At 44.9% G+C, this 144,179-nt stretch overlaps 3 protein-coding genes and 1 long non-coding RNA gene across 4 annotated transcripts in view; all 4 read right to left on the bottom strand.

Moving 5' to 3' along the window:
• The window catches only part of LOC127043189 (venom prothrombin activator pseutarin-C non-catalytic subunit-like), a 47,416-nt gene extending 5,448 nt beyond the window's left edge, over positions 1-41,968 (bottom strand). The window contains exons 1-14 of the mRNA XM_050937031.1: positions 41,808-41,968; positions 32,479-32,570; positions 28,161-28,283; positions 27,399-27,611; positions 26,483-26,626; positions 25,669-25,890; positions 24,774-24,939; positions 15,306-15,483; positions 14,538-14,640; positions 9,425-9,636; positions 7,955-8,105; positions 6,292-6,504; positions 2,751-4,797; positions 174-348 (exon numbers count right to left, since the gene is read on the bottom strand). Coding sequence (XP_050792988.1) covers positions 174-348; positions 2,751-4,797; positions 6,292-6,504; positions 7,955-8,105; positions 9,425-9,636; positions 14,538-14,640; positions 15,306-15,483; positions 24,774-24,939; positions 25,669-25,890; positions 26,483-26,626; positions 27,399-27,611; positions 28,161-28,283; positions 32,479-32,570; positions 41,808-41,968 — 4,200 coding nt within the window. The remainder of the gene's footprint in view (positions 1-173; positions 349-2,750; positions 4,798-6,291; positions 6,505-7,954; positions 8,106-9,424; positions 9,637-14,537; positions 14,641-15,305; positions 15,484-24,773; positions 24,940-25,668; positions 25,891-26,482; positions 26,627-27,398; positions 27,612-28,160; positions 28,284-32,478; positions 32,571-41,807) is intronic.
• A 6,203-nt stretch (positions 41,969-48,171) lies between these two features.
• Positions 48,172-108,874, bottom strand: LOC127055588 (coagulation factor V-like). Its single transcript, XM_050962779.1, has 25 exons — positions 108,681-108,874; positions 105,222-105,313; positions 101,887-102,009; positions 99,905-100,117; positions 98,989-99,132; positions 98,212-98,433; positions 97,339-97,504; positions 83,659-83,836; positions 82,733-82,835; positions 78,755-78,966; positions 77,276-77,426; positions 75,630-75,842; positions 72,776-74,612; positions 70,098-70,272; positions 64,690-64,926; positions 62,891-63,101; positions 60,646-60,819; positions 57,805-57,921; positions 57,260-57,331; positions 56,582-56,676; positions 54,436-54,591; positions 53,080-53,224; positions 51,915-52,063; positions 50,861-51,043; positions 48,172-50,028 (listed from the first exon to the last, which is right to left on the bottom strand). The coding sequence occupies exons 1-25, from the start codon at positions 108,839-108,841 to the stop codon at positions 49,882-49,884; spliced, it is 5,676 nt and encodes a 1,891-aa protein (XP_050818736.1). The 5' UTR covers positions 108,842-108,874; the 3' UTR covers positions 48,172-49,881.
• An 18,404-nt stretch (positions 108,875-127,278) lies between these two features.
• On the bottom strand, positions 127,279-129,908 carry LOC127055740 (uncharacterized). The gene is made up of 2 exons (XR_007775598.1): positions 128,500-129,908; positions 127,279-127,867 (listed from the first exon to the last, which is right to left on the bottom strand). It is a non-coding gene; the product is annotated as an uncharacterized LOC127055740 (long non-coding RNA).
• A 2,736-nt stretch (positions 129,909-132,644) lies between these two features.
• ATG3 (autophagy related 3) overlaps positions 132,645-144,179 on the bottom strand; it is a 33,279-nt gene continuing 21,744 nt past the window's right edge. Inside the window, exons 11-12 of the mRNA XM_050937023.1 lie at positions 134,065-134,133; positions 132,645-132,894 (exon numbers count right to left, since the gene is read on the bottom strand). Coding sequence (XP_050792980.1) covers positions 132,813-132,894; positions 134,065-134,133 — 151 coding nt within the window. The 3' untranslated portion in view covers positions 132,645-132,812. The remainder of the gene's footprint in view (positions 132,895-134,064; positions 134,134-144,179) is intronic.

The raw sequence follows: 144,179 nt of genomic DNA, 5'->3' as shown, positions 1-144,179 counted from the left end.
AATCTCTCCTCTCACTTTTTGGGTTTTGTGTTAAAACACAAAGCTTTTTTGGGTGGGAAGTTAGAAAAAAATGAATTTTACAATGACTGATTTTTTTCAACCGGTTCTAGCTCAGCCCCGTCAGATCCTCGTAAGAAACCTTCATGCACCAAACACCTGAAATCTTGACTTACTTGGATGACATCATCTACCTCAGCCCTGATAACAGGACCCAGGATACCCAGGTGTTCTTCATACTCCCCTTCGGGCTCCCGAGTTGTAAAGGTACTATCCACATAGCTTCGGAAAATCACTTTTTTGTATATGGTGTTGCCCCCATCATGGCTACTTCTGTCATTCCTCATTGTGCTGAGGGGAACATAATGAAATTAGAAAAATTATGGAATTAGAACATAATGGAACATAAACATCATGGAATCAGAAAAATTAGAGGGGGTCTTGGCCTGGCCTCCACCTCCTATCTGTCTCCCCCACCCCTCCGGGACTCCTGCCCCATCCAACCCCACCCCCCCGTTCCCTGACGGCCCCTCTGAGACCCCTGCCCCATCCACTCCCCCCCGCTCCCTGTCCCCTGACTGCCCCCAGACTCTTGTCATCCCATCCAACCCCTCCTCTCATTCCTGACGTGCCCTCCACTCTCCTCCCCGGGACCGTTGCCCCATCCAACCATCCATTCTCCCTGTCCCCTGACTGCCCCCCAGAACCCCTGACTGCCCCCAGCCACCCCATCCAAACCCCCTCCTTCCTGACTGCCCCCAGGACCTCTGCCCCCATTCAACCCCCATTCCCCCTGATCACCATCCACACCCCCGCCCCCTGAGCACCACCTCAAACTCCCCTGCCCTCTATCCAACCTCCCCGCTCCCTGCCCCCTTACCGCGCTGCCTGGAGCACTGGTGGCTGGCAGTGCTACAGCTGTGCCACCCAGCTGGAGTCGGGCCACACAGCACAGTGCGCCGGGTCAGGCTGGGCTCTGAAACTGCGCTGCCCCAGGAGCTTGCAGCCCTGCTGCCCAGGGCATTGTGCCAGTGGTGAAGCGAGCAAGCTGAGGCTGCGGGGGAGGGAGGACAGTAGGGGAGGGGCCAAGGGCGAGTCTCCTGGGCCAGAAGTTCGAGGATCAGGCAGGACAGTCCCCCGGGCCAGATGTGGCCCGCGAGCTGTAGTTTGCCCACCTCTGGCCTAGAGCAAAGGCCCTGGGATCATCGCTTCCTTATGTGGCTCTGAATTATAGCTGATAACTAATTACAACCTTTATTCCCATTAGCTCTCCAGTGCTGATACACCTGTGGGAGAGGGAGCTGGATTCTTATTGCCTCACCAAAACTCTAAGTGCTGATTAAGTTTCTTATGGATGTAGGTTCTAGTCTCAACTCTTCCAAAGACTCAGGGACAGATCCTCAGCTGGGGGAAGTTGTCGCAGCACCACTGACTTCAGTGGTGCTATGGTCATTTATATCAGCAGCTGAGTATCTGCCCCACGCAGGGCAAATCATTTCAATATTTGAGCTTCAGTTTTACTCATGGAGAACTCAGAGCCTTCTGGGCACTCTTGCAAATACAATAATGAAGGTGGAGCTGAAGCAGCAGTCTACATGGGGAAAGTTGGGAAGGGGGAAATAGACAAGTTTGTCAAGTAATCTGGAAATACAATCTGAAAAATACACAATTCAGAGACTGAATTTGCTATAGTGAAACTATTTCTGCTCCTGTCCTAAATCATCCGACACTGAAAATTCAGGCTGTGCAAATATTTTTGTGGGTAGCAATTTTAGAATAAAAAGGCAGATTTTGCACAGAAATATGCAATCACTGGTAATTTTGCATGGTTTGATTTAAGTGTTGATGTTCATCACAGTGAAATTTCAAATTTCTAACAGGTTGAATTTCTCTCTCAGAAAAACTGGATTAGAAATTCTCGTTGGGAAATAAAGTCACTTTTTTCAAATCAAAACAAAATGTGAACATCTCAAATTTGAGGTTCATGCACGATGGTCCAATCAGTTCTTGATCTCTGCTAAGACTAACAACAAGGGGGTTAATTAGAATCATCTGTGGTGGTGGTGGTTTGCATGATGTGGATACTTATCTGCTGGGAACTGGACTGAGAGCCAAGCAACTCATTTTATACTGGAGATTGAATAAAACTTCAGATGGTGGGAACTATAAGGCTGGAATTTTCAGTGGGGCCAAGCTCCCAGCTCCATTAGGTCACTTTGAAAAATCTACACCTAAGTCCCTATCTACCCAAGCTAGATTCAAACTGGTAACCTATAGGCTCTCTCTTGACTGAGTCCCAAACCATCCCATCCACATATACTTAGATACCAAACTGGGGTACTGACGTGGGCCTCATTACTGTAGTATCTGAGCACCTCCCAATCGTCAATGCATTTATCCCCACAAGAGAACCTGTGAGGTAAGAAAGGGCTTTATCTCCATTTTACAGAAGGGGAACTAAGGCATAGAGAGACTAAGTGACTTGCCCAAGATCACACAGGAAGTCTCTGGCAGAGCTGGGAGTTAAACCCAGGTCTCCTGAATTTCAGGCTAGTGCCCTAAAGCTCTGGTCCTTCCTCTCTTCCTCTTCACCTACTGCATAACAGACTGTTAAACTGAACAGCACTTGTGTGATTAAGAAATCCCATAAGCCTTCAACAACAGTAGCTTTGCTGTGGGACAGCTATCTGAATCAGTGGCCTAGTATTTAGCAACAGGGTGTGAGGCAACAGAGAGGAAGCATTTGGCCCAACCTTTTCTTTAATCCTGCATAGTCCCAGAAGACCTCTTCGGCTGCAATGTAGTATCTCCTCATGTTCCCTCTGCTGCGTAGATAATGCACAGCAATGTCATCAGGGTTACGGACATTATTAATGTTGAATCTGGGGTCCTTTGTGTATGGATCATCAAATTCTACGTATGCATATGAATACGCGTAATCTTCAATTTCCTCACTGTCAAAGCCTCCTGGAACATACTCCTTATAGTCCCCACTCCCACTGGGAAGCCCTATGATGACTGGCTTAAATTGTCTTGGGGTCAGCGTGTAGTTAACCCTGCTTGGCAAAACTGGGAGGTTGGCTTCACTGGGCGATTCTGTATTGTTGGCCTCACAAAGGGACACTGTGTGGTTGGCCTCATTGGACAATAATGTGCAGTTGAGCTCTCCAGTTACCTTTGGGGGTCTCATACCTCTGGGTATCAATGAGAGACTACTATACTTTTGATTATCCTTTTTCCTCCTTCGGGTCTTGATGAGAATCACAGATGTACTCAAGGTGCCATTCACATTTCTCTTCTCCCCTTTCAGAGTTGGATGCTTGCTGCTTACTTTCCAATGACCGTCTGTAAACTGTGAGTAGCCTTTGAATTTCCCTTGCTGCTGCTTCTTCTTCAAGGATACACTCTCTCTTGTAGGCATTGTAGCATTTCTGGAATGATTCTGTAACTCATCAGTAGCCTGAGCTGAATTTGTCTCCATCCCATCTCTCTCCTTCCCAGAGGACAAATTCCTGTTCTCATTCATAATTTTAGATGAAGAATTCATATCCCTTGGCGACAGCTTTTCCAGCATGTCCTTTGCCACCACTGGACTGCGAGTAGGAACTAAGATATCCAATGCATAATCTCGACTAAAATCTCTTTCTTGTTTATCTTTGGATAGTTCTAAATCAGAGAGATTAAACATGTTTAACTCATTGTTTTCTGCCCTGTGTCCCACAGAAAAGGTCAAGTTATCTGCATGTTTGGGAAATTGACCATTTTCTTTCTTGGTTTCCTCCTTCTCTTCCTCCTCCATGTCCTGGTCTTCAACATATTGATTTGGAAGTTGGTCAGTCCCTAACATATCGGAACTGGAAATATTCTCTGCATGGTGAGCAGAAAGAGGTGCTCTGTCTGAACTGGTTTTGCCAAGAGAGGAAAGACTTTTATTCTGCTGTATATGATCAAAGAGGGCTTTCATCTTTTTAATGGTGTAAAACTTAGTCTCTAGCAGGTCTCGCCTTTCCCTCTTTCTACTGAAATTGTATTCTCCTCCTGAACTTTCCACTTGTGGCTCCTCAGAATAGAGCGTTGCAAAGGAGGACTTCATGCTGTCCCCTCTGTCAGGTAACAGTTCTGCTAGATCTTTTGTTTGGGCTTCTTCCCTGGTCCTCAGTGGTTCACCTGCAAGTGTTTTCTCGTAATTTCGTGACACCTGACTCTGATTTGCTTCATAGTCACTTTGGTTTCCAGCTTCAGATGCCAAGCCAGGACTTACTGCTGTTGTGGTGACTGGAAGTGAATGTTCTTCTGCCGCCACTGTGCAATTTTTATGGAGGCACCCAGCCTCGGTTGGGAGAGAAGCAGTGCTTTGCGTTTCCAAGAGCTCATCAGTGCCCAAGGTATCACTGTTCTCTATGAATGGCGGATCTGAGCCAGCAGCCACATCAGCACTCTTAGTGATGGTGCCAAAGTACTCATCTATGGCCAGAGAAGTAAGATTCTGCATTTCATCCTGGACCATTGATTTCTTCCCAAATGTCCGAAGCCCCAAACTTGAGGCCAGAAAATCTTGATAATCATAATCATCAGAAGACTGCTGTTTTTTTTCTGATGTTTCTTCTGTTTCTCCTCCAGTTTGGGGTGAGGTTACAGGCACATTTTTAAAAGTCTTCTCAGAGGAGAAATGTATGATTTTGTACGAGTCCTCCTCATCAGAATAATCATCTACATCTTTTTCACATTTGGCATCTCTAAACCTCAGCCTCATGCCATGGCTCATCTCAGGGGAACCCCAGGATGCAAAAAGCCATGTACCTGCAATTGAAAAAAAAAAGTGTACTACATATTATTTGTAGAGCTTGACCCCCACCTGTCACGTCCCATCTAGACTGTAAACTCTCTAGGTCAGGGGCTGTCTTCTGTGTTATTAGTCTGTACAGCACCCCACAATATTACTCTGGTCCTTGATTGTGGTTCCTAGGCATAACTATAGCAATAAATCATGAATACTAAATACAAATGACCCATAAAATTCAGAGACAGATCTGGATCTCAGTTTCCATGAAGTTTAGGGTCATTTGGTTTCTGGTGTTTGGTACAACCCATGGTAGAAAGGGAGATAACAGACCAAAACTAGATGGAAACAAGGGGTCAGTTGTGAAATTTAGATAGGGATCCAAACTTTGCAAAGTTTGAACTGGGAGTTTGGGTTATGTTTCTTGTGTTATGTGTATAAACCTATGGATGAGAGAATACTGATCATGATAAAAATCCTCACCGGCATTTTAAACCATTTCAAAATCAGATAGGTTACAATAATTTAAAACCCTCTGGAGGGTGAAGGTCCCTAATAGGATAGTGAAATTCCACATTTGGACCTCTAGATTGGCCTACATTAGAATAAATGGGCACAATGAACCACTTGACTCCAGGCTCTTTGCATTTCATGGCATGTCCCAGAATAAAACACGGAAGAGATGGACAAAAATGGCTTTTACCTGAAAAAGATGCCAGATGTAATTTTCTACATCCTCTATATTTTAAGTGATATAGAATTGCATTGCTTTCCTTACATTATTTCCAAAGTCACCAACAGTGAACACATTTTACAAGAACTGGAAAAGAAGGTCTAGGGAGGAAAGGAGGTGATCACATACTAAGACCAAACAATAATGATGGAGGAGTACAAAAAGTACAACTTTGGAGATTTCTGTTAAGTCTGATGGAGGTTTCCAGCGTCAAGTAAATATTTTCCTTTTAAAAAGATAACCATAATGCATAATTAGTCTGTGGAACTCACTGCCAGAAGCTATCACTAGAGCCCAAAAGTTAGTAGTATCCAGAGAACTAGCCATTTATATGGACAAGGAGAACATTCACAGGTACTTTAAACAGGATAAATAATTAAGGGATCTAAACCCTTCTTCTTCAAGGCATCAAGCCTGCTGGTTTAGATGTGGACATTTTTCCATTTCTATAGATTTTTACAGAGAACTTCAATGCTGTGCCTCAAATGACAGTTATACAACTAGTCCCACAGTAAGGACTTTTTTGGGGAGTGCTTAAAAGCAAAAGAGAATCATCAGGAAGTATAGCATATGCAACAGCACTGCTGTGTCATGTGCAGCCAGCATACATATACCCCATGTGTATCAACCACTCATGCTGTAATCTAGGCAAAGACTTAGATGGGCTGAAATTTAGTATGCACTTTATATAAAGCTTTTCTATTTTTATGAGTCCTTATGGACTCTAATGATCTGCTAAGAGATTTCATAGCTAAATAAACACAGCAGTCCTGCCACTTACCAACGTTGTCCATTTCTACAGTGACCGATTCTCCGCTCATGGGAAAAAGATTTAGTACATCTTCATACTTCCCTCGAGTCAAAAAAGTGTGACCAGAAAGGCGTATGGACACTACCTCATCCTGGGTGCCAATACTGGAGACATGCCACTGCACAATGTCATCATGGCAAAAGCTAAGGATTTCAGTTCTGTCAGACATGTAGCCATTTATTGCTAAAACAAAGCACAAGATATGCTGTTACTGCACCCTCACAAGCATGCAAGATGGTAAGCTAAATTCATGCCTTCAATGGACTGACATCAGGGACGGAATTGAGACACATCTTTGTATCCAGACAGAAAGATTATTGGCACTCTAATGAAACTGGGCTGCAATCCAGTCACCTTCATCTGAAGGGACACCATTAGGTTTTAAAAAAATCACGTATTAAACTAACATGTCCTTACCTCTGTTCCTAGTCACCCTATATTGGATTCAGGGTGAAAGAATTCATATATAAATTGTTTATTTTGTACATTTCTCTCAGCTAGCTAGCCGTGAAAATAGACTACGAGTCAATTTCACTTGTGTTTACTGTTCACTTTTGGGTTCTGCATTACTCACTGTATAACACAGACCTGTGAGTGACCTGGGCCGGGTACACTGGGGAGTGTGAGAAAGGGGCTCCCAGTGCCTGTGCAATCATAGTTACCAGTTATTGTGGGAGGGCATATGACTTCAGAACACATGCTCAGATTCACAAGCTAGAATCAAACACTGGAAGAAACCCCAGAGGCTAGTGTTGCATCAGCAGTTTCTCTGGCTGCTCTGCTATCCTGTGTGTTACTGGACCACATGCTCCCTCCTGATTCCCTTGTGCTGTGGCTCTGAGAAGGCAGCTTTTCAGAACCGTATGCACTGAGGCCCCACACAGGGGCTTGCAGCCAGGCTCCCCTCCCCACTGTCAAGTTAACAGACTCATTAACACTTACGAATGGCTTAGTGCCATGCTAATAGCTGCAGCTTGCTCCAAACCCAAAAGCATGCAGTACAAGGCATGCAGCTGCTTGGCTGACTTCTGGATTCTTCACAACTTCCCTCATGATTCCTTCCCCCATCCACACCAGGGCAAACAGGAGCAGCATCACAGATTGTTCCTGGTCACCACCCCGGGAATTCTGCCAGCCCCTGCTCACGATAACTAGTAACTCCCAGTATCCATTCCCCTCTGCCACGCTCTACACAGACATTTACCAGAACCCCACTCCCTCACCCAGCTACTCTACCTCTCTGTCTCCCACAGTCACTGATATTTCCTCCCACCTCCAGGTGCTGCCTCAGTGGACGCAGTTGGTGGTCCAGAAGCCCATGCAGGGCTGCAGAGACCACCGTCACTTTCCCTTCTCGGTTTACATTTACCCAGCACATGATGAGCTTGTTTGTGCCTAAGTTGCCCTAATCATGCCCTGTGAAATTCTGGAAATAGCAGATCCTTGAAGCCAGAACCAGATCTCTGCTCATTTGTGCTTTCAGCACACATTCCTCCTTCAGCACGCAATCTCAGGGGCCAGTTTCTGCAACTTGGGAAATTCCCAGGCCTGCTTTGCACTTCCGAATGAGCTCCCATCTGGGTACTTGCGCTCACATGAGCTTTTGCAAACTTGGGCCTAGTTTCGCACTCACTGTGCATTACGTTAGACCTGTAGAACTTGGGATCATCCCTTTTAACACTGGAGGGGCTGCTGCAGTACTGCTTGATGTTATCCTCTAAGTACCAACTCTTGTTTTCATCAAATACAGCAAACACGGCCTGCTGCTCTGCATCCGCCTTTTTCTGAAAGACAGCAGACACGGCAGGGTAAGTTTTACAAGCAGCTAATTGATACATAGTGGGGTATATTAAGGGCCTAATCTTGCCATCCCTCCAGAGGCAAAATTTCCATTCAGGAGAACAGAAGCACAGTCCAGTGGCAGAGCATAGGTAGGCAACCTATGGCACGCGAGCTGATTTTTCAATGGCACTCACACTGCCCAGGTCCTGGCCACTAGTCCAGGGAGCTCTGCATTTTAATTTAATTTTAAATGAAAGATTCTTAAACATTTTAAAAACCTGACTTACTTTACATACAACAATAGTTTTAGTTATATATTATAGACTTATAGAAAGAGACCTTCTAAAAATGTTAAACTATATTACTGGCATGTGAAACCTTAAATATGAATTTATGATAAATGAAGACTTGGCACACCACTTCTGAAAGGTTGCCGACCCCTGGGTGAGAGCAAGGGACTGGGGTTCCAGACTTCTGGATTCCATTCCTACCTCTGCAACTGACTCACAGGGTGACACTGGACCAGCTACTAACATGGCTGCTATGAGCTGGGCTCTCCCTAGTGGACCACTTGTTGCTGTACGTGCAGGTGCTTTAGTCACTGCTTCCACTCTCTACTGGTTGGTGTCTGAGCCACTGTCAAAGTAGATCCCTTCCTTTGGCCCCATGGAAGGGAAGTGGAAGAAGAACTCTCCCAGCAGCCCCCTTGCAATGCTTCTGGATCCCCAAAGTTTGGGGTTGCCAGACCTAGGTTAAACCTATGATAGATTGGGATCAGAACTTCCTCCCTTTCTCCCTGCATAGCTTTAAACTTTGAGGAAGTTTAGGGTGGTGTCTAGAACCAGGATTTTGCAATTTCTTGTCTTGGCAAACAAAGCACCATGAAAGAAATCACTACCAGCCTGATATTTCTAACTTAAAGCCCCAATGAGCACTCTATATCTGGGGCCAAATATGCCAGCACGCAACTAAAAGCTATCACTGTAAGCAGCCCTTATAGAAAAGTCCTATAGTATTTAATAGAAAACAATCCCCTTATTTTAGGTTTTTTGACTCATCCTATAGATTTAATGTCCCGACTAGTGCGTTCTGTAGGGTGGTTCAAAGAACTTATCCAAAGGATCTCATACCTCATTAGATTCTACAGGTTTTTAGACTGACTGCTACAGAAGCCTAGTGATCCGATCCCAGTTCAGTTCTAGAGGCCTTTTCTCTAAAGGAACAATCAATGAAACCAAATTCCCTTGTAGTTCAAACACCACATGAGGACAGAAGCCTCTCTCTCTCTCTCTCTCTCTGAGGTTATAGAACATAATCATACCTGCACACCCCTCTGGTCCAGTGTTTCACTTTTACAAATCAGAAGTGGGCCAATCAGTCCAGAGGCTATATCCCTGGTTACATCTACAGCACTGTGATATAATCTCGTTAGACACTGGGCATCCTCTACGGTGGGCTGATCCGTGTCCACGATGCTCCATTGATACATGTAGGTTTCTCCTGGTTGAACTGCTTTATTCACAGTGCTGTTCTCTGAAGGAGAAATAAAAACAGAGAAATATTAATAGGAGTTACAACCTAGAGCCAGATTCATGGCTGATGTAAATTGGCGATGAAGTCAGTGCACCTTCAGGCACATGAAGTCCAATATGTACTTTGGAAAGGTCTACACTTTGAAAACAACTGAGTACAGGGACCTAGATACAGCATGGCTGTCCCATGTGGCTTACAACAGAGTTCCTGTTTGCAGTGCAGAAAGCAGCTTAACTATGCTCTGTTATTAAGTTAAAGCCTTGGACTGGCCAAAGCTTTAGCATAGCCTGGAGATATGCTTCATGTCCACTGCACAATGCAAAACATACTATCACTGCGGTTTCTGACTGCTAAGCTCCCATGTGCTAAATGGGAATTATACCACTTACTTTAGAGACTTGTCATGAAGCTAAATGAATGATGTGTGTAAAATGCTTTGAGATCCATGGATGAAAGGCACTATGGAAGGACAAAAAAACTGTTGAACAAGGACTGTTCATATCCAGGGCAGAAAATTCTATATTTTAATTGTGACATTTTAAGATGACAGTGAACTGTACACTGGTGGGGAGGCAGATTCAGAAGGAATTGCTTTAGCTCTAGCATATGTCCTGCCTAAAGTCAGCTCCAATCTATTTCTATAACAAACCTGCTACTCTCTACATTCTTCCTATACCAAACAATCACCCATAAAACAGCCTCTAATCAGTTGAAGTTAATGCTGCAGAAATAGAATTAAAGGACTGGAAAGAACCTTGAGAGGTCATCTAGTCCAGCCCCCTGTACTCATGACAGGACTAAGTAATATCTAGACCATTCCTGACAGGTGTTTATCTAACCTGCTCTTAAAAATCTCCAATGAAGGAGATTCCACAACCTCCCTGGGCAGTTTATTCCAGTACTTAATCACCCTGGCAGTTAAGAAGTTTTTCCTAATGTCCAACCTAAACCTCCCTTGCTGCAATTTAAGCCCATTGCTTCTTGTCCTATCCTCAGAGGTTATGGAGAACAAACTACCTCCCTCCTCCTTGTAACAACCTTTTATGTACATGAAAACTTATTTCCCCCTCTCAGTCTTCTCTTCTCCAGACTAAACAAACCCAATTTTTTCAATCTTCCCTCAAAGGTCATGTTTTCTAGACCTTTAGTCATTTTTGTTGCTTTTCTCTGGACTTTCTCCGATTTGTCCACATCTTTCCTGAAATGTGGCGCCCAGAATGGGACACAATACTCCAGTTGAGGCCTAATCAGCACACAGTAGAACAGAAGAATTACTTCCTGGGTTTTGCTTACAACTCTCCTGCTAATACATGCCAGAATGATGTTTGCCTTCTTTTGCAACAGTGTTACACTGTTGACTCATATTTAGCTTGGATCTGGGGGTCACAGTGGATCACCTTTCCGCAGTACTCCTTCCTAGGCAGTCATCTCCCATTCTGTGTGAGCACAAGTGATTGTTCCTTTCTAAGTGGAGTACTTTGCATTTGTCCTCATTGAATTTCATTCTAGTTACTTCAGACCATTTATCCAGTTTGTCCAAATCATTTTGAATTTTAATCCTATCCTCTGAAGCACTTGCAACCCCTCTCAGCTTTGTATCAGCCACAAACTTTATAAATATAGTTTCTCTGCCATTATCTAAATCACGGATGAAGATATTGAATAGAACCAGACCCCACTTGTGTCATAAACAGATAGCTAAGGGTTAATGTCTCTTTCACCTGAAGCACCTGACCAGAGGACCAATCAGGAAACCGGATTTTTTCAACTTTGGGTGGAGGGAATTGAGTGTCTGTGTCTTTGTTTTCTGGCTGCCTGCTTTCTCTGAGCTTTGGAGAAGTAGTTTCTATTTTCTAGTCTTCTGTTTCCAAGTGTAAGGACAAAGAGATCAGATAGTAAGTTATATGGTTTCTTTTCTTTGGTATTTGCATGAATATAAGTGCTGGAGTGCTTTGATTTGTATTCTTTTTGAATAAGGCTGTTTATTCAATATTCTTTTAAGCAATTGACCCTGTGTTGTATCATCTTAATACAGAGAGAACATTTGTACTTATTTTTCTTTCTTTTTATATAAAGCTTTCTTTTAAGACCTGTTGGAGTTTTTCTTTACTTCAGGGAAATTGAGTCTGTACTCACCAGGGAATTGGTGGGAGGAAGAAATCAAGGGGAGATTTGTGTGTTGGATCGCTAGCCTGATTTTGCATTCCCTCTGGGGGAATAGGAAAGTACTTTTTGTTTCCAGGATTGGGAACGGAGAGGGGGAGTCCCTCTGTGTAGTTTCACAGAGCTTGTGTCGGTGTATCTCTCCAGGAGCACCTGGAGGGGGGAAGGGAAAAAGGATTATTTCCCTTGGTTGTGAGACTCAAGGGATTTGGGTCTTGGGGTCCCCAGGGAAGGTTTTTCAGAGGGACCAGAGTGCCCCAAAACACTCTAATTTTTTGGGTGGTGGCAGCAGGTACCAGGTCCAAGCTGGTAACTAAGCTTGGAGGTTTTCATGCTAACCCCCATATTTTGGACGCTAAGGTCCAAATCTGGGACTAAGGTTATTACATGCTAGGCAGTCATCTCCCATTCTGTGTGAGCACAAGTGATTGTTCCTTTCTAAGTGGAGTACTTTGCATTTGTCCTCATTGAATTTCATTCTAGTTACTTCAGACCATTTATCCAGTTTGTCCAAATCATTTTGAATTTTAATCCTATCCTCTGAAGCACTTGCAACCCCTCTCAGCTTTGTATCAGCCACAAACTTTATAAATATAGTTTCTCTGCCATTATCTAAATCACGGATGAAGATATTGAATAGAACCAGACCCCACTTGATACGCCCTTCCAGCTTGACTGCAAACCACTGCGAATGCTGCTTGCTGTCTGACTCATACAAAGAAATGCAATCACATCTTTCCAGTCCTTGAACAAATCCACTGACTCCCCCATTCTTTACAGGAATCAGGAAATAAAATGTCCCCTCTTCCTTCCTGAAAGCCTTCCATGGACTGGCTACAGCTTATTTCATAGTCCTTAACTCCTGTGTAGTCTCTCGTTTGCTCACCCAGTACGAGCATCCTCACTATCCAAGATTGTGGATACACAGTCTTGCCACTGTTGATGACTTTTCCTGTTGCTACTTCTGCTCTTTCTATATCTCTCAGCCCCATCTCATTTCAGATCACAGCAGAAAACATTTCTCTTTTTCCCTTAGCTATTGCTTCTTAATATTTCCTAATATTTCTTCTCCTCCGTTACTATTGCACCATGCAAAGAATATGAATATATAGTGTACTTGGACTTTCAGAAAGCCTTTGACAAGTCCCTAACCAAAGGCAAAGTAAGCAGTCATGGGATAAGAGGGAAGGTCCTCTCCTAGATCAGTAACTAATTAAAAGATAGGAAATAAAGGGTAGGAATAAAGGGTGAGTTTTCACAGCAGAAAAACGTAAATAGCAGGTTCCCGCAAGGATTTGTATTGGGAAATGTGTTGTTCAATTTATTCATAAATGATCTGGAAAAGGGGGTGAACAGAGAAGTGGCAAAATTTGCAGCTATACAAATGCACTCAGGACAGTTAAGTACAAAACTGACTGTGAATAGTGAGAAAGGGATCTCACTAAACTGGGTGACTGAGCGACAAAATGGCAGATTAAATTCAATGTTGATAAATACAAAATAATGCACATTGGAAAAAATAATCCCAACTATATATATAAAATGGCGGGATCTAAATTAGCTGTTACCACTTCAGAGAGATCTTGGAGTCATTGTGGATAGTTCTCTGAAAACATCCACTCAATGTGCAGCAGCAGTCAAAAAGGTGAACAAAATGTTAGGAACCATTAGGAAAGGGACAGATATTAAAACAGAAAATATCATACTGCACTATATAAATCCGTGATACACCCCTATCTTGAACTGTGCGGTTCTGGTCACCTTGTATCAAAAAAGATATCTCAGAACTGGAAAAGGTGCAGAGACCAGGAACAAAAATGATGAGGGGGATGGAACAGCTTCCGTACGAGCAGAGATTAAAAAGACTGGGACTGTTCAGTTTAGAAACGGGACAACTAAGGGGGGAATATGATAGAGGTCTGTAAAATAATGACTGGTGAGGAGAAAGTGAAGAGGGAAGTGTTATTTACTCCTTCACATAACACAGGAACTAACGGTTACCAGACGAAATTAATAGGCAGCAGATGTAAAACAAAAGTAAGGAAGTACTTCTTTGCCGAACGCACAGTCAACCTGTGGAACTCAATGTCAGGGGATGTTATGAAGGCCAGAAGTATAACTGGGCTCAAAAAATAATTAGATAAGAATATGGAGGATGGGTCCATCGATAGCTATTAGCCAATATGGTCAGGGACCCAACCCCATGCTCCAACTACCAGAAGCTGGGACTGTACAACAGAGGATAGATCACTGGAAATTTCCCTGTTCTGTTCATTCTCTCTGAAGCATCTGGTACCAGCCACTGTCAGACAGGATACGAAGCTAGCTGGACCATTGGTCTGACCCAGTATGGCTGTTCTTATGTTACGCTGGGTGAGATCCTTGGCTGGTGTAAACTGACATTAGCTCATTGAAGTCGAAGAACACGTTCACAGAGGTTTCTTTTAAATAATAGTGCTGCTCAGCATATTTACATTTTATTTTTCATCTGTAGATCTCAAAGCACTTTACAAAAGTGGGCATTTAACAAAATCCCCATTTTACAGATGGGGAAACTGAGGCACATAGGAGAGAAGCAACTTGCCCAATATCACACAGCAGGTCAGTGGCAGAGCTGGGAACAGAACCCAGGTCTCTCACTCCCATGCCCTAATTAATTACATGACCTCCTAAAGGCAAAGAGAGACCCTACACAAAGTAACACTTTTGATATTGTGCAAATGTGAACAGTTTCTGACCTCTGGAATCCAGGGGGTCAGTAGCTCCTTCTGCATCCTTTGAAAGCGTCACTCCATGGAGGTAAATGCTGTAGGGTCGACTGGCCATATTTCTGAACACAATCTATGTAGATATGAAGATACAGAAAGTATGAGTTCAGCATTCAGTGACCTACCTGGTCTCAGGTGGCTGATGAGAACACTTTCCTCAGGTGATCTTCCCACACTGCCAGGCACACGAAGCCATGGAGAGTGCTGGGCTCTGGATTGGAATCACTAGGATCCCTTAAAAACAACAAGGAGTCCTAGTGGAAACTCCCATCTTTTCATGTGCTGTATATTTATACCTGCTTACTGTATTTTCCACTCCATGCAGCTGATGAAGTGGGTTATATCCCACGAAAGCTTACACCCAAATAAATTTGTGAGTCTCTAAAGTAGAGATTATGGATTTATACAAAGTTCAGACACAGATCTGAACTTCCCTAAAGTTCAGGTGGAGTTGGAGTTTTGGACCAGCTATTCTAAATATTCTTTACAAAAAGCAAGTGTCAATGCAAAGTTAAGATTGATAAACCCAGCACCCAAAGTCAGGGATGGCAGAAATAAGATTGCAACTCAAACGTAACTCCGTCCCCTTGTGCTCAGACCTTCAAATATGGCCACTCTTTGTATCATTACACATTATCTGACAAAGAATACAACACGAGCTGTTTCTTGTTTACAATAAGTTTGTTTACATTTACAGTAAGGTACATACAGTCTTTGTATTTGGCCCTCACCGCTTACCTTGATTGTGTCTTTAACCTGAGCTCTGATGACAGGGCCCAGAATTCCCATTTCCTTGGGCCGGGGAGTCTCCAGACGCTTATTGAAGTTGGAATCTGCATACTGCCTGAAAACGGCCTTTTTATACTTCTTCCCAATGAGATTTGAGAAGTTGTCCAAGTACTGAGATTTATATTGCCTTTAAAAAAAGGGGGGGAAATATCAATAACATCTCAATGGTGAGATCCACTAGATGGTAGAATACTCTCCCACGGGAAATAGCAGAAGCCCCATTGTATGGGAAAAAACAGTTCTAGATTAGACACAGCTGTATAAAATATATTATGATTTGTGCTACAGTAGCAGCTAGACACCCAATCAAGGTCAGGGTTCTCATTGTGCTAGACACTGTACAAACAAACAGTATGAGATAGCTTCTGCCTCAGAGTGCTTCCAATCAAAATTTTCAAGACAAAAAGGAGGGGAGAGAGGAAGTATTACTTCTCCCATTTTACAAATAGGAAAAGGAGGCACAGAGGGACTGAGTGACTTGCTCAAGGTGTTGGCAGAGCCAGGAATTGAACTCTGAATCAAGAGACTTGACTAAACCAACATTACATCAAGGTTTCAAAGACAGTGGAATTCCCAGTGATGGCTAAGAATAGGTAGTGTTCATGAAGTAAGGTGAGCAGTTGTGGTTTAGTCATGAACTGTGGCTGTTTTGTACGTGGACACTTTTGAGAAAGGCTGTAGAAGCATGATAACAGCAAAGGTAAGATTTATTCCCCTCACTGTCTTCCTTTCCTTCTCCTCTCAATCCTCCCTCTCTTCTGGTGCATCCTGGGAATTGTAATTCCTGAACTCAAAGCTACAGGAGCCAGCGAGGAACAAATTTACAAACACACACTGTGATAGCGATCTCCATCTAAGTAGATACAACACACCTTCCCCCTTTAGAATAACCATTGTAAAACTTCAGTCACTTCCAGACCATCACTTGAGTCCAATAACAAAGTCTTCCAATCTTTTAGCCAGTCTCTTTTGTCTCGCACTTCTCCTAATACCCGGAGAGGCAGGAACAAGACGGGGTAGTGGAGCAATTCCTACTACTATAGATTGTCTATCATTATTACTGGTGTCATCAATGTTCTCTGGTCCAAGGTGGAAATCAGCATTCTCTTCTTCAGCTGCTGGCTGATGAGCTGTGGACAATCTAAAAATGTTCTATTTCTTTTGATCTATTAATCCAGCAGAATCTTCTCGGATTTCTGTTGTCTGCAAAGGAAAGGAATATCTTGAACGTTCTTTTTTGACTTTGTATGACAGCTTCACACGAACAAGATCTCCAATTTCAAATTTGTGAGGTTTAGCACCCAACAGTATACACACTGTCTATATTTCTCCTGATTATTCCTGAATGTGTTAAGAACAGTTTCAGCAGAAGGTTTGGTTGAAAAAGGAGAACATGTAGGTCCTTGACAGGTAGTAAATCATTTATAGCCTTGTGTCCTCTTAACAGTTCAAAGTGTGAAACTCTTGGTGTTAAATGTAGAGTGGTCCCGTAAGTAAACAGTGTTTCATATAAAACTTCTTTCCCTGGTCTCGCTTGAAAACTGGTAAAGTTGCAAACTTTCTTTCACCAGTCTGTTCATTCTCTCAAGTAGATCACTGGCTCTTGGATGGTATAAAGAAACAGTTTTGCGTTTGATACCACTGCTAATGAGGTAGCGTTGCCTTTCAGCAGAAGTTATTTGCATTCCATTGTCAGGCACCAATTCCTTGGGAAATCCTTCTCAGGCAAAAACTGATGACATTAAACTTATTTACTATTTCAGCGGTAACCTTTCCAGTGAATGTACCTTGTGGCCAATTTGAATGATAGTTTACCATTACTATGACAAACCTCTGTGTAATGGGCTGATCTTCAAATGCTCCCATTAAGTCAGGAGCTAGTTTCTCTCATGGACAATTGGGATAATGAACTGGTGTGAGAAGGAGGCTGAAGGTTTTCTGTGACTTATCACTTCTAGCTCAAGCCATACAATTCTTGATTATTTCCGCAACGTGCTTGTCCATCCCTGGCCACCAGAAGTCTTATCACAGTTGTCTTTGGGTTAGACTCATCCCTATATGTCCTCCATGTGCCAGGTGAATTAATCATTGTCTCAGAAGTGTAGGCACAACAAGATTGTTAATTCTCAAAACCCATTCATTTACAAAGGACAGCTCATGAGACACATGTCTATATGGTTCCAAGTGTTCTGGTGTCATTGTCATGTAAGACCATCCATTGACTATGTAAGTCTTTAGGTCCTTGTGACGGGGTGTGTGCCCCACACTGAAACTGCAAGAGTTGCATTAGGTCAGGTGGGCCCAATCAGCTAATTAGTTTGCAAACAAGGGAGCTTTGGGTTGGAAGGTAGCTAATCAGAGAGAAGCTCACTTGTGAGAAAGAGGTGGGGCTTCTACAAAAGACAGAAAATTAGCAGGGAGATATGTGCAGTCACTTCCCAAGAGAAGGGAGATGTGGCTGGGGCTACAGAGGCAGGTAGCCTATGGTTACTGCCTGGGAGAGGGGAGTGAAGAGACTGGCAAAGCCAGAGGAGGGGGGCAGGCCAGGAGGTATGGAAGCAGCTCAGGGAAAGGCAGCAAGGTGCAGGGAACTGATCTTGGTTGTTGTGTAGAGCTGGAACCTGAAGAAGAGGATGGGCCCAGGTTGCCCCACCAGCCACTGCAGGAGTGGCACTGTGAGCTAATGAAGCAGAAGACTGCTGGAGAGCAGGAAGGAACATTGATACACTCCAGCACATGGAAGGGGAAACCACAACAGTGACCTAGCCAGAGGGCTGAGTCACAAGGAGGATGCTGCAGTTCCTGGAAGGGCGGGCGGGGGGGAAGGTTGCAGAGGAGAAACTGACAAGGTGTAATTGCCGGGAGGTGCACTGGCCTGACTGAACTAATCCCCAGGACTGCCATGAAGCGGCGCCATCCAGCAGGGAGTACAGCAACCCCATCACAGTCCTGAAGTACCTTGTCTTCTCTCATGGCTGTTACCCAGTCTGAGATTGAGTTGTAGCAGAAATTTGTGCAAGGACAATCTCTTCATCATCTTTCTCTATTGAAACCTCATGGTAAGGTATAGGCAGGCAAAACAGAATTTGCAGTGGTGTTGTTAACTCCTGGAAGATACACTGTCAGCAAATCAAAGTCCATTAGTTTGGTGGCCCATTTGGCAATTCTTGGAGTTGCTTTTCCAGAACCTCATGTGGTAAATAAAGCTGAAAGAGGCTTATGATCAGATCTTAAGATAAATCTCCCACGACCCCATAAGTAAGTTCTGAAGCGGCTTACTGCTCAGAAACATGCCAGAACATCTTTCTCAATGAAAGAATAAGATTTTTCAGAATCAGACAGGGTTCTGGAGGCAAATGCAATAGTGATTCCTGTCCATTTTTAAGCTGAGTTAAGACAGCACCAAGACCTTACTCACAAGCTTCTGGTGTGACAACTGTTTGTTTCACAGAATCAAAAGGGCTTAAAGCCAGGATGGTGGACATTGAATATTTGATCTGGCTGAAGCTGTTCTTGTACACTTCAACCCATTCAGACCTTATATGTCCTTTTTTAGGAGATGACTCAATGGAACTATTTTCACAGCAAACTTCTTTATAAACTTTGAATGGTATTTGCATAATCCAAAGGACGACTGAAGATTGTCCTTTTAGTCAGGCTGTGGTGCATCACAAATGGCTTTCACTAGGTCTGGTTCTCTCATGAAAGATTGCATGCATCAGTCTCCGGAATACTGATGCTGCAGAGGCTAACCTGAAACAACAACAACATCTTTTTGAATTGGAAAAAACCTTCTGAAGTGATGAAAGCTGTGTATTTGTGGGATTTTTCCATTAAGGGGATCTGGTGGTAAGCCGAGTATAAATCAAGAGTCAAAGATTCTTGCCTCCTTCAAGATGAGCAGCATTTCACTGATGTTGGATAGAGGATGACAATACACAACTATGCTGGAGTTTAAATTTCTCAAGTCCACTTACATGTGGATAGCACTGTTGGGCTTTGTGGTGAGAATGATAGGAGAAATCCATTCTGATGAATCAACTGGTTCAAGTGTATCTGCTTTACATCATTTCAGAATCTCCTCGAGTGGTTGTCTCACTGCAACTGGTATGTTTTGCATTTTATGTTGTACAGGCACCACATTATATTGTAGCTGCATCTTGTGCTTGAACTTTTGTGCAACACCTGCAGTATCTGTGAAAACTTCTGCAAAATCTGATTCCCATGTCCCAAGAAATCTGCTTGTAGATATTTAAGTTTCTACAGATGGATTGGGGCTGTTCCTGACCAGCCTCTTCTCCCCACAGATCCAGGAGATCCAACACCTCCAGTGGAGTTCAAAACGGTGAGAGGTCAAGAAGGGCATTGTGCGACACCTCCTGGAGGCCATTAAATTGATGTAAGTAGTGCAGTGTCTAGACTGACACTTTATCAACCTAACTACATGAACCCCCTTGACTCTACGCTGCTCATGGAGATGGAATTTAGTAGCATAGTGGGGCAGTTACATTGGCGAGATTGAAATTTAAGGGTAGACACTTCCATAGTTGGTCAACATAAGATTCCTTGCATTGACCTACCTCTGTAATGTACACCAGGCCTAACTTGAGGCTCTGGCATTGAGAGTGAAATACCTGTGCCTTGAGATTATCTGACCTGGGGCCGGCCCGGGAATAGGCTGCGTGAATTAGTCAATTTAACAGATGAAATGATCAGAGATCAAATTGTCATGAAGACAACAAGGTCCCCCAAGATTTGTGAACAACGCCTCATGGTAAAAGGCCTTACCTTGGAGAAAAGCATAGAAACTGCCTGAGAATTGGAAAGCACCATCCACCATGTTAAGTCACTTTTTGCAATACCAGATGTCTTCCAGCCTACAGGTTAATACAGTCTGAAACCTGCAAAGCTCCTAAATATACGTTCTTTATTCTCAACCAACTCTACACTCTGCTATTTGCCAACTTCAAACCTGAGTTGCATGCTTCAGACATACCCTAGAGGCCATGGCGGGTCTCCCATCCCAATCAGTGACATTTTACAGCTACCATAGAGTACAAAAGCTGTTATCCCAAAAGGAAAAAAAATCTATGTAGCCCAAAAGGGAGTTTCTGTTTTAGGATGGAATCATCAAAGGGGGCTTCAAATAATATTAGATCTGAATAGTACAGAACATGTCCTTCAAACTGAGAGAAAAAGGGCTACACAAGGGACCTGCAGCAGTGCTGTGTGAATGCCAAGGAGCTGCAGCAGGCCTACCAGAAGGCAAGGGAGGCCAACAATTGCTCTGGTGTGGAGCTGCAGACCTGCGGCTTTTACAAAGAGCTGCATGCTATCCCCGGTGGAGAACCCACCACCACCCTCAAGAGCCCAGTGGATTCTTTGGAGGAGCCTGAGTCACAGCTTCCTTCTCCTCCTTATATGGCTGAGCTGCTCTGCTGGTGTGGATGGAGAGACCCTCCCAAGGCCACATTTTTCAGTTAAGAGTCAACACTGATCACAGTTCCACAGTACATGGAGTCAACAATAGCTGAACAGGCAGTTTACAAATCAAGGCAATTTGCCTTTACTGTCTGCATCAATATTGTAATTTTGAACAGCGGGGAGGAGGAGGAGTCCAGCCCAGTCCAGCTAGTCCCTACAGTCCAACACAGGCAAGCCTGATGCAGGGGAAGGAATGTCTTGTAAGTATGCAGTTTGCTTTGAGAGTGTAGGGATTCAACGCCCAAAGTTGCAGGACATGTCAGTTGATTTATTCTTTTTTACTTATGCTAGGTGAGGTAATGAAGCAACCAATAGAGGCAGAGTTGCTATCTGCTTTTCATCTCCCTCTAGAGTTAGGCAGTGGGTCCCTGAAGAGCAGTTTGTGCGCACCAGGATGTCCTGTGCATCCTCCATAGAGATTGTGAGGAAACTTCTCTGGATATAGTGTGTAATCCTTTGCCAAAGGTTTCTGGGGAGGGCTTCCTTATTTCTTACGCTGCGGTAGGACACTTTCCTATGCCAGTCAGCAATTACTTTAGCCAGAGCCACTGCAGCACACAGGCTGGCAGCATACGGACCTGGTTTGCAGCCAGACGCCTGCAGGATCTGTTCCCTACCAGCCTCCATTACCCTCAGGAGTGAGAGATCAGCTAAAATCACCACCGCCTGTGGAAAACGGTGCCAGTATTCCATTCAATTGCCCTATATGCATACACTCGTGCCTGTGAGCTATCCCCCTTCATTCCATCCCACCCCCTTTCCCTTCATGGTTGTACTCACCATGACTGGACTGCAGCCAAGCTATATCAATCACAAGGAAAAATGAGAATCTAGTGCTTGTAACTTGTGTGGATGAAAGGGAGTGAGTTCAGTACACTCAGTTTCCATTTATTTCGTGAACACACTCACAATAGTACCTCTGTGCATTGTACCCTTTGCAGTTGGAAATGTGGCCTGGGGTGGGGGGCCACAGCAGTGGAGCAGTTCAGCCATATAAGAAGAAGGAAAAGGAAGATGAGGGATGGAATGTTCCAAGAGATCCTGCAAGCCTCTGCTGCTCTGGATACCAAGCATGGGACATGGATGTTCACCCTGGCAGACAGGAATAGAGCAGAGAGGAGAAAGGTGCAGGAAAAGGACAGACGTGCAGCAGCAGATGCTAGTGCTTCTGTCATAAACAGATAGTTAAGGATTAATGTCTCTTTTACCTGTAAAGGGTTAACAAAGAGGGAACCAAACACATGACCAGGGGACCAATCAGGAGACAAGATACTTTCAAATCTCGGTGGAGGGAAGCCTTTGTTTGTGTTTTTTGGGTTTTGTTTTGTTCTCTCTGGGCTATGAGAGTGACCACACGTACCTACAGGCTCTCTAATCTTCTATTCCAATTTTGTGAGTACAAAGATAGAAAGGCGGTATAGTCTTTTTATTTGTTTTCCTTTATTTGCAAATGTGTAGTTTGCTGGAAGTATTTTAAATGGTATTTTGCTGGGTGGGGGGCTTCTTTCTAGTTCTATAGCTGACAGACCTTGTAACATTTCACCATCTAAATTGCAGAGATAAACTTTTACCTTTTTTCTTTCTTTTTATTAAAAGCTTTGCTTTAAGACCTGTCTGATTTTTTTCTCCTAGTTAAGACTTAAAGGAACTGAGTCTGTGTACACCAGGGAATTGGTGGGGAGAAGGGAAAGAGAGCAGGGGGGAGAAGGGAAAAGTGAATTTCCTCTCTGTTTTAGATTCACAGAGTTTGAATCTGGATTGCCTCTGGGTGAACGGAAAAGAGGAGGGGGGAAGGTATCATTCCTCTCTGTGTGGTGATTCAAGAAGTTTGAATCACGGTGATCTCCTAGTGTACCCAGGGCGGGAAAGATCTGGAAGGAAGAAAGGAGAAGGAGGAATCCCTTTGTTTAGATTCACGGAGCTTGAATCTGTAAATCTCTCCAGGAGCCCAGGGAGGGAACACCTGGAGGGGAGGAGGGGGAAGGGAAATGGTTTATTCCCCTTTGTTGTGAGACTCAAGGAATTTGGGTCTTGAGGTCCCCAGGGAAGGTGCTGGGTGAGACCAGAGTTTATCAGGCACTCTACTCTAAGTCCTGATTGGTGGCAGCACTACAGGATCTAAGCTGGTAATTAAGCTTAGGGGAATTCATGCTAGTACCCATATTTTGGACGCTAAGGTTCAGAATTGGGAATTATATTATGACAGCTTCTCAAGCAGCAAACAGATATGCTGCAGACTCTCGTTGACCTTCAGGTTCAACCATCTTGTGCTCACCTCCTTCTGCAGCCCATAGAGAACTGCATTGTGGGACCTCTGGGACCACTGCACTATCCTACCACATCACCCTAGACAATCACAGCTGCACGTACACTGAACTGTGAGAGACCCGGTTGGTGTATGCGTTTCTAAAATGGAAATGACTGTTCTTCCCCTTCAAAAATTCTTTTCCCTTTATTAAAGTTTTATTCAATTATAATTTTTTTTCTATTTGCATGGGTATGAAATAAATGTCTATTTTTGGCAACTTAGTGGATTTTCCAACTCCAAATTGAGTCCCAACTGATCGGTAGCAGTTGGACATTGCAAGTGTTCACAGTGCAATTACCACTCACTTCTCCACTGTCAGTGCAGATCTCATTTTGGTGTTGCTGCGCAGGAGGGCTGGGATGAGTTCGGCACATAGATCCAACAACATCCAAAAGTTCTGCAGCCACTGCTCATTTTCCCAAACCTCATGTGATCTCATCCATCAGTGCTTCTTTCTCCGGCCCACCTCCAGCTCCCTCATCAATGCCATCAACAACTTTGAATTGTTTCTTTCTATGTCCCAGAGCAATCTAGCCTCCAAGAAATTGTCATATTCTCTGCAGGCTTCTCTGGCGGCTCTGCAAATACTGCAGAATCAGTATTTCTCACAACACTCATCACAACAGTACAGAGCTGTGCAGGATCCATACTTCTGACACAGATAGTGGACAGCGAGGAGGGATGCACAGGTTTGTGGGGATTTTGAAAAGAGGCACAGAACATTATGGGATGCAGATGAAATTATGGGATGGAGAACACTGCATTATAGGATGTTGAAATCGTGTTCCTAGTCACCCTGTGTGACTCATTTTCCATCGATACAAGCACTGCTAGTGAGAACGCGCACTGCTGACAAAACAATGTAGTGTGGACACGTAAAAACAATGTAATTACTGCAGCAGCTGTTTGCTGACGTAACTTAGGTTGACATAATTTTGTCGCATAGACATGGATCTTAGTCTGCACAACAGCACCACTCGCTTAGGAAACCTCCTGCTGCCTCACAGTGTCAGACTCTCTAGCCTTCCAGCCTGCCCTTGATCCTGTCCCTGTTCTGGCCCCAGCCTTGCCCGGGATTTGTTCCAGCCTGCTCCAGTCTTCTCTGTGCCCTAGTCTGACTCTGCTCCAGACATGTTCCTGACCGCTCTAACCCTGTACCCACCTCCTGATCCCCTTGGACTGACTCCAACCTGGCTTCAACCTTTGGCCTGCTTCTGGTATCTGACTGGGATCCTGACTGGGCTCATCAATGGACTCTGACCTTGGTTCTAACCCTCCGCCTGTCCTCAGACCTTAGTTTGAGCACAGCCCTGTCCCGATTCTGCGTCCGGCTTCGAATACTGCTCCAACCACTAGGCTTGACCACCTAGAACCCAGAGCTTGACACATTCACTTATTCAGCCTGGTAGAGCCCTTCAGAAGCCATTGACTAGGGCTTCTATATAGTGTATTCTATAAATACCATGCAATCCTGCCACTAATATTCCACCTGTTCGACAAGATTGAATTCCTGTGAAAAAAATGCAGAAGAAGTTTTTAAGGGCTAGGACTTTACATTATATAGCACACTCCCTAAGCTGCCTCAAGTTAACATTTCATCAACAGGGTACAGTTCACCATTTTACCTATCAATGGTCTCTGGAATTTCTGGAGCATAATCCCAGGTGATTTCTTCCGCAGCAATGAAATATTCCCAGTCCTTAATCATACGCACTTCCTTAAAGGATAATTTCTTCTTGAACAAGTCTTTCCCCACAAGTTCTTTTATGTTGAGGTAACCGTGCATTCCAGCTGGTTGAAGAGAGACACAGTACAATGGTTATTGTTAGTCCTATGAACAGTGCATTCCTACAGCCCTTCAGCTCAGGATGCATGAAAACATTCACCCATTGACCTGAGTCTATTCAGGTTTAAAAAAAGGAAAAAAAAAGAAGAGTGCAGGCACTAAGGGTGGTATTTTCAAAGGGGCTTATGGGAGTCAATGAGAGCTCAGCAACTAACTCGCATAGCCTCCTTTGAAAATACCAGCCTAACTGACAGCAAGGACTTCCTCTTCTTCTGTTCAATGAGCCCTCCAACTTTCACAAGAGGGAATCCACTGATTCATTACAACAGAGATCTGTTCACTCGAGGGGGAAATTAACATCCACTGTTAAAGACGAGGAGAAAAGAGTTTTTGCTCACTGAACTGCAAAGGTTCTCTGTTTCTCCTGAAAGAGCTGGTCAATCTCCAGGCTTTTTATAATGAGGCTCATCTGAGCACCTCCCAAAGAATTAAAAACGAAGGGTTAGATTCATTGTTGCCCTGTAGCCCCTTTGCAGCAGTAGTTCTAATAACCCTCATCTTGCAACCCTAATTCAAGCAAAATGCCCTGTTTCCACTGATTTCCTAGGATGATCCCAAATGAGTTAGCCACCACATTTCACAAAGTTAGCAGCACTTTAGGAGATAAGGAGGAAGAGACAAGTATGACACTCTCTGCAACTGCACAATTGCCTCCTGAACAGATGTTCCCTTGCCTTGCAGATGATTCTGGACAAGAGAAGATATTAGCCATCTTCCTTTCTGGCTCACAGTCATGTTTGCTGTGGTTGATGCACCTCCCACAAGGTTGACGGTTGAGACCTTGCGACGATTTTGTTCCAGGACTTGCCCATTGAAATGGATGGAGAATATCTCTGGTTTAGAGCTCATTCCTATCAAATGCCAGCTAATGTGATCATATGTGCAAGCTCCTAGGTCTGAAACAGAACAGCAGGGTTAAGAACACAGGTAAATCATCCCAGAATCACAGGATGGTTAATTAACTCCCACTGGTAGGTCAAAAGTGAATACCCACTCTGCACTTTCATAGATTCATAGACTCTGGGACTGGAAGGGACCTTTCAATCAAGTCTCTCTGATATCTTGATGGCCATGTCTAGGATGGATACTTATAGGCCATGGGTGGGATTTTCAAAAGAATTTAAGTAGATTAGGAGTCTAAATCCCCTTGAAAGTCAGTTGAGTGCCTAACTCACTTAGGTGCTTTTGAAAAACCTCACTCCTTATCCAGTGGGTGGCCGGAAGAGATTTAATTCTCTCTCTGCACGAACAGCCACGGCTTTAGAAGCCATGTGCTCTCCGCACCAAGGTCAGACTGCAGGGGAAAGCAATGGTAGTTGGGAGTGCACACATGCTCCCTAGTGGAACCAGATGCTCATCGTATAGTTATACACGAGGCTGTGCCACTCTACTTCTTCTGTTCACTTTCTACAGCTCACGAGCATATGCTGCAGTGAGGAGTAAGACAGTTTGTGGACACTGGCTGGATGCCACGAGTACGTACAGTACCTGGCAACGTCCCATTAGCGTAACCATTAATCGTGTACAGGAGAGAGGTTGATTTTTGCCAGCTTTTGCTTTCATCAAACACAGCAAACATCAACACATATTCTCTGTCAAACGGTTTCTGTGTCCCATCTTTCTTCAGGCTTCCTGTGGGAGGAAACGAGGTATCAGATGAAGGCAAAAATAAAACCAGCTCATATCAACTAAAAGGCATCCAGATCTATTCCATGAGCTTGCCGCACGTGCCAGCTGCACCTGGTCACATAGGACGTTTTTTTCAAAATGTGTTTGAGGTGAATTTAGTTCTGGGGAAAAGTGCTGGACTGGCAGCTTTGGAGACTGAAGGCCTCTGGCATCCACAGAACAGGTTCAGCACAGGGAGCATTTTTAATATGGGCAAAACAAAGTATTTTTTCCTAGCCTCATTCCTGGAAACAGTTTTGGCTACAACTTTCCAAAAGAATTCAATCTGAGGAAAACACCTGGAATGGTAAATTCCAGCCTGAACAGTTAAAGTTTGACAATGTTATAAGCAATTGAAGCTGGGGGTCTCAAAATGGGAAATGTCAGGCAACTTTACTATAAGGCGGTGTTACCAGCCGTACCTACCATAAGAATTATTCAAGAAACTAGTGTGCATTACAGCTAGTCCAGAACACTGTAACCCAAAGGCCTAAAATAAAGACAGAGGAAACAAAAATCAATTTCCTCTAAACTGCCTGCACAGAAACACGAGAAGGAAAGAGGAAAATGAAATGCCTTCTCATATTATGATACAATCTTCAAGCTTGATTTTGATGTTTTTTAGTTTTTATTGTTACCATAACAGAGAACAACACTATCAGAATGGGCTAGGCCACTGAAACAGTAGACCTGCTAACGTTTTATAGCTTTTGTCTACCCAAAGCATTTTAATTACCTTTTTTACATATAAGCAATGCTCCAATCAGACCGGAGTTAAAGTCCATCACCATGTTCTCATGTGAGTAATAGATATAGGTGAGACAGGGAGGGTCGGCTTCTTTAGGCCCAATTTCTGCTGTGATCTCCCAAATGTATTTATATACCAGGCCTGGAAGCACAGCATCATCCGCTTTTTCAAAAGAAGGTGTTCTGTCAGCATACAAGGAACCTGTGTAGACAGAAGTCGAGAGAGGGAGGTAGAGGTGGCATTGAGGGAGGGATTGATGAACGTGTGCACAGGGTTTTTACTGCTCTTGCCATCCACACACAGAGAGCTTGATTCTTCTCTCACCTACGCCAGCTTTACAATGGTGCAGTCATTGACACCAGTGCACAGGGAGGGTAATATGCTATCTTTTACATTCATTTAGCACTGGAGAAAATGAGACACAAAGTGCAAATTGGGCACACATAAAAAAATAAATAACCCATTACCAATGGTGGCAAATGCCTTGAACTCTAAAGCTTTGGAACTGAAAGACTATAAATACATTTTCTTTAACACACACATTTAATCATTTACTGTATGGGAGGATAGTACCCAAACTTTAGGATAAGGTGCTTTCTGAAAACATTGTAGCTATTTGGAGTAAACAGCATGTGAGGAGGCAGGACAATCTTGTGCAGTTCATTTAGTGCACAAACAGTCACAGACTGGATTCAAAGGTCACAGAACATCAGTCTTCGGGGGATTTTCCGAGCATTATACAGCACATACCTTCTGACAGTTTGTTGTAAGCTATGCCTTGTGGGTGAATGCTCAGCGGTTTGTTGGCCATGTTCTTAAAGTGAACTACTAAAGTGTCTCCCACTTCAGCACGCAGAGTTGGTCCCAGAAGTCCTGCAGAAATTCAGCATTAAAAATAAAAAAGTAAATGAGTATCAAATGGTGCATCTTAGTGAAAAGGAGAGAGTCACCTTCTCCTGAGTGGGACAGTGAACTTCTGTTAAAGGACAAGTTGCACAAAATAAAGGCATAGGATTTAATGCCAGTGCAATGAGGATTAATCCTATCCCGTGATTTAGCTGTGAAATACCTGGATGGTGGAAAGGCACACAAGGATCTAACAGATGGGGCCCAATGTAAATAAGGTTGTGAATGATATATTCAGCAAAGGACACTGAAAATCATAGGAAAATTCTGTACATGAAGCGAGAAGGCTGTTTCTCAGCTATGGAAAGTTTTCTGAACAGATAGCTTAAAGGTTGGGGAAGGGATTTCTCCCCTTACAAATTAGTCACCAGTACAAGCATAGTTTTAGGAAAGCAGACCGAAGTCAGGGAGTGTTTAATGTGACATCCAGAGCAACAACCTTCACAACACAAGGTATGTCTCCACTGCAGTGGGACATGCAGTTGCAGCTCAGCAAGGCATTCCCATGTTAGCTTTAATCTAGATAGTATAGCTAAGAAGAGCAGAAAAGATGCACCAACGCAGACTAACAATGTAAGTATACATACCTAGGAGGAGCCCACACAGAAGTCCATGCTCTTGCATCTTCTTTGCTACTTTTAGCCATGTTACCTAGATTAAGCTAACATGGATATGCCTACCTGTGCTGGTATCACAGTTCCCAGTGCAGTGTAGATCAGTCACAGAACTCATGCTGTGGAAATGGGGTTGGTAAGAAAGGTATTGCAGAGATGGCCTGAGGCAATTTCCACTGAAGTCAAAAGGATTTTTTCCATTAACATTACTGCAAAAATGGATCAAACCCTTGCAAAGGTGGTTTCTTTTTATTTAACTAGAAGACATTTACCTGTAAATATGTAGGGCTTGATTCTCCACTGCTTTGCCTTTGTTTAGTCATTTGCCCCTGTGCAAAATGGGTGTGAAACACTCTTCTTGATGTGTGTAAATGGAAAATTCAGATTAACACTTTACACGCCACTTTGCCCAGGTATAACTGATCAGACATTTCTATAATTAATAAAGATAGGGCCAGTTTCTGATACCCTCACTCATGCTGAGTAGCACCTGATTCCACCCACTGACTGCATCCTAGGGAAAAGGCAGTTTTACCCATCCTGTCTGAGGGGAGGGCTTTTATGGAACATGGAAAAGATAAAACAAAGGAAGCCAAGTATTGGAAGGGGGCATATAAATGCAGAGAGCCGCACAAGAAGGGGAAGCACTGTGCAGAAGAGAGCAAGTTCACGGGCTGGGGGAAGGAAACCATGTGGGATGAGCCACCCAGCATACAACAACCTGCATGAGACAGGGGAAACCCTGCCTGTCTACCTTCCTGGACACAGGTGTCCCTCCAAGGATTCCCAAGGGAAGAGTGAGCTAGTGAGGTGCATTGTGATTAGGATGGTTCTTGTGTTCAATATGATCTGTATTGTCTTGTGCTTTATGTGATTAAGTAAAAGAGCAATTGTGCTAGGCTCTGTGCAAAGCGTGAAAGTGTGTTATTTGGTTCACAATTATCACATGCCTCCTATTTAACTATAAACCAGAAGCTTTTCACCTTGGAGGAGTGGGGTGTAGGGAGAGGGTGTATTTGAGTACACTGAAGAGTCACCATTGTGCCCAGGGACTTGGCAGTTCAAGAGTGGGTTCCAGCTCTCATAAGGAGGTGCCAAATAGAAAGTCTGCACCCTGAGTGCATGTCTGGGGACTCCAAGATCGGGGCTGAGACTAGACTGTCTTCAGGTCCCAGAACCTTAACATATCCAGGGATCCAGAGCCTTGGATTCCCCTCACAGCAGTCTAGTGGGTGGTCAGCAGGGGGTGCCTAACCAGATCTGTGACATTCTTCCTGCCGTGTTACAAATTGCTTTACAGAGAGAGTGCGTTGCTCCCCACTTTGTAATGATTGGCCCTGTCTAACGAGCAACCAGCCAATTACTCACTTCCTTTCCTGCTGTGTTATTGAAAGAGAGGAAATGAGTCAGTGGCGCCAAAGGAGAAGGGAGGATGAGTTCCCAGAGACTACACTGTAAACCTGGGAGGGATCTAAATCACAAAATCGACCCTGCAGGTTGGATCACGGCAACTGGACACCAGCAATCTGGTCAGCCCATTTATGCTCTTTAAATACTGGCATAAATTTTCTTCCAGTCTCCTGGAACTTCCCCAGTGTTCCAAGACTTATCCAAAATCCATAGTGGAGGTTCATGGGTGCAGTCCCCCACGCAGGCTTGCTTGAAAATCCAAGTCAAAGGGGAACGACCCCACCAAGCCACTACTCCACTTCTACCCCCCTACAGCAACCCACCCCACCTGCTAATACACCCCAGAACCAGTCCCCATGGTGACCTTAGATCTCTTCCAGGAGGAGAGATGGAATCCATAATGGGAAGTTCTAAGGGGGGAGCCTCTGCAGCTGTGCACTGATCCATCGTGAGCCCAGGCAGAGGATGGCAAATGGTGTCAGACAGAGCCTGGGGTTGGAGGATTGAGAGTGATCAGTGTGACTGTTTTGCACAGCACTACACACGTGGGAGATCGCTAGCAGTGGAAGTGAAGGGAGCAACACCCACATTTTTCAAGCTCTGGAAATATATAAACTAGCCTCCAAAAATGGGTGCCCATATATTCTGCAAATGCTACAATAGTGTGTGCCTGTATTCTGGCCAGCAATGGCACCACATACAGACCTATCACATAGATGACCTTGGAAACACACAATAAGGAAGGCAGTGGAAATCTCCTGGTTATGAAGCTGCGAACAATCAGTGACTTACATTTTCAAAGGTGGCTAGTGATTTTGGGTGCCCAGTTTGAAATACTGTAAAGGGGCCTGATTTGCAAAAAGTGTCGAGTCCACCCTACTCAGAAAATCAGCCCCTCTTAAGGCATCTCGAATCAGTGACCCAAAAATGGAATAACTCCAATTACTAGTCACTTCTGATCCATAAATTCCAAGGCCAGAAGGAACTATTGTCATCAGCTAGTCCAGGGGCTCTCAAACTTCACTGTACTGCAACCCACTTCTGACAACAAAAATTGCTACATGACTCCAGGAGGCGGGACTGAAGCCTGAGACCCCCTTGGGGTGGGTGTGCAAATCTGAATCCCAAAAGCTTCAGCCCCAGGCAGGGGATTGTTACCTGAGGGCCTCCCCACACACTCAGGGCTGAAGCCCTTGAGCTTTGGCCCTGGGCCCCAGCAAAGCTAAATGCCAGACCATGGCGACCGCATTGATATAGGGTCATGACCCACTTTGGGATCTCAACCCACAGTTTGAGAACCGCTGATCTAGTCTTACTTCACAGGCCATAGAACTTCTCCAAAATAATTCCTAGAGCAGATCTTTCGGAAAAGCACTCAATCTTGATTTAAAAATGGCCAGTGATGGATAACCCAGCACAATCCTTGGTAAATTGTTCCAATGGCTAATTACTCTCACTGTCAAAAAGGTACAGCTTATTTCCAATCTGAATTTGTCTAGCTGCAACTTCCAACCATTGGATCCTGTTATATCTTTCTCTGCTAGACTGAAGAAGAGCCCATGATTAAATATTTGTACCCCACATAGATACTTATAAACTGTAATTAAGTGACCCCTTAACCTTCTCTTTGTTACACTAAATAGACAAAAGCAGCAATAAGTCCTGTGGCACCTTATAAACTAACAGACATATTGGAGCATGAGCTTTCATGGGTGAATACCCACTTCGTCGGATGCATGTGACAAAGTGGGTATTCACCCACGAAAGCTCATGCTCCAATACGTCTGTTAGTCTATAAAGGTGCCACAGGACTCTTTGCAGCTTTTACAGATACAGACTAACACGCCTACCCCTCTGACACTAAATAGACAGACTCTGAGAACTCAATCACAAGTTTTCTAACCCTGTAGTCATTTTTGTGGCTCTACTTTGAACCATCTCCAATTTAATCAATACTGATAATGGAGGCCAATATTTTTAAGGGATTGAGCTTTTGGCTCCTGTGCTATAGAGAAGAGCTACTTAAATTCTCTCTCTATTTGCTTGGCTTGCAGTATATGCTGGCGATGGGTATACAAATACAGGCACATTTTCCTGCACATAGAAGACACTGGCTTTGAAAGTTATTTTCTGCTTACCTGAGAAAGTATCTCTCGGTTTTGCTTTCTGAAAATCTGCTTCATACTCTCTATAGGCAATTTTCTTAAACACAGGCTCTGAATTTTCTAATCTGCAATAGGAAGTATAAAAAATAAATTAAATGTAAAGCTTCTTAGCTATGCAGTGTGGTCCAATCGAGTGGGCACTAAACTGGGCTTCTGGAGACCTGGCTTCTATTCCTGGCTCTCACTTGGGTAAATCATTTCATCTGTTTCCCCTCCCACTCTGTGTCCATTTAGAGTGTAGGCTCTTTGGACAGGGACTCTCTTATTACATGTTTATTCAGCACATAGCACAATGGAGCCACCAATTGCAGCTGGGGCTTCTAGACACTACTGTGATACAGTTAAATAAAGTAACCACCTTTTGCTATACTGTAGCTCCTTTTGGCTCTACTGTGAGGTTGGTATTAATTTACTCACTTCACAGTTGGGGAAATAGGAACCCAGAGAGCTGAAGTGACCTGCCCAAAGTCACATAGGATGTGTATTGCAGAGCTGGGAGCAGAACCTGCATGCCCCATCCCTATGCTTCAGTTTCAAGATCACCTGCAATGATCTTAGCACAATCATTCAGCGTGAAAATTATCTGTAAGTGCCGTGACTTTTAGGTAAAATAGAAAACGTGATTTGTTCCCCTTTGAAAGAGCAAACTGGCCTCTTATAAGGCAGCCCAGGGATCAAAACCATTCAGGAAACTGCTTCTTGGGCAATGTGACAACTGTCTTTACCTTTTGATACATAAAAGTATTTGCACAAATGGATAAGACGGTTACTCACCTTTGTAACTGTTGTTCTTCGAGATGTGTTGCTCATATCCATTCCAATTAGGTGTGCGCGCGCTGCGTGCACATTCGTTGGAAGATTTTTACCCTAGCAACTCCTGGCGGGTCGGCTGGGCGCCCCCTGGCGTGGTGCCGCTATGGCACCAAATATATACCCCTGCCGACTCGTCCGCTCCTCAGTTCCTTCTTGCCAGCTACTCCGACAGTGGGGAAGGAGGGTGGGTTTTGGAATGGATATGAGCAACACATCTCGAAGAACAACAGTTACAAAGGTGAGTAACTGTCTTTTCTTCTTCGAGTGCTTGCTCATATCCATTCCAATTAGGTGAATCCCAAGCCTTACCTAGGCGGTGGGGTCGGAGTGAGAAACTGCAGAATGCAAAGCTGCTAAGCCGAAGGCTGCATTGTTTCTGGATTGTTGCACCAGGGCATAATGGGAAGTAAAAGTGTGTACTGAAGACCATGTAGCTGCTCGACATATTTCCTGAATAGGAACTGGAGCTAAGAAGGCGGCCGATGAGGCCTGGGCCCTGGTAGAATGTGCGGTAATATGACCCGGAGAGGCATGAGCTAGATCATAGCAAGTCCGGATGCACGCTGTTACCCAGAACGAAATCCTCTGAGAACAGACGGGCTGGCCTTTCATCCGGTCCGCCACTGCAACAAAGAGTTGGGGCGTTTTGCGGAAGGGCCTTGTTCGGTCAATATAGAAGGCAAGTGCCCTACGGACGTCGAGCAAATGTAACTGCTGCTCCCTACGAGATGTATGTGGTTTGGGGAAGAAGACTGGGAGGAATAGTTCCTGGTTGAGATGAAAGGCCGAGACTACTTTAAGGAGGAAAGCCAGATGTGGGCATAGCTGCACCTTGTCCTTGTGGAACATCGTGTATGGTGGGTCCACCATCAGAGCCCGAAGCTGAGAGACTCTTGTAGCCGATGTAATGGCTACAAGGAGGGCTGTTTTCCATGACAAATATAGGAGTGAGCAGGTTGCCAATGGCTCGAACAGGGGGGGATGTAAGTCTCGTCAGAATGAAATTGAGGTCCCAGGAAGGGGTGGGGAGTCGTACTAGGGGATAGAGACACTTCAGGCCTTTGAGGAACCTCGAGACCATAGGGTGGGAGAAGATGGAGTAAGCACCTTCTCCGGGGTGGAAAGTAGAGATAGCTGCCAAGTGCACTCGCAAAGATGAGATAGCGAGGCCTTGCTGTTTAAGATACCAGAGGTAGTCCAAAATAGTGGGGATGGGAACCTCTGTAGGTGCGACATCCCGCTTTTGACACCAGCAAGAAAACCATTTCCACTTGGCTAAGTAAGTAGACCGAGTAGAAGGTTTCCTGCTACCCAGGAATATCTCTTGCACCGGGGCAGAGCAGCGTAATTCCGATTGGGTTAACCATGCAGGAGCCACGCCGTTAGATGGAGGGATTGCAGGTCTGGGTGGAGAAGCCTGCCGTGGTCCTGCGTTATCAGATCCTGATGAAGGGGCAGGGGGATCGGGTTGGCTATCGAGTGGTCCAGCAACGTGGTGTACCAGTGTTGTCGGGGCCACACAGGGGCGATCAGGATCAGTCGAGCCCTGTCCCTGCAAAGCTTTATGAGAACCCTGTGCACCATCTGGAAGGGTGGAAAGGCATAAAGCAGGTGGTTCGCCCAAGAGATTAGGAAGGCGTCTGATATTGAGCCCGGGGTGAGACCCTGAAAGAAGCAGAACCTCTGACACTTCCTGTTGTTGCGGGTAGAGAAGAGGTCTATGTGGGGAAAGCCCCACTTCTGGAAGATGGAATGTACAATGTCTGGGCGAAGCGACCACTCGTGGGAGAGAAAGGATCTGCTGAGACGGTCTGCCAGAGTGTTCCGGACCCCTGGGAGGAAGGACGCTACAAGGTCTATAGAGTGGGCTATACAAAATTCCCACAGTTGGATTGCCTCCTGACAAAGGGGGGGAGGATCGAGTCCCTCCCTGTTTGTTTACGTAGTGCATTGCTGTTGTGTTGTCCGTGAGTATTAGAACACAACGGCCCTGCAGATGATGTTGGAACGTCTGGCAGGCGAGGCGGACTGCTCTCAGCTCCCGGACGTTTATGTGCAACGCTAGCTCTTGAGATGACCAGAGGCCTTGCGTGCGACGATGGCCTAGGTGTGCCCCCCAGCTGAGAGACGACACGTCCGTCATTAGGGATACTGAGGGCTGTCTCGGTTGGAACGGCATTCCTGCACGCCCCAGGGAAGGTGTTAGCCACCAGTTGAGGGAGCCTAAGACGCTTTGAGGAACGGTGACGACCATGTCTATGGCGTCCCTGCCTGGGCAGTAAACTGAGGTGAGCCAGGTTTGAAGGGGACGCAGACGTAGTTTGGCATGCTTGGTTACAAAAGTGCATGGGGCCATGTGACCGAGAAGGCTGAGGCAGGTGCGGGCCGAGGTCGTCGGAAAAGTTTGAAGGCTTTCTATGGCCGAAACTAGTGTCCGAAAGCGGGGTAGCGGAAGGCAGGCTGTTGTGAGTTTGGAGTCTAGAATGGCCCCAATGAATTCTATTCTTTGAGTGGGCACTAGAGTAGACTTCTCTAGATTGATCATCAGGCCCAACCGCTCGAATAGGTCCGTGATGATGGCAACATGCCTGGTGACTTGGGCCTCGGAGGTCCCACGAATAAGCCAGTCATCTAGGTAAGGAAAGACGTGTATTCGCCAACGACGGAGGAAGGCGGCCACTACAGCCATGCACTTTGTAAACACGCGCGGGGCGGTGGAGAGGCCAAACGGAAGGACTGCAAATTGAAAATGTTGATCGTGCATCATAAACCGTAGGTACTGTCTGTGCGGAGGGTAAATGGTGATGTGAAAGTATGCATCCTTCATGTTGAGAGCAGTGTACCAGTCTCCGGGATCCAAGGATAGGATGATGGTCCCCAGGGACACCATGCGGAACTTCAACTTCTTCAGAAAGATGTTGAGACCGTGCAGGTCCAGGATGGGTCGGAGACCTCCTTTTGTCTTGGGGATTAGGAAATATCGGGAGTAAAATCCCTTGCCCCTGAATTCCTCTGGCACCTCCTCTATAGCTCCGATGGAAACAAGCGTACAAAACTCTTGCCAGAGGAATTGCTCGTGAGAGGGGTCCCTGAAGAGGGATGGGGAGGAGGCGAAATAAATTGGAAGTGGTATCCAAATTCCACTGTGCGTAGGATCCAACGATCTGAGGTTAATTGGGCCCACGCAGGGAGGAAGGAGGAAAGGCGGTTGGAAAACTAAAGGGGATCCTGTGGAAGGACTGGTGCTCTGCTCTCGGGCGCACCTTCAAAAGTTCGGTTTTGGTCCCGCTGATGGTTTGGCAGGACCGTTATTCTGGCCCCCTTGGGAACTCGATTGCCATCTGCGGTTCCTGCAACCACACCTCCTGCTAAAGTCTTGTCGTGGCCTGGGTGAGGGGTAAGGGAGCTGAGGCTGGGTATGGAAAGACCTCCGTTGGGTTTGCGGAGTATGCATCCCGAGGGAAAGCATGATGACGTGATAGTCTTTAAGACCCTGGAGTCTAGGGTCCGTTTTCTGAGAGAAAAGGCCCTGTCCATCAAACGGAAGGTCCTGAATAGTGTGTTGCAGTGTAGGAGGTAGACCTGAGACCTGCAACCATGATATTCTCCACATTGTAATCCCCGAGGCCATGGTTCTGGCCGCCGAATCAGCAGCGTCAAGTGAGGCCTGCAGGGAAGTCTGTGCCATTTTCTTCCCTTCCTCCAGAAGGGCCTGGAATTCCGGACAGGAGTCCTGTGGGACCAGTTCAGCGAACTTACCCACTGATTGCCAGGTATTATAATTATACCTGCTGAGCAGGGCCTGTTGGTTAGCCACCCACAGCTGGAGGCCTCCGGCGGAGTAGACTTTATGCCCCAATAGATCCATCTGTCTAGCCTCCCACGATTTTGGGGCTGGGGCTTGTTGGCCATGGCGCTCTCGCTCATTTACAGATTGAACGACCAGATAGCATGGAGGAGGATGGGTATATAAGTATTCATACCCTTTAGAGAGTTCCATGTATTTCGTTTCCACGCCTCTGGCCATGGGAGGGATAGACGCCGGAGATTGCCAAATGGTGTCCACTTTGGCTTGGATGGAACAGATGAATGGCAGAGCCATGCGAGTTGGGGCATCCGCCGACAGTATGTCTATGACTGGGTCTTCCACCTCCGGGACCTCCTCCACCTGGAGGTTGATATTTAAGGTAACTCGCCGGAGAAGGTCCTGGTGGGCTCGGAGGTCGATCGGGGGCAGGCCCGATGACGAAGTACCGGCTACTGCCTCGTCTGGTGAAGAAGAGGACGAGAGACCCGGAATGGTTGGCTCATTTAGTGACTCCTGTTTCGGAGGAGCATCAGGGTCTGGAAACAGCTGAGGGTCCGGCGCCAGAGCCGATTCGTCTGTACCCGCTGGAAGAGGGTGGCTAACAGTGGCCTCTGGTGCACGATGTTCTGACGGGGCGGAACGAGATGGAACCGTGGGTTCGCCTTGGGCCTAGTGATATGCCCAAGGCGTCCAGAAGGACCACTGAGGCGCCTGTTCCGTGCCTTGAGCCTCCTGGAGGACATGGCTCTGTTGTTCTGAATCCCCATATGCAGGCTATCAGCGTGCGAAGACTCAGATGGGTGCCGTGATGGCCATGGCGGAGCAGAGAGCACGTGAGGAGGAGCCCTGTTCGCAGGGTACCGTACGTCGTGCCGCACCGGAGAGCAGTACCGGGAGTCGTACTGGTGCCGAGAGGTTGACCGGGACCTGCGACCAGCGTGGTACTGGGAGGTCGACCGGGATCATGAAGCTCTATGGTGAGAGCGACTGCGGCGTGAACAGTGCCGGGAGCTGGATCACCGTCTGGAGTATCGGTCCGGAGAGCGGGATCTTGAGCGGTGCCACGAGTACGACCGGTACTGAGAAGGAGAACGGTACCGGGACTGCGAGCGGCACCTACATCGGGACCGGCGATGAGATCGGGAACAGTGGCGAGACCTCGATCTCGAGTGGTGCCTGTCTGTGGCATCAATGGAAGGTGGCCTGACCAGGGCAGGCTTCCATGTTGATGCAACAACCCGCACCACTGGTGTGGTGGGAACGATAAGCTCTACCGAGGCATGTGTTGGGGAGCTGTCATGCACTGGACTCGACTGCTCTTGCATGGCCTGAATCAACAGTGCTGAGCGGTGCCGCGACAGTTGTTGGTGCTGGGTGACTCGGTTTTGGCTGATGCTCAGACTGCGGTGTAGATATTGGAGCCACAGGAGCTTTGACCTTTTTGGTACGTGGGGAGAGGGAGCGGTGCCGGGCTGGCTTCTGGGCCGGTGACGGCTGGTGCCGGGGCATCTTGGCGGTGCCGGCGTTCTCCGGTGCCGATGAGGCTCTTCTCCCCGGCACGGACTGTGCAGCACTTGGTGCCGAAGACGGAGGAGTGAGGGCTGCCTCCATTAGGAGCTGCTTAAGACGAAAGTCCCGCTCCTTTTTTGCCCGTGGCTTAAAGAACTTGCAAATCCGGCACTTATCTGTAAAATGGGATTCCCCCAGGCACTTTAGGCAGGAGTCGTGGGGGTCTCCCATTGGCATCGGCCGCCGGCAGGCCGAGCACGGTTTGAAGCCCGGTGAACCAGGCATGGGCCTGGGAACCGGGAGAGGGGAAGGGGCTAATCCCCAACCCTCTGAGCTATATTCATTAACTACGTTAACAAAAGGTTATTAAAAGTATTAACTACAACTTTGAAACTATAAAACTATATACACAATAAGTACTAGAAGGAGTGAATAGCTAGGAAAGTGAAGATCAGCTAAGCCGCGCTCCACTGTTCCAACGACCGACACGGGCGATAAGAAGGAACTGAGGAGCGGACGGGTCGGCAGGAGTATATATTCGGTGCCATAGCGGCGCCATGCCAGAGGGCGTCCAGCCGACCCGCCGGGAGTTGCTAGGGTAAAAATCTTCTGACGAACGTGCACGCGGCACGCGCACACCTAATTGGAATGGATATGAGCAAGCCCTCGAAGAAGAACCCATGCTATGTGCTGTAGAAGAAACCCAAGCAGGCAAAAGGAAGAGAGCACATGGCGGTTGGACAATAGGTATAGAGCTGAAATGAAGGTTGGAAGGGCAGAGCAGCTACATTTTGTGTCATGCATCCCACGCTGATTGGTAGATTTCTTGGTAGCTATTGCGGGGGGGGGTTCAGCAACAACCCCCCTTCTTCCTTTCAGGCTTGGTAGGGGGAAGCTGATGACATCGCAGACAGGGAGGCAGGCAGCTGGATGAAGGAGAGGTCAGCCCATGGTGATGGCTCAGGATCCAGCCTTTGAGTTCAGAGCACATCTGTTGCCCTGCAAGACTGTGGATTACCCTAAGTCACTCTCCTGCAAGGAAAGAATCAGGCAGAAATGCCACAGGTTTCTACGCCATGGGGAGCAGAATTGGGCCCTCTGAGTTAACAGGAATTTTGTCATTGACTGCAGGAAGAGAAGGCTCTGATCTATGGAGTTCACTGCGGAGATTTTCCCTGCAACAGTTTGTCCTCACGAAGGTGATATGTGACCTCATATAATGATGTCAGATGGAACATGCCTGATCAACCCTGAGGCGTAGGAAAAAGGAAGTTATTACAAAAGAATCATTAGAAAAACCTGACATCTTTTCATTAAAATGTTTAATTGAAATTTCAAAAATCTGAAACGTTTCTGCCAGGATTAGTTATAATGTACAGCCAGAAATAATCTTTGACCAGCCAGGGTGTGTAAACAGAGTGAAACCTCTAGCCAGCTTGGTTTCTATACACAGAGATGAGTGGGAGACACATACCTAGCAAAAAAAGAAACCAAAGAGCAGCCTGGAAATGTCATGGACATGTGAATGCAAGCCCAAATGGTGTATGTTTGGAGGGTAGGGGGCTCTGAAAAATTACACCTGATTATATCATATACAGTACTGCCAGCCTCAAATGTTCAAAAACATGAGATCTTGTTTAAAAAATATTTTTTAAACAAAATGGAAGAGTACGTTTATGCCCAAAATAGAGCAGTTGTGTATTCAGACCTGAGTTGTTTTTAGTGTTGTTGTAGCCATGTTTGTCCCAAGATATGAGACACAAGGTGGGTGAGATAACATCTTTTATTGGACCAACTTCTTTCTGAGTGAACAGCCAATAAAAGAATAGGTTATCCCTTTAGAGATCAAATAAATACGTTCAAAAAAGTTTTGGGCCCTCTAGATCTATTTGAATAAAAAACATTCAGGCTGCTCAAAGAATGTCAGACTTCCATTCCATCTAACTCCTCCACCGTTTCCCTCCTGGGTCCTTCCCTCCACTCCCTATTCCCGTAGGTCTCCTGTATTATTACCGTAACCTCCACCCTAATGTGTTATGCCTATATAGTACTGTCTGGTTTTGTATTGTCTGTTCTTGCAGATTTAAAGAGTTGTAAAATTGCATAATTCTGCTGGAGATCCCATGAAGCCTGCAGTATTCTGAAGCATATATGAACTGTAAGTCATTTACCTTTTGGTACCTTTTATTGGTTATTTTTTTAAACCACAAAAAAAAAATCAATAAAATACTAATCACAAAAAAATTGTCAGTGCTGCCATGGAAACCTGAAAGTGAAACTGAGCGGAAAGCATGAACATGATGAAACTGATTATTGTGTATTCATCACCCCAGCTGAAGAAATGTACTTAGTATGCAACCATAAAGAAAGTAAACTAGATTATTCATTTACATTTTTAAAAATCTACGGTGTTTTTTGTAAAGACCTTTTCTTATTTAAAAATAGATGTAGTATTGTCAACTTTGATGATTTTTTTTTGGTTAGTTCTCCGATATTTGATGTTTTTTTCTTAAGGCCCCAATCAGTTGAATCAAAAGTTTGCATGAGAATCTCAGCTTTAAAAAAAAACAAAACAAAAACAGAAAACAGTAGATTTCTAGTGGCTGCAGAGAAAACTTGAAAATGGGAAGAGAGTGTGACCAAAAAGCAAATAAATAGAACTCCAAATTTCCCTCCAAATGATGAGATTTTAAACAGATAATAATGTTGAGAGGTTTTTTTATTTGCCTTGTGGCCTTTGAGCTTTTCTAGACAACTGTGGGGGCCAGAAACTTTTTTTTAATTGTTGAAATGAAAGCTGAGATTCTGATGTGTTCATCTAGCCGCAGGAGCTGAAGCTGTGAGAAAACACCAAATTTAAAGAGACTCATGCAAAAATCTTCGATGTAGGATTGACCCCAGTGAGAGTTCTGGGGGCACAGAGGATGCTGGTGTGAGCCCAAGTTTGCCTTTGTCAAAATGATATTAAAAAAATCACATTGTGTGAATAAAACAGCTGATAGCATGGAACTGAATGAAGGGCTTCATCCAACTGGAGTCAATGCAAAGACTCTTATCAACTTCTATAGGCTGGATCAGGCCCGAGGCCCAGCTGTGCACAAACTCCTCAGGAGACTCAAGTCTCTTTCAGCCCAGGAGGGGGCTGGTTGCCTCCACATCTTCCTACTCTTACCTGGACTGTTCTTTGGACTGGGGTCTGTAGCTCCAGCTGGTAGTCTCTGCGGCTATGTAGTGCTCCCGGACCTGAGCTGCTCCCACCCGATGCCACGCCAAACCTGGCCACCATAAACCAAGCAGCATCAAGAGAAGGAGGCGCGGGCAGAAGAGCCCCATGGTGCAAGCTCCTGCTGATGCCACACTGGGAGATACACGAGGCAGTGGCTGCTGCTTTTGCTGCTACTGCTGGGGAAATACTTTCATTGTGGTTAGTGATGCAAGAGGTGGTGGTGCTATTAGTGACATCCAGGTCATTGCTCTTCACTGTGTCCTGCTATTGACAGGAATCAGAGGGGAGATAAACAGCTGCTCAGGCTGCCTTTCCCTCCCTCCCCCACATCTTCCCTGCTGTGTGCCAAGCACGGAGGACAAGCAGCCTCAACCACATAAGGCAGAGTTGGTTGACTGGGTCGTTGCCTACTAGGGCAGTAGGGTATTAGGGGCAGCTACCCAAATAGAAACAGTTTATGTGGCTGACTTGCAGGGTGATGAAGCATAGGGGCAGTGCCGGCACTGGGGGCAGGGACCTGGCTAGGGATGCCATACCTCTTTGGATTTCAGGGATTATTCCAATTTTGAGGGGGAAAGATCCGGCATCCTGCAAACCTGGCATGCTGGGTGATAAAGAGCAAGAAATAGTTCAGGGCCTGGGGACTGACAGGCTCCAGAGACTTGTACTAGTTCAAATCCAGTCCAGGTTAGTAGGAACTGACAGCTGCTACCTCAGTACAGCTCTGTGGTGGCCTGTGATAATCTGGGAGCTCCTTGTCGACAAGCATCCACATAATCAGATAAATGACATTAAATACTCCCTTTATTAGCAAGAAATATGCAGAGCCAGATTAACCTTTTGTAGGCCTGGCGCCAAACTTATTTGTGGTCCCCCATGAGAACAATGGAGCATGGCGCGGGGAGGTCAATCCCTAGAGCAAGGGGCCAGCCAGGGGCAATCGGGCATGGCATGGCAGAGGCCTCCCCGTTCTGTCCAGCCCAGTGCGAGGGCACTATTTACAAACTGGCAGTTGCAGACACACAGGGGCCCACCTGGACCTGTGCTGCCAGCATGTCCCTTCCCCTGGGGGGCGGGCACATGCCACACCACACAGCTGCTCCCCCCACAACATCCTCTGCACTTTTTATGGCCAGAGCCCCCACAGACCCACTATGTCCAGCACCCCAAAGCCCCACCACACAAATGTATAGTGCCCTGAACACCACCACCCCAGCCCAGCACCTCCTCGCCCACAACCCCATCACAACTGCCCACACCCCGCTTCACAACCCCCACTCCCTAGTGCCCCAACATACACATCTTCCCTGCCCCCTCACGGCCCAGGATCCCTCCCCCCCTGCAAGAAACCCACTCCCCCATACACTGCCTCAATCCACACTCACTGGCCCTGCTGGGAGGCAACTGTGTCTGCTAGGCTGAGACGGCAGTGCAGAGCTGGTCCCGGGGCGAGGAATCGCTCCGGTCCCTTGGGAGTGCCGCGATCAGCCACGCCAGGGCCTGCCCTGGCTGGGCTCCCTCCAGACGCACTTCCTCTAGAGGGGCCCAGCCAAGCTCCCCACACTGTCCCCTCCCTTCCACCCCCAGGCTGAGATTGGCTAGGCTTCTGCACCAGTCCCAGGCAGCTCAGCTCTGGGGAGACAGGTGGGGCCCCACAGGTGGTGGGAAGCAGAAACTGCTGGAGCCAGAGGTGCACTGGGGTCTGGCCAGGGGGCAGAGAGCAGGGGAGTGGGGCTGAGGAGGCAGCAGGTGGGCAGGCGAAGAGGAGCAAGTGGTGGGCGGGGGGAGCTAGAGGGGTCTTGGGAAGCAGTGCAAGTGAAGCAGGCCGGGGCCCCTTCTGAGCATGGGCCCAGCTCCATGGATCCACTGGAGCCATTGTAAACCCAAGACTGGCAATATACCAAACCTGAAGGAGACAGGGAGACTTGACTCCTCTTTTGTCCAGAGTGAGAGTCCCTCTACCTCAGCTTTGAGTAGAGCCGGCTGAAATATTTTGAACATTTTTTGGTTTTAAAAAAAAAGTCTCTAAAATGATTTTCTTGTGTGAAAATCTGTTGACATTGTTGAAATTTGACATCAACACTTTCATGCCTTTTTGGATATTTTTGGTTGTTTTTTGTTTTGTTTTTTACATCAAAAACAAATCAGAAACACAACCAAAAAAAGTCAATAACCATTTTGATATTCTCCCAATGTCAGTTATTTTTGATAAAAGAAAAATAGTTGATTTAGGTTTTTAGTAAATGCAAAGTTTCAGTAATCTTTTTGACAGTGTCTGTTACAAATTAAAAGCAAAAAAACAAAAAAATCACAAAAAGTAAAAAAAAAATAAAAAATTAAAAGAAAGAAAATTAGGTTCAATTTAAAACACTTTGAAGCAAAAACATGTTGGCAATTTCCCCAAATTAATTTTGGATGTAACCAACCAACCAACTCTAGGTCTGGGATACATTGACAGGGCACTGGAGAGGAACTTGTCCATGCTGTACTGTTCAATTCTCTGGCTCTCACAGATGCATAGATTTTAAAGCCAGAAGACACCATTATCATTATCCAGTCTGACCGCCTATAAGACACAGGCCATAGGAGTTGCCTGAATTAACTCCTACTTCAAGTCTAATAACTGTGGTTGAATGAAAACACATCCTTTAGAAAAACATACAATCTTGATTTAAAGATTTCCAGTGACAGAGAATCCACCACATCTCTAGTAAGTTGTTCCTGTGGTTAATTACCTTCACTTAAAATGTGCATCTTGTTTTCAGTCTAAAAATGTCTAGCTTCAACTTCTAGCCATCCGATTTTGTAATTACTTTTTCTGGTAGATTAAAGAGCTGTCTGTGTTCAGAAATCTCTTCTCCATGTAGGTACCTGTAGAATTTGTTATAACTTCATCTGTTAGATTGAAGAGCACTCTATTAGCACATTTTTGTTCCCCATAGGTTCTTCCAGGTCATTGACAAAAATGTTAAACAGAAGAATCGATCCCTGTGGGATTCCACCAGAGTAACACCCACTGGATGATGATTCCTCACATTTACAATTTCATTTTGAGAGCTATCAGTGAGCTATGTTTTAATCCATTTAATGTGTGGCATGTTCATTTTGAATCATTCTAGTTTCCTAACAAATTAAAATATCACGTCATGTGCCTTACAGAAGTCTAAGTATGTTACATTGGCACTACTACTTTTAACTAAACTTGTAATCTCATCCAAAAAGATATCCAGTTAGAAAACAGATTTTGTCACCCTATAAATCCACGTTGATTGTCATTAATTATATTATCCCTCATTAAGTCAAGTCCCATGTCAGCCATTCTATTATTTTGCTTGGGATCCATGTCAGACTGATAGGCCTATAATTACTTGGTCATCCCATTTATGCTTTTTAAACACTGGCATAACAGTAATTTTCTTCCTGTCTTCTGGAACTTCCCCAGTGTTCCAAGACTTATTCAGAATCAATAGTAGGGGGCCGGAGAGCTCTCCAGCAGGTCTTAAGATTCTTGGATGAAAATTATACAGACCTGCTGATTTTAAAATGTCTAACTTTAGTAGCTGTTGTTTAACATCTTCCTTAGTTACTGTTGGAATAGAAAGTATTTTATGGCAATCATATGATATGAAAATACCATCTTGCTTTTCCCCCACAAACATAGAACAGAAATATTTATCAAACACACATCTGCCTTTTCTGCGTTATCGTCAGGGGCGGCTCTAGGCATTTTGCCGCCCCAAGCACGGCAGGCAGGCTGCCTTCGGTGGCTTGCCTGCGGGAAGTCCCCAGTCTCGCGGATTCGGCGGCACACCTGCGGGAGGTCCGCCGAAGGCGCAGGACCAGCAGACCCTCCGCAGGCATGCCACCGAAGGCAACCTGCCTGCCGCCCTCCTGGCGACTGGCAGAGTGCCCCCCGTGGCTTGCCGCCCCAAGCACACACTTGGCGTGCTGGTGCCTGGAGCCGCCCCTGGTTATTATTGACAATTCCACTATTTCCTCTAGTAATGGACCAGTTACCATTGTAGGATTCCTTTTGTTCCTAATGTATTTAAAAACACCTATGGCAGCAGAAATAAGGACAAGAAGATTTCTCTTTGTGTCCTTTTGCTTCTTTTACTACGTTTCTACCATTGCTAACTTGTGATTTATGTTAATTGCTATTAAATTCCTCTTTTCCCCCCATTTGTCATTAGAACAAATGGAAAAAAGGGAAAGTTGATAGAAACTAATATAATTTATATATAAAATTTTACAGCTGCTTTTACTTCTCTCAGAGTCAGGCTGCTTTCTAACCAGTGTAGCCTTGCACCTAAACAAACAGTGGGGGATTTAGAGAGTTGGTGGTGGGCCTCTGTGTGCAGTTTCATTTTTGGGGCCCCCACCTTGGTAGCGGCAGCCGGGAGCCCTGGGGCAGCTGCCCCTTTTGCTCCCCCCATCAGCAGCCCTGGGTGCAGGGGATGCTGCAGCACCCCCACTTTTATGTGGGGCTTCACCGCCGCCCTGTGCCACTTACGTTAAAACATATTGTTAGAAGCACAGAAATGCAGGGGCTACCAAAACTTCCCCGTGCCACTCCACCAGCACCTTGACATATGTTAAAAATCATTAAGAAAGGGATAGATGATAAGACAGAAAATATATTGCCTCTATATAAATCCATGGTATGTATGCCCACATTTTGAATCCTGCGTGCAGATGTGGTTGCCCCTCTCTAAAAAGATGTATTGGAATTGGAAAATGTTCAGAAAAGAGCAACAAAAATGATTAGGGGTATGGAACAGCTTCTGTATGAGGAGAGATTAAGAAGACTGGGACTTTTCAGCTTGGAAAAGAGATGACTAAGGGGGAATATGATAAAGGTCTATAAAATTGTGACTGGAGTGGAGAAAGTAAATAAGGAAGTATTATTTACTCCTCATAACACAAGAACTAGGAGTCACTAAATTAAATTAATAGGCACCAGGTTTAAAACAAACAAAAGGAAATATTTCTTCACACAACGCACAGTCAACCTGTGGAACTCTTTGCCAGAGGATATTGTGAAGGTCAAGACTAACAGAGTTCAAAAAAGAACTAGACAAATTCATGGAGGATAGGTCCATCAATGGCTATTAGCCAGGATGGGCAGGAATGGGGTCCCTAGCCTCTGTTTGCTAGAAGCTGGGAATGGGCGATAGGGGATGGATCACCTGATGATTGCCTGTTCTGCTCATTCTCCCTGGGGCACCTGGCATTGGCCACTGTCGGAAGATAGGATACTGGGCTAGATGGACCTTTGGTCTGACCCAGTATGGCCGTTCTTATGTTCTTGAGACAGGTTCATCACGTAGCAGCCTTGTTAAATCTAAGGCCACTTCTGGATACTCACATAGAAGCTGTGTGGCAAAAAGTGCTTTTTTTCCCCCACCAGTGTCTGGCAAGAAAAGCGTGACCCTTGCTACACAGTAATCCATGCCATCATCTTGGGCTCTACAAAATGTGACAATAGGAGATCACCCTGAATCTGGAGCTGGTATAAAGTGTAGCTGCTCGATTATTAAGTATTTTCATGACAAGAGCATGTCACACGGGTGCTCTGATTTATCAACAGACAACAGAAGTGGAACACCCTCCAGATTTCCATGGAAAGAGGCTATTGACAGGGAGGCAAAGATCCCTCGGCTCTGGAATCGACTTTTCCCACTTCCCACATGAATTTAGATCTATTAATCTTCAGGACATGCCTGCAACATCTACCTCTTTTCTTGGGAATGGTTTGAGAGACATAGGGTGATGTCCTGGCCCCACTGAAGTCAGAGTTTTACCACTGATGTCACTGGAGCTAGTACTTTAAACAAACAAAAGTTCTGGAGTGAACAAAAATGTTTTTGTCTGGGAAGTCATGGCTGGGTTGAACATACAATTGTATTAAAAGCTGTTACAAAATGTTTTAACAACTGATCGTTTAACAATATGCAGTTATTAAAACTGTTTCATAGTATGAAAGTATCTCAGAAATTAGGAAATTTTAGCTGCAATCAACTTGAAAACTTTCACATGAACACTTTGGTGATTTTGCTCCAGGCCATTTTGTGATGCAACCATTTCATTTTTGGTGATGTTTTTGTCACATAGCAAAGCTGCTTTTGAAAATATGGAAAATCAGAATGTTCACATTTTGCTTTACACTCCAAAAATTCAGCTGTACTTACTAGTTGAAAATGGTGACAGTATGAAATATTTTACAAAGGCAGACTAAAATGCGAAAATAATATTGATTGAAAAACCTCAATTTTATTTCACTTCTTTTATATATATCTTTATTTGGAAACGCATACATTTTTTGATATAAGAACTCTAATTCTCTTGGAACAGCTTGAGACAATACTTTATAAGGTTACAGAACAAAATATGGCCCTGGCTTCTTGATGATATTCCGCCCCAGGCCATGAGGACCCATGTGAGCAGAGGGAGTCCTCTGCTGACAAGACTGGAGCCTAGGACAGTACTAAAATCTTAGCTAAAACTTTGCTGAAAAGATATATTCAAGGACAGCAAATATATTCTCACTGAGTGCATCTATCCTGAGAAAATCCATAAATGTTTTCTGCACCACAGCAGCTCCACCAGAGATAATGTTGGCAAATGCTGTAGCATAGATAAGGTGTAGGTGTCTTTACCATAGTGTTATCTAATCTTATTTTATTACCATCATGTTCTGTTTCTCATCAACAGCCAAGAAAGGTTTCTTCCAGTAGGGATAAAAAAACAGCATTGGCTACCTTCTAGCGGTTAGAGCACAGGACTGGAAGCCACGAATCCTATTTCTGGTTCTGCCACTGACCTGCCATGATCTTGGGCAAATCACTGTGTCTCGCTATGCCTCTTTCCTACCACCTATTAAAAAGCCTGTTGATTTTCTTCTCGGGGTGCTGAGAAGATTAATGGTTATTTGCGATATATGGAGTCAGAGGCATGTGTGACATTTAAAAAGCAAGTATAAAGATGAGGGCCCTAGATTCTCAGAGAAGGGGTTGCAGATCCTTGATCTCGACAGGCTACTTCTATGTCAGCCCCAGAAGAGATCAGAGCAGAGTGGAGGCTCCTCTTCTCTACACTGGCTGGTTATGACCCTCCAAGGGACCACTTACCAGCCAGGGATTGCTGGAGTGCAGCATCACACCCACTTTCCAGCCCCAACACCAGCGGCTACTGGATGGTGGTGTAGACAGTGGTTTTTTGTGTACTGGGGACTCCTCCTTCAAGGGCAATGCCCTAGGGAGGGACATCTGATAGCTTTCAGCAGTGAGAGGGCTACAAAGAGAGCAAATCTGGGCTCAGGATTAAGCCCAAGGTCCCTGCCCTCAGGAGATTTAATCTAAAATTAGGTCAGGACCAGGACAAAAGAACAGACTGTTGTGGGTGAGTGGGAGAAGAAGACAGCGGTAGAGAAATGGAGGGAATGTGTTTGGGAGCACAGATTCCCATGGAAAGGAACATGTCAAAGTTGCATGCTTTGTGGATTTGATGTTTGTTACTTTCTCTTTTTAAGGGTGGGTCTGCACTGCAGCTGGGACAGTGCAGGTGAACAGACACGTGCTAGTTCTGCTCCAGCCTGCGTGCTAAAAATAGCAGCATGGCTATGGCAGCTCGGGCTAGCCACCTGAGAACAATCCCTCCTGACCTCTGCGTCCATATGCGGTTGGCCAGCCTGAGCTGCTGCCCACGCTGCTGCTCGAGCACACAAGCTCAAGTGGAGCAAGCATGTATCTACCCACCCGCTCTGGGAAGCACCCTCCCAGTTGCTGTGCAGTTGTATCCTTAATGTACATTTATATGAATGAAATATCTGCAAATGAAATCTCTCTTTTAATTCACATTGGCAAAACACTAAGATCCTTGGAGGAAAGGCATTTCAGAAGGACTAAATAGGACCAATAAGAGTTTTTAAAAAAATGTAGTTCTGCCAGTGACTGCTGAAAGATGTAAGGCTCCCAGACTTGGGAATCCATTGTTCATGTGTACTCTGTGTGTCCTGCACCTAGGAATGATCACAGCCAAAGAGCTCTACCCGAAGACATATGCTTTGATTCCAGGTTTTAGGAATAATGCGGATGAACCTGGAAAATATGGGTGGATTTAAGAAATGCTTGACCTGTCTGCTGCTGTTCTTATTCCCCACAAAAACCTGAAAGTAAACAAAATAATGAATTAGTGGGGAAAAAAATTATTACCTTAAAAATGCTGCCTTTTTTTTTTTTAAATCTAAATGCTTCAGAGTTGCTGCGTCAGGGGACAGGGAGGTGGACTGGATCACTCCAGTGGTGTATATTCAGCCTTCCTCCTATAGGTCACTGCTTCAAATCCAAACTGTGGTCTGTGTGAAATGATTTCATGGTCTCTGTTTCTATCTACATCACAGAAACCATCACCACTATCGATGCTAACTGGCCCCTGCGTTGACTGGGGACTGACAAATCCCTCCTTTCTTATCCCTAGATGTGGTCCCTGCAGGTCGGGATTGAAGCACATCCATCAAGGTGGCTTGGGGGATTTTGTAAGTGCTGTACCTGCTGCGTGGATGTAGGGAGGTCTCAGCTCTGTCAATCTGGGACCTTCCACCAGCACTAAATTCACTTAAAAAAATTAAAGCAAAAAATATTTTGCAGTGAAGTTTGGCAGAGGCTTCCATGTACACATTCTGTGCATTCCTTTGACATGTTCCTCTGTAAAAGGCATGCCACAGATTTCATCCCAGGTTCCACGGCATTCCACACAAATTTAGCATCCCCTCCCTTTCATTGTTGAAAATTATTTACATCAGAAATAAAGAGCCATGAAAGGGAAGTTCTAGAGTCCTCTATAAGAGAGCCACCACTCCACCAGCATTTTAAATTCAACTGCAAGAACAATTTTTTGTGCCCCTCATTCTGGGGCTGTCCCTCATTTGGGCCTGGAGAAGTATGACAAAGTGCTCGGGATTCAGAAATGGACAGAATTCTCTGAGTTTAAAATGGTACCTTTCCCACTGAAGTGGAGTCATCCATATAAGGTTTCCATTCTGTGCCTTCATCACTGTAAAGGATGACATAGGTTTTCACAAACTGCTCTGTAGACATGGACTTGCAACCCTGGGTTGTGATAGCGGTTATCTTCTTTGCTTTGAGGAGATCAATCTGCAGCCACTGCTGGTTGTTGTTTGACTACAATCAATACAAAGAGTAATATGTGAGCAAATGCATGTTTGTGCCAATATTCGCACAACAGAAACTTTGCTCAATGACAGTAAAAGCTGTATGAAGACATCCAGTGTTCTCTGCTGGCCACCCATCAGTTTAATCACTGCAGATGATACACGCTGACCCTCTATTCAGCATTCACTTCCATCACCAAAGCAGAATGAAAAGCAATACAAATTCATCCCTGGTGAATTAACGTAGCTCTTATAAAGCACTTCTCATCAATGGATCTCAAAGCGCTTTACAATGTATCATCATCATTCCCATTTTACAGATAGAGAAACTGAGACAGTTAGGGAAACAGACTTGCTCAAGGTCACCCAGCAAGCTAATGACAGAGCTGGTTATAGAACCCAGGCCTCCTGAGTCTCACTCCAATGCTCTAGTCACTAGGCAGTACTGCTGATCAACAGTAAAGCCAACAGAACTGCAACAGATGAATTTGGCTCACAGGCCACCAGCCTTCAGCGCTTAGTCATCCACTGAGTCTGAAGAGCCCACTCCCATGAGTAAGGGCTGCAGGGGCAGGCCCATCAAGTTGAGCATGCTGGGCCTGCTGCCAGTCTCCACACAGTTTCATTGCTTTCCACTTCACATTATGAAATTAGCAAATGTTCTTTTTTTAAAGGAAAAAAAACCTCTTTGTGAGCATGTCACAAACCTCCCACTGGAAGGGAGCTAAGCAGGCTTTTCACAGGAGGACTGGATAGAACAAACCAGAGCACAGTGTGGAGGGAGCACATAGAGCAGGCAGAGACACAAACCAGAGCAGCAGCACATTCGCTAAGGGCAGCAGCTTTGACTTAGCAGTTTTTTTCTTTTGTTTGCTTGTTACCTTCGCTTGCCAGGCATTCACCCTCCCTTCCTGATTGAGACGCGCGAGGGAAGGCTCCCATGAGTTATACCAGGATTTCTTATAGGAAGAAGCTGTAATCTGAGCATTCTTGATCTCCCCATTTTCCATTCCCAGTGGCAGGGAGCAACCTGTAAAAAGAATAGCAGTAGGTCTCCATTTCATCATATATTTGCAGTCAGGGAGTGGAGCTCTCTTTGGCCAGTCATCATTAAAACCAAGTCCAGCAGATCTGTGAAATAAAAGGTTTGTGCATCTGTCTATTATGGGTGAGACTGTCAAAAGCACCCAGAGTTAGACCAATTCTGAGTGTTTTTGCAAGTCCCACTCTGTATTAGTTTATTTGAATGGCAATATAAGAACAAGGGGCTTGTTGTCCTGGGAACTGGGGAAAGGGGATTCACAGCCTCTCATTTCTATGTTGCAGGTCTGAATCCAGCCCAGGGCAGGCGCAACTGCAAGTCAACCATGCAATGACTGTGCAAGGGCTTGTGTGAAATGAGTTTTATTTCACACAATCCTGTTCCTGTTGGCCATGAGTTCACATCACCACTTCAGGTAGTGCTGACTGTCAGTATGCTAATGGCCACTTTGTTGTTCTTGTCAGAGAGGCCTATGAAGGAGACATGAATAAACTCTGCTCCCTCTCCCGGAGGAAGTTTCCCCAGGTCTGTGTTAAGGCACATACATAAGGCAGTGTGCAGGAAGCTGGCACTGCCACTGACCATGCCTTGCCTGTTCTGTGGATAAACAGAGAAAAGCCAGAGCTGTCAATCCAAATACAAACACCAGTACTAAGAGTGGGCTTTTCAAAAGCACTGAAAGGGAAAAGACCCCTAACTTCCACTGGTTTTGAACGGGAGTTGGGTACCTAATAGCTTTTAAAAAAAAATCGCACCCTAAATTCATTAAGGCCAAGGATTTCAGAAGCATCTTGTGATTTTTGGATGTCCAACTTGAGAAACCCAAATTTCAGATGCTGGGCAGAGATCTGTCTGAAAATCAGGTCCCTCTAAGGTGTCTTATATGTTAGGAACCAAAAATCATGAATTGCTTTTGAAAATCTTGGCCCATAATAAAAAAAGGTTGAGCCTATTTTTCTAAGGGGTAGAGGGGAAACAAGTACCAGTGAGTTCTCATTGCTCACCTTTGACTTCGCAGCCCAGGAGTTCCATGCGAAGAGTAGGCCTGTTGTAGGAGTCTGTTGGATAAACCCTAATATACCTAGCAATGATAGGTGGATCAATATGGTTGTCTTTTATCCCATGGGCATCTGAATTACCTTCAAACAACTAGTAAAACAGAAAAAAGCAATTAAGATTTCAGAAAAGATAATGCTATTAATTCAAAGCAATTACAAGCTTGGTCCTGCAAACCCTATGTTATGAGATTAAGTCTTTACTTATGCAATTTCAATATGGCTACTCACATTATAGCAAAACCTAAAAACACATCATCCTTAGCTTTGCCTTACTATAGCATCCAGAGGCTAAACCAGGGACCCAGTATGTTAAGTCCAGTACAGACCCTAATTAGGATATTAATAGACAGACAACTAAGACCAGTAGAGACCTAACATGCATTAGCACCTATCATACAAACACCATGACACTGTGGGTATGGTTACACTACTGCAGCTACAGATGTAGCGTGCTGGGGCTATACTAGTGTAGTGCTGTGGCATTCACCCTTCCTTTGTCACTGGAAGGGGTTTTCCATCAGTGTAGTTAATTCTCCTCTCCAAGAGGTCGCTGGAAGAATTCAGCATTTACAGTGGGGCATAGGCTGAGCTAACTACATTGCACAGGGTGTGATATTTTTCAGAGCCCTGAGCAATGTAGCTAGGTCAATTTAATTTTTAGGTGGAAACCAGGCCTAAGAGTTGACCTGCCGCTGGCAGGGGAGGAGAGTTTGGGCACAGATAGGAGCCCTGGAAGGTGCTATATGGACACTTGGGTTGCATGTGTTAGGTAGCTACTGCTAATATTAGCAGTACTACTGTGACAGGGTGCCAGGGTTGGGCCGCACTGAACAGGGGCATAAGTTCAGCCCAGCATCCCACTCTCCTTGCACATGTGCTCAGGGGAAGGGCCATGAGCCAGAAGTGGGGACAGAGGCCTGTGCAGAAGTGGGGCTGCACAACCAGGGTTATGGGGCTGGGTTGAAGCCCAGGCTGGGGAGATTCCTTATCTCTTATTACTATCCTGTATTCTGCTTTGTTATATACACCAGGCCAGACTAGTAAAGAGATTTACGTGCCTCACGAGGCAGACAGGCATTTAGTGTGGTTTTCAAAAACCCCTTCAGGCACTTAGGTCCTTTGAAATTAGTGGGATTTTTCAATCTGCATCTTCATGTGCCTAAATACCTTTACAAATCGGACCCCTTATTCCTTGAGAAAAGCCCCTGGTGGCTGCCTGTGTGGTACTTTCTGCTGAGCCATCCCACCCGCTTATAGCTGCGTAAAGCTGGGGAGGCTGTGGTGATTAACGAGCAGGCAGACCTTCTGTCCCCCAGTGCTGTTTCCTATGAAGGTGATCCACTTCCGTTTGTCCTTGCTGTAAGTTACAAAGAACTCTTTGACATACAAGGACTTCATCAACTGCTTGGCTCCCTGCGTCTGTATCCCTGTGATCAGAACTTGCCTTTGCAGGTCCACCTGTAGAACAGCAAGATACACAAACTGTAAGAAAAGCTGCACCGTGAACCCAATTTCATCCTCAGGCACCTAAGGCGCGGACCAGGCCTGCATTTAGGCACTCAGAATGGCACTTCCACGCTCAAGATGGGTAGCAGGGTGTTTAAGCTGGTGTGAGAGTCCAAATGAGGAGTTGTGTCCTAATCTATTTTATTGAGGTGTGTATTTACTTGTAGGCACCTTTGGGGTGTTCATCACCACAGTATCTGGGCACTTGACAAACATTAATGAATCCATCCTCACAGCATCTCTGGACGATGCAGTGGAGTGTTGCTATCTCCACTGTACAGACTGGGAGAGCGAGGCACAGAATGGGTAAGGCATACATTTCCAAAGCAGCCTCTGGTTTTGAGCATCCAGCCCCAGACAACCAGCACTTGTCTTTTGGGGACGTTGAGCCCCCACAACTCCAGCTGAAACCACCAGCGGCAATGAGTGCTCAGCACCTCTGAAAAATTAGAACCTGGTGTCTCAAGCTGGGCACAAAAGCACCCTCCAAAAAAAATAAATACAAAAGTCAGGCAACGTTTGAAAGGTCACATGGTGATTGTGTAGCAGAGCCAAGGTCTCCTGATTCCCAGGAGCGAGTGACTTCACCAGAGGACCTTTCCTCCCCCCTTAGGCAGTGACAGTGGAAGCTTCCTCCATGCTAGCCCACCAACAGGCCTCCTCCCTCAGCCGCAGGTGCCATCCCCAGAGCTCACAGGGGTGTTCGGTCTTCATGGCCCATCCAGTCCTTGGTCTCTCTTCTGAGACTCCCAGCAAGGGGGCCAGTTAGCACCAGTTTTGGTGGGAGAAAGGATGGGTTTGTGATGTGGACTGAGAACATAAGCTCATTACACACAGGTCTCTGATCAAGGCTCGTACTGCTGTGATTTTCTGGCTCCAGCAAAACCAGGCTGGATTCAGACAAGCGACACTGCAGAGAAAGCCAGCACATCCTGTTATCTATCCTGTGAGCTGTCAGGTTCCTCCTTAGCAGCAGTTTTAATTGAACATCCATAATAACCTGTAGCTGCTTATAGAAAGTGTCTCTTTGATCCAGTAAGATGAGCGAAGAGGCAATTTTTAGAGGAGATAGACTTAGCATAGCTCTGACTGGCTCAGCAAGGAGTCTGGGAGGCTCCCATCTGCCACACCTGGCAAAGCAGCTGCCTAGGGATCACTCAAGTCCCATTTAAGAGCATGAGCCACAGTGACATGCAGGACATACTGTCTGTCAAGCTACAGAGAGCGGGGGCCTGATTTTCAAAACAGCTCAGCTACCGGTTAGGCACCAAAACGAAGTGACCAGATACTCAGAAGTACTCCGCACCCAGAAGTCTCCATTCTTGAACATCTGGCCAGGTCTTTAGGGGCCTAACAGGTCGCTCAGCTTCTCCAAGAACCTGGCCACTTGTTCCAGGGTGTCTGGAAAGTCACCAGAAGCTGAACAGGAAGAGCTTAAAGTACAAAACAACTTGTAATGCATTAACCACCCCCACTCCACGTAACAGTTTGTGTAGTGAAGTAGAAAGCAGATGTCCAGCCCACGACTAGATTGGAGGATTAGCCGGTCATACAGCAAGGGGTGAATACATGTACACATTGAGAGATGGGGACAGCAAAAGGACAGGCTGTTTATCTATAGTATGATTATACCCTGGGCAGCAGCAGGGCAAACTTCCCCGCAATTCCCCCTGACAACAGGCCATGACCCTGACACAATACTGGGGCAGGGGCTCAGCATTCACTTGAAGATGAGCGTGCAACCTACTGAATCATCAGTACCACTTCCTGCAACACCTGAGTTTTCCTGGGCAGCTTCTTTGGGAAGGTCTAGTTATAGTTTGACCTTGTTTAACATACGAGACCCAAAATAAACCCAGCATGTGTGTGGTGGTGTAGCTGCAGGCATCACCTAACCTGTCTGGACCTCACAGTGGATAAGTATGTATTATACCAACCATACCTGGATCCATGGAAATTCACCTCGCTCCATGTCAGTGCTCCAAGCATTATATTTTCCAGTGTTGTTTAATCTAGCTAATTTAGGCTCCCAATAGTCTAGGTTGAAAAAAGGAACAAGGATATATGGTAAAAATCAAGGAAAACTAGAAAGCCACTGGCTTCTCAGCATGCGTATTTCAGTTCTTTTTTGGTATGTCCTGAAGAAAGAGACTCCTGTACAAATACCTGATAAGCTGTAAAGCTGAGAAAAGCTTCAGAGACATTGGATGTTATCAGCAAATAAAAATTGATTGTACCTGCCCCCTAATCTTCTGTAGGTATAGATAATGCTGTTCAAGGAGGCAGTGTAGCTATCCCATCAAAACTCCTTCTGCCAGCCTTCTTCTGCCACTACTAAGGTGCTCTGCTGGCATAGCTACGCTAGCCAAGTTCTGCAGTATGCACATGGCCCTGGGCTGCTCAGTCCTGCTCTGAATCTGGGTCTGCAGAACCGAGAGCTTTCTGAAGTCTGACAGCCTGTAAATTACTGAAATGATGCCATAAGACAGTAGCATGTATGAAACATGGAGAGGCAGAGAAAATCTACAATTGCACTGCCTGGTGCCAAGTCATATTACTGAAGACCATGTCTGACCTTCTCAAATAATAAAATGTTCTTCTACAATGTGTTTAAACTCACTTATGTGACGAGAAGCACTGATCTGTGAATCAAGTATAAGTCCATTCATTAGGCCCATTGGTAGCTTGCACTCTAGACAGAACACAAAAATGGTTGATTACTGATGAGCTGCATTCCATAAATAATCAGGAAAAAGAGGGTCATTCAGAGTCATGTTTGAGGAGGTGGCTGGACCTTTCTGATGAGGTCACCCTTTGTACCAACTCCCAGTAGGGCAAATTTGAGACTTCATCACTATTAAAAAAAGAAAGGGAGAGAGAGTGCGAGAGATAGAGCTCTGTATGCCCACAGGATCAAAATCATCTCTGCATTCAATTCCCTCAATTAAGGATTCACAGGTGGTTTTAGAGAATCAACGAATGCAAAGTTAGTGCTCTGAATGCTGTACAACACATCTTTTAAATTCAATGTACTATAATCACTCCATGAGCTTCCCCTCCCTCAATTCAGATTCTATTCCATCATTACTGTCCCATGCCCTGAAAGGGAGAGAACTATATAACTAGAATCCTGTATATTAGAATGATCATGATTACATTCAGTACCTTTTTCTACAACAATAAAAGAGGCCTGCATTCCAGCTTGCTGATATTCCCCCACTTCGGTGTCTAAAAGCCACATGCCAGCTTTTGGTGGTGTCATTTCAATAGTTCGAAATGAGCCTTTAAAAGCAAGTGGAGAAAAACAAATCAGAGCTAATCTATTGAAACGTTAGCAGGAGATTGGCTGAGACGGAACAGTGAGGTTGGATAAACCAAGGGCTATCTATCCTGCCCATTCCTGGTGGCTTGACAAAGTGAGAGTCTAATATACTGCACCTATTGGAAAGCATAGCAGACACCAACATCTTCTCCTTTTAATAAACAGGTTCTAATTAGAGACATGCAGTAATCAAAAGTTAAGATCTGAATCCATGCTTCACTGCTTTAAAATTTACCTTTTCACGTAACCTTGGATGCATGCACATATTTTGTATAATACTGCATACACAGTATGTGCTGTGTGGTCATGTGGTGAATGACCTAACCTTTTACACGGTGGTAACAGTAACTGTGGTAACAGTAACTCTGAGGGGCTGATGCTGGCCCCTGCTCCAGCCATTGCTCTGGCAGTGTGTAAGGGTTGTAAAGGAGCCACAACAGACCATGCACTAGAGGGGAATTCTCCATGAGTCACAGCCTTATGCTTCCCCCACCATCCTGACACATTCTTAAAAACCTCCAGTGACGGGGATTCCACAACCTCCCTTGGAAGCCTATTTCAGAGCTCAGCTACCCTTAGAGTTAGAATGTTCTTCCTAATGTCTAACCTAAATCTCCCTGGCTGCAGATTAGTCCCATTACTTCTTGCAGGCCCTTCAATGGAGAACAATTGGTCATCGTCCTCTTTATAACAGCATTTAACATACTGGAAGACTTATCAGGTCGCCCCCTCAGGTTTCTCTTCTGAAGACTAAACATGTCCAGTTTATTTAACCATTCTTTATAGATCAGGTTTGCTAACGCTTTCATCATTTTTGTTCATCTCCTTGAGACTGTCTCCATTTTGTCCACATCTTCTCTAAAGTGTGTGCCCAGCACAGGTTCTGGCTTTTAATTTTCCCCGGTGGTGCTCAACCCCTACTCAGCCCCAAGCCCCACCTCCACCCTCACCCTGCCTCTTCTCATCCCTACTCCACCCCGCCTCTTTCTGACACCTCCCCTGAGCGCGCCCCATCCCTGCTCCTCCCCCTCGCAGCACCTCCTGCATCCCATGGAACAGCTGTTTAGCAGTGTGCAGGAGGCACTGGGAAGGAGGGGGCAGGAGTTGGTCAGAGGGGGCCAGCAGCAGGTGGGAGTCTAGCTTAGCTGCTGGTGGGTGCTAAACACTCACTAATTTTTCTCTGGGGAGATACTGGCCCTGGAGCATTCACAGAGTCTGCACCTATGGTGCCCAGAGTTGGACACAGTACTCCAGCTAAGGCCTCACCAGTGCTGAGTAGAGCAGGACAATTACTTCCCAAGTCTTACATACAACACTCCTGTCACTAGACCCCAGAATGATATTAAGCCTTTTTCACAACTGCATCACATTGCTGACTCAGTTTAAATTTGTGATCCACTATAACCCTCAGATCCTTTTCAGCAGTACTACCATCTAGCCAGTTTTTCCCCATTTTGTAGCTTTGCATTTGATTTTTCCTTCTTAACTGAAGTACTTTGCACTTGTCTTTATTGAATTTCATCCTATTGATTTCAGACCAATTCTCCAATTTGTTATGGTTGTTTTAAATTCTAATCTTGTCCTCCACCCCTCCCACTTTGGTACCACCTGCAAATTTTACAAGCACTCAGTTATCCATGTCATTAATGAAAATATTGACAAGTTCTGGACCCAGGACTGACCCAGGATGGACCCCAATGGATAACCCCTCCCAGTTTGTCAGCAAATCATTGCAAACTACTATCTGAGTACCATCTTTCAACCTATTGTGCACCCACCTTATAGTAATTTCCCTAGTTTGATTATGGGAATGTCTCGTGGGATTGTATGAAAAGCATTTTGATGGGGAAAAAAAAGAGCTCTATTGTGATTATTAACTAGTTATTCATGGGCTCTTTCTCTTCAGTATGAATACTAAGCTTTCTAGCCACAAGTCTCCAAGCACTTTACAAAGGGAAATCAGCATTATTGTCCTCATTTTGCAGATGGGGGAAACTGAGGGACAGAGCAGGAAAGGGACTTGCCTATGTTCACACAGCAGGTCAGTGGCAGAGCTGGGAACAGACCCCAAACAACACGGCCTCCCACCTCTATCTCCACTATACAAACCTGCTGTGCCTGATCAGGACATCAGTCCAAGCACTCCATATCCATCTCCAACCTTGCCTAGTAACTTACATTTCAGACGAAAGCAGCCTCCTCTCCAGTCCCACCTCCCCAACTCAGTGAAGTAGATCTGTGGTTCTCAAACTTTTGTACTGATGACCCCTTTCACACAGCAAGCCTCTGAGGGAGACCCCCGCATATAAATTAAAACACTTTTTAATATATTTAACATCATTAGAAATGCAGGAGACAAAGCGGGGTTTGAGGTGGTTGCTGACAGCTTGCAACCTCCCATGTAATAACCTCGCAACCCCCTGAGGGGTCCCGACCCCCAGTTTGAGAACCCAGAGGTAAATGATGCTGAGGTTGGGGAAGTCCTTTCCGACCTCACAGGAAATGAACAGCTAGTATCTTGCAACACAAGACTTGATCATCACTATCTTAATGGGCCCAAGCCAATTTCTGCTTCTGCTGCTCTAGTGACATGAATTTTAGTAGAGTCACTCCAACATTACCAAGTTTAGGGTTTAGCCTCATAATTATGAGTATAAATGACAAGACACTGAGCTGATATGTACCTGGAAGGAGAGGGTAGACACCAAGCTGATGCCCAGGGACTTCTGTGAAGGTCTGACCATGAAAGTGAACCACGTGAATATCTTTTGACCCGCCCATATTCAACAAGTGCCATCGGACCAGTTCATCTTTATACATCCTCAGTCCTTGCAAGTGATATATGATCCCATTAATGGCTGAAAAGAAAAATATTACAAGGGATAAAAAAAACTGCAAACACACTCCAGCTGAGCAGCAATAAAGATGTCAACTAGAGTTGGACCAGAGGATACAGATTGGCTCTAGATCCAAATGTCTCCAAAGCCTATAGAGTTTCAGATCTGGTGTCCTGGTCAATGCCAATCTCAAGTGTCAACATATAATAATGACCTTCTCAGTTAATGAATTAAGTGTCAATGCAAGCGTAATTGATGGTCATTCAAATAAGCGAGAAGGCTTTCTACCTTCCTGGTAGAAACAAAACGAACAAAAGCTCCAGAAACTCTTGAACAGTTAAAAGTAGATAGTGTTGAAATGTATCTGTTTGAACAAGTCGAACATGAGGCCAGCTTGATTCATACTAGGTTTGTGAGCCAACCTAACCCCATAAACCCTATATTAGGGGGCCTAAATTAAGTGGATTCCTCTTAAAGGGTCATTATCAGGTGGGTGTTGCAGCTCTGAAAATTTCAAAGGAAACCTCTCCCAGGGTCCTTGCTGGCAGTGGAAAAAAAAGGTCTCGAAAATATTAATCAACTGTTGAGCAATACCCCAATGTCTGCCTGAGACTGCAAACAGCCTAAAGCAATAGCTCTGAGAGGTGTGAACTATCCACTTCATCTGAATAGTGCATTGATTCTGAAATGTAAAGGTGATGATTTAAATGTAAACTTTGTTAACTATTTCACACCTTATCATTTTAGTGGAAACATCCAGCAAATGTGCTTATTCCAATTACAAACTGCCTCTGATCTCCTCAGTTGGGGGATTTAATACTAAAATAAACTAACAGAGGTTACTGTGTTGATGGCAATATTCAATATCATATTAAATTTAGAAGAACTCCATTTTTCAAATTTAAATGAAAGTGCCACAGAATTCACAGCCTGCTGCCCCTGAATGCCAGAGAATTCAGAGACCAGGCCACAGGATTTAGGCACTGCTTGCTGTAGAGTACAGGGGGCTTGAATATAATGAGACAGACTCTATTAATGTCAACAGATCTGACTTATGCCTGACTTTAAGGACCACATTTTTAAAACGTGGCTTCCATTTTCATGTACAATCACTTATTCACATGAATAATAGCACTAAGAGGCCAAGTTTCCAAAAGAGGTCTCCCATTTAGGCACCTAAATGAAGTGATCATTTTTTCAAAAGTGTGCATCATCCAACAGCTCTCATTGTTGTGAATGGGGGGAGCTGCTGGGTCCTTAGCTCTTTGGAATAATTGGCCACTTCTTTGGGTACATAGGTGGGAACTGGACTCTTCTGAAAAGCCAAATTCTGTTGTGGGTGCCAAGCATGTCTGAAAATCCACCCCCTATGCACAAACTCCCATCTGTGCCAATTAGAGCTGGCTGAAACCCAGATGTTCTGTTTCATGGGGAATTTCACAATTTTTCTGAAACACAAAAATGTATTTTAGTGGGAAATATAATTAAAACTGATGCAAATTGCAAAAAAATTTGGCATAATCAGATCAGCATTTTCAATTCAACTGAAAATTGTTTCAGCTGAAAAATTTCCTACCAGGTCTCCTACCAAACAAACAAAAAAAAACAACCCACCCACACACCACCCAGATTGAGCCTATGCTATGCCTGGCTGAAAATTATCTGGAAACTGCTTTTTAATGGAAAATTGATTTTTTTTAAATGAAATTCTCATAGAAAAGGTTCTGTTTTCCATGGAAAACTTACTTGTGTTGAAAAACCTGAAGAACCAGGGAGATTATGGTTTTCAGCCCACAACTGAAAACTTCCTGTTCAAAACCTGAAAACTTTTTTTTTTTTGGCAAAGTGAAAATTTTCTGAGGAAAATTTTAACAAAAACATTTTTTCTGTTTTTGTCAACATTTTCCAACCCGCTCTAGTCTATATGCATATTGTATTTTTATATGCACAAGAAATAGTGCAAAAAAAAGTGCATGCAAATGATGTATGCATGCAAAGAGACAAGTGCACCAAGAGAAGTTGGGTTGAGATCTTTTTAACTCCTTCCTCTTCCCTCCCAACATGGATAACTGACAAAGGGAAACATTAGTACCATGGAATTTATGGTATTTTTGCGGTTCTGAGGTCTTCTCACTGTAAGTCCTTTTGGAATGTTTATTGAAGTACCAGCTTTTCTCTTCATCAAAGACCATAAAAAGCAGGACAAACTCTCGGGTATCTACTGGCCTGTTGTTACTTGTACTGAGGGTTCCCTTTTGACAGATCAAGACTGGACCAATCAAGCCTGAGTGAATATCTTTCTCCTGGAAGGCAATAAATACAAATTACAAGTAAAAGTTAGGGTTTCCCAAAATACGTCATTAATAACAATTTGCACACTCACAAGGACTTTCATTTGAGGATTTTCCCTTACAAGTGTTAACATTGGTGCACAGGAATTGCCAGACTGGATCAGACGCAAGGCCCTTGCAGTTCAGCATTGTGTCTCCAACAGTGGCCAGTGCCAGATTTTTTCATGTTTTTTAAATATCCCTAAAACGTATGCTGCCAGTCCCTGATCCCTGTCTAGTTCTGCATGGGTGGCCAGTTCCAGAGGAGGCTGTACCATGGTTATATAATGGCATTATACTCATTTCTGTATTGTTCCCCATCCTATTCCATATGCATCATAACATTTTGCTTGCTTTTTCAACTGCAGCTGCACATTGAGCAGAGGTTTTCATTGATCTGTCTGCAGTGATGCTCAGGTACCGTTCCTAAGTTGATATGGTTAATTTAGAACCACATAAGGTGCAAGTAGTTTAACATTTTCTGTCTAATATACATTATTTTGTATAAATCAATACTTAATTTAATCTACCATCATGTTGCCCATTCAACTAGCTTGGTTAAGTCCCTCTGAAATTCCTCACAGTCTTCTCTGGACTTAGCTAACCTAAATTAATTGTGTCATCAATAGATATTGCTACTTCACTAGTCACCTCTCTCTCTTTCCAGGTCATTAAAAAAAAAAAACCAGACAAAACACAAGAATGGAGCTAATACAGAACCTTGTGACCCCTTGCTGTTAGCCTTTTGCCATCATGAAAACTGACCATTTAATCCTACTGTTTGTTAACGCTTTTAACCAGTATTTGATCCATGACTATACTCAGCCTTGCATTGTAGGACTAATTACTTTCCTCAGTAGCCTCCTATGCGTGACCTTGTCAAGGGCCTTTTGAAAGTGTAAATAAAATATGCCATTTGATTCTGCGTTATATGCTATTTTACTGACACATTAAAAGGATTCTAACAGATTAGTGACACAACTTCCCTTTACAGAAACCATGCTGGATAGACCCTATCATACCATGATCTTCCATATCTTTTATTATTCTATATGAATGATTTTTCAACCAAAATTTACCAGGTACAGAAGTAAGACTTTATTAATTAATAAAGGTTGGGTAAAGGTCCCATTTTACAGATGAGGAACCCAGATCCAAGATGTATTTGCACATTACATTGCAAACATGGGGGCTGGGCAAATCTCTCAGCTATGCTATATTCCTAACTAAGGGCCTGATACAAACGTCTACTAAACTCAACAGAAGGACTTTGGATCAGGCCCTAAATTTGAGACAGAGGGCTTGATTCGACATTGCCTTGCGTAGCTACTGAACTCTATGCAAAGTGGCTATGAAATGCTACCAAATCAGAGTTCTCCACCCATTCATGCCAGTGGCAGCAATTTATATTTACTTTGCATAGGCATAAACTATTAGATGAGGAACAAGAGAGTGGTGAATCAGGCCCAAAAGAATAGGAAGCAAAGCTAGTATTTCAGCAACAAGACATAGCAATTGTTATCCAACAGACTGTAGCACCCTTCTGCTTAGATTTCCTTACCGGGTTTACACCAGAGTAATAGGCCCAGGACCTACAGGCTGTTCCAGGTTGTATAGGTCCAGACCGCTTGGTTGCAAACCATATGTAGGTATAGGTGTCATTTGGCTGAACTGCATCATCCTTTTTGAACCAGTCTGGAGACTCATCTTCATAACTGGTTCCCTCAGAGGATTTCTCATAGAAAAGCCCATGGGAATGGAGGGAATATGGTCTGGATGCGAGATTTTTAAAATGAACCTGGAAAATAAATACAGGCAGATCCTTGATTAGCAGATTTGGGCCTAAACCAACCCCCCAGGCATAAAACACTCATGAACGGTGTAAAGTACAAATTCAGGATTCAGATTTGTCTATTGATTATGGGCTAGACTGTGCGTGGTTGGAGGTGGGGAGTGTAACTCCTGACACATCTTTATGGAGTGCAGCAGACTGCACTGTGCACAGCTAGTAGTATGTGGGGAGCAGGGTAATGGCTCTGCCTACTCCCTGCCCCCTTTCCAGCATTGTTCCCAAGAGGGAGCAAGTTGGTAGCAGCCCCTGCATTCCTGTGAGAACCCCAATTCCAGGCAGGTCTACCATGGGTTGCACAAGGTTGATAGGGAGTCTTTATTCTTTCTTACACCCTTGGGTGGCTGTGTTAGACAGGGCACAAGCTAGTTCTACAGTAATACCAGATCCCAGTGTTTGTAATTCCCACTGATGTCAATGGGAGTTTCTCTATTATGCATCTCCCTCATCCCAGAGGTGGACTGCCAGGGCAAGGAGCTGGTCTTTTCTCCCTCACTCAGAGGATGGAGTTCCAAGATTAGGGTTGGCTTTTGTCTCCTCTTTTCTTGTTCCTGATTTTTATGTAACTCATCTGTTCCCTTATGTACTGGAGAGCCTGGTCAAAGAAGTTCGAGATAATGAACAGGTGGCTAATGGTTCGAATGGTGGTCCGGTGAGGCATTTCAGTACCAGGTTGAGATGCCATGTTGGTATAGGTTGTCGCACGTCTGGGTAAACATTTCTGAGACCCTTGAGGAAGCGTTTTGTAGCTGGGTGTGCGAATGTCGAAGTTCCATCGATCTCTTGGTGGAATGCTGAAATGGCCGCAAGGTGGACTCTGATCAAGCTCATTGTTAAGCCAGTGCTTTTCAGCTCCAATCTAAGATTAATGGTAGCGCAGCTGAATTGCTCATCAAGTGTCTTCCTTGACACCAGGCAGAGAACCTCTTCCATTTTTGAAGCGATGTGTTTCTCATAGTCAGTTTTCTGCTGTTTAATAACATGTTTGACTTGTTCCACGCAGGTTATTTCGTCATGGTGGAACCATTCAGAAGCCATGCCTGTAGGTGGAGTATCTCCAGATTCGGGTGGAGAGTTTGACCATTGTGTTGAGACAGCAGATCCGACCGGCCCGGGAGAGCTCGCGAGGCGCATATCGCCATGCATAACAGGTAAGGATACCATGCTTGCCTGGGTCATGTTGGGACTGTAAGGATAACTTTGGCTCTGTCTGCTCATATCTTGTGTATCACGTATGATATGACTGGTATCGGTGAAAACACATACATGAGTGGTGCCTCCCATTTGATGAAGAAGGCATCCCCTAATGACAGATAGCCCCAGTCCTGTTTTTGAGGATAACACTGTGCATTTGTGATTCATTGGGGATGCAAACAGATCGATGGTGGGGAGTGCTCCACCGTTTGAAGATTGAACTCAGGACCTCTCCATTCATCTCCCATTCATGATCCTGGGAGAAGTAGCTGCTGAGCGTGTCTGCTGTCACATTCTGACAACTTGGCACCTAACACGCTGAGATGTTTACGTTATCTTGTATGCACCAATTCCAAAGTTTCATGGCTTCTGTGCATAGAGAATATAAGCGAGCCTCTCCTTGCCTGTTGATGTAGAACATGCAGGCGATATTGTTGGTCATAATTCAAATGGATTTGTTCCATATATAAGGTAGGAAGTGCCTGCAGGCAATGCAAACTGCTCATAGCTCTAGCAAACTCATGTGCAGTAGAGTCTCTCCCGGAGATTATTTGCCTTGTATCATGTGTTGACTCATGTGAGCACCCTGGCCTATCAGTAAGGCATCTGTGGTGATCAATGTTGTCAGGGGTGTCTGTTGAAAAGAGATACCCATACAGATATTTTGTAGCCTTGTCCAGCATTGTAATGAGCTGAGGACATTTGGTGGAACTGTGAGCCGTTTGTGTAGGTTGTGTTTGCTTAGTATGTATACCATGCTTAGCTAACCCTGTAGACTTCGTATATGTAGTCTTGCATGTTGTACCATGAACATCGTGGCTGTCATGTATCGTAGTAATTTTAGGACCATGCGAGCCCAAACTTGAGGACTGACTTGTACCTCTGAAATGAGGCTAGTGAGAGTTTGTGAATCTGGTAAGGGGCAATGACGCCTTGGCTTCTATGGCGTCGAGGTGTGCCCTGATAAAAGTTTAGTTGTTGGACTGGGTTTATGGTTGATTTCCATTCATTTATTTGTAGACCCAGCTCCCGGAATAGTGTGAAAGTGGATTGGACTGTGTCCATTGTGTCTTGTAGGCAATCATCCAGGTAGGGGAAAATTATTTTCCCGTTTGTGCAGATGAGCTGTTACCCCTGCTAGAGTTTTGGAGAAGACTCTTGGTGCTGTGGATAGGCCAAATGGTAGTACTCCATATTGGAAGTGTTCTCGTCTACTGTGAATCATAGACATTTCCTATGAGCAGAATGAATGGTGATATGGAAATAAGCATCTTGGAGGTTGAGGGCTGAAAACCAATACCCCTGTTGCAATGCTGGGAGTATCATACCCAATGTGACCATCTTGAATTTTTGGGATCTGACAAACTTGTTGCGCTTCTGTTGATCCAGGATGGGTCTCCATCCCCTGCTCTTCTTCTGGGTCAGGAAGTAATGGGAGTAGAATCCCCTCCCTTTGAATTGTAGTGGCACTTGTTCCACAGCACCTAGGTAGAAGATGATTGACTTCTTGTCATAGTAGGTGCTCTTGAGAAGGGTTCCTGAAAAGGGACAGGGTAGGGTAGATGGGTGGGAGGTAAGGGAGATAGTGTATCCTGACTTGATAACTTCCAACACCCATTGGTCTGATGTTCTAGTGGCCCAGATGTGGTAAAAGGGCTGGAGTCGATGGCCAAAAACTGTGGATGGGTCAGGCGTGAGCACTGTTTCGTGAGGGAGGTTGTTCACACCCTCGACCAACTTTTCAAAATTGCGGTTTTGGAGGTTCTGCGTGAGAAATCTGCCCCTGAGATTGAGGTGGTCGCTGGCATTGTGATCACTGATATTGGCATTGTTGCCTATTTGAGAAGTCTCTAGGTCTCTGAGATGGTTGGTATCTCCTTCTCTTTGCAGGGGGGGTGTATATCCCCAAAGTGTGGAGCATGGCATGAGAGTCCTTCACTGAATGAAGGACCTTGTCCATCTTCTGAGAGAAGAGTTATTGCCAGTCGAAAGATAAGTCCTCTAACTTTTGTCTGGAGTTCTTTTGGCTTCTGGCCTCGGGGATACCATGAGGCTTGGCGCATTACTGAGGCTGTGGATGTTGTTCTGGCTGCCGTGTCTGCTGTGTCCAGTGCTGCCTGAAGGGCTGTTTTGGATCTGAGCTAGCCCTTGGTGATGACGGCCCAGAATTGTGTGTTTTTCCTCTGGTAGCTCAGAGGTGTGCTGGGCAAGTTTCCCATAGTTGCTGTAGTCGCATTTGGCCAGTAGTGCAGAATAATCGGCCACCCGAAACTGAAGGACATTGGAATATATCTTGCGTCTGAATAAGTCGAGTCTTTTGTGTTCTTTGTCATGGGGTGTAACCTTGAATTGTGGCTGCTTGTTACGGTGATTTACTGCCTCAACAACTACGTTCTGGCAGGAGATCGCCTCTCTTTTCGCAGACCTCTCTGCGGAGATATCTGAGCTCACTTTTTTGTTTTTTTCAGTGGGTAGGTCTCCTTTTCCATACCAGAGAGGCTGTTTGCTTGTTCTCTTCAGGCTGGAGGGACTTCTCTATCAAGATCATTTTAAGACGGAGATCTCTATATCGCTGGGCTCTGTCTTTCAGGTTGCTGCAGTGGGAATATTTCTGGGGAATATGCCCCTAACCCAGGCAGCGTATACATAAAGAGCGTCCATCTTCTTATGTTTTTATGTTCTTATCTGAAATGGGCATGGCATCACGGCAGGAGCCGCATTGTTTGAAGCCTGGAGACCCCGGCATTTTAACTAGTCACCATCCTTTAAGGGTGGTGGTGGACTGTTGTCTAACGAACTAACAATAAATCTGTTTTTGTTTTACTAACGCTAACTCTCTCTCTAACAGCTTATCTAAATATTTACCTAAAAACTATTTCTTAACGGTTTGTAGGGAGCAGTGCTAACAATGTCCCTTTGCTCCCTTTTCAGCAGAAGACGGTTGAGAAGGAATCTGAGGGCTTGAATCGCGCGCATGCTACACACAGCACCAATGGTGCCATGAGACACCTACTGCGCATCCGTGACCCACGTGGACACTGCTACCATAAATTTCCAATCGACAGCACCAGGACATACCACTGCTTAAAGTGGAGTACCCACAGGGATACTACTCAAAGAACCACCCTGTTCCATTCAATTCATCCCACAAGGGGTCAACAGCTTCCTTATAGTAAATATTCTAATACTCTGTCCCAAAAGATAGTGACCGCTTCTCTTTGGGAAGACTATTTCACTGCCTCAAAGAGCTCATTCACAGGAAGCGTGCCTTTTTGTAATATTCCCTTGTTACTACTAGCTATAACCCCTTGTATTGTATTTATTATTTGTATTGCTTCCACGTCATCCTTAGCATTTATGTGATGGCCGGCATCTTGGCCACCGTGCAGGGATTGAAGTGAGAACCTCCAGAACTAAAAGCATGAGTGGCTACAACTTGAGCTAAAGCTCCATAGCTGGCTGTGAGTGTAGAGGGACTGTGACAACTCCTGTCCTCTGAGAATTGGCTCAGAGGGGAGACCTGTAACACATAGTGGCCAGCGAGTTCTTTACACTAGAACTGCTCAACATTTTTACATCAAAGTATTTTTAAGACAAAAAGGACTTTTCAGACAAATGTAAACATTTTCATTTTTGTCTAAAGTTTCAGGTTTTTCACTAAAAAATTTTTTCAAGTAAAAAACTCATGTTTCAGTTCAGTTTTGGGGAAAATTATGTTTTCAAAGAGCAAATCTCCCTCCCCTCCCCCACTTTTTGGTTTTGTATTAAAAAACAAAGCTTTTTTGGGTGGGAAGTTAAGGAAAAAAATTGTTTTTTACAAGAAGTTCCACCAAAAATGACTGATATTTTTCAACCAGTTCCAGCTCAGCCCCTTCAGATCCTCGTAAGAAACCTTCATGCACCAAACACCTGAAGCCTTGACTTACTTGGATGACATCATCTACCTCAGCCCTGATAACAGGACCCAGGATACCCAGGTGTTCTTCATACTCCCCTTCGGGCTCCCGAGTTGTAAAGGTACTATCCACATAGCTTCGGAAAATCACTTTTCTGTATATGGTGTTGCCCCCATCATGGCTGGTTCTGTCATTCCTCATTGGGCTGAGGGGAACATAATGAAATTAGAAAAATTATGGAATTAGAATATAATGGAACATAAACATCATGAATTAGAAAAACTGACATCTTATGATGAAAATTAAAGACCTACACATAAAAATGCCTCAAGATGTAGTCTGAGAAACAGTTACATTTACCGTTGGAATGCTTTGGAGGAAAAAGTATCAGCACAAATGTCAGTGATTCACACTGAAAATGTGTGATCCAGGATAATAAAGTAACTACAAAATGATATCGCTACATTCCATTTTTCTCCTCAGTGATTCCACACCAAATTTGCTCAGTTTGCAAATCCTGAAATAGTTTTTCTAACCACCAGTGATGAAAATTTTCTCTAATACCTGAAAATCCATCTGGGCTATTTATACCTCTTACACCCTCATCCATAAGAAACTGAATCAGAACTTAAGAGTTCTGGTGGAGCAATAAGAATCCAGCTCCCTCTCCCACAGATGTATCAGCTCTGGAGAGCTAATGGGAATAAAGGATGTAATTAGTTATCAGCTATAATTCAGAGCCGCATGAGGCAGTGATGTTGACAGCTCAGTGAGAAGGTGTCATCTTTGCATATTTGCCATCTGATCACAACCACATTTAAAAATGCAACTGAACTGTGGAGAAATAGGAGTTTAGTCCCTCATAGTCACCTAAGGTACATCTACACAGGCCACAGCAGACTCGGGCTTGCACTACCCAACTAAAAATATCTGTGTAGATGTGGCTTCGGCTTTGAAGCCTAGGGATGGGGGTGGGAGTCAGAGACAAAGTGCCAGCCTGTGCTTCAATTTCAACGCACTGTCTACACAGCTATTTTTATAGTATTAGCAAAAGGCCAAGTATGTTGGGCTGCACTTGGAAGGCTTGCTGCTGCAGACTGTGGAAGAGCACTACTTCTCTAGTGCCTAAAGCAAAGGCCTGGGGATCATCTCTTCCTCATGCAGCTCTGAATTATAGCTGATAACTAACTACATCCTTTATTCTCATTAGCTCTCCAGTGCTGATACACTTGTGGGAGAGGGAGCTGGATTCTTATTGCCTCACCAAAACTCTAAGTGCTGATTCAGTTTCTTATGGATGTAGGTTCTAGTCTCAACTCTTCCAAAGACTCAGGGACAGATCCTCAGCTGCGGGAAGTTGTTGCAGCACCACTGACTTCAGTGGTGCTATGGTCATTTATATCAGCAGCTGAGTATCTGCCCCACATAGTGCAAATCATTTCAATATTTGAGCTTCAGGATTTTTACTCATGGAGAACTCAGAGCCCTCTGGGCACTCTTGCAAATACAAAAATGAAGGTGGAGCTGAAACAGGGGTCTACATGGGGAAAGTTGGGAAGGGGGAAATAGACAAGTTTGTCAAGTAGCCTGAAGATACAATTTGAAAAATACACAATTTGGAGACTGAATTTTCTGTAGTGAAACTATTTCCGCTCCTGTCCTAAATCACCCGACAATGAAAATTCAGGCTGTGCAAATATTTTTGTGAGTAGCAATTTTAGAGTAAAAAGGCAGATTTTGCACAGAAATATGCAATCACTGGTAATTTTGCATGGTTTGATTTGAGCGTTGATCTTCGTCGCAATGAAATTTCAAATTTCTAACAGGGTGAATTTCTCTCTCAGAAAAACTGGATTAGAAATTCTCGTTGGGAAATAAAGTCACTTTTTTCAAATCAAAACAAAATGTGAACATCTCAAATTTGGGGTTCATGCACGATGGTCCAATAGTTCTTGATCTCTGCTAAGACTAACAACAAGGGGGTTAATTAAAATCATCTATGATGGTGGTGGTGGTGGTGGTTTGCATGATGTGAATACTTATCTGCTGGGAACTGGACTGAGAGCCAAACAACTCATTTTGTACTGGAGATTGAATAAAACTTCAGATAGTGGGAACTATAAGGCTGGAATTTTCAATGGGGCCAAGCTCTCAGCTCCATTAGGTCCACTTTGAAAAATCTCCACCTAAGTCCCTATCTACCCAAGCTGGATTCAAACTGGCAACCTATAGGCTCTCTCTTGACTGAGCCCTAAGCCATCACATCCACAAATACTTAGATACCAAGCTGAGGTCTTGATGTGGGCCTCATTATTGTAGTATCTGAGCACCTCCCAATTGTCAATGCATTTATCCCCACAAGAGAACCTGTGAGTTAGGAAAGGGCTTTATCTCCATTTTACAGAAGAGGAACTGAGGCACAGAGAGACTAAGTGACTTGCCCAAGATCACACAGGAAGTTTCTGGCAAAGCTGGGAGTTAAACCTAGGTCTCCTGAATTTCAGGCTAGTGCCCTAAAGCTCTGGTCCTTCCTCTCTTCCTCTTCATCTACTGCATAACAGACTGTTAAACTGAACAGCACTTGTGTGATCAAGAAATCCCATAAGCCTTCAACAACAGTAGCTTTGCTGTGGGACAGCTATCTGTATCAATGGCCTGGTATTTAGCAACAGGGTGCGAGGCAACAGAGAGGAAGAATTTGGCCCAACCTTTTCTTTAATCCTGCATAGTCCCAGAAGACCTCTTCGGCTGCAATGTAGTATCTCCTCATGTTCCCTTTGTTGTGTAGATAATGCACAGCAATGTCATCAGGGTTACGGATATTATTAATGGTGAATCTGGGGTTTCTTGTGTATTGGTCATCTGCAATTTCCTCACTGTCAGAGCCTCCTGGAACATACTCCTTGTAGTCCCCATTCCCACTGGGAAGCCTTGTGATGACTGGCTTAAATTGTCTTGGCGTCAGCGTGTAGTTAGCCCTGCTTGGCAAAACTGGGAGGTTGGCCTCGCTGGGCAATGCGGTATTTTTAGCCTTACAAAGGGACACTGTGTGGCTGACCTCACTGGACAGTAATGTGCAGTTGAGCTCTCCAGTTATCTTTGGGGGTCTCACACTTCTGGGTGTCAATGAGAGACTACTATAGTTTTGATTATCCTTTTTCCTCCTTCGGGTCTTGATGAGAATCACAGATGTACTCAAGGTGCCATTCACATTTCTCTTCTCCCCTTTCAGAGTTGGATGCTTGCTGCTTACATTCCAATGACCCTCTGTAAACTGTGAGTAGCCTTTGAATTTCCCTTGCTGCTGCTTCTTCTTCAAGGATACACTCTCTCTTGTAGGCATTGTGGCATTTCTGGAACGATTCTGTAACTCATCAGTAGCCTGAGCTGAATTTGTCTCCATCCCATAACTCTCCTTCCCAGAGGCCGAATTCCTGTTCTCATTCACAATTTTAGATGAAGACTTCATATCCCTTGGCAACAGCTTTCCCAGCATGTCCTTTGCCACCACTGAACTGCGAGTAGAAATTAACATATCCAATGCATAATCTAGAGTAAAATTTCTTTCTTTTTTATCTTTGGGTAGTTCTAAATCAGAGAGATTGAACATGTTTAACTCACTGTTTTCTGCCCTGTGTCTCACAGCAAAAGGTAAGTTTTCTGCATCTTTGGGAAATTGACCATTTTCTTTCTTGGTTTCCTCCTCCTCTTTCTCCTCCACTTTCTGGTCCTCAACATATTCATTTGGAAATTGGTCAGTCCTTAACGTATCTGAACTGGAGAAATTGTATTCTCCTCCTGAATTTTCCTCTTGTGGCTCCTCTGAATAGAGCGTTGCAAAGGAGGACTTCATGCTGTCCCCTCTGTCAAGTAACAGTTCTGCTGCATCTTTTGTTTGGGCTTCTTCCCTGGTCCTCAGTAGTTCATCTGCAAGTGTTTTCTCGTAATTTCCTGACACCTGACTCTGATTTGCTTCATAGTCACTTTGGTTTCCAGCTTCAGATGCCAAGCCAGGACTTACTGCTGTTGTAGTGACAGGAAGTGAATGTTCTTCTGCTGCCACTGTGCAAATTTTATGGAGGCACTCAGCCTCGATTGGGAGAGGAGCAGTGCTTTGCATTTCCAAGAGCTCATCAGTGTCCAAGGTATCACTGTTCTCTATGAATGGCGGATCTGAGCCAGCAGCTACATCAGCACTCTTAGTGATAGTGCCAAAGTACTCATCTATGGCCAGAGAAGTAAGATTCTGCATTTCATCCTGGACCATTGATTTCTTCCCAAATGTCCGAAGCCCCAAACTTGAGGCCAGAAAATCTTGATAATCAGAATCATGAGAAGACTGCTGTTTTTTTTCTGTTTCTCCTCCAGTTTGGGGTGAGGTGACAGGCACATTTTGAAGAGTGTTCTCAGAGGAGAAATGTATGATATCATATGGCTCATCATCATCAGAATAATCTACATCTTTTTCACGCTTGGCATCTCTAAACCTCAGCCTCATGCTATGGCTCATCTCAGGGGAACCCCAGGATGCAAAAAGCCATGTACCTGCAATTGAAAAAAAAAGTGTACTACATATTATTTGTAGATCTTGACTGTAAACTCTCTAGGTCAGGGGCTGTCTTCTGTGTTATTAGTCTGTACAGCACCCCACAATATTGCTCTGGTCCTTGATTGAGATTCCTAGGCATAACTGTAGCAATAAATCATGAATACTGAATACAGTTGACCCATAATGTTCAGAGATAGATCTGGATCTCAACTTCCTTAAAGTTCAGATTTTTGGTACAACCCATGATAGAAACGGAGATAAGAGACCAAAACTAGGTGGAAACGAGAGGTCAGCTGTGAAGTTTAGATAGGGATCCAAACTTTGCAAAGTTTGAACTTGGAGTTTGGGTTATGTTTCTTGTGTTATGTGTATAAACCTATGGATGAGAGAATACTGATCATGATAAAAATCCTCACTAGCATTTTAAACCACTTCAAAATCAGATAATTTAAAACCCTCTAGAGGGTGAAGGTCTTTAATAGGATAGTGAAATTCCACATTTGGACCCCTAGATTGGCCTACATGAGAATAAATGGGCATAATGCACCAATTGACTCCAGGCTCTTTCATTTCATGGCATGTCCCAGAATAAAACATGGGAGAGATGGACAAAAAATGGCTTTTACCTGAAATAGATGCCAGATGTAATTTTCTACCTCCTGTATATTTTAAGTGACATAGAATTGCATTGCTTTCCTTACATTATTTCCAAAGTCACCAACAGTGAACACATTTTACAAGAATTGGAAAAGAAGATCTAGAGAGGGAAGGAGGCGATCACATACTAAAACCAAACAAAAATGATGGAGAAGTACAAAAAGTACAACTTTGGAGATTTCTGTTAAGTCTGATGGAGGTTTACAGCTTCAAGCAAACATTTTCCTTTAAAAAAAAAACTATAATGAATAATTAGCCTGTGGAATTCACTGCCAGAAGGTATCACTAGATATGGACTCTATCTATGAAATCTCTTAGCAGATAATTAAACAAAACATAGCAGTCCTGCCACGTACCAACATTGTCCATTTCTACAGTGACCGATTCTCCACTCATGGGAAAAAGATTTAGTACATCTTCATACTTCCCTCGAGTCAAAAAAGCGTGACCAGAAAGGCGTATGGACACTACCTCATCTTGGGTGCCAATACTGGAGACGTGCCACTGCACAATTCTGTCATGGGAAAATTCCAGGATTTCAGTGCTGTCAGACATGTAGCCATTTATTGCTAAAACAAAACACAAGATATGCTGTTACTGCACCCTCACAAGCATGCAAGATGGTAAGCTAAATTCATGCCTTCAATGGACTGACATCGGAGATGAAACTGACACATCTCTGTATCCAGACAGAAAGATTATTGGCACTCTAATGAAGTTGGGCTGCAATCCAGTCACCTTCATCTGAAGGGACACCACACCATTAGGTTTAAAAAAATCACATATTAAAATAACATGCCCTTACCTCTGTTCCTAGCCACCCTATACTGGATTCAGGGAGAAAGAATTCATATATATTTAAATTGTTTATTTTGTACATTTCTCTCCGCTAACTAGCCACTACGAGTCAATTTCACTTGTGTTTACTTTTCACTTTTGGGTTCTGCATTACTAACTGTATAAAAGAGGCCTGTAGGTGACCTGGGCTGGGTACAGTGGGTAGGGTGAAAAATAGGCTCCCAGTGCTTGTGCGATCAGTCACTAGCTAGTGTGGGAGGGCATATGCCTTCAGGACACATGCTCAGATTCACAAGCTAGAATCAAACACTGGAAGAAACCCCAGAGGCTAGCGTTGCATCAGCAGTTTCTCTAGCTGCTCTGCTATCCTGTGTGTTACTGGACCACATGCTCCCTCCTGATTCCCTTGTGCTGTGGCTCTGAGAAGGCAGCTTTTCAGAACTGCATGCACTGAGGCCCCACACTGGGGCTCCACTCCCCACTGTCAAGTTAACAGACTCATTAACACTTACGAATTGCTTAGTGCCATGCTAATAGCTGCAGCTTGCTCCAAACCCAAAAGCATGCAGAACGAGGCATGCAGCTGCTTGGCTGACTTCTGGATTCTTCACAACTTCCCTCTTGATTCCTTCCCCCATCTACCCCAGGGCAAACAGGTGCAGCATCACAGATTGTTCTTGGTCACCACCTCAGGAACCCTGCCAGCCCATGCTCACTATAACCAGTCACCCCCAGAATCCATTCCCCTCTGCCACGCTCAACACAGACATTTACCAGAACCCCATTCCCTCACCCAGCTACTCTACCTCTCTGTCTCCCACAGTCACTGATACTTCCTCCCACCTCCAGGTGCTGCCTCAGTGGACTGCAGTTGGTGGCCCAGAAGCCCATGCAGGGCTGCTGAGAACACCGTCACTTTCCCTTCTCGGTTTACACTTGCCCGGCTCATGATGAGCTTGTTTGTGCCTAAGTTGCCCTAATCATGCCCTGTGAAATTCTGGAAATAGCAGATCCTTGAAGCCAGAACCAGATCTCTGCTCATTTGTGCTTTCAGCACACATTCCTCCTTCAGCACACAATCTCAGCAGCCAGTTTTTGCAACTTGGGAAATTCCCAGGCCTGCTTTGCACTTCAGAATGAGCTCCCATCTGGGTACTTGCGCTCACATGAGCTTTTGCAAACTTGGGCCTAGTTTCGCACTCACTGTGCATTACGTTAGACCTGTAGAACTTGGGATCATCCCTTTTAATGCTGGAGGGGCTGCTGCAGTACTGCTTGATGTTATCCTCTAAGTACCAACTCTTGTTTTCATCAAATACAGCAAACACGGCCTGCTGCTCTGCATCCGCCTTGTTCTGAAAAAGACAGCAGATGTGGCAGGGTAAGGTTTACAAGCAGCTAAATTATACATAGTGGGGTATATTAAGGGCCTAATCTTGCCATCCCTCCAGAGGCAAAATTTCCATTCAAGAGAACAGAAGCACAGTCCAGTGGCAGAGCATGGGTAGGCAACCTATGGCACGCGAGCTGATTTTCAATGGCACTCACACTGCCCAGGTCCTGGCCACCAGTCCAGGGGGCTCTGCCTTTTAATTTAATTTTAAATGAAAGATTCTTAAACATTTTAAAAACCTGACTTACTTTACATACAACAATAGTTTAGTTATATATTATAGACTTATAGAAAGAGACCTTCTAAAAATGTTAAACTATATTACTGGCATGTGAAACCTTAAATATCAATTTATGATAAATGAAGACTTGGCACACCACTTCTGAAAGGTTGCCGACCCCTGGGTGAGAGCAAGGGATGGGGTTCCGGACTTCTGGGTTCAATTCCTACCTTTGCAACTGACTCACAGGGTGACATTGGACCAGCTACTAACATGACTGCTATGAGCTGGGCTCCCCCTAGTGGACCACTTGTTGCTGTATGTGCAGGCGCTTTAGTCACTGCTTCCACTCTCTACTGGTTGGTGTCTGAGCCACTGTCAAAGTAGATCCCTTCCTTTGGCCCCAGGGAGGGGAAGTGGAAGAAGAACTCTCCCAGCAGCCCCCTTGCAATGCTTCTGGATCCTCAAAGTTTGGGGTCGCCAGACCTAGGTTAAACCTATGATAGACTGGGGTCAGAAGCTATCATAGATTGGGGTCAGAACTTTCTCCCTGCGTACCTTCAAAGTTTGAGGAAGTTTAGGGTGGTGTCTAGAACCAGGATTTTGCAATTTCTTGTCTTGGCAAACAAAGCACCATGAAAGAAATCACCACCAGCCTGATCTTTCTAATTGAAAGCCCCAAACACACACTCTAAATCTGGGGCCAAATATGCCAGCACACAGCTAAAAGCTATCACTGCAAGCAGCGCTTATAGAAAATTTAATAGAAAACAATTCCCTTATTTTAGGTTTTTTGACTCATCCTATAGAATTTAATGTCCCAACTAGTGCGTTCTGTAGGGTGGTTCAAAGAACTTATCCAAAGGATCTCATAGCTCATTAGATTCTACAGGTTTTTAGACTGACTTCTACAGAAGCCTAGTGATCCAATCCCAGTTCCGTTCTAGAGGCCATTTCTCTAAGGGAACAATCTATGAAACCAAATTCCCCTGTAGTTCAAACACCACACATGGACAGAAACCTCTCTGTCTCTGTCTCTCTCTCTCAGAGGTTGTAGAACATGATCATACCTGCACACCCCTCTTGTCCAGTGTTTCACTTTTACAAATCAGAAGTGGGCCAATCAGTCCAGAGGCTATATCCCTGGTTACATCTACAGCACTGTGATATAATCTTGTTAGACACTGGGCATCCTCTGCGGTGGGCTGATCCGTATCCATGATACTCCATTGATACGTGTAGGTTTCCCCTGGTTGAACTGCTTTACTCACAGTGCTGTTCTCTGAAGGAGAAATAAAGAGAGAGAAATATTAATAGGAGTTACAACCTAGAGCCAGATTCATGGCTGGTGTAAATTGGCGATGAAGTCAGTGCACCTTCAGGCACATGAAGTCCAATATGTACTTTGGAAAGGTCTACACTTTGAAAACAACTGAGTACAGGGACCTAGATACAGCTTGGCTGTCCCATGTGGCTTACAACAGAGTTCCTGTTTGTAGTGCAGAAAGCAGCTTAACTATGCTCTGTTATTAAGTTAAAGCCTTGGACCGGCCAAAGCTTTAGCACAGCCTGGAGATATGCTTCATGTCCACTGCCCAATGCAAAACGTACTGTCACTGCGGTTTCTGACTGCTAAGCTCCCATGTGCTAAATGGGAATTATACCACTTACTTTAGAGACTTGTCATGAAGCTAAATGAATGATGTGTGTAAACTGCTTTGAGATCCATATGGAAGGCACTACGGAAGGACAAAAAAACTGTTGAACAAGGACTGTTCATATCAGGGGCAGAAAATTCTATATTTTAATTGTGACATTTTAAGGTGACAGTGAACTGTACACTGGTGGGGAGGCAGATTCAAAAGGAATTGCTTTAGCTCTAGCATATGTCCTGCCTAAAGCCAGCTCCATTCTATTTCTATAACAAACCTGCTACTCTCTACATTCTTCCTATACCAAACAATCACCCATAAAAGAGTATCTAATCAGTTGAAGTTAATGCTGCAGAAATAGAATCAAAGGACTGGAAAGGACCACGACAGATCATCCTGTCCAGCCCTCTGTACTCATGACAGGACTAAGTAATATCTAGACCATTCCTGACAGTGTTTATCTAACCTGCTCTTAAAAATCTCCAATGAAGGAGATTCCACAACCTCCCTGGGCAGTTTATTTCAGTGCTTAACCACCTTGACAGTTAAGAAGTTTTTCCTAATGTGCAACCTAAACTTCCCTTGCTGCAATTCAAGCCCATTGCTTCTTGTCCTATCCTCAGAGGTTTAGGAGAACAAATTACCTCCCTCCTCCTTGTAACAACCTTTTATGTACTTGAAAACTTATGTCCACCCTCAATCTTCTCTTCTCCAGACTAAACAAACCCAATTTTTTCAATCTTCCCTCTAAGGTCATGTTTCTAGACCTTTAGTCATTCCTGTTGCTCTTCTATGGACTCTTCTATTGGTCTTCTCCGATTTCTCCACATTTTTTCTGAAATGTGGCGCCCAGCAATGGACACAATACTCCAGTTGAGGTCTAATCAGCACACTAAGTAGAACAGAAGAATTACTTCTTGGGTTTTGCTTACAACTCTCCTGCTAATACATGCCAGAATGATGTTTGCCTTCTTTTGCAACAGTGTTACACTGTTGACTCATATTTAGCTTGGATCTGGGGGTCACAGTGGATCACTTTTCCACAGTACTCTTTCCTAGGCAGTCATTTCCCATTTTGTGTGTGTACAAGTGATTGTTCCTTTTTAAGTGGAGTACTTTGCATTTGTCCTTATTGAATTTCATTCTAGTTACTTCAGACCATTTATCCAGTTTGTCCAAATCATTTTGAGTTTTAATTCTATCCTCTAAAGCATTTGCAACCTCTCTCAGCTTTGTATCAGCCACAAACTTTATAAATATAGTTTCTCTGCCATTATCTAAATCACGGATGAAGATATTGAATAGAACCAGACCCCACTTGATACGCCCTTCCAGCTTGACTGCAAACCACTGTGAATGCTGCCTGCTGTCTGACTCATACAAAGAAGTACAATCACATCTTTCCCGTCCTTGAACAAATCCACTGACTCCCCCATTCCTTACAGGAATCAGGAAATAAAATGTCCCCTCTTCCTTCCTGAAAGCCTTCCATGGACTGGCTCCAGCTTATTTCATAGCCCTTAACTTCTGTGTAGTCTCTCGTTTGCTCACCCAGTACGAGCATCACTATCCAAGATTGTGGATACACAGTCTTGCCACTGTTGATGACTGTTCCTGTTGCTACTTCTGCTCTTTCTATATCTCTCAGCCCCATCTCATTTCAGATCACAGCAGAAAACATTTCTCTTTTTCCCTTGGCTATTGCTTCTTAATATTTCCTAATATTTCTTCTCCTCCGTTACTATTGCACCATGCAAAGAATATGAAGATATAGTGTACTTGGACTTTCAGACAGCGTTTGACAGGTTCCTAACCAAAGATAAAGTAAGCAGTCGTGGGATAAGAAGGTCGGTCCTCTCCTAGATCAGTAACTAATTAAAAGATAGGAAATACAGGGTAGGAATAAAGGGTGAGTTTTCACAGCAGAAAAACGTAAATAGCAGGTTCCCACAAGGATTTGTATTGGGAAATGTGTTGTTCAATTTATTCATAAATGATCTGGAAAAGGGGGTGAACAGAAACGTGGCAAAATTTGCAACTATACAAAAGCACTCAGGACAGTTAAGTACAAAACTGACTGTGAATAGTGAGAAAGGGATCTCACTAAACTGGGTGACTGGGCGACAAAACGGCAGATTAAATTCAATGTTGATAAATACAAAATAATGCACATTGGAAAAAAAAAATCCCAGCTACATATATAAAATGATGGGGTCTAAATTAGCTGTTATCAATTCAGAAAGATCTTGGAGTCATTGTGGATAGTTCTCTGAAAACATCCACTCAATGTGCAGCAGCAGTCAAAAAGGTGAACAAAATGTTAGGAACCATTAGGAAAGGGACAGATATTAAAACAGAAAATATCATACTGCACTATATAAATCCGTGATACACCCCTATCTTGAACTGTGCGGTTCTGGTCACCTTGTCTCAAAAAAAGATATCTCAGAATTGGAAAAGGTGCAGAGACCAGGAACAAAAATGATGAGGGGGATGGAACAGCTTCCGTACGAGCAGAGATTAAAAAGACTGGGACTGTTCAGCTTAGAAACGGGACAACTAAGGGGGGAATATGATAGAGGTCTATAAAATAATGACTGGTGAGGAGAAAGTGAAGAGGGAAGTGTTATTTACCCCTTCACATAACACAGGAACTAACGGTTACCAGACAAAATTAATAGGCAGCAGGTGTAAAACAAAAGTAAGGAAGTACTTCTTTGCTGAACGCACAGTCAACCTGTGGAACTCAATGTCAGGGGATGTTACGAAGGCCAGAAGTATAACTGGGCTCAAAAAATAATTAGATAAGAATATGGAGGATGGGTCCATCGATAGCTATTAGCCAAAATGGTCAGGGACCCAACCCCATGCTCCAGCTACCAGAAGCTGGGACTGTACAACAGGGGATGGATCACTGGAAATTGCCCTGTTCTGTTCATTCTCTCTGAAGCATCTGGTACCGGCCACTGTCAGACAGGATACAAAGCTAGCTGGACCACTGGTCTGACCCAGTATGGCTGTTATGTTACGTTGGGTGAGATCCTTGGCTGGTGTAAACTAACATTAGCTCATTGAAGTTGAGGAACACCTCCACACAGTTTAAAAAAAAACAATGCTACTTAGCACATTTACATTATATTTTTCATCTGTAGATCTCAAAGCACTTTACAAAAGTGGGTATTTAACAAAATCCCCATTTTACAGATGGAGAAACTGAGGCATGGAGGAGCGATGCAACTTGCCCAATATCACACAGCAGGTCAGTGGCAGAGCTGGGAACAGAATCCAGGTCTCTCACTCCTGTGCCCTAATTATTTACATGACCTCCTAAAGGCAAAGAGAGACCCTACACAAAGTAACACTTTTGATATTGTGCAAATGTGAACAGTTTCTGACCTCTGGAATCCAGGGGGTCAGTGGCTCCTTCTGCATCCTTTGAAAGTGTCACTCCATGGAGGTAAATGCTGTAGGGTCGACTGGCCATATTTTTGAACACAATCTACGTAGATATGAAGATGCAGAAAGTATGAGTTCAGCATTCAGTGGCCTGGTACATTGCTACAAATCTCAGTGAGAGTGAAACTTGCAGGATTTCATCAGTGAAAGTGCTCAGAGGAAGAAATGCTCCTTAAAAGAAAAATCTGGGGATGTTAAAGCAGAACCTGTACTGCAACATGGAGCCCACAGATTGGGGTTGCTCTTGTTCTGCCTGGTCTCAGGTGGCTGATGAGAACACCTTCCTCAGGAGATCTTCCCACACTGCCAGGCACACGAAGCCATGGAGAGTGCTGGGCTCTGGATTGGAATCACTAGGATCCCTTAAAAACCACAAGGAGTCCTTGTGGCAATTCCCATCTTTTCATGTGCTGTATATTTATACCTGCTTACTGTATTTTCCACTCCATGCAGCTGATGAAGTGGGTTATATCCACGAAAGCTTACACCCAAATAAATTTGTTAGTCTCTAAAGTAGAGATTATGGATTTATACAAAGTTCAGACACAGATCTGAACTTCCCCAAAGTTCAGGTGGAGTTGGAGTTTTGGACCAGCTGTTCTAAATATTCTTTACAAAAAGCAAGTGTCAATGCAAAGTTATGATTGATAAACCCAGCACCCAAAGTCAGGGATGGCAGAGATAAGATTGCAAACTCAAACGTAACTTTGTCCCCTTGTGCTCAGACCTTCAGATAAGGCCACCCTTTGTATCATTACACATTATCTGACAAAGAATACAACACGAGCTGTTTCTTGTTTACAGTAAGTTTGTTTACATTTACAGTAAGGTACATACAGTCTTTGTATTTGGCCCTCGCCGCTTACCTTGATTGTGTCTCGAACCTGAGCTCTGATAACAGGGCCCAGAATTCCCATTTCCTTGGGCCGGGGAGTCTCCAGATGCTTATTGAAGTTGGCATCTGCATACTGCCTGAAAACGGCCTTTTTATACTTCTTCCCAATGAGATTTGAGAAGTTGTCCAAGTACTGAGATTTATATTGCCTTAAAAAAAAGGGGGAAAAGTATCAATAACATCTTCTTAATGGTGAGAGCCACTAGATGGTAGAATACTCTCCCACGGGAAATAGCAGAAGCCCAATTGCATGGGAAAAACAGAGCTAGATTAGACACAGCTGTATAAAATATATTATGATTTGTGCTACAGTAGCAGCTAGACACCCAATCAAGGTCAGGGTTCTCATTGTGCTAAACACTGTACAAACACACAGTATGAGATAGCTTCTGCCTCAGAGAGCTTCCAATCAAAATTTTCTAGACAAACAAAGGAGGGGAGAGAGGAAGTATTACTTCTCCCATTTTACAAATAGGAAAAGGAGGCACAGAGGGACTTGCTCAAGGTGTCACAATCTGTGGCAGAGGCAGGAACTGAACTCTGATATCCTGAATCCAAATCAAGAGACTTGACTTAACCAACGTTACATCAAGGTTTCAAAGACAGTGGAATTCCCAATGATGGCTAAGAATAGGTAGCGTTCCGTTCATGAAGTGAGGTGAGCAGTTGTGGTTTAGCCATGAGCTGTGGCTGTTTTGTGCCCAGACCCTTTTGAGAAAGGCTGTAGAAGCATGATAACAGCAAAGGTAAGATTTATTCCTCTCATTCTCTTCCCTTCCTTCTCCTCTCAATCCTCCTTCTCTTCTGGTGCATCCTGGGAATTGTAATTCCTAAACTCAAAGCTAAAGGAGCCAGCTAGGAACAAATTTACAAACACACACTGTGATAGCGATCTCCATCTAACTAGATACAACACACCTTCCCCCTTTAGAATAACCATTGTAAAACTTCAGTCACTTCCAGACCATCACTTGAGTCCAGTAACAAAGTCTTCCAATCTTTTAGCCAGTCTCTTTTGTCTCACACTTCTCCTAATACCCGGAGAGGCAGGAACAAGACGGGGTAGTGGAGCAATTCCTACTACTATAGATTGTCCATCATTATTATTGGTGTCATCAACGTTCTCTGGTCCAAGGTGGAAATCAGCATTCTCTTCTTCAGCTGCTGGCTGATGAGCTGTGGACAATCTAAAGATGTTCTATTTCTTTTGATCTATTAATCCATCAGAATATTCTCGGATTTCTGTTATCTGCAAAGGAAAAGAATATCTTCAACATTCTTTTTTGACTTTGTATGACAGCTTCACACGAACAAGATCTCCAATTTCAAATTTTTGAGGTTTAGCACCCTACAGTATACACACTGTCTATATTTCTCCTGATTGCTCTTAACACATTCAGGAAAAGACGGTTACTCACCTTTGTAACTGTTGTTCTTCGAGATGTGTTGCTCATATCCATTCCAGTTAGGTGCGCGCATGCTGCGTGCACGTTCGTCGGAAGATTTTTACCCTAGCAACACTCAGTGGGTCGGCTGGGCGCACTCTGGAGTGCCGCCGCCATGGTGCCGGATATGTACCCCTGCCGACCCAACTGCCCCTCAGTTCCTTCTTGCCGGCTACTCTGACAGTGGGGAAGGGAGGTAGGTTTGGAATGGATATGAGCAACACATCTCGAAGAACAACAGTTACAAAGGTGAGTAACCGTCTTTTCTTCTTCGAGTGATTGCTCATATCCATTCCAGTTAGGTGATTCCCAAGCCTTACCTAGGCGGTGGGGTTGGAGTGAGATGTGGTAGAATGCAAAACTGCTGAGCCAAAGGCTGCATCATCTCTAGACTGTTGAACCAGAGCATAATGCGAAGCAAAGGTGTGGACCGAGGACCAGACAGCTGCGCGACATATTTCCTGGATTAGTACATGAGCCAGGAAGGCAGCAGATGAAGCCTGAGCCCTGATAGAATGTGCGGTGAGAGGGCCTGAGGGAACATGAGCCAAGCCATAGTAAGTGCTGATGCATGCTGTCATCCAAGAGGAGATCCTCTGGGAGGAGACAGGTAGGCCCTTCATTCGGTCTGCCGCTGCAACAAAAAGTTGGGGTGATTTACGAAACGGCTTCGTCCATTCGATATAAAATGCGAGCGCCCTACTGACATCTAGGGAGTGCAATTGTTGTTCCCGTCGTGGTGAGTGTGGCTTCGGGAAGAAGACCGGAAGGAAGACGTCCTGATTGGTATGGAAGGCCGATACCACTTTAGGGAGGAACGCTGAGCGTGGTCGCAGCTGCACCTTGTCCTTGTGAAAGACTATATACGGTGGGTCCACCCTGAGCGCCCAAAGCTCGGAGACTCGTCTGACCAATGTAATGGCTATGAGGAAAACTGTCTTCCAGGACAGGTATAGCAGCGAGCAAGTTGCCAACGGCTCAAATGGTGGAGACATAAGTATGTTTAAGACTAGGTTGAGGTCCCAGGTAGGGGCAGGGCAGCGTACTTGGGGGTATAGGCGCTCCAAGCCCTTGAGAAACCTGGAAACCATAGGGTGTGAAAACACGGAGCAGCCACTTTCTCCTGGGTGGAAGGTAGAAATGGCCGCCAAGTGCACCCTCAATGATGATACCGCTAGGCCCAGCTCTTTGAGAGACCAGCGGTAGTCCAGGATGGTGAGGATCGAGACCTCGATAGTAGTAACATTTTTCGTTTTGCACCAGCAGGAGAAACGCTTCCACTTGGCCAGATACGTAGACTGAGTGGAAGGTTTTCTGCTACCCAGGAGTACTAGTTGCACTAGGGCAGAGCAACATAACTCTGACTGAGTTAACCACGCGGAGCCATGCCATGAAGTGAAGGGACTGCAGGTCTGGGTGGTGAAGTCTGCCATGGTCCTGAGTTATGAGGTCTGGATGATGAGGCAGGGTGATTGGGTTGGCTATCGACAGGTCGAGCAACATGGTGTACCAGTGTTGCCTGGGCCACGCAGGGGCGATCATAATCAGGCGAGCTCTGTCCCTGCGGAGTTTTAGTAGGACCTTGTGAACCAACGGGAATGGTGGAAAGCCATAAAGTAGTTGGCTCTTCCACGGAATCAGGAAGGTGTCCAAGATCAAACCCCAGTAGAGACTGTGGAAGAAGCAGTACCTCTGGCATTTCCTGTTCTCGCGGGAAGCAAAGAGGTCTATGTGGGGAAATCCCCACTTCCGGAAGACAGAATGTATAACGTCCGGACGAATCGACCACTCGTGAGACAGGAAAGATCTGGTGAGTTGATCTGCCAGAGTGTTCCGAACTCCTGGGAGAAAGGAAGCTACTAGGTCTATCGAGTGGGCTATGTAAAAGTCCCCTGGTTGAATCGCCTCCCGACAAAGGGGGGAGGATCGTGTCCCTCCCTGCTTGTTTATGTAGTACATGGCCGTTGTGTTGTCTGTAAACACTGAGACACAACGGCGCTGTAGATGTTGCTGGAACGCCTGGCACACCAGGTGGACTGCTCTTAGTTCTCGGACATTTATGTGTAACGCCAGCTCCTGAGACGACCAAAGGCCTTGAGTGCGAAGATGTCCGAGGTGAGCACCCCAGCTGAGAGATGACACGTCCGTCGTCAGGGACATGGAGGGCTGTGGTGGATGGAACGGCAGTCCTGCACACACCAGGGAGGGCGTCAGCCACCAGTCGAGGGAGCCTAGGATGCTCGGGGGAATGGTGACTACCATGTCTATGGCGTCCCTGCCTGGGCAGTAAATCGAGGTGAGCCAAGTTTGAAGGGGACGCAGACGTAGTCTGGTGTGCTTGGTCATGAACGTGCGGGCAGCCATGTGACCAAGGAGGCCGAGACAAGTGCGAGCCGAAGTTGTCGGGAAGTTTTGAAGGCTTTGTATAATTGATACTATTGCCTGAAATCGGAGTCGAGGTAAACTGGCCCTTGTGAGACTGGAGTCCAGGATGGCCCCAATGAACTCTATTCTTTGTGTGGGAACTAGAACAGATTTCTCTAGGTTGATCATCAGGCCTAGTCGCATGAAGAGGTCCTTGATGATGCCCACATGACTGGTGACTTGGGCCTCAGAGGTCCCCCGAATGAGCCAATCGTCGAGATACGGGAAGACATGTATTCGACGACGACAGAGGGAGGCAGCGACTACAGCCATGCACTTCGTGAATACCCGAGGGGCTGTAGAGAGGCCAAACGGAAGGACTGTAAACTGAAAATGCTGATGGTTGACCACAAACCGGAGGTACCGTTTGTGTGGAGGGTAAACGGCAATGTGGAAATATGCATCCTTCATGTCGAGGGCGGCATACCAGTCTCCGGGATCCAAGGATGGGATGATTGTCCCCAGGGATACCATGCGGAACTTCAACTTTTTCATGAACTTGTTCAGTCCTCGCAGGTCTAGGATAGGCCTGAGGCCTCCTTTCGCCTTGGGGATTAGGAAATACCGGGACTAGAACCCCTTGCCCCTTAAGTCCTTCAGAACCTCCTCTATAGCTCCCATGGCAAGGAGCGTCCGTACCTCTTGTAAGAGGAATTGCTTGTGAGAGGGGTCCCTGAAGAGGGACGAGGAGGGGGGTTGGGAGGGAGGGAGTGAAATAAACTGGAGGTGGTATCCGAATTCTACCGTGCGTAGGACCCAACGATCTGAGGTTAATTGGGTCCACACAGGGAGGAAAGGGGAAAGGCGGTTGTAAAACTGAAAAGGATCCTGGGAGACAACTGGTACACCGCTCTCGGGCGCACCTTCAAAAATTCGGTTTGGATCCCGTCGTTGGCTTGGAGGGACCGTTATTCTGACCCCCTTGAGGTCCAGACTGTCATCTGCGGTTGCCTCAACCTCGCCTCCTGCCAAAGTCCTGTCTTGGTCTAGGCGGGGGGTAAGGGCATTGAGGTTGGGTGCGGAAGGATCTTCGTTGAGTCTGTGGTGTATGCATCCCGAGCGAATGCATAATCACCCAATTATCTTTCAGACTCTGTAGCCTAGGGTCCATCTTCTCGGAGAATAGACTCTGGCCATCGAATGGCAAGTCTTGGATAGTGTGCTGAAGTTAAGGTGGCAGGCCTGACACCTGAAGCCATGATATACTCCTCATGGCGATTCCAGAGGCCACAGTTCTGGCTGCCGAATCGGCAGCGTCCAGCGAGGCCTGGAGAGAAGTCCTCGCCACTTTCTTTCCTTCCTCCAACAGTAATAGTAATAACTGGAGATATACCAATCTCCTAGAACTGGAAGGGACCTTGAAAGGTCATTGAGTCCAGCCCCCTGCCTTCACTAGCAGGACCAATTTTTGCCCCAGATCCCTAAGTGGCCCCCTCAAGGATTGAACTCACAACCCTGGGTTTAGCAGGCCAATGCTCAAACCACTGAACTATCCCTCTCCCCCCAATAGTGCCTTAAATTCTTGGCGGGAGTCTTGCGGGACTAGCTCTGTGAATTTCCCTACCGCCTCCCAGGTGTTGTAATTATACCTGCTAAGTAGGGCTTGCTGGTTCGTCACCCTGAGTTGTAGGCCCCCCACGGAGTAGATTTTACGGCCCAACAAATCCATGCACCTAGCCTCCTTAGATTTTGGGGCAGGGGCTTGCTGGCCATGGTGCTCCCGTTCATTAACGGACTGTACGACCAGTGAGCAGGGTGCACGTATAAGTATTCGTACCCCTTAGAGGGCACCATGTACTTCCGTTACACTCCTCTGGCCGTGGGCAGAATAGATGCCGGGGATTGCCAGATGGTATCTGCCTTAGCTTGAATCGATCGAATGAACGGTAAGGCCACTCAAGTTGGTGCATCCGCCGACAATATAGCTACCACGGGGTCCTCAACCTCTGGAACCTCCTCCACCTGCAGGTTTATATTCAGGGCGACGCGCCTCAGGAGGTCCTGGTGTGCCCTGAGGTCAACTGGCGGCGGGCCCGATGAGGATGTCCCCGCTACCGCTTCATCCGGGGAAGAGGAAGACGAAAGGCCCGGGACAAGTGGGTCCTGTATAGTCTCCTGATCATGGGGGACATCAGGGACCAGTGGGACCTGAGGGTCCAGTGCATGGATGGAAGCTTCCTCCGTACCCGCAGGAGGGGGGCGGCTGACAGTGGCCTCTGGCACCCGATGTTCCGATGGAACGGAGCGTGATGTCACTGTGGGTCCACCTGGGCTTGGTGATATGCCCAAGGTGTCCAGAAAGACCACTGATGAGGTCCCTGGTCTGGGCCGTGGGTCTCTTGGAAGACTTGGCTGTGTGTATCCGAATCACGGTCGTGTGCGTAGGAGGCACTGTCCGTGTGTGATGATACTGATGTATGGCGAGACAGCCACGGAGGAGCTGAAACCACTTGGGAAGGGTCTCTGCGTCTGGTTGATCCGTCTCCACATGGCACCGGAGAACGGTACCAGGCACCGTACCGGTACCCGGAATGAGACCAGGACCTGCAACCGGAGTGGTGCCGGGAGGTCGACCAGGACCTCGAAGCTCTACGTTGAGAGCAGCTGCGAGAGACGCGGTGCCATGAACGGTGCCGGGAGCTGGATCGGTGCCGAGAGTATCGGGTCAGCGAGCGCGATCTCGAACGGTGCCGCGAGTACGACCAGTACCGAGATGGAGAGCAGTACTGGGACTGCGAGCGGTGTTGGGACCTCGATCGTGATGGGTGCCTTTCAGCGGTGCCGAGCGAGGATGGTCTCAGCAGGGCAGGCCTGCCTACTGATTGGATAACCCACACCAGTGGTGCCAGGTGTTGAGGCAGCGCAGGTTCTGTCAGGACAATCAGCTCTCTTGCCATAGAGAATGTCTCTGGCGTGGAGGGAACAATAAGCTCAACCACGGCGTGTGCTGGGGAGCTGTCAGGTACCGGACTCGACGGCTCTTGCGAGGCCGGAATCAATGGTACTGAAGTTGTTGGTGCCGCGGCAGTTGTCGGTGCCGGGCGGTCCGACTTAGGCGGGTGCTCTGACTGCGACGTAGGCACAGGAGTCATAGGAGTCTTGTGCTTCATGACTCGCAGGGAGAGAGAGCGGTGCCAGGCAGGCTTCTGGGCCGGCGACGGTTCGTGCCGAGGTGCCTTCACGGTGCCGGTGCGCTCCGGTGCTGAACTCTTCTCCCCAGTGTGGACTGTCCGGCGCTCAGTGCGGAGGAGTATCAGAGGGGTAGCCGTGTTAGTCTGGATCTGTAAAAGCAGCAAAGGTGCCACAGGATTCTTTGCTGCTTCTGCCAGTGCAGAGGAGTAAGAGCTGCCTTCATCAGGAGCTGCTTGAGACGAAAGTCCCGCTCCTTTTTCGTCCGCGGCTTGAAGGCCTTGCAGATGCAGCACTTCTCTGCGAGGTGGGATTCCCCCAGGCACTTAAGGCAGGAGTCGTGAGGATCTCCTGTCAGCATTGGCTTGCAACAAGCCGAGCACGGTTTGAAACCCGGTGAACCAGGCATGGGCCCAGGCAGCGGGTGAGAGGAAAGGGCTAATCCCCAACCCCTTAACTATATACAATAAGTATGTTAAAGAACTAAAAAAACTAGGTAGAAATATAGAAAATTGAACTATATACACAATAATGATGAAAGAACTAAGAGAAGCTAGCAGCTAAACCGCACTCCACTGTTCCAACGATTGACAAGGGCTGTAAGAAGGAACTGAGGGGCGGATGGATAGGCAGGGGTATATATCTGGCGCCATGGCGGCGCCACTCCAGGGGGCGCCCAGCCGACCCACTGAGTGTTGCTAGGGTAAAAATCTTCTGACAAACATGCATGCCGCGCGCGCACACCTAACTGGAATGGATATGAGCAATCGCTTGAAGAAGAATAGTTTCATCAGAAGGTTTGGTTGAAAAAGGAGAACATGTAGGCCCTTGACAGGTAGTAAATCATTTACAGCCTTGTGTCCTCTTCACAGTTCAAAGTGTGAAACTCTTGGTGTTAAATGTAGAGTGGTCCCATAAGTAAACAGTATTTCATATAAAGCCTCTTTCCCTGGTCTTGCCTGAAAACTGGTAAGTTGCAAACTTTTTCACCAGTCTGTTCATTCTCTCAAGTAGACCACTGGCTCTTGGATGGTATAAAGAAACGGTTTTGCATTTGATACCACTGCTAATAAGGTAGTGTGGCATTTCAGCAGAAGTTATTTGCATTTCATTGTCAGGTATCAGTTCCTTGGCAAACCCTTTTCAGGCAAAAACTGATGATGTTAACTTATTTACTATTTCAGCAGTAACCTTTCCAGTGAATGTAACTTGTGGCCAATTTGAATTATAGTTTACCATTACTATGACAAATCTCTGTGCAACAGGCTGATCTTCAAATGCTCCCATTAGGTCAGGAGCCAGTTTCTCCCATGGACAATTGGTATAATGAACTGGTGTGAAAAAGAGGCTGAAGGTTTTCTGTGACTTATCACTTCCAGCACAATCCATGCAATTCTTGATTATTTCCGCAACGTGCTTGTCCATTCCTGGCCACCAGAAGTCTTACTGCAGTCATCTTCTGGTTGGACTCTTCCCCATAAGTCCTCCATGTGCCAAGTGAATTAATCGTTGTCTCAGAAGTGTAGGCACAAGATGGTCAATTCTCAAAACCCATTCACTTACAAAAGACAACTTATGTGACATGTCTATATGGTTCCAAGTGTTCTGGTGTCATTGTCATGTAAAAAAACAGGAGTACTTGTGGCACCTTAGAGACTAACAAATTTATTTCAGCATGAGCTTTTGTGAGCTACAGCTCACTTCTTCAGATGCATAGAATGGAACACACAGACAGGAGATATTTATGCATACAGAGAACATGAAAAGGTGGAAGTATGCAGACCAACAGGAAGAGTCTAATCAATTGAGATGAGCTATCATCAGCAGGAGAAAAAAAACTTTTGAAGTGATAATTAAGATGACCCATAGAAGGTGTGAGGCGAACTTAACATAGGGAAATAGATTCAATTAGTGTAATGACCCAACCATTCCCAGTCTGTTTAGGCATGAGTTAATTGTATCTAATTTGCATATTAATTCGAGTTCAGCAATCTCTCTTTGGAGTCTGTTTTTGAAGTTTTTTTGTTGCAAAATTGCCACCTTCAAGTTTGTCACTGAGTGGTTAGAGAGGTTGAAGTGTTCTCCCACTGGTTTTTGACTGTTATGATTCCTGATATCAGATTTGTTCCATTTATTCTTTTGTGTAGAGACTGTCCAAACCAATCCTCTGCCAAAGGTTTCTGGGGAGGGCTTCCTTATTTCTTACGCTGCGGTAGGACACTTTCCTATGCCAGTCAGCAATTACTTCAGCCAGAACCACTGCAGCACACAGGCTGGCAGCATACGGACCTGGTTTGCAGCCAGACGCCTGCAGGATCTGTTCCCTACCAGCCTCCATTACCCTCAGGAGTGAGAGATCAGCTAAAATCACCACCGCCTGTGGAAAACGGTGCCAGTATTCCATTCAATTGCCCTATATGCATACACTCGTGCCTGTGAGCTATCCCCCTTCATTCCATCCCACTCCCTTTCCCTTCATGGTTGTACTCACCATGACTGGACTGCAGCCAGGCTATATCAATCATAAGGAAAAATGAGAATCTAGTGCTTGTAACTTGTGTGGATGAAGGGGAGTGAGTTCAGTACACTCAGTTTCCATTTATTTCATGAACACACTCACAATAGTACCTCTGTGCATTGTATCCTTTGCGATTGGAAATATGGCCCGGGGGGGGGGGGGGGGAGAGGTCTCTCCATCCACAGCAGCGGAGCAGTTCAGCCATATAAGAAGAAGAAAAAGGAAGATGAGGGATGGAATGTTCCAAGAGATCCTGCAAGCCTCTGCTGCTCTGGATACCAAGCATGGGACATGGATGTTCACCCTCGCGTGACAGCAGGGCAGGAATAGAGCAGAGAGGAGAAAGGTGCAGGAAAAGGACAGACGTGCAGCAGGAAATGCTAGTGCTTCTCAAGCAGCAAACAGACATGCTGCAGACTCTCGCTGACCTTCAGGTTGAACCATCTTGTGCTCACCTCCTTTTGCAGCCCATAGAGAACTGCATTGTGGGACCTCTGGGACCACATCACCCTAGATAATCACAGCTGCATGTACACTGAACTGTGAGAGACTCGGTTGGTGTATGTGTTTCTGAAATGGAAATGACTGTTCTTTCCCCTTCAAAAATTCTTTTCCCTTTATTTAAGTTTTATTCAATTATAATTTTTTTTCTGTTTGCATGCGTATGGTATAAACGTCTATTTTTGGCAACTTGGTGGATTTTCCAACTCCAAACTGAGTCCCGAATGATTGGTATCAGTTGGACATTGCAAGTGTCCACAGTGCAATTACCACTCACTTCTCCACTGTCAGTGCAGATCTCATTTTGGTGTTGCTGCGCAGGAGGGCTGGGGTGAGTTCAGCACATAGATCCAAAAACATCTGAAAGTTATGCAGTCATTGCTCATTTTCCCAAACCTGATGTGATCTCACCCATCAGTGCTTCTTTCTCCAGCCCACCTCCAGCTCCATCATCAATGCCATCAACAACTTTGAATTGTTTCTTTCTATGTCCCAGAGCAATCTAGCCTCCAAGAAATTGTCATGTTCCCTGCAGCTTCTCTGGCGGCTCTGCAAAACTGCAGAATCAGGCACGCCATTCTCACAACACTCATCACAATAGTACAGAGCTGTGCAGGATCCATGCTTCTGACACAGAAAGCGGACAGTGAGGAGGGATGCACAGGTTTGTGGGGATTTTGAAAAGAGGCACAGAACATTATGGGATGCAGATGAAATTATGGGATGGAGAACACTGCATTATGGGACGTTGAAATTGTGTTCCTAGTCACCCCGTGTGATTCATTTTCCATCGATACAAGCACTGTTAGTGAGAACGCGCACTGCTGACAAAACAAGTGTAGTGTGGACACGTAAAAACAATGTAATTACATCAGCAAACAGCTGCTGCAGTAACTTAGGTCGACATAATTTTGTTGCATAGACATGGATCTTAGTTTTCACAACAGCACCACTCGCCTAGGAAACCTCCTGCTGCCTCACAGTGTCAGACTCTCTAGGCTTCCAGCCTGCCCTTGATCCTGTCCTTGTTCCAGCCCCAGCCTTGCCCGGGATTTGTTCCAGCCTGCTCCAGTCTTCTCTGTGCCCTAGTCTGACTCTGCTCCAGACATGTTCCTGACCCACTCTAACCCTGAACGCACCTCCTGACCCCCTTGGACTGACTCCAACCTGGCTTCAACCTTTGGCTTGCTTCTGGTATTTGACTGGGATCCTGACTGGGCTCATCAATGGACTCTGACCTTGGTTCTAACTCTCCACCTGTCCCCAGACCTTAGTCTGAGCACTGCCCTGTCCCGATTCTAAGTCCGGCTTCGAATACTGCTCCAATCACTAGGCTTGACCACCTAGAACCCAGAGCCTGACATTCACTTATTCAGCCTCGTAGAGCCCTTCAGAAGCCATTCACTAGGGCAGGGGTTGGCAACCTCTCAGTAGTGGTGTGCCGAGTCTTCATTTATTCACTATAATTTAAGGTTTAATATGCCAGTAATACATTTTAATGTTTTTTAGAAGGTCTCTCTCTACAAGTCTATATATTATATAACTAAACTAGTGTTGTATTGTAAAATAAACAAGGTTTTCAAACTATTTAAGAAGCTTCATTTAAAATTAAATTAATATGTTGATCTTACGCTGCCAGCCCGCTCAGCCCGCTGCTGGTCTGGGGTTCTGTTCACCTAGGCCAGCAGTGGGCTAATGGGGCCTGTGACCGGGACCCCAGCTGGGAAGGGTCTGGCAACCAGAACCCCAGACCGGCAGCGGGCTGTGCGGGGTCAGCAGCCGGGACTCCAGACCGACAGTGGACTGAGCGGCTCAGCCCACTGCCGCTCAGGGGTTCCATCCGCCGACTCCTGCCAGCCGGCATCCCGGCTGCCAGACCCGCTCAGCCCGCTGCTGGTCTGGGGTCCTGGCCCTCCCCACATATAGTGGGTACCTACCTTCTCCCTGGTTCTGGCCCATTCTCTTCCTCTCTCTGCACTGAGCTGAGGGTGGGAGTGGACCGAGCACAGGGTTGGGGGTAGAGGATCTGGCCAGGAGCTAGAATGAGGGAGGGGGCTCAGGGTTGGGGCAGGAGGTTTGGGTGCGGGGGCACTTACCTGGTCAGCTCCCATTTGGTGTGAGGGGTGCAGGTGGTAATGTGAGTGGGGGTGCAGGAACTCCCATTTGGTGCTCAGGGTGGGGGTGGGAATCTGCGGGGTGCATGGGATGTAGGGGGGCTGGGGATGTGCAGGGTGCAAGAGTCAGGGCTGGGGTCATGGGTGAGGGTGAAGGAGTCAGAGGGCTGGGTGGTACAGGGCTCAGGGCAGGGGCCTGGGGTGTGTGGGGGGGTGCAGGGCTCAGGGCAGAGGGCTGGGTGTGTGTGTGTGTGTGAGGGTTAGGGCTCAGGGCACAGGGCTGGGTGACTGCCCCCCCCAGAACCCCCAACCCCCCCGCTCCTTGTCCCAACTACCCTCTCCTGGGATCCCACCCCCTATCGAAGCCTCCCTGCCCCTTGTCCCCTGACTGTCCCCCTAGGACTCTACCCCCTACCTGTCCCCTGACTGCTCCAACCCTTATCCACACCCCCACACCCAGACAGACCCCCTGGACTTCCATGCCTATCTAACCGCTCCCTGCCCCCTGACAGGACCCCCAGAACTCTGGACTCATACAACCCCCCCTGCTCTTTGCCTGCCCAACCCCTCTCCACACCCCTGCCTCCTGACAGGACCCCCAGAACTCCCAACTCATCCAACCCCCCCAGAACTCCCGACTCATCCAACCCCCACAGCTCCTTGTCCCCTGACCACCCCCTCCAGAGACCCCCCCCGACACTCCTTGCTCCCTGTCCCCTGACTGCCCTGACCCCTATCCACCCCTCACCCCTAACAGACCCCGGGACTCCCATGCCCCATGCCCCCCCGCTGTTCCCTGACTGCCCCCTCCAGAGATCCCCGCCCCTAATCACCCCCCCTGCTCCCTGTCCCCTGACTGCTCCCAACCCTTATCCAACCCCCACCAGCCCCGGACCCGGACCCGGACCCCTTACCATGAAGCTCCCCCCTCATCCGGAGTTTTGTCGCCGCTGCGCGAGCAGCCCCGGCCCGCCCCGGCCCTCAGAGCGCTGTGCGCGCCGCGGCGTTGCTCTGGGAGAGCGGGGAGCGGTTTTTTCTCTGCATGGAGCCAAACTTTGCCCCGCGGGAGCGCACAGCCTCTGCCCATAAAGCGGAGCGGAGCGGAGCACGCACCCGCGGCGGCAGAACTCCAGGGGAGGCGGGGGAGGGGCCGGCGGCTTGCTGCGCTCTGTCTGCGCTCCGGCCAGGCAGCGCGGCCCTGCAGCTTGCCGCGTCGGCAGGATTTTTAATGGCACACGGGAGTCCCGGCAGGCTCCAGCGTGCCATTAAAAATCGGCTCGCTTGCCATCTTTGGCACAGCTGCCATGGGTTGCCGACTCCTGCACTAGGGCTTCTACATAGTGTATTCTATAAATACCATGCAATCCTGCCACTAATATTCCACCTGTTCGGCAAGATTGAGTTCCTGTGAAAAATATGCAGAAGAAGTTCTTAAGGGCTAGGACTTTACATTATATAGCACACTTCCTAAGCTGCCTCAAGTTAACATTTCATCAACAGGGTACAGTTCACCATTTTACCTGTCAATGGTCTCTGGAATTTCTGGAGCATAATCCCAGGTGATTTCTTCCGCAGCAATGAAATATTCCCAGTCCTTAATCATACGCACTTCCTTAAAGGATAATTTCTTCTTGAGCACGTCTTTCCCCACAAGTTCTTTTATGTTGAGGTAACCGTGCATTCCAGCTGGTTGAAGAGAGACACAGTACAATGGTTACTGTTAGTCCTATGAACAGTGCATTCCTACAGCCCTTCAGCTCAGGATGCATGAAAACATTCACCCATTGACCAGAGTCTATTCAGGTTTAAAAAAAGGAAAAAAAAGAAGAGTGCAGGCACTAAGGGTGGTATTTTCAAAGGGGCTTGCGGGAGTCAATGAGAGCTCAGCAACTAACTCGCATAGCCTCCTTTGAAAATACCAGCCTAACTGACAGCAAGAACTTCCCTTTTTCTGTTCAATGAGCCCTCCGACCTTTCACAAGAGGGAATCCACTGATCCATTACAACAGAGATCTGTTCACTGGAGGGGGAAACAAACATCCACTGTTAAAGCTCACTGAATTGCAAAGGTTCTCTGTTTCTCCTGAAAGAGCTGGTCAATCTCCAGGTTTTTTATAATGAGGCTCATCTGAGCACCTCCCAAAGAATTAAAAACCAAGAGTTAGATTCATTGTTGCCCTGTAGCCCCTTTGCAGCAGTAGTCCCAATGAGCCTCATCTTGCAACCCTAATTCAAACAAAATGCCCTGTTTCCACTGATTTCCTAGGATGATCCCAAATGCATTAGCCACCACATTTGACGAAGTTAGCAGCACTTTAGGAGATAAGGAGGAAGAGACAAGTATGACACTCTCTGCAACTGCACAATTGCCTCCTGAACAGATGTTCCCTTGCCTTGCAGATGATTCTGGACAAGAGAAGATATTAGCCACCTTCCTTTCTGGCTCACAGTCATGTTTGCTGTGGTCGATGCACCTCCCACAAGTTTGACGGTTGAGACCTTGCGACGATTTTGTTCCAGGACTTGCCCATTGAAATGGATGGAGAATATCTCTGGTTTGGAGCTCATTCCTATCAAATGCCAGCTAATGTGATCATATGTGCAAGCTCCTAGGTCTGAAACAGAACAGCAGGAATAAGAACACAGGTGAATCATCCCAGAATCACAGGATGATTAATTAATTCCCACTGGTAGGTCAAAAGTGAATACCCACTCAGCACTTTCAATCAAGTCTCTCTGATATCTTGATAGCCATGTCTAGGATGGATACTGTATAGGCCATGGGTGGGATTTTCAAAAGTACTTAAGTGGATTAGGAGTCTAAATCCCCTTGAAAGTCAGTTGAGTGCCTAACTCACTTAGGTGCTTTTGAAAAACCTCACTCCTTACCCAGTGTGTGGCCGGAAGAGATTTAATTCTCTCTCTGCACGAACAGCCACGGCTTTGGAAGCCATGTGCTCTCGGCACCAAGGTCAGACTGCAGGGGAAAGCGATGATGGTTGGGAGTGCACACATGCTCCCTGGTGAAACCAGATGCTCATCGTATGGTTATACACGAGGCTGTGCCACTCTACTTCTTCTGTTCACTTTCTACAGCTCACGAGCATATGCTGCAGTGAGGAGTAAGACAGTTTTGGACACTGGCTGGATGCCATGAGTACGTACAGTACCTGGCAACGTCCCATTAGCGTAACCATTAATCGTGTACAGGAGAGAGGTTGATTTTTGCCAGCTTTTGCTTTCATCAAACACAGCAAACATCAAAACATATTCTCTGTCAAACAGTTTCTGCGTCCCATCTTCCTTCAGGCTTCCTGTGGGAGGAAACGAGATATCAGATGAAGGCAAAAATAAAACCAGCTCATATCAACTAAAAGGCATCCAGATCTATTCCATGAGCTTGCCGCACGTGCCAGCTGCACCTGGCCACATAGGACGTTTTTTTCAAAATGTGTTTGAGGTGAATTTAGTTCTGGGGAAAAGTGCTGGATTGGCAGCTTTGGAGACTGAAGGCCTCTGGCATCCACAGAACAGGTTCAGCACAGGGAGCATTTTTAATATGGGCAAAACAAAGTGTTTTTTCCTAGCCTCATTCTTGGAAACAGTTTTGGCTACAACTTTCCAAAAGAATTCAATCTGAGGAAAACACCTGGAATGGTAAATTCCAGCCTGAACAGTTAAAGTTTGACAATGTTATAAGCAATTGAAGCTGGGGGTCTCAAAATGGGAAATGTCAGGCAACTTTACTATAAGGTGGTGTTACCAGCCCTACCTACCATAAGAATTATTCAAGAAACTAGTGTGCATTACAGCTAGTCCAGAACACTGTAACCCAAAGGCCTAAAATAAAGACAGAGGAAACAAAAATCAATTTCCTCTAAACTGCCTGCACAGAAACACGAGAAGGAAAGAGGAAAATGAAATGCCTTCTCACATTATGACACAATCTTCAAGCTTGATTTTGATGATTTTTAGTTTTTATCGTTACCATAACAGAAAAGAACACTATCACAATGGGCGAGGCCACTGAAACAGTAGACCAGCTGACATTTTATAGCTTTTGTCTACCCAAAGCATTTTAATTACCTTTTTTACATATAAGCAATGCTCCAATCAGACCGGAGTTAAAGTCCATCACCATGTTCTCATGTGAGTAATAGATATAGGTGAGACAGGGAGGGTCGGCTTCTTTAGGCCCAGTTTCTGCTGTGATTTCCCACGTGTATTTATACACCAGGCCTGGAGGCACAGCATCATCCAGTTTTTCAAAAGATGATGTTCTGTCAGCATACAAGGAACCTGTGTAGGTAGAAGTCGAGAGAGGGAGGTAGAAATGGCATTGAGGGAGGGACTGATGAACGTGTGCACAGGGTTTTTACTATTCTTGCCATCCATACACAGAGAGTTTGATTCTTCTCTCACCTACACCAACTTTACAATGGTGCAGTCATTGACACCAGTGCACAGGGAGGGTAAAATGCTAGCGTTTACATTCACTTTGCACTGGGGAAAGTGAGATACATAGTGCAAATTGGGCACATATTAAATAATAAATAACCCATTACCAATGGTGGCAAATGCCTTGAACACTAAAGCCTTGGAACTGAAAGAATATAAATACATTTTCTTTAACACACACATTTAAACATTTACTGTATGGGAGGATAGTTCCCAACATTTAGGATAAGGTGCTTTCTGAAAACACTGTAACTGTTTGGAGTAAACAGCGTGTGGGGAGGCAGGACAATATTGTGCAGTTCATTTAGTGCACAAACAGCCACAGACTGAATTCAAAGATCACAGAACATCAGTCTTTGGGGGATTTTCTGAGCCTTTCCTCCCTTACCAATCTATTTTCTTCCCCCTTGTTGCACTTGCAGCTCTATGCAATCTAGCTGATTGAGTGCCAGTTAGAAGAAGTTAACATCAAATTTGATTCCATCCTTAATTTTATTAATGGATGTTGGTAAATCATTTGGCAGGATAGAGTGGCACTGTTTTAAATGGATAGCTTTTCTCAAGTTTGATTTGGTCTCTATGGCATTCTAGGAAACCAGCAGGATATATTAGTACCATGACTCTAAGAACTGACAGCCAAAGGCCAGATCTTGCAAGAAGCTGAGCTCCTACTGGGAGATACTAAGTACCCTTTATCATAGTCTCTGGGCAGGCCTCCCCTTCTGAGACCCTGTTCCAGTCCCCTGACTGCATCTCTTTGAAGTGGCAGGGCTGTGCCTCCACTTCTTTTTGGGGTGAGATCCCCTGATCCACCCACTTCCTGACTTGGTCTATAGATCACACCTGCCTGGTTGCCAACCATGATATCTAGCAAGCCCAACGGCTTGGCACCTGCAAGAGTTTCTCCTTGGGAGCCTATGGTCAGTGGTAGTACACAGTCACACTGAAGCAACCTCTTCAAAACAAAGTATTATTTGTTTGTCGAAAGGAGCACAACACTGAGAGAGATGGATTGAAAATAAGAGACCTATACACATACTGTCTTACCTACTCTAGGTATTCCCCTCAAGCCCCTAGGTAGCCTTGGAGCCCATGTTTTCTTGGGGACCAAATTACATCCTGCTTGCTGCCCCTGACTCTCTTCTGGATACATCTGCATTGGAGCAGCACAGCTACGGTGCTGCTGTACCGCTGAAGTGTAACGCTTCCTTATTGACACTAGGGGATTTCCATTAATATAGTTAGTCCACCCTTCTGAGAGGCAGTAACTAGGTCGACGGATTAATTCTTCCATTGACCTAGCTGCGCCTACAGTGAGGATTAGGGTGGGTATTTTAACTGACCAGTTTTGTTCTCCAGGTTCTCAGCTTTGGCAAAACAGCTATGTCACTAGCATAAGGGAAGAGTTAACCAGCAGTATACACATCTCAGACAACAGGGCTGTCACATGGTTGATGTAATAATAGATGAGGCCACAAAATGTAGATTCAGATCCAAAGATCAAAGGTCGATGGTGTCCATATCCTGGACTTGGTTTTAGGCCCTTCTCTATGTAAGATTATATAGTCTTGAGTAGAAAAAAAGGATAGATGGCATTTTACAGCACATACCTTCTGACAGTTTGTTGTAAGCTATGCCTTGCGGGTGAATGCTCAGCGGTTTGTTGGCCATGTTCTTAAAGTGAACTACTAAAGTGTCTCCCACTTCAGCACGCAGAGTTGGTCCCAGAAGCCCTGCAGAAATTCAGCATTAAAAATAAAAAAAGGTAGATGAGTATCAAATGGTGCATCTTAGTGAAAGGGAAAGTCACCTTCTCCTGAGTACGAGAGTGAACTCCTGTTAAAGGACAAGTTGTACAAAATAAAGGCATAGGATTTAATGCCAGTGCAATGAGGATTAATCCTATCCCGTGATTTAGCTGTGAAATACCTGGGTGGTGGAAAGGCACAGAAGGATCTAACAGATGGGGCCCAATGTAAATAAGGTTGTGAATGATATATTCAGCAAAGGACACTGAAAATCACAGGAAAATTCTGTACATGAAGTGAGAAGGCTGTTTCTCGGCTATGGAAAGTTTTCTGATCAGACAGCTTAAAGGTTGGGGAAGGGATTTCTCCCCTTACAAACTAGTCACCAGTACAAGCATAGTTTGAGGAAAGCAGACCGAAATCAGGGAGTGTTTAACGTGACATCCAGAGCAACAGCCTTCACAACACAAGGTATGTCTCCACTGCAGTGAGACATGCAGTTGCAGCTCGTGTGACATTACTGATATAATCTGGGACCATATAGAACATGGTTGCAACTAAGGTCCTGTAGTGGCACCAAATCTTATGTAAAGGGGGTCATATAAGGTGTCTAAGACTAGGTTATAGGTTGCTGGTTATGATTATGCTGTCTATATGTATGTATCATTTTGTAGTTGAAGTTATGAGTATTGGCGCCATACTGTCTGCATTTCAAATTTGTGCAGTGCTTCTGGGTAACATCCCAGACAAGTTGATGTTGGCTCTGCCTAGCCTGCTTGATGGCCTATTAAGGACCATCAGCTATACAATTGACCCATTGAGAGAAGGCAGATACGCCTTGTAACTAATCAAAGTATGCAGGAACTTGCCCATGTGACTCCAGACTCGATTTTGCCGTAATTTTCCACAATAAGAACAAAGAAGTGTTCTTACACCTGCAAAAGACTATAAAAGGCTGATGCCTCATCTCCATCTTGTCTTCAGTCCTGCTTCTTACCTCTGGAGGGACTTTGCTACAAACTGAAGCTCTGCATAAAGGATTAAATGACCCATCCCAGCGGGGGATGTACTCCAGAGACTTGATTTGAACCTGCAGTTTACTCCATCACTGCTACAAGCCTGAACTAAGGTGTAGCCCAGGTGTAACTGATTAGACTTTTCTATAATTAATAAAGATATGGCCAGTTTCTGATACCCTCACTCATGCTGAGTGGCACCCACTGACTGCATCCTAGGGAAAAGGCAGTTTTACTCATCCTGTCTGAGGGGATGACTTTTATGGAACATGGAAAAGATAGAACAAAAGAAACCAAGTATTGGAAGGGGGCATATCAATGCAGAGAGCCGCACAAGAAGGGGAAGCACTGTGCAGGAGAGAGCTAGGTCACGGTCTGGGGGAAGGAAACTCCATGTGGGATGAGCCACCCAGCATATAACAGCCTGCATGAGACAGGGGAAAACCTGCCTGTCTACTTTCCTGGACACAGGTGTCCCTCCAAGAACTCCCAAGGGAAGAGTGAGCTAGTGAGGCGCATTGTGATTAGGATGGTTCTTGTGTTCTATATGATCTGTATTGTCTTGTGCTTTATGTGATTAAAGAGCAATTGTGCTAGGCTCTGTGTAAAGCATGAGTGTGTGTTATCTGCTTCACAATTATCATATGCCTCCTGTTAAACTATAAACCAGAAGCTTTTCACCTTGGAGGAGGAGTGTAGGGAGAGGGTGTATTTGAGTACAGTGGAGTCTGAAGAGTCACCATTGTGCCCAGGGACTCGGCAGCTCAAGAGCGGGTTCCAGCTCTCATAAGGACGTGCCAGATAGAAAGTCTGCACCCTGAGTGCATGTCTGGGGACTCCAAGATCAGGGCTGAGACTGTGTGTGCCTGTATTCTGGCCAGCAATGGCACCACATACAGACCCATCACACAGAGGACCTTGGAAACACACAATAAGGAAGGCAGTGGAAATCTCCTAGTTATGAAGCTGCAAACAATCAGTGACTTACATTTTTAAAGGCGGTTAGTGATTTTGGGTGCCCAGTTTGAAATACTGTGAAGGGGCCTGATTTGCAAAAAGTGCTGAGTCCCCGCTACTCAGAAAATCAGCCCCTCTTAAGGCATCTCAAATCAGTGACCCAAAAACGGAAACACTCCAATTACTAGTCACTTTTGATCCATGAATTCCAAGGCCAGGAGGAACCATTGTCATCAGCTAGTGCAGGGGCTCTCAAACTTCATTGCACTGCAACTCCCTTCTGACAACAAAAATGTCTGCATGACCCCAGGAGGGGGGACCGAAGCCTGAGCCTGCTTGAGCCCACCTGAGCCCTGCCACCCCAGGCGTGGGGGACGAAGCCAGAGCCCCATGGGGGGACCAAAGCTGAATCCCAAGGGAGTCAGCTTGCCTGTTATCTGAGGGCCTCCCCACACACTCAGGGCTGAAGCCTTTGGGCTTTGGCCCTGGGCAGTAGGGCTCTCGCTTTGGCCCTGGGCCCCAACAAGGCTAATGCCAGCCCATGGAGAATCCATTAAAATGGAGTCATGACCCACTCTGCGGTCCCTAATCACAGTTTGAGAACTGCTGATGTAGTCTGACCTCCTGTATAACACAGGCCATAGAACTTCTCCAAAATAATTCCTAGAGCAGATCTTTTAGAAAAGCACCCAGTCTTCATTTTAAAATGGCCAGTGATGGATAACCCAGCACAACCCTTGGTAAATTGTTCCAATGGCAAATTACTCTCACTGTCAAAAACGTACAGCTTATTTCCAGTCTGAATTTGTCTAGCTGCAACTTCCAACCATTGGATCCTGTTATACCTTTATCTGCTAGACTGAAGAGCCCATGATTAAATATTTGCACCCCATGTAGATACTTATAAACTGTAATTAAGTGACCCCTTAACCTTCTCTTTGTTACGCTAAATAGACAGACTCTGAGAACTCAATCATAAGTTTTCTAACCCTGTAGTCCTTTTTGTGGCTCTTCTTTGAACCCTCTCTAATTTAATCAATACTGATAATGGAGGCCAATATTTTTAAGGGATTGGGCTTTCGGCTCCTGCGCTATAGAGACGAGCTACCTAAATTCTCCCTCTATTTGCTTGGCTTGCAGTATATGCTGGCAATGAGTATACAAATACAGGCACATTTTCCTGCACATAGAAGACACTGGCTTTGAAAGTTATTTTCTGCTTACCTGAGAAAGTATCTCTTGGTTTTGCTTTCTGAAAATCTGCTTCATACTCTCTATAGGCAATTTTCTTAAACACAGGCTCTGAATTTTCTAATCTGCAATAGGAAGTATAAAAAATAAATTAAATTTAAAGTTCTTAGCTATGCAGTGTGGTCCAGTTGAGTGGGCACTAGACTGGGCTTCTGGAGACCTGGCTTCTATTCCTGGCTTTCACTTGGGTAAATCATTTCATCTGTTTCCCCTCCCACTCTGTGTCCATTTAGAGTATAAGCTCTTTGGACAGGGACTCTCTTATTACATGTTTATTCAGCACTTAGCACAAAGCCACCTATTGCAGCTGGGGCTTCTAGACACTATTGTGATACAGTTTAATAAAGTAACCACCTTTTGCTATGCTGTAGCTCCTTTTGGCTCTACTGCGAGGTTGGTATTAGTTTACTCACTTCACAGTTGGGGAAATAGGAACCCAGAGAGCTGAAGTGACCTGCCCAAAGTCACACAGGATGTGTATTGCAGAGCTGGGAGCAGAACCCGCATGCCTCATCCCTGTGCTTCAGTTTCAAGATCACCTGAATGATCTCAGCACAATCATTCAGCGTGACAATTATCTGTAAGTGCCGTGACTTTTAGGTAAAATAGAAAATGTGATTTGTTCCCCTTTGAAAGAGCAAACTGGCCTCTTATAAGGCAGCCCAGGGATCAAAACCATTCAGGAAACTGCTTCTTGGGCAATGTGGCAACTGTCTTTACCTTTGATACATACAAGTATTTGCACAAATGGATCCCATGCTATGTGCTGTAGAAGAAACCCAAGCAGGCAAAAGGAAGAGAGCACATGGCAGTTGGACGATAGGTGTTGAGCTGAAAGGAAGGCTGGAGGGGCAGAGCAGCTACATTTTGTGTCATGAATCCCTAGCTGATTGGCAGATTTCTTGGTAGCTGTTGCGGGGGGGTTCAGCAACAACTCTCCCTCAAAGTCCCCTACCTTCCTTTCAGGCTTGGGAGGGGGAAGCTGATGACATCGCACAAACGGAGGCAGGGCAGCTGGATGAAGGGGAGGTCAGCCCATGGTGATGGCTCAGGATCCAGCCTTTGAGTTCAGAGCACATCTGTTGCCCTGCAAGGCTGTGGATTACCCTAAGTCACTCTACTGCAAGGAAAGAATCAGGCAGAAACGCCATAGGTTTCTACTCAATGGGAAGCAGAATTGGGCCCCCTGAGTTAACAGGAATTTTGTCATTGACTGCAGCAAGAGAAGGCTCTGATCTATGGAGCTCACTGCGGAGTTTTTCCCTGCAACAGTTTGTCCTCACGAAGGTGATATATGACCTCGTGTAATGATTTTAGATGGAACATGCCTGATCGACCCTGGGGCATAGGAAAAAGGAAGTTATTACAAAAGGATCATTAGAAAAACCTGACATCTTTTCATTAAAATGTTTAATTGAAATTTCAAAAATCTGAAATTTTTCTGCCAGGATTAGTAATAACGTACAGCCAGAAATAATCTTTGACCAGCCAGGGTGTGTAAACAGAGTGAAACCTCTAGCCAGCTTGGTTTCCATAAACAGAGATGAGTGGGAGACACATACCTAGGAAAAAAGAAACTGAAGAGCAGCTTGGAAATGTCATAGACATGTGAATGCAAGCCCAAATGGTGTATGTTTGGAGGGCAGTAAGCTCTGAAAAATTACACCTGGTTATATTATATACAGTACTGCCAGCCTCAAATGTTCAAAAACATGAGATTTTGTTTAAAAAAAATATTTTTAAACAAAATGGAAGAGTAAGCTTATGCCCAAAATAGAGCAGTTGTGTATTCAGACTTGAGTTGATTTTAGTGTTGTTGTAGCCATGTTTGTCCCAAGATATGAGACACAAGGTGGGTGAGATAACATCTTTTATTGGACCAATTTCTTTCTGAGTGAACAGCCAATAAAAGAATAGGTTATCGCTTTAGAGATCAATTAAATGCGTTCAAAGAAGTTTTGGGCCCTCTAGATATATTTGAATAAAAAACATTCACGCTGCTCAAAGAATGTCAGACTTCCATTCCACCTAACTCCTCCACCGTTTCCCTCCTGGGTCCTTCCCTCTTCTCCCTATGCACGTAGATCTCCTATATTATAATTGTAACTTCCACCTTAATGTGTTACACCTATATAGTACTGTCTGGTTTTGTATTGTCTGTTCTTGCAGCTTTGAAGAGTTGTAAAATTGCATTATTCTGTTGGAGATCCCATGAAGCCTGTAGTATTCTGCAGCACATATGAGCTGTAAGTCATTTACTTTTGGTTACTTTTAATTTGTTTTTGTTTTTTTAAACCATACAGACACACACAAATATAATACTAATCACAAAAAATTGTCAGTGCTACCATGGGAACCTGAAAGTGAAACTGACTATTGTGTATTCATCACCCCAGCTGAAGAAATATACTTAGTAAGTAACGATAAAGAAAGTAAAGTAGATTATTCATTTACATTTTTAAAAATCTATGGTGTTTTTTGTAAGGAAATTTTCTTATTTAAAAATAGATGTAGTATTGCCATCTGGTTGTTAGTTCCGTGACATTTGATGTTTTTTCTTAAAGCCCCAGTCACTTGAATCAAAAGTTTGTATGAGAATCTCAGCTTAAAAAAAACCAAAAAAACCAAAAAACAGTAGATTTCTAGTGGTTGCAGAGAAAACTTGAAAATGTGAAGAGTGTATGACCAAAAAGCAAATGAAAAGAACTCCAAATTTCTCCCCAAATTATGAGATTTTAAACAGATAATAATGTTGAGGTTTTTTTATTTGCCTTGTGGCTTTTGAGCTTTTCTACACAACTGAGAAGGCCAGAAATGTTTTTTTTATTGTCAAAATGAAAGCTGAGATTCTGATGTTTTCACCTGGCTGCAGGAGTTGAAGCTGTGAGAAAACACCAAATCTTGTGAGACTCATGTAAAAATTCTCAATGTCGGATTGACCCCAGTGAGAGTTTTGGGGACACAGAGGATGCGAGTGTGAGCCATGGCCGCTTGGCGGGGGGGGGGGGGGGGGGGGGGGGGGGGGGGCCAAAGTGGGGCAATTTGTCCCAGGCCCTGGGCCCTGCAGGGGCCCCCACAATAATATAGTATTCTATAGTATTGCAACTTTTTCTTATGGAAGGGGCCCCCGAAATTGTTTTGCCCCAGGCCCCCTGAATCCTCTGGGAGGCCCTGGTGTGAGCCCAAGTTTGCCTTTGTCAAAATGGCATCAATAAAAACTGCTAAAAAAAAAATCACATTGCGTGAATAAAACAGCGGATAGCATTGAACTAAATTAAGGGCTTCATCCCACTGAAGTCAATGCAAAGACTCTTATCAACTTCTACAGGCTGGATCAGGCCCTATGCCCTGCTGTGCACAAACTCCTCAGGAGACTCAAGTCCCTTTCAGCCCAGGAAGGGGCTGGTTTCCTCCACATCTTCCTACTCTTACCTGGACTGTTCTTTGGACTGGGGTCTGTAGCTCCAGCTGGTAGTCTCTGCGGCTATGTAGTGCTCCCGGACCTGAGCTGCTCCCACCCGATGCCACGCCAAACCTGGCCACCACAAACCAAGCAGAATCAAGAGAAGGAGGTGCGTGCAGGAGAGTCCCATGGTGTAAGCTCCTGCTGATGCCACACTGGGAGACACATGAGGCAGTGGCTGCTGCTTTTGCTGCTACTGCTGGGAAAATGCTTTCATTGTGGTTAGTGACGCAAGAGGTGGTGGTGATGCTAGTGACGCCCAGGTCATTGCTCTTCACCTCGTCCTGCTGCTGACAGGAATCAGAGGGGAGATAAACAGTACTCAGGCTGCCTTTCCCCCCCCCCCCCCCACATCTTCCCTGCTGCGTGCCAAGCACAGAGGACAAGCAGCCTCAACCACATAAGGCAGAGTTGGTTGGCTGGGTCATTGCCTACTAGGGCAGTAGGGTATTAGGGGCAGCTACCCAAATAGAAACAGTTTATGTGGCTGACTTGCAGGGTGATGAAGCATAGGGGCAGTGCTGGCACTGGGGGCAGGGACCTGGCTAGGGATGCCACACGTCTTTGGATTTCAGGGATTATTCCAATTTTGAGGGGGAAAGACCCTGCATCCGGCAAACCTGGCATGCCGGGTGATAAAGAGCAAGAAATAGTTCAGGGCCGGGGGACTGACAGGCTCCAGAGACTTGTACTAGTTCAAATCCAGTCCAGGTTAGTAGGAACTGACAGCTGCTACCTCAGTACAGCTCTGTGGTGGCCTGTGATAATCCGGGAGCTCCTAGTCGACAAGCATCCACATAATCAGATAATTGACATAAAATACTCCCTTTATTAGCAGGCAATCTGCCAAACCCGAAGAAGCCAGGGAGACTTGACTCCTCTTTTGTCCAGAGTGAGTGTCCCTCTACTGCAGCTTTGAGTAGAGCTGGCTGAAATTTTTTGGACATTTTCTTGTAAAAAAAATATAAAAAAAGTCTCTAAGATGATTTTCTTGTGTGAAAATTTGTTGACATTGTTGAAATTTGACATTAAGATTTTCAAGCCTTTTTGGATACTTTTGGTTGATTTTTTTTTTACATCGAAAACAAATAAAAATATTATCAAAATGATTATTGACTTTTTTTGGTTTTCTCCCAATGTCAGGTTTGTTTTTTTGGTAAAAGAAAAATAGTTGATTTAGGTTTTTGGTAAATGCAAAGTTCCAATAATCTTTTTGACAAAGTCTTTGCTACAAAGTCAATCAAAAACAAAGAAAACTAGGCTCAATTTAAAACATTTTGAAGCAAAAACATGTTGCCAATTTTCCCAAATTAATTTTGGATGTAATCAACCAACCAACTCTAAGTCTGGAATACATTTACAGGGCACTGGTGAGGAACTTGTCCATGCTGTACTGTTCTGTTCTCTGGTTCTCACAGATTCATAGATTTTAAAGCCAGAAGACACCATTATCATTATCCAGTCTGACTGCCTATAAGACACAGGCCATAGGAGTTGCCTGAATTAACTCCTACTTCAAATCTAATAGCTGTGGTTGAATGAAAACACATCCTTTAGAAAAACATACAATCTTGATTTAAAGATTTCCAGTGACAGAGAATCCACCACATCTCTAGCAAGTTGTTCCTGAGGTTAATAACCTTCACTTAAAATGTACATCTTGTTTTCAGTCTAAAATTGTCTAGCTTCAACTTCCAGTCATTGGATTTTATAATGACTTTTTCTAGTAAATTAAAGAGCTGTCTGTGTTCAGAAATCTCTTCTCCATGTAGGTACCTGCAGAATTTGTTATACCTTTGTCTGTTAGATTGTCTATTATCAAATTTTTGTTCCCCATATAGGTTCTTCCAGGTCATTGACAAAAATGTTAAACGTAGAAGAATCGATCCCTGTGGGAATCCACCAGAAACACATCCGCTGGATGATGATTCCTTACATTTACAATTTCATTTTGAGAGCTATCAGTTAGCTATGTTTTAATCCATTTAATGTGTGGCATGTTCATTTTGAATCATTCTAGTTTCCTAACAAATTAAAATATCACGTCAAGTGCCTTACAGAAGTCTAAGTATGTTACATCGACACTACTACTTTTAACTAAACTTGTAATTTCATCCAAAAAGATATCCAGTTACAAAACAGATTTTGTCACTCTATAAACCCATGTTGATTGTCATTAATTATATTATCCCTCATTAATTCTTTAATCATCAAATCCCACATCAGCCATTCTATTATTTTGCTTGGGATCCATGTCAGACTGACAGGCCTATAATTATAGCAACTCCTCACTTAATATTGTAGTTATGTTCAGGTTTCCCTCCTGCACAGCAAGCAGGAGTTTCTGGGAGCAGCTCCAAGGCAGAGGGCAGGAGCAGCACATGGTAGTGGGGAGAGGGACAGTTGAACTGCAGATTGATAGCCTGCTGGGCAGCTGCCACTCAGGGAATTTAGGGGAGCGGGGAGCTGATAGCGAGGCTGCCGGTCCACCCTGGTTCCATATCCCCACCAGCTAGCTTCAATGAGCTGCTCTTCCTGCAAGCAGTGGACAAAGCAGGCGGCTGCCAAACGACGCTAGAAGGGAGCATTGCACAACTTAAAACAAGCATGTTCCCTAACTGATCAGCAATGTAACAATGAAAACGTTAACTGGGACGACTTTAAGTGAGGAGTTACTGTACTTGGTCATCCCATTTATGCTTTTTAAATACTGGCGTAACATTATTTTTCTTCCCATCTTCTGGAACTTCCCCAGTGTTTCAAGACTTATTCAGAATCAATAGTAGAGGGCCAGAGAGCTCCCCAGGCAGCTCTTAAGATTCTTGGATGAAAATTATCCAGACCTGCTGATTTTAAAATGTCTAACTTTAGTAGCTGTTGTTTAACATCTTCCTTAGTTACTGTTGGAATGGAAAGTATTTCATCATAATCATATGATATGAAAATACCATCTTGCTTTCTTCCCCATAGAACAGAAATATTTATCAAACACTCATCTGCCTTTTCTGTTTTTTTATTGACAATTCCACTATTTCCTTTAGTAATGGACCAGTTACCATTGTAGGATTCCTTTTGTTCCTAATGTATTTAAAAATTCCTATGGCAGCAGAAATAAGGACAAGAAGATTTCTCTGTGTGTCCTTTTGCTTCTTTTACTACGTTTCTACCATTGCTAACTTGTGATTTATGTTAATTGCTATTAACTTCCCCCTTTTCCCATTTGTCATTAGAACAAATGGAAAAAAGGGGAAGTTGATAGCAACTTAATATAATTTATATATAACATTTTACAGATGCTTTTACTTCTTCTCTCGGGGGGATAGCTCGGTGGTGTGAGCATTAGCCTGCTAAACTCAGGGTTGAGGGGGCCATTTAGGGATCTGGGGGGAGGAAAAAAAAAGTTTGGGATTGGTCCTGCTTTGAGCAGGTGGTTGGACTAGATGACCTCCTGAGGTCCCTTCCAACCCTGATATTCTATGAGTCAGGCTGCTTTCTAACCAGTGTAGTCTTGCACTTAAACAAACAGTGGCAGATTTAGAGTTAGTGGAGCCTTGTGCACAGTTAATTTTTGGGGCTTCCTCCCTCAGTAGCGGCAGCCAGGAGCCCCAGGGCAGCTCCTCTTTTGCCCCCCCGTCTGCAGCCCTGGGTGCGAGGATTGCTGCAGCACCCTCACGTTTTATGCGGGGCTCTGCTGCCACCCTACACCATTTATGTTAAAACATATCGTTAGGAGCACAGAACTGTCTGGGCTCCTGGGGAGACAGATAGGTGCCCGAGCCCGGCCACGGGGACTACAGTGCGGCTGGTAGTTAAGGGGAAATTGCAGCTGCCTGCATTGCAAGTGCCCAGCAGAGATCAGCACGTGGTGGCAGCGAGGTGCTCAGGTGGCCACCGATGGAGCTGTGCTCTCCCTTGCCTTCAGGTGGGCGTTCAGCCCATGCAGGTCTCTGCCTACTTCTCTGGGCCGGCCAGCAGGGCAACAACGGAGCCCGCAGAGCCCCGGGTGTGGGGTGGCCACTGGGACCCTGGGCCCTGCACTGACCAGTCCAGAGAAGTAGGCAGAGACCCACGTGGGCTGAACACCCACCTGAAGGGGGGGGGGGGGCACGGCTCCATTGGCGGTCACCTGAGTGCCCCACTGCCTTCATGCACTGATCTCTGCTTGCCTCCCCTGACCGCTGTGATCCCCCTTAGCCGCCATGGTGGCTGGGCTCGGGCACCTCCCTGTCTCCTCAGGAACCTGGGCGGTTCTGTGCTCTTAACAATATATTTTAACATCAGTGGCGCAGGGTGGCAGAGCCCGCAGAGCCTTGGGCGCAGGGTGGCAGTGGAGCCCTGCAAAAAATGTGGGGGTACTGCAGCACCCCCACACTCCTAGTCTCCATGCCTATGTTTTGTCGTTGGAGGCCCCTTACCACGACATGGTATGTTTCAGAGTAAATCTGCTCCTGTAAGCAAACAGCAATTTTTAGTTATGTGATCAATTCCTCTCTACTAGTTAAGATGAAGTCTAATATAATGTTGGATGCTACACTTTCTGAGTCATAATTTTTAGACATTTAGGGGAACACGAGACCTCCAGTGTATGTCACTCAAGTTGAAGTCCCTCAGGAGCACACAGCTTTTTTCCCTTCACATTATAGATACGTGGTCATCCTGTTCTCTAATGTGATTTGATGGTCTGTAGCAGACACCAGTTAATACACCATCTTGAGCTTTGTCGGTTAGACCATTGATCCATAAACATTCAAGATAATTTGCTTCAAAACTGTCAGTGACTCAAACAGGTAATGCCATTTTTGACAGAATGCCACTCTCTACCCCCTTTTGCCCACTGAATCCTTCCTAAATGCATTATAACCATGGATTTTAATATTCCAATGGTGTGACTCACCCCACCAGGTTTAACGAAAACTAACCTGTTCAAATTTTTCTCTCATAAATGAAGCAATTCCAATTTTTCTCGTTTATTACTCAGGCTCCTAGCATTGGTGTAGATGCAATTACAGAATTTCTTCTCTTCATGTCCCTTGATTACATTTCCCAACCCTCAACTTCCCAATTTTGTTCTGAGTGCTCATATCTTCCCTCTTTTTACTTTCCGCGTTTGTTATTAGTTTAAATCCTCTCCTAACTTCTGTAGCCAGCCTGTCTCCAAGAAGATTGGGTCCCATTCTACTGAAATGGAGGCCATCCAAATTGTACAGCCCCCTCCTTACATAGAAGGTGGACCAATTTTCCACAAACTAAAATCCTCCACTAATTTACCTAGCCAACAGCTCACTTCCAGTGTCTTCTGTCTTCCTTTGCTCTTGGACAGGAAGGACTTCAGAGATCACTTGGACATTCCTCTCCTTCAGCACGCTTCCAAGTTCCCCAAAGTCCTCTATAAGCTCTGAGATATCACGTGAAGTGGTGGTGTTAGCGCAGATATGCAGCATGACCAGTGGATCCTTATCCTTGCCCACCAACTTCAGAAACCTATCCAGACTTGGAGTGACATCTCCAGTCTTCTCTCCAGGAAAACAGCACATAGTCCACCTGTCTCAATCCAGCATCTTTCCCTGATGCTAAATCAGTTCAGAAGAAGAATTTAAAAAGGAGTGACCTGAAATAAACAAACAAATAATGTGCCATGTTGGTCTGTTTGAGTATCAGCTTGGCTTGTGTTCTACGGGCTTGCAAGTATCATGGTACTGCCTTTATTTTGGAGAGAATGCCACCTGCCTAACATACAGCTTTTTCCCCAGGAACAAGAAACAAGCAGACATGGGTCTGGGTCCTAGTGTCAAGGTACAATCTTTGCCTGGGATGTCTGTCACTTTATGTTTAACAGAGCATTAGACGTTTTGTTGCAAGGCACTGATGCAATGTCATGACCTTTGTCTCACTGGACTAACTTTAAATAGTGGCAGCCCTACATCCTGCACCATTCACATGTGGGATGGGAAGGGTAGGAAAGAACCTGCTGTCCTGGATGTGAAATGCAGGTCACTGATATTTAGCACAAAGTATCAATCATTAGATGCACCTACATCTTAGAGTAGGGCTGACACACAGTGATATCTGTGAGAGAAAGCTTTGTGTAGCTATTGTGTGCATTTGTTGGTTTCCCCATCACAGTCTTACTCTCCCAGCAGAGGGCTTAGGACTACTTGTTCCCAGACATGATTAAAACACATTAAAGAGACCCTGCTGTGTTATAACCACTCTTTCTTCTTGCCAATATTCCTTTAAACACCATTGAAACCTCTTCTACCAAAGTCAACCACTTATGCAAACTTAGGAGACACAAGGAGCAGAATCAACTATGAAGTCCTGTACGGATTATGCCATGTGGATCTGTATTACTGTGTTCAATGCTTAGTTACTATAGACGTGGGTGAAAAGATGGTAGACAGATAGCTGGTACAATAGATAGAGCAAACTCAGAGTAGAAGCAGTATTTTCCCTGCCACTCCTTATTTCTACCCTTTTAATTACTTTTTTTAAAAAATATACTAAAGAAGGGAAGGATGGCCTTGTGAGTAAGGCACTGGATTGGGACTCAGGAGCTTGGGAACTTATTCTGGCTCTGCCACAGATTGTGTGTGTGACCTTGAACAAGTCACTTAACCTCTCATTACTTCAGTTTCCCCATCTATAAAATGTGGAGGATAACCCTAATGACTGATGAATGGAGAAAATTACTGTAGTATTTTTCATGAACAGTGTGCCTCACTTTCCCTATTACATGTTTTGTTGCTGCCTGACTGAATGCCTAGAGTTAAGTTAAAGGAGGATATAAACAGGCTATTAAAAAACTGAGCAGAAAAGGTAAAACAATGACAAAGATGAATCAGCCTCTGGTAAACACCTTCAAAGCAGCTAAGATAACAATGGCTGGGCCATCAATGGGGGAAGGTTCCACCTATGTGGCTCCATTTATGCCAGAATGGTTTACACTTCCCAAGACTAACAGTGGGATCAAAGGAGACATAAAACCTGAAGAGACTGTAGAAAAGGGAGTGGGGCTGGATGAGCTGAGAGAAGCTACTCAGTATATCTGAAAAAGCAGACATGCTGGAAGACTCCCTGTGATGCATGGGGAGCATGCTGCAAGCAGTGTATGCTGTTCTTCCCAGTTTCAAGATGGGAATAAACCAGACCAACCTGAGCTATGGCTAGAGAGGTTAAGCTTAGGTAAGGAAATATGCATGTAAGGCTCTGTTTGCTTTATATCCTGGCTTTGTGTGCTTTGTACCTTTGAGTGGAAGACTAAATGATGCTTTGTTTTAAAGAAGCCATTTCTGTGACACTGCAAACTTATGCTGTGTCAGGCTCCGAGACAAAAACAACTTGCAAGTGCCAAGCACAGTTGGACTTGCTGAATTAGTCCTGGTTGGCACCTAGGGGGTTAATAACCCAGGGCCTGGGATCAGTGAGCCAGCTGAAGAATTCCACCCCAGGAAAGATAAAAACACTTGTGGGGGATGGATTCCAAAGGGACAGTGGTGCTGCTAGTCCAGTTACCGTGACACTGACCTATCTTGTAGGGACACTGTAAAGACAAACCTATTCATGTTCGTGGAGAGCTCAGACAGGAGAGCAATGGGAGCTATTAGAAGGCTTACACATATTGGGTTGGGGGATTAAATACCATTACCTAAAATTCTGTGTGAAGGTTCACATTTGAATGTGTGTGTAATGCAATAAAACTTAAGGGCCCAGTTCACTGTAGCCCTGCCCTTTTTGAAGTTATTTATACTAGTGCAAAATGGGTGTAAAATGCAACCATCCTGATGTGTTGCAAACCCACCTCACACTAGTGTAAATTACTGCACAAAGGGCAGGGCAACAGTGAACTGGGCCCAAAGTTCTTAATCATGGGCCTAATCCTGCCCACTGGAATCAATGGCAAAGCTCCCACTGACTTCAACAGAGCAGGAGGCCGTAGTGCATGAGAAAAGCAGTGGCAGGTACTTTTATTGCTTCTCTTAAGTGAATGAGCTCATCTACCTCTATGCGCCAAAAGAATAACTCAGGGCAAGATTTGACCTTTCATGTTCCACAGATCTCTCTCTGTTCTGTAAAACGTTTAAACAAATCCCAGGAAAACTTCTCAAACAGATGATCAGATATAGTAAAGCTGTGGCTTCCACACAAATCAAAATCCATTTCAAGGGCGCTTGTTTAGAAGCCACAGGTGGCTTTATGTCTGAACCACACATGATTACTAGAAAATGCTCTTCTTCACTTAAATTAGAAATGGTTAATATAGATTCTTAGATTACAAATTACAAAAATATTTTAAAAAGATCCCTGCCAAAACAATCTTATTTAAAAAAAAAAAAGTTCTTAGCTGTGCTACTGTCATCTATGATTAACACAGAAGACTTTCTGAAAGAGAAAATCCTAATTTACTTTTTCCCCATTTATGTTGTCTATGTGCTGCATGTCCCTCATCTTGACCAGTGAAACAAAGCTCTTCAGTTTCACCTTCTGAGTCTAGAAAGTTTACTCTTCTGGGTTTTTTTTGCTACAGCATCAGGCTATTAGATTTGTGTTTCCAACACTATAGGGAAATGTTTAAATGCCCAAAGAAGTTCTAACTGAATTAGTGAAAAAAATAATGAAAATATATATCCATATTGGTTTTTAAAAATAAAACAGCTTTTTGGCCTAGTACTTGACAGTGTCCCTCCGAGCGCTTATGCCAACATCTCAGCTTAGATATTTTATACTCTACTAATGAGAAAAATCTAAAATCACAGATTAAAAAGACAAAATCGAAACCATTTTAGGAAAATCCTAGATGGAAAGGACCATGTATGCCTTCACGTGTGTGTCACAGATTCAAGGCCAGAAGAGATCATTATATAATCATCTGGTCTGACCTGTGTAATTCAGGCCTGGTCTACACTAGTCTGTTATTTCGGAATTAGCAGAGTTAATCTGAAAAAAAAAAAAAAGATTCTGTCCACATGACCAAATCGGCTTTTTCGATTTAAAGGGCTCTTTAAATCTATTTCTGTACTCCACCTTGGCAAGTGGAGTAGCGCTTAAATCGAGACTGCAATCCCAGGTTAAAGGTATTGTGGACGCAATTCAACGTTATTGGCCTCCGGGAGCTATCCCAGAATGCTCCCTTGTGACCGCTCTGGACGACACTCTCAACTCCGATGCACTAGCCAGGTGGGCAGGAAAAGCCTCGGGAACTTTTGAATTTCATTTCCTGTTTAAGCAACAAAGAGTCCTGTGGCACCTTATAGACTAACAGATGTATTGGAACATGAGCTTTTGTGGGTGAATACCCACTTCATCGGATGCATGTAGTGGAAATTTCCAGAGGCAGTATAAATATGCAGGCAAGAATCAGGATAGAGATAACGAGGTTAGTTCAATCAGGGAGGATGAGGCCCTGTTCTAGCAGTTGAGGTGTGAAAACCAAGGGAGGAGAAACTGGTTTTGTAGTTGGCAAGCCATTCACAGTCTCTGTTTAATCCTGAGCTGATGGTGTCAAATTTGCAGATGAACTGAAGCTCAGCAGTTTCTCTTTGAAGTCTGGTCCTGAAGTGATTTTGCTGCAGGATGGCTACCTTTAAATCTGCTATTGCATGTCCAGGGAGATTGAAGTGTTCTCCTACAGATTTTTGTATATTGCCATTCCTAATATCTGATTTGTGTCCATTTACCCTTTCACGTAGGGACTGTCCAGTTTAGCTGATGTACATAGCAGAGGGGCATTGCTGGCATATATTACATTGGTGGATGTGCAGGTGAATGAACTGGTGATGGTGTGTGTAGGGGACCCCGGAAGACTTTGTCACGGCCTAGTCAGGGCTTTGCGCTTTCTCAAGGATAGGTTATTATAGGACATAGTCTGCCAGCAGGTGCTGCTTTTAGCTGGCTAGAACTGCCTTGTGTGGGAAGCCCCGGTGTTTATGAGGAACTGCAGAAAGCCCCTGGCCATAGGCCATGGGGGGCGGCCATTGCTGATGGAAAGCCCCAAATTGCATATGTATGTGCTGCTTTGCATAGGATTAGCATGATGCTATAATTGCTGTGGGCCATTAGGTGTGTAGTTGGACTCTGTACCAGGCCGAGCTTTTTCGTGTGCTGGGTTCCCCATCCCAGTGACAGCAACGCTTGGAGTCCCCATTGTGGGTGCGTCACTTAACCTTCATTAAAGCCAATTAATTCACCATGTGTGTGGGCCTCATCCTTGCAGAGCAGCCAGGCACGCAACAGTGTGGCTTATCTGGTAAGGTCCCGTGATGGTGTTGCTGGTGTAGATATGCGGCCAGAGTTGGCATCGAGGTTTGCTGCATGGATTGGTTCCTGAGTTAGAGTTACTGTGGTGTGGTGTGTAGTTACTGGTGAGAATATGCTTCAGGTTGGCAGGCTGTCTGTGGGCGAGGACTGGCCTGCCACCCAAGGCCTGTGAAAGTGACGGATCATTGTCCAGGATGGGCTGTAGATCACTGATGATGTGCTGGAGAGGTTTTAGCTGGGGACTATATGTGATGGCCAGTGGAGTTCTGTTGGTTTCTTTCTTGGGCTTGTCTTGCAGTAGGCGAATTCTGGGTACATGTCTGGCTCCGTTGATCTGTTTCCTTATTTCCTTGTGCGAGTATCGTAGTTTTGAGAATGCTTGGTGAAGTTTTTGTAGGTGTTAGTCTCTGCCTGAGGGGTTGGAGCAGATGCGGTTGTACCTCAGTGCTTGGCTGTAGACAATGGATCGTGTGGTGTGTCCAGGATGGAAGCTGGAGGCATGAAGGTAGGCATAGCGATCGGTGGGTTTTTGGTATAGGGTAGTGTTAATGTGACCATCACTTATTTACACCATGGTGTCTAGGAAGTGGACCTCCCATGTAGATTGGTCCTGGCTGAGGTTGATGGTGGGGTGGAAGCTGTTGAAATCATGGTGGAATTTTTCCAGAGTCTCCTTCCCATGGGTCCAGATGATGAAGATGTCATCAATGTAGCACAGGTAGAGAAGGGGCATGAGTGGACGAGAGCTGAGGAAGCGTTGTTCCAGGTCAGCCATAAAAATGTTGGCATATTGTGGGGCCATGCGGGTGCCCATAGTGGTGCCATTGGTCTGGAGGTATATATTGTCATCAAATTTGAAATAGTTGTGTGTGAGGATAAAGTCACAGAGCTCAGCAACCAGTTGTGCTGTGGCATCATCAGGGATACTGTTCCTGACAACTTGTATTCCATCTGTGTGTGGGATGTTTGTGTAGAGAGCCTCTACATCCATGGTGGCTAGGATGGTGTTTTCTGGAAGGTCACCAATGCATTGTAGTTTTCTCAGGAAATCAGTGGTGTCACAGAGATAGCTGGGAGTGCTGGTGGTGCAGGGTCTGAGCAGAGAGTCCACATATCCAGACAGTCCTTCAGTGAGAGTGCCAATGCCCAAGATGATGGGGTGTCCAGGATTTCCGGGTTTGTGGATCTTGGGTAGTAGATAGAATAACCCCGGTCAGGGCTCTAAGGGTATGTTGATTTGTTCCGGTGTTAGTGTAGGGAGTGTCCTGAGTAGATGATGCAGTTTCTTAGTGTATTCCTCAGTGGGATCTGAGGGAAGTGGCCTGTAGAATTTGGTATTGGAGAGTTGTCTGGCAACCTCCTTTTGGTAGTCAGACCTGTTCATGATGACAACAGCACTTTCTTTATCAGCCTCTTTGATTATTTCTTGTTTGGTCACCATCAGCACAGGTGACCATCAGCACAGTTCACCATCACAGGCGACCATGCAGAGTCCACCATCACAAGAGATCACGCAGTCACGGATTCGCAGACGAGCCCCAGCATGATCCAAATGGGAGGTACTGGATCGCATTGCATGTTGGGGAGACAAGTCTATTACGGCAGAACTATGTTCCGAAAAAAGGAATGCAAATATGTACACTAAAGTATCCAGGGCCATGACGGAAAGATGAGCAGGGGACAGCAAGTCAAAGTTCCATGAAAGTGGCCTATGCATATGAAAGTTTTGCAGCCACTGGGAATCATCCCAGATCTGCAACACTATGCGGTCCCACTGGTCTGTGCTTGTTTCCCGGGCCCAGAATCGGCGTTCCACGGCATGAACCAGGCCCAGTGCCACCATGATCTCCCAATTGCCACATGCCATGCTTCTAGGAATGTTTGTGTCCATGTCCTCATCAGTATAGTAATTGCGTTATCGTCGCTTCCTCGCCGGTTTTGCAGGTACTGCACATAGTGCTGGATAATGCGTGAGGTATTTACAATGGTCAAAACTGCAGTGGTGATCTGAGTGGGCTCCAAGCTTGCCGCACTATGGCACCTGCACAGGTAATTCTGGAAAAAGGGTGCAAAACAAGCTGTTCGGTTCAAGATGGCTGATAAAAGGCGGTAAATGGTTGTCTTCTGTAGCTTTCACAGGGTTGGGAAGCTCATTAGATTTATAGTGCAAGAGCAGGAGAACAACGTTTGCAGTGGAAATGTGAGCAGAGTTTGCAGCGGAAGCTGTGTGGCTCTGTTCATGATGGCCAAAAAACAGCGGGGAATTGTTGCCTTCTGTAGCTTCCATGGGAGCCCAGGACAGACAACATGGAAAAACCGGCAAAAACATGCATCCAGCAAACATTTCCCATGGGGAGGGGGATGCGCTTTTCTGGGCAAACAAAGGAGTTAATTATTTAGCTGCAGCAAATACCAGATTTTGAACACAGATAAGAGAGAAAGAGAGACTGACTGACTTACCAGGCCCAATGGATGCATTTCAAAACTGGAAGTGGTCACACAACCAGATGGGTATAACCATTTCTACAGAAAGGCATTAAAAACAAGAAAGGTCTGCAGGGTCTTTCTCTGGGAATTAGTGAAATGGCTCCTTGTGGAAGTAAGTTGAAAACAGGATGTTAAAAATCACAAGGGCAAGCAAAAGGTAGCTGATGACAGACAAGCTGTAACGGATAAAGCTTCTTTTTTGAAAGAAAAAACTTTTACTAGAAAGGGGTTTGAGTGTGGTTTACCTATTTGATAACCATGTTGCCCAATGGGTAGAGCACTGCCATGGAACTTAAGCAATGTGGGTGCTAGTCCTTGCTCTGCTAGGTGACTTTAGGAAAGTCACAGCCACTCTTGGTGCCTCAGTTTCCCCATCTATAAAATGAGGAGGATGAACCTGATCTCCTTTGGAAAGTGCTTTGAGATCTACTGATGACAAACCTGCACCTAGAATCATAGGGTTAGAAGGGACGGCAAGGATCCTCTAGTCTAACCCCCTGCCAAGATGCAGGATTTGCATCTAAACCACCAAGACAGATGGCGATCCAGCCTCCTTTTGAAAACCTCCAGTGAAAAAGCTTCCACAAGCTCCTGAGGCAGTCTGTTCCGTTGTCCTACTGTTATTCCAGTTAGGAAGTTTCTCCTGAGATTTAATCTAAATCTGCTACACTGTGATTTGAATCGATTGCCTCTTTTCCTGCTCCCTGTGACAAAAGAGAATTTCTCCATCTTTTTTATGGCAGCCTTTCAAGTATCTGAAGACCACTATCATGTTCTCCCTTAATTGCCTCTTTTCCAAACTAAACCTTTTGCAGTCATTTACATTGGTGCAGTGTGAACAAATTAGAATAGAAGCATTTCACACCCACTTGGCCCCGGTGTAAAAGGGTCCACAAAGTACAGTGCAGTGTAGAATTAGGCCCCAAAAAGTTTAGGTGCTCAAAATCTGTGTAATTCTCCAAAAGAAAAGAAGTAATAGAAATCCACCACTGTGCTGTTCTGAGAGTAGCCAATGCCCTCATGCTCACATGCCAGGCCAGTCAATAAGCAGATTCTCAACTAGATGTGCTCTCAATCTTCGATGGAAAAGGTAGCAGTCATGAAGGGTAAGAAAAACCAAAACAGTACAGCAGTCAACATCCACACTATCAAAATCATCCAAGGGATGAGAGACATCTAAAGCAGCTTGCAATTAAGATAACGTGTATTATCTGAGATACAGCCTTTTGTAAATTGTGGGCTGATTATCAAAAAATAGGTTCTAGTTTTGCAACTTCATTTCTGACACACATACCAAGTACAATGTTTTGTGATCAAACTTTTGGTCTTATTCAATTTCACAAGCTGAACCCACAGGACTTGTATTCCTAGATAAAATATTTGTGTGTTGAATTTTACTTACATAATTACTGGCAGATGGAACATGTATGGGCACAGCGGGGAATGACTACCTTTGTATGCTACTGGTCTAATGAGACATTTATAAGATAGATCTTTTCCTGTGGACTCTGTAAGCCTGTATGACTGAGAGCAAGGCTTTCTAGTTTCTACAGTCGTTGATTGGATTAAGCTACTTGTTGTGGACAGATAGACATTTTTTAAAAAAAAATTTCATCCCAAGGCAGTATTATAAGGACAAAGTTAAGAACCCCCACCTAAACTTCAGCTCTGTATTTCTATACTTCCACCTGTTGGAGTTTTTCATTTGCCTTTGGGGCTGAATTTCATCATTTCCAGAAGTTTTAATTTAAATGTAAATAAAACAAAAGTTACAAGAATATTTGTACTAGTTAAGTTACTGATATACTCTTACCCTTGCCTGTGGCTAATGAAGATTTTTATTTGTGTGTGTGTGTGTGTGTGTCTTTTTTCCCCTTCACATTTTTGAAATGTTTGACATACATTAAAAGCTAGTGTGCCACCCAGTGTGGGAGCACTCTATGGTTTTAAGCATTCCAGCTTCTGCAAGACAGCTTCCTTACTTCATTCCTGAATTCCTAGGGTGAAATGCTGACTCTGCTGAAGTCAGGGACAACTCCAACTGACTTCAGTGTAGTCAGGATTTCACCACTGGTCTCCCTCAGTTTTAGCTCTCTGTGGAGCATATGCAGAACTTAGTAGATGGGCAAGACACCCGAGGCCCAATGCAGATGCTATTACAATCCACAGCAGCACCTACGGAATTTAAAACACATGCAGGGAGGCAAAACTGACTTGAGAATAGGAATCAAGACATTTTATAGAGCAGGAGGCAGATGACTTAGGAAAGACAGGTATAGTCATGGGAGCTTCAAGCTGAACCATAGACAAAGGGAGCTCCTATAACTTGGCTTCTCCATAGCCTCTCTGAGATGGAGGGAGGAGGGAAGGGCTGGAGCCTATAGGAGTTCCAGAGATCAGATTCTCATAGGGACATGGAAACCTACCATTTAAATGCCTGTGTTAGGATCTGCTGATGGCATTAGCTCAATTTCCTCTCTCTTCCATACATGTATCCTAATGGATGTCTTCTACAAAGAGCAACAAAATAATTGTGTTGATGGAAGTCATTGACTAACTTCAGCATCACTAAAAGAACAGGAGTACTTGTGGCACCTTAGAGACTAACAAATTTATTTCAGCATGAGCTTTCGTGAGCTACAGCTCACTTCTTCGGATGCACAGAATGGAACACACAGACAGGAGATATATACATACAGAGAACATGAAAAGGTGGAAGTACGCATACCAACAGGAAGAGTCTAATCAATTGAGATGAGCTATCGTCAGCAGGGGGAAAAAAACTTTTGAAGTGATAATTAAGATGATTAATTACCACTTCAAAAGTTTTTTCCCCCTGCTGACGATAGCTCATCTCAATTGATTAGACTCTTCCTGTTAGTATGCATACTTCCACCTTTTCATGTTCTCCGTATGTATGAATATCTCCTGTCTGTGTGTTCCATTCTGTGCATCCGAAGAAGTGAGCTGTAGCTCACAAAAGCTCATGCTGAAATAAATTTGTTAGTTTCTAAGGTGCCACAAGTACTCCTGTTCTTTTTGCGGATACAGACTAACACGGCTGCTACTCTGAAACCTGTCATTCAGCATCACTGTTTCTTAACTTTTCTGCTGGCATCAAACTACATGTTCCTCCTGTATACTTGTGAAAATTCTGTTGCCTGGCTCTTGCTGGTGGTGTTGATTCTGCCACTTACATCCAGGCCCAGAAGAACGGGATCATTGTCAGCCTCTAATGTACCTGGGGAAGGTGCAAGTGAAGATTTTGCTGCCACCTAACTCCCCACTGCATACCACCATCTTCCCTGCAGAGGAAGGCATTTAAAGATTCTGCCGCTGCAGAAAAGCAGCAGCAGCAGCAGCTGGCTGCTTCTAGGGTATTACCCTAATAAGAGTATGTCTACACTACAAAATTAGGTCAAATTTATAGAAGTCTTTTTTTAGAAATCATTTTTATACAGTCGATTGTGTGTCCCCACACAAAATGCTCTAAGTGCACTAAGTTCGCGGACTGTATCCACAGTGCCGAGGCTAGCATCGACTTCCGGAGCGTTGCACTGTGGGTAGCTATCCCACAGCTCCTGCAGTCTCCGCCGCCCATTGGAATTCTGGGTTGAGATCCCAATGCTTGATGGGGTAAAAAAAAGTGTCGCAGGTGGTTCTAGGTACATGTCGTCAGCTCCCCCTCACCTCCATGAAAGCAACGGCAGATAGTCGTTTTGCGCCTTTTTTCCTGGGTTACCTGTGCAGACGCCATACCAGGGCAAGCCTGGAGCCCACTCAGCTCACTGTCACCGTATGTCTCCTGGGTGCTGGCAGATGTGGTACTGCATTGCTACACAGCAGCAGCTCACTGCCTTTTGGCAGCAGACGGTGCATTACGAGTGGTAGCCATCGTTGTCATACTCCTGGGTGCTCTTTTAGCCAACCTCAGTGAGGTCAGTCAGGGGCACCTGGGCAGACATGGGAGTTACTCAGCCAGGCCATTCCCATCTTCTGCTGAGCACACAGGAGATGACGATGGCTAGCAGTCGTACTGCACCGTCTTCTGGCAAGCAGCCAGATGACGATATCCAGCAGTTGTACTGCACCATCTTCTGCCAGAGTAAGATGTAAAAAATAGATGGAGTGGATCAAAACAAGAAATAAACCAGATTTGTTTTGTATTTATTTGCTCCCCCCTCCCCTTGTGAAATCAACAGCCTGCCAAACCCAGGGTTGGAGTTCAATCCTTGAGGGGGCCCTTCTGTCTGACAGTTGTTTGTGTTTCTCCTTGAGGCAAAGCCACTCCCATTGTTGATTTTAATTCCCTGTAAGCCATGTTGTCAGTCGCCCCTCCCTCCGTCAGAGCAGACAATTGTTTCGTGCCTTTTTTTAGTGCAGATGCCATAGCACTGGGATCATGGAGCCCGCTGAGATCACTGTGGCAATTATGAGCACTGTAAATACCATGCGCATTATCCTGCAGTATATGCAAAACCAGAACCTGCCAAAGCAAAACCAAGCGAGGAGGCGACAGCAGCATGGTGACGAGAGTGATGAAGACATAGACATGGACATAGTCACAAAATATGGGCCCCAGCAATGTGCACATCATGGTGTTAATGGGGCAGGTTCATGCCATTGAACGCTGATTCTGGGCCCGGGAAACAAGCATAGACTGGTGGGACCACATAGTGTTGCGAGTCTGGGATGATTCTCAGTGGCTGCAAAATTTTTGCACGTGTAAGGGCATTTTCATGGAACTTTGTGACTTGCTTTCCCCACCCTGAAGCGCCAGAATACCAAGATGAGAGCAGCCCTCACAGTTGAGGAGCGAGTGGTGATAGACCTGTGGAAGCTTGCAATGCCAGACAGCTACTGGTCAGTTGGGCATCAATTTGGAGTGGGCAAATCTACTGTGGGGGCTGCTGTGATCCAAGTATCCAACGCAAAGAGCTGCTGCTATCAAAAGGTAGTGACTCTGGGAAATGTGCAGGCCATACTGGATGGCTTTGCTGCAATGGGATTCCCTAACCGTGGTGGGGCGATAGATGGAACCCATACCCCTATCTTGGCAGCAGAGCACCAAGCCAGCGAGTACATAAACTGAAAGGGGTACTTTTCAATGGTGCTGCAAGCACTGGTGGATCACAAGGGACGTTTCACCAACATCAGTGTGGGATGGCCAGGAAAGGTGCACAATGCTCACATTTGCAGGAACTCTGGTCTGTTTGAACAGCTGTAGGAAGGGACTTTCTTCCCAGACCAGAAAATAACCATTGGGGATGTTGAAATGCCTATAGTTATCCTTGGGGACCCAGCTGACCCCTTAATGCCATGGCTCATGAAGCCGTACACAGGCAGCCTGGACAGTAATTAGGAGCTGTTCAACTAGAGGCTGAGCAAGTGCAGAATGGTGGTAGAATGTGCCTCTGGATGTTTAAAAGCGCGCTGGCGCAGTTTACTGACTCTGCTAGATCTCAGGGCAACCAATATTCCTGTTATTACTGCTTGCTGTACGCTCCACACAAGTGGAGGGTAAGGGGGAGATGTTTATGGCAGGGTAGAGGTTGAGGCAAAGTCGCCTGGCCGCTGATTACTCGCAGCCAGACACCAGGGCGGTTAGAAGAGTACAGGAGGGCGGTTAGAAGAGTACAGGAGGGCACAGTGCGCAGAGCTTTGAAAACCAGTTTCATGACTGGCCAGGCTACGGTGTGAAAGTTCTGTTTGTTTCTCCTTGATGAACACCTCTCCCTGCCTTGGTTCACTCTACTTCACTGTAAGCTAACCACTCTCCCCACCCTCCTCGATCACCGCTTGCAGAGGCAATGAAGTCATTGCTGCTTCACATTCATGCATTCTTTATTAAATCATCACACAAATAGAGGGATAACTGCCAAGGTAGCCCGGGAGGGGTGGGGAAGGAGGGAAGAACAAGGCCATACTGCACTTTAAAACTTAAAAACGGTAAAACTTATTGAATGCCAGCCTTCTGTTGCTTGGGCAATCCTCTGGGGTGGTGACTGGGTGGCCGGAGGCCCCCCCCATTGCGTTCTCGGGCGTCTGGGTGAGGAGGCTATGGAACTTGGAGAGAAGGGCGGTTGGTTACACAGGGGCTGTAGCGGTGGTCTGTGCTCCTGCTGCCTTTCCTGCAGCTCAACCATACGCTGGAGCATATGAGTTTGATGCTCCAGCAGCCTGAGCATTGACTCCTGCCTCTGTCAGCATGTTGACACCACCTATCATCTTCAGCCCGCCACTTCTCCGTGTGTTCATGTTGTGCTTGCCTGCACTCTGACATTGTCTGCCTCCACGCATTGTGTTGTGCTCTGTCAGTGTGGGAGGACAGCTTGAGCTCAGAGGACATTTCATCCCAGATGCGTTTTTTTCCATTTAATCTTTGCTAGCTTCTGGGAAGGAGAAACATATGCAGCTGGTGGAGGAAAAAAAGGGACAGTGGTAGTTAAAGACATTTTATAGAACAATGGATACACTCTTTCACGATAAACCTTGCTGTTAACATTACATAGCACATGTGCTTTTGTTACAAGGTTGCATTTTGATGGCTTCACCCCTCCCCACACCCTGTAGCTAACAGCAGGGAACATTTCTGTTCAGGCACAGGCAAACAGCCCAGCAGGAACGGGCACCTCTGAATGTCCACTTAATAAAACCACCCTATTTCAACAAGGTGATCATGACTGATATCACTCTCCCGAGGATAACACAGAGATAAAGAATGGATGTTTGAATGCCAGCAAACACCGGGACCATACGCTGCAATTCTTTGTTCTGCAATGATTCCCGACTACATGCTGCTGGCCTGGTGTGGCAAAGTGTCCTACCGTGGAGGACGGAATAAGGCTGTCCTCCCCAGAAACCTTTTGCAAAGGCTTAGGGAGTACATCTAGGAGAGCTTTATGGTGATGTCTCTGGAGGATTTCCGCTCCATCCCCAGACATGTTAACAGACTTTTCCCAGTAGCTGTACTGGCCGCGAATGCAAACTAATAATTAAACATGCTTGCTTTTAAACCATGTCTAATATTTACAAAGGTACACTCACCAGAGATCCCTTCTCCACCTGGCGGGTCTGTGCAGCAGCATTGGGTGGGTTCGGGGGTTACTGGCTCCAGATCCAGGGTGAGAAACAGATCCTGGCCATTGGGGAAACCGGTTTCTCTGCTTCCTTACTGTGAACTATCTTCCTCATTCCCAAAACCCGCTTCCATGTTGTGTCCTACTCCATTGACGGAGTCAAATCACAGGGTTGGGGGTCCTGGTGGCTGCACCCCCTAGAATGGCATGCAGCTCATCATAGAAGCGGCATGTCTGGGGCTGTGACCAGGAGCGGCCGTTTACCTCTGTTTTTTTGGTAGGCTTGCCTGAGCTACTTAATTTTCACATGGCACTGCTGCGAGTCCCTGTTATAGCCTCTGTCCTTCATGCCCTTGGAGACTTTTTCAAATGTTTTGGCATTTCGTTTACTGAAACGGAGTTCAGCTAGGATGGATTCATCTCCCCATACAGCGATCAGATCCCATACCTCCTGTTTGGTCCATGCTGGAGCTCTTTTGAGATTCTGGGACTCCATGGTCACCTCTGCTGATGGGCTCTGCCAGGTGACCTGTGCTGATCAGCTCACCACACTGGCCAAACAGGAAATGAAATTCAAAAGTTCACGGGGCTTTTCTTGTCTACCTGGCCTGCTTCTGAGTTGAGAGCGCTGTCCAGAGCGGTCACAATGGAGCACTCTGAGATAGCTCCCCGAAGGCCAATACTGTCCAATTGCATCCACACTACCCCAAATTTGACCCAGCAAGGCTGATTTCAGCACTAATCCTCTCGTAGGAGGTGGAGTAAAGAAATTGATTTAAAAAGCCCTTTAAGTCGAAAAAAGTGCTTCGTCATGTGGATGGATCCAGGATTAAATCAAGATAATGCTGCTAAATTCGACCTAAAATTGTAGTGTAGACCAGGCTTAAGACAAGGCTACTGCTGCACAGATGACAGATGTTTCTTTCTCTTTCCAAATGTAGCAGCAGGGTTTTTCCAGGAATCTTCTCAGAAATGCTTCAGGGGATACCCCTCTCAGGGAACTCTAGTGCCAGAAGGAAGTGACATGGCTTAAGTAGTGGGGATGGAGGAAGTTTGACAGTTTCAGATGGTTGACTTATGTGACAAATATTTGAAGAGGGTGAACAGGGAAGGAGGACTGAAAAGACCAGGAAGAGCAATAACAGAATTCAGAATGGTAGTGGTTCGAGAGGATAGAAACTACAGCACTGGACAAGTTTAGCCTCTGTCTTCCAGGGGGCATCCACTAACTGCACTTCCCCCATGTCCATAATCCATAGTTAATGTTTTCACCTAAGATTTAATCTGGAAAAGCTATGTTAATCAACTATTGCAATTAGGGGTATCTCAGGCACATAGCATTGTTTCAATGTTTGGGTGAGTACATGAGTACTCGTAGGTAAATTTAACAATTGTTGGGCCCAGCTTCATGCATTTGCAACATTGAACATCACTTCCAATGAGCAGTTAGGAATGAAACACTTAAGTATTTGAATCCAGGAAAGAACAAAAAAGGAGCACAAGCACAATCGCTTACAAATAGCAATGGAAGTTTATGGACCACTGGTGGGCAGGACTACTAACTACTAACCCACCAGGAGATAGAGAACCACATTAAAAAAAAAAAACCAAAAACCAAACAGTTAACATTTGAAATATTAGCATGGAAAATAAACTTTTTAAAACAAAAGCTTAAGGCACTGAGTTTGTTCTTCATAGAATATCAGGGTTGGAAGGGACCTCAGGAGGTCATTTAGTCCAATCCCCTGATCAAAGCAGGACCAATCCCCAACTAAATCATCCAAGCCAGGGTTTTGTCAAGCCTGACCTTAAAAGCCTCTAAGGAAGGAGAATCCACCACCTCCCTAAGCAACCCATTCCAGTGCTTCACCACCCTCCTCCCCCACTGCAACTTGAGACCATTACTGCTTGTTCTGTCATCTGCTACCACTGAGAACAGTCTGTTCCAGCCCCCATCATTTTTGTTGCCCTCCGCTGGACTCTTTCCAATTTTCCACCTCCTTCTTGTAGTGTGAGGCCCAAAAAACTGGACACAGTACTCCAGATGAGGCCTCACTAATGACGAATAGAGGGGAATGATCACGTCCCTCGATATGCTGACAATGCTCCTATTTATACAGCCCACAATGCCATTAGCCTTCTCAGCAACAAGGGCACAGTTGACTCATATCCAGCTTCTCATCCACTGTAAACCCTAGGTCCTTTTCTGCAGAACTGCTGCCGAGTCGCTCAGTCCCTAGTCTGTAGCAGTGCATGGGATTCTTCTGCCATAAGTGTAGGACTCTGCACTTGTCCTTGTTGAACCTCATCAGATTTCTTTTGGCTCAAGCCTCTAATTTGTCTAAGTCCCTCTGTATCCTATCCCTACCCTCCAGCATATCTTATCACTCCTCCCAACTTAGTGTCATCTGCAAACTTGCTGAGGGTGCAATCCTCGCCATCCTCCAGATCATGAAGATATTGAACAAGACCAGCTCCAGGACCGACCCTTGGGGCATTCCACTTGATACCGGCTGCCAGCTACACATGAAGCCATTGATCACTACCCATTGAGCCTGACGATGTAGCCAGCTTTCTATTCACCTTACAGTCCGTTCATGCAGCCCATACTACTTTAACTTGCTGGCAAGAATACTGTGGAAGACCATATCAAAAGTTTTGCTAAAGTCAAGGAATAACACATCCACTGCTTTTCCCTCATCCACAGAGCCAGTTATATCATAGAAGGCAATTAGGTTAGTCAGGCATGACTTGCCCTTGGTGAATCCATGCTGACTGTTCCTGATCACTTTCCTCTCCTCTAAGTGCTTCGAAATTAATTCCTTGAGGACCTGCTTCATGATTTTTCCAGGGACTGAGGCGAGGCTGACTGGTCTGTAGTACCCCAGATCTCCTCCTCCCCTTTTTAAAAGATGGGAACTACATTAGCTTTCTTCCAGTCATCCAGGACCTCCCCCAATTGCCATAAGTTTTCAAAGATAATGGCCAATGGCTCTGCAATCACATCTGCCACCCCCTTTAGCACCCTTGGATGCAGCGCATCCGGCCCCATGGACTTGTGATCATCCACCTTTTCTAAATAGTCCTGAATCACTTCTTTCTCCACAGACGGCTGGTAACCTCCTCATCCATACTGTGCTGCCCAGGGCAGTAGACTGGGAGCTGACCTTGTTTGTGAAGACAGAGGCAAAAAAAGCATTGAGTACATTAGCTTTTTCCAGATTCTCTGTCAGTAGGTTGCCTCCCTCATTCAGTAAGGGGCCCACCCTTTCCTTGACCACCTTCTTGTTGCTAACATACCTGTAGAAACCCTTCTTGTTACTCTTAACATCCCTTGCTAGCTGCAACTCCAAGTGTTATTTGGCTTTCCTGATTTCACTCCTGCATTCCTGAGCAATATTTTTATATAGTCCTCCCTGGTCGTTTGTCCAATCTTTCACTTCTTATAAGGTTCTTTTTTGTGTTTAAGATCAGTAAGATTTCCACTGTTAAGCCAAGCTGGTCGCCTGCCATATTTACTATTCTTTCTACACATCGGGATGGTTTGTTCCTGCAACCTCAATAAGGATTCTTTAAAATACTGCCAGCACTTCTCCTTGTACCTTCAAGATTAATCTGGAGGCCAAGAGAAAATACACTGAGTTAGGAATGAGAGTATGTATCTCCCAAAGAAGCTTCTTTGCCCACCATCTAAACACTATGCTTTCACAACATTTCATATAAGCCATCTTTGCTGTTTCTATGACGAGCTATTTTTGCTTGTGGTGCAGTACAAAGAATTAAAACTTAGACATGATTATCACTTCCTTTTCTCCTGCATCTTCTCAGAAAGGCACTTGAGCAAATCCCCACAAGTTTCACCATATAGTTCAAAAAATATTTGAACTGGAAGTTACTTGAAAAATAAAAAGCATTTTATTACTGGAGCCAAAAGAATCAAGCTTAGGCTCATACTGGAAAGCAAAGTTTTAACCTTTGATATGAAAGAGCTACTAGCTATAAGTAAAAAAGGTGCGTAAGGACTAGCTAGATTAATATGCGAAAATGAAAACCTATACTGCAAGTATAGGAATGAAAAGTGGTTTATTTTACACACAGATCTTCATTAAAAAGTAAGGCTGGTAGTGGAACTTTTTATTTTGATGCATAAACTTGATAAAAGTTGAATGTTACAGAAACAGTGTACAATGCTGAACAAACAAAGTCACATGTATAGGGTTTTGTTTTGTTTTTTTAAAAAAATCAGAACCAGTAATTAGCATAGACATTTGTGATTTCTAGTTACATTGTAAAGTGTCTTGTGTAGTCATATTCTATTGTTGGAATGACCGCTTGTACAAATTTCAAGAAAATAAGAAGGTACCTGAATCTCTAGTTAAGGTAAACATGGAGTAAAAGAATAATTAAACACTTACTTTATATCCAAGAAAACTAGGTGAAATCATGCCTTTGTAAGTGGCCTAAATCTTATTAGTATTTCATTAGATAGGAAAAGTACAGCTTAGAAAGTCTAAAGGGGGCAAGAAAACAATTCACTAATACAGTGAAGAATGGCACTTCAAAACTTATGATTTGAATGATTAGGTATTATTTCAAGTTTAATAAATTCACTTATTTAAAAAAAAAAAAAAAAACAACACTTTACCCTGCTAACACTAAGCCAGTTTTGCATGAAATACTGTGTGTGTACATTGAATTGCTTTCTACGATTTACCTTCCAGTTTAACTTGCTTTAGACACGTTACACCAGATAATCTGTCACATCCACAGGTAGCTTATATGAAGCAGATTCTATAGTTTGTGTCCATCTCAAACTGTAGCAGAATGAGACAGCCACGTGAAGGGTTAAAACCCTACACTATTAGCTTAGTTATCAGCCTACACTAGCTGTAATTTATACTGGTACACCTTTCTTGTTTATTCAAGGCCAGACTAGCTGGTATGAAAGCTACTGTTGGTGGTTCAGAGCTTTCAGCAGCACCCACAGCCCCCCTTCCCTTCTTGTTTTAGGGCAGGAAAGCCAAATGAAGGATTCATTTAATGGGACACTGGTATCTTGAAAGTGACATTTCTGTCTGAAAGTGTTGTACTAATATACTAATTGTGTAATTATTGTACCTACTGTTATTACAAGTATCATTTAAGATCCCTCATCTCAGAGATCAAAGAAAGTACTATTTGTACAAATGCAACTGACCAAAAGAAGAGTGAAAGCGACTAGCTCTAATGTGAATTATTTTCACTGTTCTGTTGGTCAATTGCATTTGTTTTAGAACTAGCATGAGATCACTAATGAACTTTGCTGGGGGATCTCAGTCAGAACATGCATGCTACTTCCCAGTTCCTGCACATAAGAAAAAATGGCAACTTGGTGTGCCTTGGATGTTATTGCTAATCTAAAAGTGACTTCTATAGCGGTAAGCCTCACAAATAACCTGCAAAATAAAGTTTTAGGAATGGGCAGAGGATGGATTAGACCTTTATTAGATCACGTACTCTTCAGAGGTCTCCTGACATTCCATGGAAAGGATACATATGAACTCCAAGTTCTCCCCCGCCTTCTGCAACTGTTTCAATTATTTTCTTCATCACTTCTGCATGTCTGAAAGTAGATTAGGACTCTTAGAGATATCATGCCAAGACAATTAAATCTTCCGTAACTCAATAAAATTAGATTATTTATGCAGATTAATAGCCTTAAGTATGACTGGATGGCTATGGAGAGTGGCATTTGGATAGGACATTTTTTTAACCTTTAGCTTACTGGCATCAAACCAACTCCAAACCATGATGAAGTTATTACCAACCAACAGCTGTTTGGTTAGGCTTCTGAAAGAATAGGGCATACTTAGTCCACATCAGAAAACACCCTGAAGAATGTCATCTTTGTCGGTAAGTTTCATGCTTCACCTTGGACACTGTTGCACTGTGTCAGAGAGGAAGTACAATTTATTCCAATGCTGTCTCAACAATGGAATTAACTCACCTGGGGGTAGGTTGCTTCCATCACTAAAACATTGTTTTAAAAAGTTTTGGTGCTGGGCAAGCAGATCAATGCATGAGAGTTTTCACAGACCAGTTTTAAACCATAAGATGCCCTCCATACTGTTAAGTCTCATACTTTATGGTTTAGTATTAGTGGCAATTGTCAAGCTAGTTATGGCTGAGATTCTTATTCCAGATCATGCACAAGACCTTAAAATCAAATCACACTAACAGAATACACTTCAAAGTTACAAGTTTAAAACTCAGATCTTGCTTTTACTTACCTGCCATATCAGAGTTAGAAAGTTCCAGTTTTTTGCAATAGTTGTGTCAACACCTTAAACTGCAGTAAGATTATCTTATTTTATTTTAGGGGGTTTAAGTTACATTTAACCCTTCCACAAATGGCAGTTTAAATTCACTGTCCCATTGATCAAGTCATTTTACTAGCTGTTAGCATAAATCTGACCATGGAGCACTGTGGCCAGAGTGAGATTAAGATCAGGTTCACTAATTATTTATATTTGTATTTTCAGCTAGCATCTTTCATACATGGTGCTTTTCAAAACTATGAAGAAAGCACTTCATCCACCACTGAAACGGGCTGCAGAGAGATAGGAGCAATTAGAATATGTTTAGGGCCCTTCGTTTTCAGTTTTTATTTTATTTAATTTTTCCCAGGAATTTATCAGCATTTATTACAACAACAAAAACATGTGGAAAAAAAATCGATGAAAAACAATTTTTCTGGGTAAATATTGGGTTTATTTTGGTGGACAGAAGGAAAGGGGAAAAATATTCAGTAGATTAATGCTTCGATGAATGGAATTTAAATATGGTTTGCTGCAAAACTAAAAACAATGCCACCTCCGAGTTTAAGGAAACACTCTCTCTAATCCCAATAAAACTTTTCATTTGAATAAAACAGTTTACTGTTTTAGACTTAGAACTACTAGCCTGTAAATGTTTACATTTACTAATTGGGCCATGCTGTTTGCAGTGCATATACTCAACTTCATCTTTTCTCCTGTTTTTTGGTTGTGTTTTTGTAAATACTTTCAAATACTTCTTTGTGTTCTGAAACTTATTCCAACACATTTTTGTTTTCTTTGCATTTTAGTGTCTCAGATCTTGAAAACGTTATCTGCTAACAGCTTGAAATGTGTCCAGGGTGGGCGTGAGTGTCATCAGTATGTTCAGATGTGTACACACTTCAGAGCTTGTGGGAGCGCTTGTTTACTGTGTGCATCTTCTAGACTAATACATGGCCTTACTTCAGACAGCTTTGCATATACACAAACTAATGAATTATCATAATACATATATCTCATGCAATGTATTGGACTTTCCTAATAAAACAAGTTATTTTTTATATATTTGAATGGCAAAAGTAGGGCAAAAATCAGAAAAAAACAAAATGCTTTTTGTAAAACCTGGGATATTTTCAATCAGTTTCAATTGAAAATGAAGGGGATTAAATATGTTGCACCATCGTAAGGGAGGAGAAAGTGAGTATTTCCACCTAATGACACTGGGGCAAAACTCTACTCTTTAAGAATAGCTATGGGACCTTTAATATGTCCACACAGACCACAAACCCAGTTAAAGATTTTATCAAAGCTCTACGTAGTTCACTTTGAGTTTATTTGCCCCAGAGAAAGGAAGGGCTTGATCATCCCTGCCTGGATCCAAACTTGTGCTTCCAGATCTGATGCTCAAAATACTAAGAAATATTTTGGCCAGTGGCAATTCTACATTTTACATACACTGTCCGCCATGCAAACCAAGTTATGTAATTTGATGGTCAGTAACTGTTCTTTGCTTGTGTAAGCTATCACCACTGTTTTTCTTTTATCTCAAATATGGGCCCAGATGTACTCACTTATTGGCATTCTAAACACTGGAAATGTTTCTCTTTTGAAGCGTCTGGCACTTTAAGCTGGCATGTTTTGACACATATCTGGAGAAACTGTATCAGTAGCTGCATATAGATTTGCTCCTGCCAATGCATCAGAACTTTTCACAACCAGTTACAGTCTCGAAGTAAAGATGGCTGTCTAACACATTTCCAATATAACATTTGTAGATATGGCAGGGCAGGGAGCAGCAGTGAGAAGGGATACAGAGTGGGAAGTAGAGAGGACTGAGCAGACAATATTTCTCATGCAGGATGGCAGGGGAGAGAAGGAGGCAGCAAAAACGACAAAGGTTGTGCTTCACATGAAGATTGCTTTAGCTATGCTTTTATTTTAGGCTTTTGTAGTCAAACCTTAATTTGTGAAAAAATCTTCAGATTATGAAGACGAACCAAGGGAAGACTGCAAAGAAATTAACAGGATTTTTTTTGTAAAAATGGTCATCTCAAACGGATCGCTATTTAGGGGAAGCTTACAGAATTTAACGAAAGGGCTCAAATAGCATCATATAAATGCTTAAGTAGATGGCTATTAATTTGCATTCAGTTACAACTCTGTCAGCTCAAAATCTAGCCATTTTGCTCATGTGAATCTGAGAATGCAAATAAGTGGTTACCATGTTATTAAAACGGATATTGTGAAGTGGAATGAGTCAGAGAGAAGAAGTGGTGTTGGGCAATATCAGAGGACCATCTCTCTCACAAGTTATGCTACTTGTCCTTACATGCACTTGCTGGGAAATCATAGTCCATTAACATTTTATTAGTCGCACTGCAATACTACTGTAGAGTGCATTGACAAAAATTTACACAGCAGGTGCTTTAAATATTTATATTTCAGGAGCAGTCAAGCTTTTAGCCTCTCTGAATTCTCTCATGTCAGTTCAGCCATGCTAAGGCTGTTTCATTCTAGTTCAGAAAGTAAAGGAGTTCATTCCATTGCCATTGAATACTTCATCTCAAGACAACAGAACAATGCTGCAGCTTGGTGGAAGAGTTATTACAATAGCACTGCAATTTTTCATTATACAATCTAGCCATAAAATGCTGCCATTGTGTTCCTTAGAATGCAAGACCTGACAGATTTCAATAATTAGCAGTCGCATAGGAGCCAGCATATTAGTGTCACTCTTTCATCCCTACAGTTTTTATAAAAATATGCACAAGCACTTGTGAAAGCAGAACAAAGACTGGAAAGATCTGAAGTGTTAGATTTGAGCACTTCATTTTTAAAGGGAAGCAAAGATCTTATAACTTCAATATCAGCCACAAGCCTCTTCCCTTCAAAGTAGAGAAAGAAGAGAGAGTAGTCCTGCAGTCTGTACTAGACTAAGCCAGAAATTCTAGGCTCAACAGTCCCTCACAATTTTAAAGCGAAACATGTACAAAAAGTAATCCTGGGAAATGCTTTTGGGTGTGTGATGAAGGATGGCTACCTGGACTCTCAGGAGTTTTGAAGAACAGATGGGAAATTGTATCTTTGCTAGACATTATCCTGTATCAAACCACACTTTCTGGTTTTCAATGAGAATGAAAAGGAATGTGAGGCAGCCATGTGAAAACAGTAATCTGAAGAACTGCAACCTAAAAGGGTCTTGAAGGCCTTGTTTAATCTAGAGTTTAATCATTTTGTAATTAGAGTTAAATGTTTGCCAGTTAACTTGAGCTAGCTAGATACTCCACCAATGTTTATTTCACTACAAACATTTGATCCACCCTGTGTCATAGAACAAATGTTTGCAAATGATGATCTACACATGTCAACCATATTAGTTGGCTTAAATTAACTAGCAATCAATTAACTAGTTACACTAGGACTAAGAACTTTCATCCAGGTAATGTCAAACATTGCTACTCCTATCAAAGAAGATTTGGTGACAGTCATGCATTGGGCTCTTTCAGTCCCACAGCCTTCAACAAATGGAACAGCCATCAAAATAAGCTTCCTAACACAAAGGCCTCAGTAAGCTCTCACTGAGAATTTGTTCTCCCAATTCCAAGGACCCTCTTCCTACCAGTGTAGGAGACCAAATGAACTCCCAGGAAAGTCTTTCAGACTTCCATGCACCTTGAACATATTGTATTAAGTGACTAACTTAAGTTTGAAAATGCTAGCCTGGTGGCTTAGTTACACTTTGTGAATTGTGGAATTCATGTTCATTAAAAAAAAGAAAAAAAAGTTATGTCAAAAGAAAAAAGGTTTTCCAGAATGGAATGAAACAGGACAGTCTGGTCCAACAAAAGTGATTTGTCTCTTGGGCTTTCACCATGACAAATGTCAACAGGAAAGCAAGTTTTAATAATGAAGTAGGGAAAATTCAAAGATCCCCCATAATAAAAGTGTGTCAGTGTGGAACCTGTTTATGAAGATGACTTCTGTAGCTGCTCAAACACAGTGAAGTGAACGAGAACTAGTAGCAAAACCAGCATTAACTTTAACTGCAGCTTCCTGGACCTCCAAACTGACCAACACCAAGCCATCTTGGAAAGCACTGAAGTTGGACACACTAGGTGGTCTCCCTTCTCTACTCCCACAACACTCGTTATAATACAAACTATAGAGTGAAATTGCACCATGGACACTGAAGGACATAGGAGTGAATCCTTCAGCTGACAGTATATCACCACTTTTTTTTGGGTTAATTCTTTAAATCACCAAAAAATGCAGTTTTAGGTCAACAAACTATTTGTGAAATCATCTCAAGTTCATAGAAAAGTTTTGAGCAAACAAATATCAAAATGTTTCGGAAAAGTCAAAGTCACATTTCATTTTGACCTGATTCAAGGATTTTTTATTTTGATTTTGGGCACTGACAGTAGGTCTAGAATTACAAAATGGGAGAGGGGGAAGATAGGAGGAGGGGCAGGGATGGTGATGCCCCCACTCCTTAAAACTCACTGGGATGCAGACTACCCAGGTTCAATTTGCAGAGAAGGAATTTGAACTTGGGTCTCCCACATTGTAGGAGAGGGTCCTAGCCCCTGGGGCAAGGGGCTCTCTCAATTTCTCCTCTTGAAACTGTTTTACTTACAAATAGTGGATAAATAATTATTGGAGCAGAGCCTTGAACTTAGTCTCCCACATCCTAGATGCACGCCCTAATGAACCCATAGGCGACAGAGTCTCTTTCCCTGACTCAGTCACTTTTCATTGCCCCATTCCTACATCTACAAACTTGTGGATCAGCATTTATTATTGACAAATTGACTAAATGGCTGCCAATTGACTACTTCTAACAGGCTTTCACCCATCAAGCAATTGCCAAAACACTGTTGATTGAACAGAACGTTTTAAGTAATGATTCAGCTAGTGGTTAGCGTGCGGCTTGCCATCGTATCTCTTTCAGTTCCTCTTTTGATACACATGCTACAAAAGAAAAACTGCTGAGTGAGCAGGCTGCCAGAGTGTTGTGAGCCAACAGGTACTTTCCTAGTTGTCGTCAAGCATAGCCCTATGTACATCACGTTGCACAATCTATGGGGTGGGTAAGGCTGTGACAGAGATGAGAGGAAAGACTGGAACTTATTTGTTAAGCAAAGATTAAAGCAGCACCCCTAGCTACCATTTCTACCTGAAATATCTAGAAGCAGCTTGAAATCCAACAGGTTCTTTTAACTTCAAAAGTTAAGTGACTAGAGTGGGCAATTCCCACTCAATAGTCAGACACCTTTCACCCTCTGCCCCAAATCAAGCACTTCCACACCATCTATTTCAGGGGTAGGCAACCTATGGCATGCGTGCCAAAGGCGGTACATGAGCTGATTTTCAGTGGCACTCTCACTGCCCAGGTCCTGGCCACTGGTCCGGGGAACTCTGCATTTTAATTTAATTTTAAATGAAGCTTCTTAAACATTTTTAAAACCTTGTTTACTCTACTCTACATACAACAGTTTAGTTATATATTATAGACTGATAGAAAGAGACCTTCTAAAAACATTACAATATATGACTGGCACTCAAAACCTTAAATCAGAGTGAATAAATGAAGACTCGGCACACCACTTCTGAAAGGTTGCCAACCTCTGATCTAATTCATAGACCTTAAGGTCAGAATGGACGATCATGATCATCTATTCTGACCATGTCCACATTGCAGGCCACAGAACCTCATCCACCCGTAATCTCTGGCTGAGTTACTGAAATCCTCAAATCATGGTTTAAAGACTTCAAGTTACAGAGAATCCACCATTTACAATTCAGCTTGATTTTCTGATGGTTCTGAAGCCCAATCCAGCTGCCTGTCTCCCCTAGGTGTCTCTCACACACAGGCACATGCCAGATGAGATGGTAGAGAACTGCATATTAAACAAGCAACAACTGCCCAGATCCCACTCTCTGGCTCTTTGAGAGAACAGCTATTTAATTAAAACCTGTATATGCCTCCCAGAGTCTGTAGTTGCATTAGCACTATCAAAGGCAGCTGGCCAATTTACTAGTATCAGCAATAGTTAAATGCTCCATGTCCACAGCCAGAACATATACTAACAAGACCTGAGGTAGCTGTACCACACACTGGCCTGAAGCCAGACTGACAGGACTCAAGGAAGATCAAAATGCTGGTTAATATTGGAGTGGTCTCAGTATAGTCTCAGCTTTCCCTCTCCAACCCACCATCCCTCCAAACAGGAAGAGCAGCAATTGGAGAGACTATGAGCACGAAAAAACTGCTTCTTAAGCACAGGCCTAAGTTCCTTGACAAGAGTGCTGACACTTTGCTCTGCTGGGGAAGGGTGTGGATGGTGAAAGGTGTGTGACAGTATCTACCTATAGTATTCCCCCTGAGAGATTATCCCAATCTCCCCCATCCACCATCTCTAGAACCTTGCTGAGTGAGAGAAATTCAGCTGAAGAAGTTATGTTGTTTGCCAGCAGACTCATGCTGGTAGGTGCAGGATGCCCAAACACCTCTCAGCAAGAAATTCAACTGAGCAGACATGCTAGATTCAATACACCGGGGTGGTCAAACCTGTGGCTCCGCAGCCACATGCTGCTAGTCAGAAGTTAACATGTGGCTCCTTGTATTATCGACTCTGGGGCTGGAGCTACAGGCGTCAGCTTTCCAGTATGCCAGAGGTGTTCACTGCTCAACCCCTGGCTCTGCCACAGGCTCCTGCAGTGTTGCTCCTCACCTCACTCATGTAGGTCTGGGGACATACTGCAAGGAGGAGCCAGCCAGAGACTGAAGCTGGCGGAGCAGATGCAGAAGCATTGGCTGTTTGTTCCAACTGCCTCCCTCCCAGGTCTAGCATACACCAGTAGTTTTCAAACTGTGGGTCGGACCCAGTACTGGGTCGCGGCAGCTCTGGTCAGCACCGCCGACCAGGCTGTTAAAAGTCCTGTCAGCAGTGCTTCCCAGATAAGGCAGGCTAGTCCCTACCTGTTCTGACACCTCGCTGCGCCTCAGAAGCGGCCAGAAGCAGGTCCGGCTCCTAGGTGGGGGGGCCATGGGGGTCTGCATGCTGCCCTGCCCCAAGCACCGGCTCCGCACTCCCAGCTAACGGGAACTGGGGGTAGGGGGATAGGAGGGTGGTACCTGCAAGCAAGAGCCACGTGGAGCCACTTGTGTGCCTCCGCCTAGGAGCCAGATCTGCTGCTGGCCGCTTCCAGAACACACTGTGGTCCACAGTGCCAGGACAGACAGGAAGCCTGCCTTAGCACCCCTGCTGCACACTGACTGGGAGCTGCCTGACTTAAGCCCGCGCCCCAATCCTCTGCTCCAGCCTTGAGCCCCCTCCCACATGCTGAATTCCCCATTCCTTGCTCCACCCCACAGCCCTCACCCCCAAACCCCAACCCTCTGCCCCAGCCCTGAATCCCTCCCACACTCCAAACCCCTCATCCCCAACTACATTGGGTTGTGGGCATCAACAATTTTATTCAAGTGGGTCTCCAGAAAAAAAGTTTGAAAACCACTGGTCCACAAACTTAGGCCAACGGAAGCCACCTCACGTCTACCTAATAATGTATGCGTGTACCCTGCCAGGTCCCTTCCACCAACCTGTCTCTTACGTCAACTTAATTACTTCACCTGTGCGAGACACGTCGCACTTAATTTGAGGCTGATGGGTCAACAGAGGCAGCGTAGACGCAGTGCTGTATAAGTCAACTCAAGTGGCTTTCAGGAGGTGTCCCACAATGCTCCGCTGTGACCACTCTGGTCATCTTTTTCAACGCCGCTGCACAGCAGCCAAGTATACAGGAAACATTTCCTGTTTGATCAACATGGAGAGTTCGCCATCCCAGCGGATCATGGCGACTCAACGCCCAAAATAGGCTACAGCGTGGAGTACACAGGAGGTGGTCAATCTTCATGACCTGTGGGAAGATGAGTCTGTGCAGGCACAGCTCTGATCCAGCCATAGAAATATAGACCTCTATGAAAAGACTATGCGAGAAATGGGGGAGAAGGACTACACCAGAACACGCAGCAGAACTTTGGCAGATGTACCAGAAGACAAGGGAGGTGAATAATCGTTTTGGTTCTGCACCTTGGACTAGCAGCTTCTACAATGAGCTATGTGCAATTCTCCGCGGCAACCCCACCACTATCCACACACACAGTGTGGGTACCTCTCAGGAGTCTGAGTCCAGGGCAGAAGTTGATTAAATGGCGCTGCACACTTGGATCACAAGAGCTCCCACGGTGGACTTACAAACTCCAAATAGATTCCCCACTGAGCGGTAGCCCTTTGGCATTGTAAGCTTCGACAGAGCAATTGCTACTCTTCTCCACTGTCAGAGCAGATCTCAGTTTAGTGTTTCAGGGCTGGGTAAAGTTCTGCAAAAAGTTCCTGGAAAGCGGCCTTCTGCATTTGAAAATTCCGCAGCCACCGCTTCTTATCCCATAACGGCATAACGATACGATCCCACCAGTCAGTGCTTGTTTTCCAAGACCAGAAATGATGCTCCATCTTGTTCAGCTGCTGCGTGACTACCTTCCTCTCCCAGATGCTTATGCTGTCCCCAACACAGCACTTCTGCAAAGACCTCTCATCCATACTGTTGCTACCCCTGAACAGAGGGTTCCTCTGGCCACTTCCATTTTGTGAGCTTCCTCCAAGGCACTTGTGATGATGAGGTTCTGGCGGGACCCAACTGAGAGTGCCAATTTAGGACCAATTGCTTAAACAGAGCAGTCACAGCCCAAGGCTGGGGTTTTTCCACCTCTAAGGAAAACCAAACCAGCCAGACAAAGATGACTTCGGTTTCACCCCACTGGCTAACCACAAGTCACACAAGCAATTTCCTTAGATACTCCAGTCTCCCAGTATCACCACCAGTGCCACCTGTCCTGGGGATGAATGGTTATGAAAACCAACACCCCAGTAAAAGAAAAAGGTTCTCTCGATCCCAAAGGACCAAGCCCCAGACCCAGGTCAATATACACATTAGATCTTACCCACAAATCACGCTGTTGCCAATCCTTTAGAATCTAAAATCTAAAGGTTTATTCATAAAGGGAAAAAGATAGAGATGAGAGCTAGAATTGGTTAAATGGAATCAATTAGATACAGTAATGGCAAAGTTCTTAGTTCAGGCTTGTAGCAGTGATGGAGTAAACTGCAGGTGCAAATCAAGTCTCTGGAGAACATCCCCCACTGGGATGGGTCCTCAGTCCCTTGTGTAGAGCTTCAGCTTGTAGCAAAATCCCTCCAGAGGTAAGAAGCAGGATTGAAAACAAAATGGAGATGAGGCCTCCGCCTTATATAGGCTTTTCCAGGTGTAAGAACACTCCTTTGTTCCTGCT

The sequence above is a fragment of the Gopherus flavomarginatus genome, chromosome 1 (genome assembly GCF_025201925.1).
Source record: "Gopherus flavomarginatus isolate rGopFla2 chromosome 1, rGopFla2.mat.asm, whole genome shotgun sequence".
Lineage (NCBI taxonomy): Eukaryota > Metazoa > Chordata > Testudines > Testudinidae > Gopherus > Gopherus flavomarginatus.
The sequence above is the reverse complement of the archived record's forward strand: the minus strand, read 5'-3'. Positions and strand labels throughout refer to the sequence as shown.

What these genes read in the sequence shown, in the direction of transcription:
- LOC127055588 (XM_050962779.1), bottom strand. Translation starts at nt 108,841, where the DNA reads ATGGGACTCTCCTGCACGCACCTCCTTCTCTTGATTCTGCTTGGTTTG. An exon ending in CGCTAATGGGACGTTGCCAG is followed by an intron (nt 98,434 to 98,988) that starts GTACTGTACGTA and finishes GTTCTGTTTCAG; the next exon opens with ACCTAGGAGCTTGCACATAT. An exon ending in CAGTGCTTCTCGTCACATAA is followed by an intron (nt 56,677 to 57,259) that starts GTGAGTTTAAAC and finishes TTTTCAACCTAG; the next exon opens with ACTATTGGGAGCCTAAATTA.